Source organism: Vigna unguiculata, chromosome 1 (assembly GCF_037176805.1).
Source record: "Vigna unguiculata cultivar grain cowpea cultivar isolate G323 ecotype 2 chromosome 1, ASM3717680v1, whole genome shotgun sequence".
In the NCBI taxonomy this organism is placed as follows: Eukaryota; Viridiplantae; Streptophyta; class Magnoliopsida; order Fabales; family Fabaceae; genus Vigna; species Vigna unguiculata.
The window spans coordinates 30,418,253-30,562,431 of NC_140792.1; the positions used below are offsets into that span (position 1 = coordinate 30,418,253).

At 30.1% G+C, this 144,179-nt stretch overlaps 10 protein-coding genes and 2 long non-coding RNA genes across 15 annotated transcripts; 5 read left to right on the forward strand and 7 right to left on the reverse strand.

The window, feature by feature from the left end:
• Window positions 1–12,824: 12,824 nt before the first annotated feature.
• Window positions 12,825–14,565, reverse strand: MYB60 (myb domain protein 60). Its single transcript, XM_028064519.2, has 3 exons — window positions 14,298–14,565; window positions 14,072–14,201; window positions 12,825–13,912 (listed from the first exon to the last, which is right to left on the reverse strand). Exons 1-3 carry the CDS (start codon window positions 14,428–14,430, stop codon window positions 13,162–13,164), a joined length of 1,014 nt encoding a protein of 337 aa, XP_027920320.2. The 5' UTR covers window positions 14,431–14,565; the 3' UTR covers window positions 12,825–13,161.
• Window positions 14,566–30,340: 15,775 nt separating this feature from the next.
• On the reverse strand, window positions 30,341–38,778 carry LOC114173405 (F-box family protein). 2 transcript variants are annotated; one of them, XM_028057799.2, is made up of 5 exons: window positions 38,508–38,778; window positions 38,202–38,375; window positions 37,444–37,606; window positions 37,238–37,376; window positions 30,341–30,755 (listed from the first exon to the last, which is right to left on the reverse strand). In XM_028057799.2, coding segments are annotated over exons 1-5 (702 nt in total). In that variant the 5' UTR covers window positions 38,732–38,778; the 3' UTR covers window positions 30,341–30,753. The 2 variants fall into 2 exon arrangements, with proteins under 2 accessions (XP_027913600.2, XP_027913592.2); XM_028057791.2 differs by lacking the exon at window positions 30,341–30,755 and adding an exon at window positions 36,859–36,950.
• Window positions 38,779–44,689: 5,911 nt separating this feature from the next.
• On the reverse strand, window positions 44,690–46,346 carry PS1 (Presenilin-1). Its single transcript, XM_028059899.2, has one exon. It carries the CDS (start codon window positions 46,106–46,108, stop codon window positions 44,867–44,869), a length of 1,242 nt encoding a protein of 413 aa, XP_027915700.1. The 5' UTR covers window positions 46,109–46,346; the 3' UTR covers window positions 44,690–44,866.
• A 171-nt stretch (window positions 46,347–46,517) lies between these two features.
• Window positions 46,518–50,754, reverse strand: LOC114175123 (GDSL esterase/lipase At3g26430-like). The gene is made up of 5 exons (XM_028059893.2): window positions 50,349–50,754; window positions 47,854–48,066; window positions 47,568–47,737; window positions 47,014–47,284; window positions 46,518–46,929 (listed from the first exon to the last, which is right to left on the reverse strand). The coding sequence occupies exons 1-5, from the start codon at window positions 50,728–50,730 to the stop codon at window positions 46,667–46,669; spliced, it is 1,299 nt and encodes a 432-aa protein (XP_027915694.2). The 5' UTR covers window positions 50,731–50,754; the 3' UTR covers window positions 46,518–46,666.
• An 870-nt stretch (window positions 50,755–51,624) lies between these two features.
• LOC114175136 (DEAD-box ATP-dependent RNA helicase 8-like) lies at window positions 51,625–54,678 on the reverse strand. Its single transcript, XM_028059908.2, has 5 exons — window positions 54,340–54,678; window positions 53,839–54,073; window positions 53,184–53,422; window positions 52,249–52,429; window positions 51,625–51,911 (listed from the first exon to the last, which is right to left on the reverse strand). The coding sequence occupies exons 1-5, from the start codon at window positions 54,463–54,465 to the stop codon at window positions 51,907–51,909; spliced, it is 786 nt and encodes a 261-aa protein (XP_027915709.2). The 5' UTR covers window positions 54,466–54,678; the 3' UTR covers window positions 51,625–51,906.
• Window positions 54,679–56,465: 1,787 nt separating this feature from the next.
• Window positions 56,466–60,977, forward strand: EMB1241 (Co-chaperone GrpE family protein). Of its 2 annotated transcripts, XM_028082664.2 has the most exons (4): window positions 56,466–56,784; window positions 59,098–59,616; window positions 59,991–60,130; window positions 60,416–60,977. In XM_028082664.2, the coding sequence occupies exons 1-3, from the start codon at window positions 56,536–56,538 to the stop codon at window positions 60,093–60,095; spliced, it is 873 nt and encodes a 290-aa protein (XP_027938465.1). In that variant the 5' UTR covers window positions 56,466–56,535; the 3' UTR covers window positions 60,096–60,130; window positions 60,416–60,977. The 2 variants fall into 2 exon arrangements, with proteins under 2 accessions (XP_027938465.1, XP_027938464.1); XM_028082663.2 differs by lacking the exon at window positions 59,991–60,130 and having other exon boundaries at window positions 56,475–56,784.
• Window positions 60,978–86,783: 25,806 nt separating this feature from the next.
• Window positions 86,784–91,185, forward strand: LOC114179074 (protein DETOXIFICATION 21-like). Its single transcript, XM_028065282.2, has 8 exons — window positions 86,784–87,208; window positions 87,278–87,816; window positions 88,229–88,315; window positions 88,417–88,473; window positions 90,103–90,341; window positions 90,580–90,698; window positions 90,784–90,870; window positions 90,951–91,185. The coding sequence occupies exons 1-8, from the start codon at window positions 86,951–86,953 to the stop codon at window positions 91,029–91,031; spliced, it is 1,467 nt and encodes a 488-aa protein (XP_027921083.2). The 5' UTR covers window positions 86,784–86,950; the 3' UTR covers window positions 91,032–91,185.
• Window positions 91,186–96,523: 5,338 nt separating this feature from the next.
• On the reverse strand, window positions 96,524–97,931 carry LOC146888857 (uncharacterized). Its single transcript, XR_014993832.1, has 2 exons — window positions 97,261–97,931; window positions 96,524–97,203 (listed from the first exon to the last, which is right to left on the reverse strand). It is a non-coding gene; the product is annotated as an uncharacterized LOC146888857 (long non-coding RNA).
• A 5,109-nt stretch (window positions 97,932–103,040) lies between these two features.
• Window positions 103,041–105,006, reverse strand: LOC114162699 (uncharacterized). Its single transcript, XM_085671193.1, has 3 exons — window positions 104,777–105,006; window positions 103,503–103,607; window positions 103,041–103,409 (listed from the first exon to the last, which is right to left on the reverse strand). The coding sequence occupies exons 2-3, from the start codon at window positions 103,576–103,578 to the stop codon at window positions 103,303–103,305; spliced, it is 183 nt and encodes a 60-aa protein (XP_085527319.1). The 5' UTR covers window positions 103,579–103,607; window positions 104,777–105,006; the 3' UTR covers window positions 103,041–103,302.
• Window positions 105,007–118,594: 13,588 nt separating this feature from the next.
• Window positions 118,595–122,086, forward strand: LOC114194297 (protein DETOXIFICATION 21-like). The gene is made up of 8 exons (XM_028084460.2): window positions 118,595–118,990; window positions 119,605–120,146; window positions 120,503–120,589; window positions 120,726–120,782; window positions 120,928–121,166; window positions 121,311–121,429; window positions 121,522–121,608; window positions 121,799–122,086. Exons 1-8 carry the CDS (start codon window positions 118,730–118,732, stop codon window positions 121,886–121,888), a joined length of 1,482 nt encoding a protein of 493 aa, XP_027940261.2. The 5' UTR covers window positions 118,595–118,729; the 3' UTR covers window positions 121,889–122,086.
• A 3,690-nt stretch (window positions 122,087–125,776) lies between these two features.
• On the forward strand, window positions 125,777–128,317 carry LOC146888858 (uncharacterized). Its single transcript, XM_085666570.1, has 9 exons — window positions 125,777–125,899; window positions 125,983–126,049; window positions 126,995–127,029; window positions 127,112–127,269; window positions 127,349–127,472; window positions 127,553–127,624; window positions 127,824–127,883; window positions 127,999–128,058; window positions 128,147–128,317. Exons 1-9 carry the CDS (start codon window positions 125,777–125,779, stop codon window positions 128,315–128,317), a joined length of 870 nt encoding a protein of 289 aa, XP_085522696.1.
• Window positions 128,318–133,354: 5,037 nt separating this feature from the next.
• On the forward strand, window positions 133,355–135,874 carry LOC146888859 (uncharacterized). 2 transcript variants are annotated; one of them, XR_014984511.1, is made up of 5 exons: window positions 133,355–133,654; window positions 133,806–133,953; window positions 134,046–134,078; window positions 134,225–134,368; window positions 135,546–135,874. It is a non-coding gene; the product is annotated as an uncharacterized LOC146888859 (long non-coding RNA). The 2 variants fall into 2 exon arrangements; XR_014984513.1 differs by lacking the exons at window positions 133,355–133,654; window positions 133,806–133,953; window positions 134,046–134,078; window positions 134,225–134,368 and adding an exon at window positions 134,724–134,928.
• Window positions 135,875–144,179: the final 8,305 nt, after the last annotated feature.

Consider the following 144,179-nt stretch of genomic DNA (forward strand, 5'->3'; position numbering starts at 1 on the left):
ATATACTATTGTTAGTTATCATGAGAAAGTGATATTGCTGAATAATTAATTATGAACCAAAATTTTAGTGACAAGGTTTGAGAATCATGATGCAATTTTAAAAAGATTTGGTCATGATTGACAAATTTACCTGTTTTAAAATGAGGACATGCAGAATAATTACTTTTAGTTATTAGTGATAAAATAAGTATTAATATTTTAACATGTATAATTCAAACATTTCTTCTACCTGTGTACTAAAGAAGGTTACCACTAACAAAATCTTTATTAGTGGTCCATAATGACCCCTGTTATAATTTTGAAGAAAATGGCACTCCTTTTCCTAATTTGAAGGCCAATTAAATGCTGTGGACTTGTAGTAAGCAAACCACTTCATTTTCCACTTTATTGCATAGATGTTGATTTTCATAGAGAGAACACAAAGATAGAACCCAATGGGTTTAATTATACTTTTTAGGAACAGGACAAACTTAAATTGCATTTAAGGTAGTGGGATCACAGTTGTAATTTGGCAATAACAATGATTTAGTAGGTTGCCCTGTTTTGTCTTAATTTCCTCTGTAGCTGTCTTTTTTTCGATCCACACTCAACCAAAGAGAAAATTTTCAGTCCTATGTTTTTCATACCCTAATGAACAACAAAAAGTCTCATGCTTTCATTCATCATCGAACATTTAACCAAAAGGGTTCATCTTGCAACCCATCATTTATTTTTATTTCTTCAAAATGACATGTGAAGTGTTTCTTATGTGATAATGGGTGATCCATTAGTGCACCGATAGACTCTGATACCATGTTAAGAAGTGGGGTTTTAAATCTAACTTAATTCCACAAAATCAATTTGTAAGGTGATGTTTGCATCTTATTTATATATTATGAAATGACCTTATTTCTAGTCGACGTGGTACCTCCAACAATATGAAAATGAGAGTGATTAAAAAATGAATTTGAATATTTGGAAAGATTAATGGAGTATGAAGGTTTGGTTGGTATGTTGATGTGGTCCCAGGTGTGGACTTGTGTTGTGTTGTGCAGAAAAGGGAAGGCCTATTGATGAGGATCTAACAAATGCAACTCTTATCTTAATTCACATGACAGCCATGCAATGTTAGGTAAAAAATATAATAGCAGTGAGGCAAACAGATTTATTACTGCTGCAAAATTTTACACCATTACCATTGTTTTTCACTTAATTATTGTCATAATTTAAAGATACATTATTGAGTTATGTTTCTGATACTGGATTTTGCTGTTAAATACTTCTGCAAGTGTCTATGCATAGCAAAAACTAACCTAACTTCTTGAACTCTCATTATAACATTGCAACTCTATCATAAATCTATTCTCTCCTACTACCAATTCAACTTTTAAAACTTTAATATTGATTAGAAAAGAGACAGAAAATTAAATTTTAATCAATTCTAGTTTCTTTGTAAATTATTACAAGGATTTTTTTTTTTTGCAGCAGTTTTATTTTTAAGATGCAGAGATGTTGAAACATGCATGACCTATTTTTTTGTCAAACAAGTTTCTTATATTTAAAAATATATTTGTGACACGTGTACATTTATTGTGCTTAAGCCAGTTGTGTTAAATGGCACAGTCCTCCTGCAATATATACCACACCACTCTTAATTAAAAAAAATAATATTTTTACGATAAAAAAAAAGAGCTAAGACATAGTTTTAGATTTTTTGTTTGAATATTGAGGTTAGATCTTTACTCGGATAAAAGAAAAAAATTGGTTATACTAAAATTCATATACTTACATTTCGGATTAAAAGAAAAATATTCGGATATTCAAAAGAGCCTCTTAAACCGGTGCTTAATCATTTTCAAGTACAAGGGTAGAGAATCTGTATTAGAAAATAAACTCTAAAGTTAATTTTCTTTTCCAAAATCAACTTTGAAAATAAATTTTCTATTTAATAATTTAATTATATATCTAATAGATATAAAATTTTCAACACTTGAACATTTCAAGCATGAAAACAAAAGTCAAATAATAAATAATATAATATATTTAATAAATCTCATAGGATATACTCTAATATACTAACTTACAGAAATATTTGATGAGATTAGATTTTTAAACTATTTTATATAGTATAGTTCAATTATATATGAGATCTTCAACCCAATTTCTTATATAGAAGAAGACTTAGACATGTGAAGTGTTAAAATAAATATTTTTGAGTGATTCAAACAATAACTAATAAAATACAAGTTCTACAAATTTATTAAGAAATATTTTAATATCATATATTAAAATGTAGACTTTAAATTTAAGTTAACTTTATATAATTTGTGTGTAAGACGAAGTTTTCCTTCAACTAATATGTTATAATTTGATTATGTTTTAATAGATGTGAATCTCCCATACGTTTAACTAGTTGAAAAGCTTCATAATTTTATTCTACATTTTACAAGTTACTAAAGGGTGAAAAAGGAGACTAACACGTGGATCATATAATTGTGGGTTCATCCTTTTGAAAACTACATTTGGATCACGTTTCAACATTACTCTTGGAGAGGCAATTACCCATACCTAGCTATGCCCGATTCATTGTCAAAAGATAAACAAAATTTTGAAAATTCTTATTCGACAACCACTTTTTCTTTTTCGGAATGAATGAGAGATGAGGAACCGCCTCTATGACCATGAAAATAAAATAAATAATTATAAGAGAGTGCCTTTGAGATAGAGCAAATCATGTGTGCATGCACTAATAAAGAAAAAAAAACTTTGGATTCTTTTTAAATAAACAAATTCTTATACCTTTGAATATAGGTAGGACTGATATTTATTCCTTGACATACTCGTTTCTTTTTAAAAACGTTTTCTTGAGAAGTTGAAACTTTATGATCGATCCATTTGTTAGTTACCTCTTTGGTTTAAGGTGTTGATACACTCGGATGATGTAATTTAAGAAAGTAATTCATTTATTTAGAGAATTTGAATTTCTTTAAAGAATAATGACTTGTTTGGACGAGAAAATTAAAAAGAAATTGAAATTGAATTTTTTTTGAAAAGTATTTCAAATAATTAAAATAATAGAATTTGAAATTCATTAAAAAAAGAAATTAAAATTTCATAAATTGTGGAATTCCTCGTTATAGTCAGAATAAAAAAAAAAGGTGGGGGCTAACTCAACCCACAATCAACTAGGATTGACTCGACTGAATTCGGTCGAATTTGGTCAAATTTCGGTCTTATTGACTTCGCCAAAATTTTGGGTCAGACTAACTTGGTTGAATTCGGCCAAATTTCGGTTGGAGTCGATTTGGCTGAGTTTGACCAAATATTTGGCTAGAGTCAACTCGACCAAATTTGGTCGAAACCAACTTGATCAAAATTAGGTTGGAGTAGTACGACCAAATTTTGGTTGGGGCCTACTTGACCTAATTAGGTTAAGATCGACTCGGCCGCAATTCGACCAGGGTTGACTTGATCAGATTTGGCCGAGTTGATTTTGGCTGAAATTTAGCGAGCGCCATCGTTCGAAATTGGGTTGCATTCGGCCGAGGTTACCCCAGATGAAATTAGTCGAATTCGACTAAGTCGTCCCCCCAAAAAATTTGGCAGAATGCAACAAAAGTTGAACTTGGCCGAAATTTGGCTGATTATGCCGAGTCGAACATGTTCGATATTTGGCCGAATTGACCCTAGCCGAATTATGGTTGAATTCGGTAGAGTCAACCTTGGTCGAATTCGATCGAATCGATTTCAATAAAAAATTTTGCCAAATTTAACCTTGTAGGCCGAGAGAGAAATTCAGAAAAATTTGGCCGAGACGACCCCATTTGAAATTCAACTAAATTTGGTCGAGTTGACTCGAACTAAAATTTTGAAAAATTTAGTCGAGTTAGCATTAGCTGAAATTTAGCCAAGTTAACCTCAACCAAAATTCAATCAAGATGGCGCGCCCAAAATTCAGCCGAATTGTCCCTAGTCGAAACTTGGAAATATTTTGATGAGTCAAGCCCCATCAAAATTTGGTCGAGTCGACCGCAATCAAAATTCGGTTAAGTCGATCCCGATTGCAATTAGGCCAAATTCGATTAAGTCATCCCCAACCAAAACTAGTTGAATGCGGTAGAGTTGTCCCTAGTCAAAATTTGGCGAAATTCAACCGAGTCGGATCTGTGGAAATTTTGGCCAAATTTGGCCGAGTCACCTTGGACAAATTCGATTGAGTCATCCCTGACCTAAATTTTGCCAAATTGATGAGTTTATGCTAATAGAAATTTGGCCGAGTTCGGTCAAGTCAACCTGATTGAAATTTGATTGAAATTAAATATTTTAAGTTCTATTTTTTCTAAAATTTAATTTCAAATTTTTATATATTAAAAGAAATATTGTTAAAATGAAAGTTTATCTCATCGGAAAAATTAAATTATTTTATCCAAACAAGAAATTGAAATGTAAGATATTTCAACTACTCTATCAAAACACATTATTTAGAAAATGGAGAGAATTTAATTATAAGGATTTCAAATGCAATACATTTCAATTTCTTAAAATTGTTGAAGTGCATTCACAATGTATAGTAAAACAAAAAAGATGTATTTATTGTGTGAAAGGCTTTTTTAGATTATGAATTTTCACTCATAGTTGACATTATTATGTTTTATTTTTTGTTTATTTTAATTTCTTATTATTATTTGATTTATCTTTTTAGATGTTTTGGGTTTTATTTAATAAAATTAAAAATATAAGTATTTGATTTACATATTTAATATTTTACAGATAAGTGAAAATATCAAAAAAATTAAGAAGAATATCAACAAAATTTAATTATCAAAGTTATCAGCAAGAGGAAATATCGACAAAGTTAGTTACTTTCTTAATTTCTTTGATATTTTCACTTATCTACAAAATATTAAATATGTAAATCCTAAATACTTATCTTTTCTAATTTTATTAAAAAAAACCTAAAATATCTAAAAAGATAATAATAAAATAAAAATAAATAAAAAATAAATAAAACATGATAATGTGAATTATCAAAATACCTCAAACTTTAAACTTTTTCATGTCTTCATGAAAACTTAAGTCATAAAGTAAGAAAAATTGAGGTCAACTCAATTTAGTCATATAAATTACCACATTCTATTTAGGTTAAAATATTCTTTTAGTCTTCTAATTCTTATAAAAAAATAAAATTAGATCTCTAAATTTTCGTTAAAATTAATATATCAAATCACTTCACCTAAAAAGTCTAAATATTTAAATTAATTTTATTTTGTAAGTGGAGTGATTTTATGTATAGATTATAAAGAAAATTTAACGTTAATCTAAAAAAAAGAGCCTAATCAAATTATTTTAAAGAATTAAAAAACTAAATTAAATCAAATATAAAAATGAAAGATAAATGTTTCATGAAAATTAGAGGACCAAAATAGGATTTGAACCTTCTAAGGTTATTGATCTTTGATACCAAAAATAAAATATAATAATATAATTTAATGAAATAATTTATTAGATTATTTGTATTTCCGTATTCAATCATGAATAATATAATTGATTGCTATTAAAATTAATTGATTAGATGAGAAAAAAACCTTTTATATAAAAAGTTTTATGAAAATTTTGAAGTTAAGAAGTTTTAATTATTACAAATCAAGTTCTCTAGCCAACAAGCATTCTTCAAGAATACTAAACTTTTTCATCTTCATACATCTTTGAAGAAGTTTCTCATTTTTAGACAATCGGTGAAATCATCACATATACTGTTGGTCTTAATTTCTTTTGGAACATTCATTAGAATAGGTTTATCTTTTTTTTAACTTTTATTATCAAAATTTAATTTTCACTACACCTAGGATTGATGTCTTTAGTACGTTTTTACATGACATTGTAGTATTTTTAATGGGTTTTCAAGAATCTTTGTACATCTTGAGTATTGCAAGTTTCACAAGGGGAATTTGGTTATTATTATTTTTTCAATGAGAAACAATCCCAATAAATTATATGGTGAGTAAAACTAAATGTAGATAAATAAAAAAATTATTTTATCTTCTTTATCTCTATTTTAAATTCTTTACAATTTAGTAGTTTGTTTGAAATATTATGTTTTATGTTTAATACCCTTTTAGTCTCTGTTTTTGTTCAAAAATATCAAGTTAATCATTTTGTTTTTTTGTCTTAATTTAGTTCCGATTTTTGAAAAATTTAAAAAATTTAGTCATTTTTGTTAAATTTCTTTAAATGGATCAAAGATTTTTCATCAAAATTGACACAAGAATTATGTTAATTACACTAAAAAAATAAACCATTTTTATTAATAACTTCAACTTTTGATGAAAAATCCTTGATATGTTTCAAAAAATTTAACAAAAAGAACAAAATTACATCAATTATTCAAAAATATGGATCAAATTGAGAATAAAAAATCAGGAGAACCAACATAAACATTTTTAGACGAAAAAATATATCAAAAAAGTAGTTAAACATATCATTTATATTCCAATCTTATCAATCAAGAGTTATTAGAAGATCTTTGAAAACATCAATCTACCCATTAGTAGTGTATAAGTTATAACACATTATTATTTACATTAAACTACTTTATCTTTTACCAAATAAAAATAGTTTCATAGTACAAAATGCTAAACACAACTCATCTACTTACAAGTATCTATATTACCTCGTCACTTATAAGTAAATGTTAAATGATTAAAAAATATCAGTTAAATGTTAAATCCTTTCAAAACCATTTTTTCTAAAATTAACTAATAATTTTTAAGACCATATATATATATATATATATATATATTATTGGATTTATGAAAATAACATGTCTTGAAAAGTCTCAGTCTTAGGACAATCAAGGAATTGAGTGTTAGTGACTATATGATGGACTCTAAGTTATGATGTTCCTTGTTCCGAGTCAAAGACACTTTCTGACTATATAATGGATTTTAAGTCATGATTTCCTTGTCCCGAGCTTCAAACTTGTGTATTTAATTTTTTTTATTTCTTATACTATTGTGGAGAGTGTGATGTACTCGGGATCAAAGCATGAGTATGTTGTTTATGTGTTTATTTTATTTCTCTTTTAATAAAGTGATTTTTAAAAATTTATATATATATATATATATATATATATATATAATTCGAACCTACTTTATGAATAACATGAGTTTTGTTAATATATATATTATTTATATCATTTTTAGTATGCATAAAGTTCGACCCTACGTAATGAATAACATGACTTGTGTTATTATATAAATTATATCTTTATTGTCATTTTAATACGAATTTTCATTTTATTGGAGGATGGAAATCCCTTACAGTGTATTTTAAAAAACTCACAACTATTATTGATTTATGCATATGCACCATTTGTGAGGGCACTTCAAATATTTATATATACTAACATGTGCAACTAAATGCTGTCTTTATCTTCATTAATTAAGTTGGCTATCGTGTGTCTTGTTTTTTTTCTTTTGTATGGAAAGGAATTTCCACAAATATGTGAAAAAGAAAAAGAAAATAGTTGTAGTATTTAATTTATAGTCATGAAGGGTTTGGAACTAAGAAAAAAATTGGGGTAATTTTAGAAAGAAAAAGTTATTGTGACAGTGTATGGGTACAAAGATTCAGATCTGAAATCAGTGGATACTCCTGAAATCATACTCACTTTTTATGACCCTACACTGTTACTCTCCTTTATCTCATGATACAGACTCACGTATTCATCCTATGATACAATAATATAATTTTATTAAATTTATTCATATGAAAATATAAAATTTTTTACTAAAATTCATAGAAAACTCTTCGATATATATTTTTCCAAGTCTAAATTTATTTTGACCTACTCCAGGAAAAAAACAACTTCTCAAGGCTTTTAATCTTTAAAGCAATTTTTTTTTTAATAAATGTTATCATTTTTTAATTTTTATAAAATAAGAATTGCACCCACTTATATATTATGAATTGATTTTATTTTTAATCAATGTGGGACTTCTAACGTATATGAAATAAATGAAAAACACATTACACTCCATGCATAAATAACGGATTAAATTTTAATGACATTTTGCAATTTTCTTATTATACATTTGTAATACCCGCCATTTATTTGTCTTGTTTAAGTTTTTGTAAGACACAGTGAAAAAAAGAGTAATTAATATTACTTTAAACATATTGAATATGACAGCTAAATACGTAAAATATTTCAAATACACAACTCTTAGAAAGTGAGGGAAGGGAGAACTATTTATATTGCAATTTTAATCTTTACAAACTACTTAGTTATTGTCAAAGTATATGTTGTAATATATTGTAAAGAATTAAAAGGTGTTAGTTTAATGTTATATTGTTAAATCATCAATTAAAGAGTTTCTGCATAATTTTTTTTTACAATTTCATTTTTAAAAGAGGACAAATAAAAAAAAAAGGTTAATTATTATAAATATATGATGATTAGATATTGAGAAAATGTAGTATAAAATATTGTGCAGGGAATTGTGGTATAAAGGGTTAAGAAGGAAAGTGAGAGAGTGAATGTGTTGAATGGTCACCACCTGTTTTCTGAATTGGCAACATTATATAATATTAATGAATGAGTCAGAAATAGTAAATATTCTACAACTGAAGATAGCATCAATGGACAATAAATTTTTGACACCCAAATAAGATTTACTATTTTATCATTACCATCATAAAAGTTAAATTTTTTGAATGAAGAAAAAATTATGATATTTTTGGATGAAAAAAGGGAGATTTTTATTAGGATTACCCAGAAAAGTAGGCAATGAAGAAAAGGTGTGGCCTACAAAGGCATATTCATCACAACAACATAAATGATCCAACACTCCTCCACCACAACCCTACATACTCATTTATTTCCTCTTACTAACTTCACTTTTTTTACTTTTCACCACTTTTCACCACTTTTCACCAAGTTCACATCACTCACATGCTTTCTTTCTCCCTCACACTTTCACAATATTATCTACATTGCAATTTTTCTTTCCTATTCTACAACCTTTTCTTAATATTTCTACCCACCCCTAACCCTAAATATTGCTACACATTCAACACTCTCAAAATAAATCACTCAAACATAACTAATTCTGTCAATAATGCAACTTTATTACTTTGTCTTCCACTGTTTCTCTCTTGTGTTAGATACTACATTTTTCACTCACATTTTCAACTTGCATTATTCAGATTACATTTTGAGTTTTGTCTAATATCTTTTACATTTTAAAAGCCTTTGAATAATTATCTATTATTGAAGTATCTTATTTAATCAATAATACAATTTTGTATTAGTTTTAAAGTATACATTATATGTTAAATTAAGAGTGGATGAGTTGATCGATGAATTGAATATCAAAATAGATAAATATGTCATCTAATAAACTGTTTGATCATATAATGAATATTTTTTTTAATAAAACTTAATTAAAAATGCATCAATTCATGAAATAATTAAATCTAAATTAAATTGATATGATGAATCACATTTTAATTTAATTAAATAATTCTATGCATATTTTAAATTGAATAACCAGAAATACCCTGATTCTTGGCAAATTGTGATTTCATTAGAACCATTGTATTTTTACTATTTTTTATTATAATGGGTTAAGTATGGAGCTTTTTAAGAAAATTATAATATAAGGTTAAATATTAACATGAAATTTTAGATAATACCTTTTCATTTTAATGTGGATAACAAGTTTATATATATATATATATATATATATATATATATATATATATATATATATATATATATATATATATGAGATAAAGAGAGAGAAAGAAAAAAAAGAGGATAATAGAAATAAGATAAAATAATAAAAAATACACAAATTTGTAATTACTGAAATATTTATTTTATTTAATAAGACTTTATCTTATCTTACAATAAATATTTTTTTATCCAAAAACAATTTTATTTTATTTTAAATACGGGATGTGACTAGTAAACTTTATATTTTATTTTCTCTTACATTCTATTTCTAGAGTTAATTAAATTAAAATAAATTATTTTTTCTTAACAAAGTTAATGATAACACGAGAGAATTACTCGTTCTTAATTTTTTTAACTCTAAATCAGTCTTCTTTTTATTTTTAGTTATAATTTGTGATGCGGTTATATTTCAACTTCACGTATCCGTATTTGATAACTATTTTTTAACGTATTTTAAAATACTTTATCGATAGTTTTTAATAAAATATCTAATTTATAAAGTTTAATACATTACAAAAAAATTTTTGAATAATAATCAATTTTTGAGAAAAAAAATAATTAGTCACTGATTAATTTAGGTATCAATTTAAAAACTAAAAATTATTGACAACTAAAATAGTTCCAAAAATTATACTTGGTCTCTAAATTGACAATTAAAACAATTTCTATTGTGAATTTGTTTTTAAATGATCACTTACATTAGCTATCAAGATTTTGACTACCAAACTAATTAGTTTTTAAATTGGTCACTAACATTAGCTATCAAGGTTTTAGTTACCAAAATAATTTGTCACTAAATTGGTTTCTAATTAGGAAATTGGTCTCTAACATATTTTTTGTTACGTTATTATTTAAGAGTTTTTTTGTAGTGGTACTTTTATGATGATAATAATTTATATTTTTTTATGTTGACAACTTTAGTATATATAGTTCTAATTTGGATTCACAAAATAATAATCATATATTTATTATGTTTTTAAGAATTATTGTACACTTCTCAATATTTATATATCACGTATCGTGTAAAATAAACATATTAACGTATCAGATACATGTCTTATTCGTGCAGATTATAAATATTTGTATGATTGTATTTCGTTTTGAATATTCATACCATATATGAGAAAAACAACTAAACCTTTTAAAATAAATTTAAGATAATAATCAGTTGAATATAAAAAAGTAATATATATTATTTTTAGTTTAAGAAAAAAAATTAATATAAAATTATAGGTTTAATATTTTTATTTGAATTTCATTGATAAATGAAATAATTAAACACATATTTAATTTTGAATAATTGGCACGTGTATTTATTAAAAGAAAAATTAATATTATACATAATTAGTCATAATTTTCTTGTTTTTATTTTATAAATTTAGAATTTATAAGAGTTATTTCAAAATTAATTGTGTATTAATATTAATTTTTTTATTAAACACACATGATAATCCTTAACTATCAAACATGAAATTACTTTAAACAGAGTTCAAATAAAATTATAACTATTATATTAATACTATACTTTTTTATGCTAAAACAAAACATGTCAATAATAATTTATTTTAAATTTAATTAATAAATTTTTTTGTGATGTACTAAATCAATTATTTATTTTAAAAGTAATTAATGATAAGTTATATGACATAAAAATATGTATTTTGTATTTAAAGAAATACGTATTTTGTAGTTTGAGAAAGAGGTGAGTGAGTAATATTGTAGAGACATGAATCCTGATTTGGTGAGTATTTACAAGGTATGCAAGTACTACTACAACTATGCATGAAACAGAAAATTATTGTTTTCACGTTAAAACTCAGTAGGCATATAGTTATAATAAATTTGTGTTATAATTATTATTTATTTAGTTTGGAAAATAGGAAATTATTAGAAATATTAAATGATGCACCTCATCTCTAGTTGTGCACTGCCAATCACAACATGCCGCATTTAGTCTTAAAGCTGCTGCATTAAATACACTCTTAAAGTCAAGCTGGCCTATCCACAAATTTAACATCAAATTATTGACTTTATTATTTATTACCCAATCAAATTAAACTATTTATCACACTTCATATCAACTTTTATTTTATTTTTTTACTTAATAAAATAAATAAAAAATAATCATGAATGTATATAGACTACTCTATTAACATTTTTTTCAAACAATTAGGAGCACTTTTTAGCCGTAGATGGTAAATTAATTGGTGAAAATTAGAAATTTGAAGCAATAAAAAAAAAGTGAATTGTGATTGGTGGAAGTAGGGTAGAAAGATGCAGCGTAGGAGCAGAGGATTGGAACCCGAATTGTTGCATCTTGTGAAAGTTATAAGCATATATGGGAAGCATGATATTAGCAATGGTAGACAGCTTCTCACACCGAAAGGTAAAAAGAAATCACATGCTTCCCATACCATTTTTTTTTTTCCAAAAGAAAAGGAGTTTCAAGCACCCATTTCCCTTATTTGCTAGCAAGACTTTCGTGACACCATCATGTTTCACTCAGATATGGCTATTCTTCCTCTTTTCTAGACCTCATTTCATGCTTAATCACATGCTCCCATCCCACATAACATTACTTAATTCTCATTAATCATCAATTAATCAAAACAATAATTATGTTCCAGTCACTAAAAAAATATCCCTTCTATGCTATGAAATTTTTTAATTACTGTGAATCATTCGTTAATTAATGAAAGAGAAATAATGGTTTGTTTCTATGTATCTGATTAGTGATAATTAACAATTCAACTGTGATTTAGCATAACAATTCATAGAGTAGGGCGATAAAGGTTTCTGGCCACAACATCCAAGATTTTTATGTGTCCATTAACTTGTACACTTGGACACTCTAGTCACATCAATTTTTTTCCCTACGTCAATTATTGACACTTGAGCTGATATATGCTAATTAACACCAAGATGCTTAATCTCTCTCTCTCTCTCTCTCTCTCTCTCTCTCTCTCTCTCTCTCTCCACACTAAATTAACTGTTCTTCATTTTTTCAACTATGTGTAATTTGCTAAAGAATAAAAAAGAAACCACATAGAGTTATATATTCAAAATGCATCTTCATGCAGATATTTTACCACCAAAACTGATAAGATTTTGTGAAGCCTTTGAATATATATATATATATATATATAACTGTTATTGAATTATTCTTCATGGACTGAAGTTAACATTAATTTGAAGTTTCTACAAGAGAAAGAGCAACATGCACTAAGCATAGTATTACTTGAAATAATTAAACCATTGATAAAGTTTCCAAGTTACAAGTTGGAGGAGATCCCAGCTGCTTCTGAGAACCTCGACCCATGTAATGGATTAAACCCTAGTCAGATCTCAGAAGAGTTTCCTTTCTCTTCTTTCTTCTGACTAGTCATATATGATTTTGAATGTCACATATCCCAAACTTATAGGGACTGTGATTTCCATGTCAATTAGAACATTGGAGATAACTCCATCATCTCCTCCACTTGACCAACGCTTTCATCTAAGAGCCACTTCTCCAGAAATGACAATGGAGGAGCACTGTTGTTGTTCTCAGATTTTTGCCTAATCCTCTCTTCATGACAGACTTCATGAGAAGATTCCGCAGCCGCTTCAGGACTCTTATCAGGCATGGAATCGCATGTGGACTTGTCCCAAGCAGCATTGTTTAGGTTCTCAAAGGACAAAATAGAATCAAACTCTTCATGAGCAGAAGCCATATCTACGCCACCCTCTTGCTCATCTTTGTTCCTTTTGTGCTGATGATGAAGGTTCAAAGCAGGCAGTGATGCACACTTCACCAGTTTGTTAGTGCTCTCAAAGTTGTTGTTGTTGTTGTTATTATCATCATCAATGCTTTGGAGCTCTTCATCATGGGATCTCTTGAGTGGCTTTGGGGAAGATCTCATCCAACCTTCCAAGAGTCTTGAGATGTTCTCGGTGCTTGACGCATATGTGGAGGACTGACACTGACTAAGCCTAACGGAGGAGACATGGTTATTGTTGTTGCTGCTCATGTCTAAACTTCTTCTGTCGTTAAAGCTCTTTGGTAGATACTGGCCACTGGTGGCTGAGTCTGATGCTGAGTGGGGATCCATGGCAGCTTGAAATTTCTTAAGCTTCTTCTTTAGATGGGTGTTCCAATAATTCTTTATATCATTATCTGTTCTTTGCGGAAGGTACGAGGCTATGGCTGCCCATCTGCTCAACAATCAACAACTTCACAGATTCAGGCATATCATATGCATATACATAAACATATATGCTAAAATCATAAACAAATAAGTAAAAAAATCTGAATATATTGATTCTCCTTTTGTGGTTGAGAAGAGAAAATCATGATATTTGACCGAGAATTACTTGTTACCCAGTAGAGCTTGCAAATGAATTATCATTCCTTCCTCATGGGGAGTGAAGTTCCCTCTCTTGATTCCTGGCCTGAGGTAATTTGTCCATCTAAGCCTGCAACTTTTGCTGCACCTTGACAACCCTTTTCAAGGATTATATATGATCAGTTTGATTCAAGAACATATAGTAAACAAAAGAGGAAAAGGATTTGAAGATATGATATTAGGTAATTAATTACCAGTATTAGTAGGCACTGATCTCCAATTTCCTGGACCATGTTCTTGGATGTATGAGACAAGGATGATATCCTCCTCAGGTGTCCAAGGACCTTTCTTGATGCCAACTTTGTCACAGCAAGGAGGCCTCCCCATGAGATCTTTTGCTTGAATCCACCTTCTTTCTTTCTCCGCAAAAACTCACCACTCTCTGATCTCCTTTTCTAGCTAGGCCAAACTTCCCAAGAGAGCTTGCAAATAGTACCAATGCATGTGAGTGCTTTATATACTCCATGACTTTGATGAAACCAAAACTAAAGGGTTTTTACCATCCTTCATCTACCCATCTAAGTCACCTAACTCTTTTACTACCTTTATAATTATGCAGTCAATGTGGAAACCAAAGTCAGCGACCGAGGAGTTTCACCATTTTCTCTCTTTTTTCCTTTTCTTTTTCTTCTCTTCCTCACGTGCCACCCTCTCACCAAAACTTAATCTAATTTAATATTTCTTACCCTTCATGTCGTTACCACACTAATCAATCACCATGTTGCCTTTTTCACATATACAACTTTTGTCCACATCTAATAAATTGTGTACATTTTTCTTCTAATCTATTCTTCTGATTTATTAAAATTGAAGTCCCTAACCAAACGTAAAATTCAAAGCAAACTTAATTGTGGCATTCATTATTTTCCAACGAATACCCGGTTGTTTTTCATTTTTCGTTTTATTTCTGATTTTCATTTCCCTCTGCACAATTCAATGGCTGGTACTGCCAAAATTTAGCGGACAGCTAACAATAAATGAAATTTTCACAGAGAGGAGCAGAAAATGGCGTAAGGATCCCCAGAGAGGGTAAGAGATTTTGGTAAGGTTGTTGCTGGCTTTTGGGGAATGTTTACAGAATCTGGAACAAGTGAATAATGATTTGTGGTTACTTGTCTGTTATTGTGCAGGATAACTATTTAATTTGTACTTGTTAGCTTGTAAATATGTTGAATTCAACCCTGAATATCCATTATCATATATATATATATATATATATATATGAAATTGTTATATACATATGAAGGAGACATGGAACTATGTTGTATATGGTTCCATAAGGAGTAATGCTTTCACTTTTCTGTGGTGTCAAATTTCAGCCTCTTATGTCTTCTTTTTGGACTGATGGGACTACTTAGAGCAACAGAATGCAAAATAATGAAAGATGATGGATAAAAAAAAAGGTTGAATTTTCATGAGAATTGAGTTTGTTTTTCATCTTCTGGTACGAGAGAGAGAGAGAGAGAGAGAGAGAGAGAGAGAGTGTTTTTGCTTCTTTATGAGGAGCAGCGAGAAGCTCCTCTGAAGCATGTGTCCGAGCTGTGGCATGTACTGAAGTGGTGTGTTAGTACTTAGGTTGTGTCACTATCCATTGATCTTAATTACTCCTTCTTCTGTGTAACAGGATAACGATCTGCTATGCCACTGCTCCAAGGGTGAGTTTCATGAACATTCTGCTAAAACAACACTTCAAGATAAATTGTATTATACTCTATGTTGTGTGAGTAAGAGCACTGTTGGATAAAACAAATGAGACAAATTTACAAAAACAAATGGTGCAATTTTATTTAGAATAATAAATATAGATAAGTGGTGGTGCTTGAAGATATGAATTCTAAAAAAAAGGTTATATTTTTGAGTCTTTTTTGTCTTTTTTGTTTTACATAAAACTGTGGTTACATTTTAGTCCCTTTTCGTTTTTTTAAAGGTAGAGACGTTTTCATTATTATTATTTTTTTTATTTCTTAAAGATGTGATTGATAGTACGTTTTCGCATTTTTTTTTTTATAAGTTGTGAGTCGGTGAAGAATTTTATGATGTAGGGAATATTTTTTAATAAGTCCTGATTTATTTTAGCACTGATGTTTAATTTTGAAGTTTTGAAAATCATATTTTATGTTTAGTTGTATTTTCATGTTGTAGTTAAAGTCTAATTTTGTGAATTTTGTTCACTTGGATTTAAAAAATAATAATTGACCATTATGTTGTAATTTTTATTTTTAAAATTTTAGTTAATTTAATTAATTAATCAAATTAAAACAGTAATACTAATTAAGTATATGTCCACATTGTAATAAAATAAATTGAAATGAAAATAAATTTTGAATGACATTTATACGTCAAAAGTAATGCCATAAGGTGGCACTTTAGTAGTCGTCTTTTATGCATTTTATGCCGGTGGACGGGTGAGGTTGTAATCTAAATTGAGTGCGAATTTGTGATCGAATAATCATCATGTAATGGTTAAGTTTAGAGACGTGAAAACAGGTTATCCGGTCCTGTCTGGTTTGATTTATCATGTTGATAGTTTAGTGAGCTAATTAAATCTAATTCATTTATTAGTGAACCAAAAAATTTTGAATCTGACTCGGTTCATTATGAGTTAGTCGGTTAAACGGGTTAGCTCACGGGCTCATTTAATTAAAAAATATAATTTTTTTTAATATTTTTTCAGTCAAAACTAAATTGTAATTATAATTAAAATTTAAATAAACTTCAATATAATCCAAATACAAACTAAAATAAAAAATTATCAAATTATCTATGTGTTGGTTAAAAAAACAACCTAACATGATCCAAATGCAAAGCTTAACTTAACAAAAAACACTTGTGTGACCCTTTATTTGCGGATTGATGAGCGAACTTGGCTCACCATGGGTTCAACCCGGGTGAGCCGGGTAAAAAATCAATCCGTATTAAAATTTATAAAAAAATTTCAACTCAACCCAGCCTGAACCCATGGTGAATTGGGTTGGCTCACGGGTTTCATTCCATTTTGACAGCTCTAGTTAAGTTAGATAATTGATAGTGTGACGGTGAAAAGTTTCAAGTTCTTCAATTAATCTTATCAATTATGTTATTAATCTTATCAATTAATAACATTTGTTTATCCAATGTGCACTTTAGATAATATTTATAAGACTTGCAAAGTTCAATTTCATTTAGTCCAAAATAAGATCATGTGTTTACTTATACGGGTCCAAACTTTATTATAATTCTCAATTGTGTTGTAAACCGTTAAATTTTTTACCGAGTCAACACTGACCGAATTAGGTCAAGTTGGCCCCGACCAAAATTTGATTGTACTCACCTTCGACCAAATTTTGATCGAGTTGGATCTGGGCCAAATTCGGTTGAGTTAGTCCTAACCAAATATTTGGTCAAACTCGGCCGAGTTGGCTCTAACCAAAATTTGGTCGAATTTGGCCAAGCCAGTCTGAACCAAATTTCGGCCAAGTTGACATTGACCGAAATTTGATCAAATTCAGTCGAATCAGTCATGGTTGATTATTGGTTATGTCGGCCTCAACTTTGTTTTTATCTTGACCAATGAGGAATTCCATAATTTATGGAATTTCAATTTCCTTCTTTTTTGAGTAAATTTCAAATTCCATTGTTTAGTTATTAAAAATACCTTCTTAAAATTCCTCAATTTCAATTTTCTTTTAATTTTCTCATTCAAACACATTATTTTACTTCAAAAATTTTAAATTCTCTAAATAAATAAATTATTTTCTTAAGTTATCCCATCCAAACACACCATAAAGTTTTTCCATTGAATAAGATTTTCAATTTCATTCAATCAAACTTAATTTTTCTAACTGCAATCCAAACACACCCATATTATAGTCATATTCTTAATAAAATAATTAAATTATGTCAAAACAATCTAAAAAAATTCTTATTATCGAAAGTAAGGTTATTATCCAAAAAATTGTTCATATCTCCAATAATAAATAACTTTTATAATTTTTATTTTCTCAATTTATTAAAAAATTACATTCAACTAATATAAATAATTGAATTCAATTATTTATTATAATGAGAACATATACCTTAGTATTATTTTAAAATTTTTCCAAATTACACGCAATTAACATAAATAATTTGATTAATTAATCAACTTAACTAAAATTATAAAACTAAAAATTACATTATGTTAAAATATGTTTAAGAAGTATCAAATTAATAAAATTCGAATTGTATTGTATATGACTAAATTACTCTTGGTCACAACTATGGATTTCAAAAAAAAATGTACCAACGGGTATCCACAGATAAAATCCGTAATGGGTAGAAAATGGATATTGTAAATGGATACTTGCGGATAACATGTACGGGTATTTTTTATACCCGCATGTTAACGGGGCGGGTATGAGTAGGGATGTCAAAAAAATCTGTACCCGCAGATAAAACCCGCAACGGGTAGGAAATGGATATTAAAAATGGATACCCGCTACCCGCGGGTATGGGTATTTTTGATACCCGCATGTTAACGGGGCGGGTACGGGTACGGATACCCGTACCCGCTAAACTTTACCTTATATATATATATATATTAGTAAACAACATTATGAGTCTCCATCCAATAATGGTGGTCAGATTCTTACCCTACAAATGAGTAAATTACTTCCATATACTGTGGAGGTATTGATGTGTCTCTAAGACTGGCTATGGACCAACATGGAAGGTAATGAAATTAACACTTTTACTTAGATATTTTAATTAAGTGATTGTAAGAAATTTTTACTGAACTTCTTATGTTTTAAGACTCTTCTAGATTAAAATTGGACAACATGAAACTTTATACAATGTTGCAAGAGGTGGACATTGATGAAGTTAGTAATTTCTTTAATATTTTATTCAAAAATAAACTACAATATAAATTGGTAGTGATTTTTTATTTGTTTGTTTTTCAAGAATCAACCGGAGAAAGGGGACTTGTTGATCTAAGCACTAATTATGATTAAATATTTATTTTTTAAAATATTTTTGTAAATACCCGCGGATACCCGTGGATACCCGCGAATATGAAAAAAATAGGCAGGTACCCGCATAACGGATACCCGACGGATATGGGTACGGGTACGGGGCAAATATTTATCCAACGGGTAGGGTACGAGGGAGCTACTACCCGTACCCTACCCGCCCCGTTGACATCCCTAGGTATAAGTATCATAATATCCGTACCTGTGGATACTCATACCCGATATACTTTAATTTAAATAAAAAAAACATGATTAAAACATTAACACATTAATTTTGAATGGGTTATTTTTTATTAATTGGTTTTAAAAAATCTCAATTTATTTGTAAATTGTCATTGAACACTATCTAGATGGGTTATTTGCACTTTGTTTGAAATTTATGAATGTTATGCATTGTATTTTTATTTGAATTTATGGTTAAAATATGTGGTTAAATATTACAATTTTCTTTTGTAAATACCTGCAGATACCCGTGGATATTAAAAAAATATGCGGGTACCCGCATAACGGTTACCCACATGGATATGAGTATGGATACGGGGCAAATATTTATCCAGCGGGTACGAGGAAACTACTACACATACCCTACCTGCCCCGTTGACATCCCTAGTCACGACAAAACTTGCTCCTAGATAAGTGCATGTTCAACTAAGATGACATTGCTATGACTGTATTAGTCACATTATCCACAATAAGTCACAATAATTCAATATTAGCAAGTAAATGGGCCACGTGGTCCATACCAATTTAGGTAAGGATCCATCAACAATAGTATAAATAACACATTTTACGAAGTAGGTTAATGATGTTTATTAATTATCGCATACTATTTGCTGACACACTTGATTGATTTGATTTGAGCGTTATAGTGTCTTCTCCAAGCACAATCCCTATCCTTAGAGATGTCAAAATGGGTTTTAACCCATGAGTCAACCCGGCTCACCCTAAGTTTGAACCGAATTGGGTTGAGAAAAATTCAGTTTTTTTTTTTAAAATTGGGTTGAACTCAACCAGGCTCACTTAACCCACGGGTGAAATGGGTTTGAGCTGGATTGAAGGTGGGTTGACCCACTTAACCCACCAACATTGTTTTACAATTTTTTTATTTTTTTAATAATTATTTACTACTCCTAATTATATAGGTTCACAATTTCATATTTTTAAATGCTAGAATGTTGCTCAATGATATTTGAATAGTTTAAATGTTTAATTAATTTGATTGCCAAGTTATATACTTTAATATTTAACTATAATATTTATAGTAAATTACTCAAGCAACCGTCTTATAAACAAATTTTTCTAAATTAGCATGACAAAAATGTGTAATTTTTTTATTTATATTTTTTGATTAGCATAACAGAAAATATGTAATATTAGTCATGTTTTCTTGGATTATATGAATACTTTCTTTGGAAACAATTCATCATATATTGGTAGTGAGCATGATGAAGACATTGGTTCTTGATTTTACTGTGATTGTCATCTCATGGATTACTTAAAAAACTATTTAAATATTTAAAAATAAATAAATATATATTTTTTATGTGAGTTGGTGAGTCAATCCACTTAACCCACCAAACCCATGATGGGTTAAGTCGGTTTGCAAAATTTTGGGTTCACTATAAAGTAAGTCGAGTTAGATTCACTCATTTTCAATCTGACTTATGGTGAGCCAACCCGTATGAGCCGGATTGGTTCATTTTGACATATCTATCTTCCCTAAAGAAAGACAAATCCTGAAGGAGGATGAATACCTTTGGAGATAAAGACTTAGAGTGTTGGAAGTGCTTTTGGAAATCTTGACAAGATATATGTTCGGCTATGTAAGAACACAAACAATTGCACCAAACTATAACAAAAATTACAACCAAATATAAAATATTATTTTAAAAAATTTAAAATTAAAAACATTTGACAAAAAACTGTGAAGTAAGTACACTTTAGGTGAAATGAAAAAAAAAATTGAAACCAACTCATTTTATTGTGAAATACTTTTTGAACCAAAACATATACAAGTTTGAATCACTTGTAGTTAAAAAATATGAATGCAATAATATTATAATATACCTCAATTCAGTATCCTAAGCATTAACTTGTCCACTAAATTTTTCAACTTCCTTATATAGGCAATGCAACACATCCATGTATCATTATGGGTGAAATAAACTTCTTCATTACATGCTTTGGTTTTTACTTATGATCTGTTTCAACTTTCAATCATTTCACTTCTTTCATTCACAATAATTAATTGCCTATTATGCCTCTAGATAGCATTTCTGCTTATTTAATTCGCAATAATTAACTCTTTCCATTATTATCATCTTCAATTAGTTACCGCTTGAATTTGTTTACTAGAGTAGGAAGGTAGGCTTTGTGTCATTGAGACTTTACATAGAAAAGTTTTTATAGTGTTGAAAATAAATAAAATTATCAAATAGAATAGACAGTTATTTACACGTGAAATAAAAAATGTTATGTTTTTAAGTATGAGTTTAATTTTCATATTGATATTATAATTTAATACATCCCGATAATTGATTTAAAATGAGTACTTTACTAATTAATTATTTTTACTTGTATCGCCATTTATCATATAACGGGACATGCTTACTTGAATTTTTGTTGAGGAAGATTTTTTATACATAAATTGTATTGTACTCATCTGAGTCGGACATCAAGGCAAATCCTTAGATATAATATTAATGATGAGTCTTTCAAAAAGATCCACTTGAAAGATACAAAATCAAAGAGATACGTCTTATATAAAATATTGACATCATCTTCAATTTAAAATCTTAAGATAATAAATTTATGAGTTTTATTTTTTATGTATAAGCATTATCTCACTGCTCAAAAACTCAGATTTGTTATTGATAACACATAATTGAAAGTCTACTTGAAAGTATATATATATATATATATATATATATATATATATATATATATATATATATATATATATATATATATATTTTACGTTGAAAATGGCAAAGAAAGAGAAGAAAGAAGGAATGATTTGAAAGAGAAAAAAAGACACGTGAAAGAATGGTACTAAAGAAAAAATAGGTTAAGATAATTTTGAAATTAAGTTGAGAGTTAGATAGAAAGTGTAGTGGTAGCATTGGATAAGGAAAAAGTCATAGGGATCATTAATTTGTAAATCAAAAGACTAAGCAAGTATTTTAGAATGGTTGAAAGTCTTAAATATTTGAAGAAATGATGCATAAAATTAAAAGGAGTGGTCGGTCCTTTGAGTAAAAAGCATTAAAGAGGAGGCTTGAAGGGTTCCATCCTCTTCCATGGTTGAGTTTGAATGTGTTCATCAAAGTCATCAAATACATACCCCACAAACAATTGACCTTCGTGTAACTATCTACAACACATACTTCTACGTAATCTTCCCATCCTCCTACTCCTATTTCATGTACTTTCAAACCCTTTTAATCTTTACAATTTTTTCTATCTCTCATTGAAAAATAATATGCTTTTCTAATCACCTTCTAAAAAAATCTCCTCATATTTGTTTTTATCACCAAAAACAAATATAATACATAGAAACAATATTAACCAATAATATATACTATATATCAACTTAATGTATTACTCAAATATGCTTAGATTAGATTAATTAAGTGTCATAATAGTCTTGTCATGTGATTAATACTCTAAGTAAGATATGATGGACCACTAGTTGCAATCACATTAAGAGGTGAAGATGTTAATGTTTATTAGGCCAAGACGAGTTCCATCTATAACATGGATGATATTTTTTATTTTGGGTTAAATATGTTTTTGATCCCTCAAGTTTCAGTGAAATTTGGAATTAGTCTTTCTTCTAAACTTTATGCTAATTTAGTCCTTCATTTTTAAAAATACGTGAATTTAGTCCTTTTAACCAAATTTTGTTAAGTTTATCTGACGTTTTAAGTGCATTTCATGACAGTACTTGAATTGTTTACACCGTTTGACACATTTTCGCTTCATTGTTAACTTAAATATTATCATAAAATGCGTTTAAAAAAGTCAAATAAACTTATTAAAATTTAGTAAAAATGAATAAATCTATGCATTTTTAAAGATGAATGACTAAATTGGTATAAAATTTCGAAAAAAGACTAATTCCAAAATTCACTGAAACTTGATGGACCAAAAACATATTTATCCTTTTATTTTTTTTTGTTTGTCTATCATCATTTGTTTGTGAGTAGAAATTACAAAACTAATTTATGAAATTGTGATGGGTTTATACTTATCATAGTTTATTGTGATAAATTATTCAGCGTATCGGTTAAAAATTATTTTTAACAACATTTCTTATCGTAAAAGCCAAGTTATAAAATAATAAGTCAAGATGGTTGTTGCATTTTTTTTCTCCCTCTCTCTCACTACTTTCCTTTTCATGGTCATTATAAAAACATAGTATTAAAAATATCTAAACATAATTTTAATGCATGTCCCCTTTTCATTTACGTCCACAATGAATTTTGGGTCCATTTGTGCTTCGGTAATACTAAATTTCGTATAGTTGTATTTTTTTTTATTATATATAGAATTTCTTTAACTAGTAAAGAATCAAAGTTGTAATAACTAAGTGGTTAATTAAAATTGATTTCTAATTAATCAGTATAAATGAAGAAATGCAGTGTCATAGTTTTAGTTTTAGCCTAAGTTTTGCTTCCCAATACATTTTGTACGTGTCCATCAGGCTTTCCAGAAGAAACCACACCAACATTGACATCACTTGCATATTGTCAACAAACAAAGAAAAGTTAGTACTATGTGATATTCAATCAATTAATAAATAACAAAACATATAATTAATTATATGTGCAGATATTTTTAGTTAAATTGATATATTAATCATTTTTAGTTAATTGAAATTCTTTTTCTGATAATAAAAAAAGTAATTTAAGTAAAAGTTTAAGTTTCGATTGCGAGAAAGTTTATTGTTTTGAATTGTTAGTCTGTCTATTGGTAAATTTTCTTCTCTTTGATTTTTTAATTATTATCATAATTATCATTGTCATCACTTTATCATCATTTTTCCGTTGTGATAAATTACCACTAACTAACTTCACTACATTTATAATTATCACACATTTATTAACTATTTTTATATCATGCTAATCATCTCTCATTCTCATAACCATTACATAAAAAGATTTAGATTATATATATATATATATATATATATATATATATATATATATATATATATATATATATATATATATATATATATAATCAATATGACATAAGTTTTACTCTATACTGAAAAACAATTGTGCAGAGATAGAAATATTTTGGTTTTTTAGGTGAGAAATATTGTGAAGGAAGTAAAATAAATAAGTGAAATTATATGAAAAAGAGAAAATTAAAAAAAATTTGGTAGAAAAAAAGGAAGATAAAGAAGAAAAAAAAACATATAAAAAGAAGGGATATAATGAATTCTACTAATTTTTAAATTATTTATACTTTATTTACTCTTCTTTAAAAAAATGGAACTTATTTTCATTTGTCCTTCTTAATGCACCATTAGTATTTTAATTAAAGAGAAACAATTCTGCCTTTTATCTAAATTTAGTGATAAAAAAATAGTAAAGTCCATCTAATCTTTATTTAATTGCTCCCTTTCTGAATCATACCAAATGGTTAAACGTTATCATCTTGAATTATTATTATTATTAGGGTTAAATATATTTTTGTTTCTTAACTTTAAGTGAAAATTGAATTTAGTCCCTCTTCAAAATTTTGGTCTAATTTAGTCCTCCAACTTTAGAAATGTTTGAATTCAGTCATTTTAACCAATTTTTTGAAAGTTTATTTAACGTTTGAAACACGTTTCATGAGAGCATTTGAGTTGTTTACCCCGTTTGACACATTTCTACTTCAATGTTAACTAATAAACTATCTTGAAATACGTTTGAAACGTCAAATAAACTTAATAAAATTTTGTTAAAAGGACTAAATTCAAACATTTATAAAGTTGAAAGACTAAATTGTGTCAAAGTTTTTAAAAAGAACTAATTTTAATTTTTACTGAAAGTTAAGGGAAAAAATATATTTAACCCTTATTATTATTATTATTGTTGTGGTCATAAATGTTTGGCCTACATGTCTCCTTCCATGGTTGTAGAGAAAGTGGTAGATTAAGAGGACTTAAATATTTCTTTACTTAGTTAAAAGTAGTAATAAATGTTTGTTGTTTTTTACCTCCTTTTTCTCCTTTACTTTCTTTATCTATCTCTGATTCTTGCACATGGTACAACCTATTGGTTTATCTTTATCATCTCATAATAATGTTAAAGAATAATAGTGGATATTAATTAATTGTGAAAGCAAAATTTGCTTATGATGGTAAGTGATAACGTTTATCTAAACTGGTCATACACGCAAACCCTTCTTCTGGACCGATTAGGTAAATACTAGCATGGTACCACACCCTACTCAACAATAATATTACAAATCACATTTACAAAATCATCTCAATATATGTACTTTATGTACACCACTTTTGTTAAGGTTTCCAAGTCAAACAATCAAATTATTCATTATTCTTTCTAGTAGTTATATTTTTTTTTTCTAATTATAAAATTGGATTTCAAAATATCATTTAAGAATATTCACGCTAATATGCTCCTCTTAACAATTAACGAAAATTATATATATAAATTGAGTCTTTGAGATATGTATATCTCATGCATGAACTAATTATTTATTCATTATAACAAGTGATATAATAAGTTTAATAAACTTTATTAAAATAGATTATGATCACTACTAAAATAATTCATATTTTCTCCCAATTTTGTTTTGAAAATTTTTTCGTCAAAAATACTTACAAATTTTGTTGTAAAAAAAAATTATAAGAAATTGTTACAAATTTTCTTGCAAAATATTTTGTATAAAACACTTTTTACAATAAATTGTGTAGGAAATACTTACAAATTTTATAATTTTGTAGGAAATGATTATCCATAAAGGAATTACTTGCCAATTAAAATTCTTTAAAAAATGACACAAAAAAGTCTTTTTTTATAAATTTTTTTTAACAAAATTGTAAGAAAAATTTCATGTAATATAAGAATTTCTAACAGTAAATATTATATTAAATGAGTAAGTTTAGATCTAACTTATTCATAAAATTAATTTGTAAGATAATAATCATCTTTATTATATATTTTTAAATTTATTATTATTTATAATTGACGTAAAACTTCCAATAAATATATCAAAATCTTCTGGGTTTGAAAAACAGAGAGCTTCAACTCTTTTTATTTTCACTTGAAGAAGATTTTCAAATATGAATATTTTAGTATGAGAAAATAATGACCAAGATAACGTGTAATTTAATGAAAAGTTATATAAATAAAACGTGTGTATAAAATGAAAACGAAAAATAAAAAAGAAAATAGAGAAGCACAGTACTGAGTAGAGTGATACTGATCACATATTCTCACGTTTTGGATCTGTGTATAGAAAACATTAATTAATTAGAAAGCAACTTATCTCACTTTCAAAGTTTCAACTTAAAACTTTTCTAAAAAAATTTAATGTCCAAATAGGTCGCACCGTTCACTGTTGATGTGAAAGTATTACGTAATTTAAAGTCCAAATCGCCATTAAATGTATTGTATATACCAAACTTTATTACGTGATTATCCTATTTCACCTACACTATGTAAAATAAGCCTTATTAGCGAATTAAATGAAAAATGGAAAGATAATTATATTCTATATTTCACATGGTCATGATTGTAACACCTAATTTAGTAATATCAATTTATAGTATTACATAATTGATAAAGAAAAGTATAAATCAACATATAATCATATAAAATATATTTACAAATTTTTTATAAGAAAACAAAACTAAACATTTTAAAGAAAATTAATATTTCATCAATTAAGAGAATTTATACAATATAAAAATACATATCTAAACAACAACTACTCTCTCTAAGAAGACCATCAAGAGTCTCATTATTTCACACATTCACTCACATATATTATCTTATATTTATGTAAAACATATGATCGTTGCATGTTGACAAACCACAACATAACATATAAGATAAGCTAGTACAACTATAAAAAACCATATGTATTATAAATTTTCTAATCATCTAACTAGCCAATCACATATAACAAAAAAAAAATCAAATATCTACACAAAATATGCCCTCTCTAACATAAATCACAATTTACGGGCTCTCAAGACTTAGACATTTGAATCATTTATGAAAAACACATGTATTGAGCTAACTCGGAGATTTTACATCTGTCATGTGAACACTCAGTAAATTTTGGAAATTACCACATGGGCTCTATTACACCCTTAATATATCAGGACCTATTTCCTCATCACCATGACAAGGTTAATTTCTATAGTTTGCTAGAATGGTTCCTTTTTCACACAAAAATTCCAGTATAGAAACCTTCATCGATTCTCACAATTAGATATCTTGTTCTGTGTGAGTTGGATGCTAATTAAGTCAAGATAATCTTATTAGCTCTTCAATACACTCTCATCACATCGACATTCAAAACATCATATTTCTCATCACAAATTATCTTCATCATTCATACAATCCAGACATCACATTTCTCATATCATCTTAAATCATTACACCATGTCATGTATATGTATTTAACCTCAACCCAAACTCATCACATATCATTTATTTCAATTGAAATGTTAACGAAGTGAGAAATGTAATTTTATCATGACAACCCAGAAATCAAACTAAGGTAGTACCATCACCTTATACTTGTCGCTAAAATACGAGAATTCCTTGTAGCTTATTGTCAAGTAAGCTCCCAATGGTACTAGGTTTCCATACCTAAATATGGTATGGTGTTATCCAGTTTTAGATTTTCGTTAAACCATCTAATATTGTATAATAATGATGAATAACTGAACTCATCACTATCAACCATGATTACTATAACCATTCATACTTGACAAAATGATATGAAAATTACATGTAATGTGGTATTAATCATTCTAACTAGTCCAACTTCATTCTACGTAGATATGAATCCATACAAAATAAATGTTGCACAAAAATAAACTTAGAATAAAATTATAAACATCAACTTTGTTTCTAGAAAAACATACAAATAATCGAAATAAAAAAAAAAGGACAGAAAACACGGACTTCCACTAAACTAAGGTGTTAAAAGAAATTACACTCGAATGAGTAGTGTCCTTATGAAAATCTTTACCTATTAAACCTTCAGTAACTAGCATGAAATTAGTCCTTATATATTCTATGAAATATTTTATATAATGGAAATTTTCCTTAACAACTAAATACTTAATGCCATTGATTTTGACTTGGTTGTACTCCTATTATTGTTGGAGAAAAGAACTCATAATTGATTATCGGAAATTCACAATAGAGTTTCAATGATTTTTCAATACCATTGACCACATGCAAACTTATGGAAAAGTTCACAATCATATCTCAATGTTGGATGCTTCAAAACAAGTAATAAACTTTATGGCCAGGTTGAAGAAAATACCATAGTTTGTTTAGTAGACTTTTAAGAGATAATTCCTCCAACCAACAAATACATGTATCTAGATATCAAGTGTTTATTGTCTTCACATCCAGCAAAATCAAAGTGAGAAAGTGACTAGAAATTTCTTTTGCACTTCTCATAATTTTTCTAAGTGGAGAAGTTTGATTTAGGAGAATTTCATTCTTCTTACCTAGACTCTTGTTTGTTGAAAACTTTACATAATAAAATTCCCTCATATAAGGAGATTCAATTTATAGGAATTAATATGTGCTACATGTGTTCTTTAAGCAAGCAATAATACAATGCTGCCAAATTATGGAAGGTTTCAACAAAGTCTAAATTTGGATTTGGCCATATACACAATTTAATGGTACATCTAGATGTCATGTAATTGTTTTTAGAAAAATGTGAATATTGATATTACTAACTTTACTATTTTAAAGTTCTTTGATATTTGAAAAATATCAAAAAAGAAAGTAGCGCACTCCAAGTCATTTGGAAGATGCCTAATATTGGTTGGATTGACTTTAACACTGATAGAATTGTTAAAAAGGCCTTCTTAGTCATATTGCTTTTGGAAGCATTTTCAAGGAGTTGTCAATAAATTTTATTATTACTATATTGACACTAAATATTTCAAGGAGTTGTCAATAAATCCTTTTATGTGGAGTTTATTATTACTATATTGACAATAAATATTTTTATGAATTGTAGTTATAGACGCTTGTGGTTAGAATGTGACTCTATATTGATTGATCAAACTTTTTAAAAGTTGTGATGATATAAACACTAAGGTTTCTCATATTTATTGTGAAGACAATCATTGTGCTGTCAAATTTCCTAACTTTGAGTTAGAAGTAAGTTGTTTATAAACATGAATTTGGTTTGATATTCTATGTTTTTATCTTTGTTTTTTCCTTTATATGAAGTATTTTTGTGAGATGACATGATTATTAAACATTAAGATCAACACAGTCGAGACAATTTTCATATTAATAAATAACAAGGGAACCTTTTTAACAAGATATTTATACAAATAAATAATGTGTAAACTTAAATAGTTATCAAAATGGTTTGAATGAACAAATTGATCAGATTACTCTGAGCCAAAAAAAAATCATAAAGTTAGATTAATTTTGATTATATATATATATATATATATATATATATATATATATATATATATATATATAGGTAATGTGGAGTTAAGGTTAGGCGAGAAAGAGAAGGGAAAAAGTAGAGAAGAGAGAGATAGAAATGATAGAGATGGGTGTGGAAGATGAAAATGAGAGCATCGACACCCCTCATCTAACATTCATGATGGACCAAACAAAAACCCTTTTTCTATCATATGTGACCTTCGTAAATAAAAATTTGCAATAAAGGTTCACCACAATTTTACTTGCTTGTACACAAGATACAGTAATTTAGTTCCAACAAGCCATGTGAAATAGGAATCTAGTGTACAATTGTTCTATTCAACCTGTTCAAGATTATGCTAACATATTTAATATCAGTCTCCTACTTGTTTCTACCATTCAAACTTTCTTGATTAGAATTGATTCTACTTAAACTCTGGATTTTTTTTTTTGTAATTTAAATTTTGAAGACACATTAAAATAACAACACAGAAAAATATGTATAGCATTGGTTTTTAAGCCTACCCATAACAATAACGGTTTTTTTCAATGAATTTTGGCTTCAAGGGAGCATGCAGCAACTGAACAAAAATGCTATAACTCAAACCAGTAGAAAATAACTAAAACATTAACAAATGGCTGTAATGGGGTAATGCAACTAACTAGAGAATAATGGTACAACATGTGAAGCCCTTAAAATTGTTTTTTTTTTTAATTTAAATACTTCACTAATAGTACTTCTTAATCTGCATATGATACACATACACTCCATCCTTTGATCTAGCTTTCCTCAAACTTAAAGGTTTCCAAAAGCCCAGAGGCTACAATCTGCATTTGATCAAGTTCCTCAGGCTTTCACTACGTATTGCTAATACATTCTACGTACAGTAATAGGAGGATTTGCGCAGTCAGTCTTCATGGACAGAACAATTTCCCAGTTTCAATGGAAGAAGGGTCAGCAAATTTCATCAACACATCAACAAATGCAATTGTTTTCCTGCCCAAAAATAGAATTATTAGTACAAAATGAAAGATAGAAAATGCAACTTCTTCCGTGTTCCAATGTAGAAAGCACAAAAATAAGAAACCAAAGTTTGGCTAACATCGAGTTATATAAGAATCTATAATTATCATTAAATAAAGATAAACCAAAGCTTTCTCTCACCATTTGTGATCAGTTAGATGGATCAAACAATGCCTGTGTTTTTACCAAAAGCAAATTCTGTAGATATGCGTCAATATGGAAAATGTAGAAAGTGTAAATTGTGTTACACCAGCATCAGATTTATATTATAGATATAAAACATTCCACTTTGCTGATCTGTATCTGAAAATAATAATGCCACAGAAAGCATAGAGTTATTGTGACACCTAAGCCTCAGAATCACAATCAGTGGAGGACCTATGTTAAATTGATGGGGTGCATTCACTCTGTGTATAACTGAAATTTTATACTTTAGCCCCTCATTTTTTATATATTTAAACCTACATCCCCAATTTCTACTCTGACGTCAAATTTTCTTTTACTATCTAGTTTCGTTCATTCATTCGGTTCCATTTTTAACTGAGTACTTTTCACTTTATTTAGCTAGACAATCTATTCCGTGTCAATTTATCCATTCCATGATGATGATGATGATGATAATTATAATAGTTAATACTATTAGATTTATTTTTTAAAATATATTGTCCCCAACGATCCGAGATCCTGGATTTTCTACTATCACATTGAGCAACCACATCTTCTACTAGTACAAGATACAATTCATAACATGTAAAGATCCTATGCAAGGCAAGAATATTACTAACACACATTTGCAAATCTTCTTTATAAGTGTAGAAGTAATTAATATATCTAGGCAATCATGATGTGTAAGCTAGGAGGTTGAGTGTTGGATAACCTCTAACCTAGCACCTAGTTGCAGCCTTTAATGTTTCAACTTCTTTGTATCTCCTTCATCATATATATAAATATCAAGAACAGTAGAGGGGATTTCATCAAGCCCTCAAACATATTTTGTCTGTTTTAATCTCAACTTGGTATCAGAGCGGGTCGATCCCGCTCTGGTTTTCGTCTGGTCTGTCCATCGGCACTTGTTGCCATCGTCCGCGGCTGTCCGCCACCATCCGTCACCGTTAATCACTGTCTGCAGCTGTTCACTGCCATAAAACACTATCCAAAGCTACCCATTGTCACTGTTCACAAAACCGTCACTGTCTGCCTCATTCTGCCGCCGTCCGCCATTGTTCGCCGCCGGCCGCCGTCTCCGGCCACCTCAGTTTTCGCCGGCGACCACTGGATCTGGAGCGCCTCTCCGAGCAACAGCCACCCCCATCGGTGCCAGAACCAGCCTCCCATCCACGCGCCCCATCTTCTCGCTGCGAACAGGCGCGTCGTCTCCGGCCACCTCAGTTTTTGCCGGCGACCACTGGATCTGGAGCGCCTCTCCGAGCGACAGCAACCCCCACCAGTGCCGGAACCAGCCTCCCGTCCACGCGCCGCGTCTTTCTCCGCTGCGAACAGGCGCATGCAGCCCACGCGCCGCCTTCTGCTGATCGGAACGTCACGGCGCCACCTCCGTAGCTCTCGCCGGAGTCTTCTGCTGCTGTTCTAACCCTCAAAACTCCGATTCAGTGAGGTCCAGACATCACCCTTGCGGACATCTCCCTCGGTCGTTTAAAAATCTCCACTGTTTTTTGCGTTTCTGCGTTTCTGCTCTCTGTTTTGTTCCCTTGATCAGAAATGGCCTCTGGAAGTGTTATTTCATTCTCTGGAAGTCCTTCCATTACTTCCGAGAAGCTAGATGGACAAAATTACCTCTCCTAGTCCACTGTCGTCGAGATGTGGTTCCTTGGTCAAGGACATCATGACCACCTTGAGAAAGACGGAAGCCATGTGCCTCAAGAAAAAGCCGAACAGTGGAAGCAAGCAGATTTTCAATTGTGTGCCTTGTTGTGGCAATCCGTGGAGCCGAGACTGTTAATGTCTCTTAGGGCATTCAAAACATGTCACTCGTTTTGGAAGAGGACTCAGAATATCTATGCCAACGATATCCAACGCCTATATGATTCGGCGGACAAGTTGGCATCTCTGAAAATGACCAATCATGACATGATCTCCTTCATGAATGAAGCACAATCAGCCGTGGAAGACCTGCGGATGTTTCTCGAAGTCGACGCTTCAGATGAAATGAAGAAGCTGGACAAATACTATATGGTGATGATTCTTCGCGCCATTCATCCAGACTTCAATCACATTAGAGATCAACTGTTGACCTCTCATGAGGTCCCTTCCATGGACACCCTGATCCAGCGTATGATTCATGTCCCGAAAGTCCCAACACTTGAAATTCAAGAATCTCATGCTCGAGTAGAATCATCTGTTATGGCCGTAACTCGAGGAAGAGGAGGACGTGGACCTAGAGGAGGTGGACGTGGAGGCCGTGGACGTCCTCAATGCACGTATTGCAAGAGGATGGGTCACACTCAGGAAAACTGTTACTCCTTACATGGTTTTCCTTCTAAGACTGCCAATGTCTCTCAGGCTGACACTACTGAGTCCAAGTTCACTGAGGACGAGTATCAAGAGTACCTACGTCTCAAGTCCAGCAGCCTGACACAATCATCTCAAGCCCCGAGTACTTCAACAGCTTGCATTTCTCAATCCATTGACAGTCACAATTCATGGGTAATTGATTTCGGTGCTTCTGACCACATCTCTGGTAATACCTCTTTGTTCTCAACCATTTCATTTCAAGACAAACCTCATTTTATAACCCTTGCCAATGGCTCTAAAACTTCCTCAAAGGGAGTCGGTCGAGTCATCCTGTCCCTCCCTAACTCTAAAATCTGTCCTTTTTGTCCCTAATTGTCCCTTTAATTTAATTTCCTTAAGCCAGTTAACCAAATTGTTCAACTGTTCAGTAACCTTTGATCACAAATCGTTTGTTATACAGGAGCGTGGTTCGGGGAGACAGATTGGAGAAGGATATGAAGTCGGCGGTTTATATCATTTTGGATCTCGTCCACGAGTGTCATGTGTTGCAGCTCCTAGTCCTAAAGTGTTACATGATCAACTTGGTCACCCTCATCTGTCCAAGTTAAAAAAAAATGTGTCCTGAACTTAGTGGTCTCCAAACCTTAGAATGTGAATCATGTCAACTAGGAAAACATGTTAGATCTGCTTTTCCTAAAAAGTCTCTCTCACAATGTAATTCTAATTTCTCCATCATTCATTCCGATATTTGGGGACCTAGTCGTATTTCGTCTTTTGGTTTTAGGTATTTTGTTACTTTCATTGATGAATTTTCACAATGTACTTGGGTTTATCTTATGAAAGATCGTTCTGAATTGTTATCCATCTTCACATCTTTTTTACACGAAATCAAGAATCAATTCGGTCGAGTAATCAAAATCTTAAGAAGTGACAATGCCAAAGAGTACTTCTCATCTGCTTTGTCTGCAGTTTTAAGTTCACATGGTATCTTGCATCAGTCCACTTGTCCCCACACACCACAGCAAAACGGTATCGTAGAAAGAAAAAATCGACACTTGGTTGAAACTGCTCGTACACTTTTGCTTGGTGCTCATATCCCTATCCATCATTGGGGAGATGCCCTCTTAACTGCATGTTTTCTTATTAACCGGATGCCCTCCTCCTCTCTCAATCATAAAGTCCCTGTCTCCATCTTGTTTCCAGATAACCCTCTTTTTCACATTCCTCCTCGGGTTTTTGGTTGTGTATGTTTTGTTCACGACCTGTCTCCAGGTCTAGATAAACTTTCTGCTCGTGCTCTCAAATGTGTCTTCTTGGGCTATTCTCGTCTTAAAAAGGGTATCGATGTTACTCTCTTGAAACCAAGAAATACTACATGTCTGCCAATGTCACATTCTTTGACCAAACCCCTTATTTCTCTTCCTCTGTTCAAGACACTCATGTCATACAACAAGTCCTCCCTCTTCCTGTGGTTGAGTCCCCTATCTCAGATGTCTCTGTCAACCCGAGTCCTACTCCACCTCCTCCCGAGCCCCCATCCCCACCTACTGATACCTTCCCGAGTCCCGACCTCCAACACAGGATTCTGACGGATAGTCCTATTATCCAAGAATATGGTGAATTCTCAGATCCTTCTCCTTCGTCTCTTGCTCCCATGCCTCCTGATGAAGGTAATTCTGGTTGGCCCATTGCTCTCAGAAAAGGTATTCGTTCCACTCGGAACCCCTATCCCATTTATAATTTTCTTAGTTATCACAGATTGTCGCCTTTCTATTGTTCTCTTTTATCTTCAGTGTCTTCTGTTCCTATTCCCAAAAATGTGAAGGAAGCACTTGATCATCCTGGATGGCGACAAATCATGATTGCAGAAATGCAAGCTCTTGAACACAACCATACTTGGGAGCTCATGCCCCTCCCACCGGGCAAGAAGGCGGTTGGTTGTCGATGGGTATATGCAGTTAAGGTTGGCTCTGACGGTCAGGTTGATAGGCTCAAAGCTCGATTAGTTGCCAAAGGGTACACTCAGATTTATGGCCTTGACTATTGTGACACTTTCTCTTCTGTGGCGAAAATGACTGCTATTCGACTCTTCTTTGCAATGGCCGCCATTCGTCATTGGCCACTTCATCAATTGGAAATCAAGAATGCTTTCCTTCATGGTGATCTTGAGGAGGAAGTCTACATGGAGCAACCTCCTGGATTTGTTGCTCAGGGGGAGTCTGGTATGGTGTGCAAATTGCATCGCTCTTTATACGGCCTTAAACAATCACCACGTGCCTGGTTTGGAAAATTCAGCTCCATTGTTCAAAGTTTTGGGTTAAGACGCAGTGAGGCAGATCACTCGGTCTTTTACTCGCATACTTCTCTTGGGAAATGTATTTACCTAATAGTATATGTTGATGATATAGTCATTACAGGAAATGATATTGTTAGCATATCTCAATTAAAGGAGCACTTGTGTAGGCATTTTCAAACCAAGGATTTGGGAAGCCTCAAATACTTCTTGGGCATTGAAGTGGCACAATCTAAACATGGCATTGTAATCTCTCAAAGGAAGTATGCTCTTGATATCCTACAAGAAACTGGTATGATTGATTGTAAACCAGTAGAGAGTCCTATGGACCCAAATCAAAAGTTAACAACTGAAGAAGGTGAATTATTCTCTGACCCTGAAAGATACAGGACGCTGGTTGGAAAACTAATTTACCTCACCATTACAAGGCCAGATCTATCCTTTGCAGTTGGAGTGGTTAGTCAGTTTATGCAGTCTCCATGTGTTGGCCATTGGAATTCTATCATCCGCATTCTAAGGTACCTAAAAAAGGCTCCCAGGCAAGGATTGTTATATGAAGATCGAGGAAGCTTTCATGTCTCTGGATATTGTGATGCGGATTGGGCAGGATCTCCTATGGACAGACGATCTACTATTGGATACTGTGTATTCCTTGGAGGTAATATTATTTCATGGAAAAGTAAGAAGCAAAGTGTAGTAGCTAGATCGACAGCTGAAGCTGAATATAGAGCCATGGCATCACTAACATGTGGACTTATATGGGTGAAGCAATTTCTTCAAGAACTTAAGTTTTGTGACATCAAGACTATGAAGATGTATTGCGATAATCAAGCTGCTCTCCACATTGCTTCAAATCCAGTGTTTCACGAGAGAACAAAACATATAGAAATAGACTGTCATTTTGTTCGTGAAAAGTTATTGGCAAAGGAAATATGTACTGAATTTGTGGGATCGAATGACCAACTCGCAGACATGTTGACCAAGTCATTAAGGAGACCTCGAATTGAGTTTATTTGTTCCAAGCGGGGTACATACAATTTGTATGCTCCAGCTTGAGGGGGAGTGTAGAAGTAATTAATATATCTAGGCAATCATGATGTGTAAGCTAGGAGGTTGAGTGTTGGATAACCTCTAACCTAGCACCTAGTTGCAGCCTTTAATGTTTCAACTTCTTTGTATCTCCTTCATCATATATATAAATATCAAGAACAGTAGAGGGGATTTCATCAAGCCCTCAAACATATTTTGTCTGTTTTAATCTCAACTATAAGGAGCAGATAATTTTGCAATGAACAGTTGGTCAGAAACACACCAACAAATATAAACCATAACGTTTGGTCCCTCCTCTGGAGAAAATTGCAAAAGGATTATTCATCTATCCTGTTTTGTTTCATTTTTTTGTACTGCATAATCAAGAAAACACGCCTTAATCTTAATACTAGTTTTGCAAGAAAACTGAACAAAAGATAAAAACCAGAAGGGCAAACAATTCCAATATTATTATTGATAATGATCATAATTGCTGTGACAATGATTTAATCTATAAGGAATGAATTTGAAAAGGAAACAGAGTAGAAAAGGTGAATCAATCAAGCAAAAAAGCAGGAAAAAAAAACACTATCCTTAGGGCAAGCAATAGATTTGATTTTGTATACAGATATTTTTGGAGGAATTAGCATTAGAGACTCACAGCTATTGCATATTTTCAGCTGCTTCCGCTTGACATGCTTATTATCCCCTTGGCTTATGGTCTTATGCTCCTCCATAGGGTGATACTTCATAGACGCCAACTCTTCTTTTGCAGTATCAAGCCTGCGCTTTTCATCTTTCTGGTACAATTTTGTGTAAGTAACAACCCAACGAAGCTTTACGTGTCATACGGAAATCAACACTTACATAGAACAACTCCAACCCAGCAATCTGTTGCTTACAAAGCTTTAGTTCCATCTCAAGAGCGTGTATCCGACATTCAGCAGGGACAGCACTCTGCTCAACCATTTGTTTTTGCCTACTCCGGACAACCTCCGGTTGCCACACATTCAAAGCTACAAAGGCTTGTCTACAAAAACAAAAAACAAAAAAAAAACATCATAAATGCAGTAAAGCCTACAGCAAACCCATCATGGAGCAAAAAATACAGCTCATACTCTTAGAATATTGGGTTTAGGTGCCTAACTCAATCTTGTAAAATCAGTTGGTGAGGTAAGAACTATCCGAACTTCATTTAAGCCATATTTGTAGTCTATGTGAGACAAAACACCATCCAGGCTCCAATTGAGTATCCAATGATGTAGCAACTATGGCCTCCAATGAGGCCAAGACTATGGCAGCTAAGGGTAACTATAATTTATTTAGGTGACTTCCCAATGGATAAACATTACAATAGTCAATAGATACAAACCTAAGAAGAGTAATATTAAGTTCTTAATCAGTAGTTACCGGGAAATGAAAAATCAATTCACCCCATTACAGTTCTGTTATATAAACAAGAACATTAAAATTCACACATAACACCAAAAAGATAGCATAACCAATATGTTGAAAAAGATAGCATATAGAATCGGCATTAGCATTCAACTACAACAGAGATGAATAAAAAAAGCCTTTGGTGTGTGTGTGTGTGTGTGAAATGAATGATTAAGTGGGTAGAGTACCTGGCCCTACGCAAATTGGACAAGTCTTGAGCGGTTTGTGTGGCTGTGGCGGTTTCTTGAGCAACACGTGTCTGAATTTCTCTGAGTCTTCTAGAATGTTCCGCAATCTGGCTCTCCTTTCTCAACACAGCCCTCCTATGAGCAGCTATTCTCCTCTCCTTGTCCCTCTCAAACCTAATTACCCAAAAACTCACTTCATAAATAAGTAATAAAATTTGAACTTTGAAAATACCCAGATAAGAAAATCACACAAAAAAGCAAAAGGGCGAACTAAGAAAAGTTGAAAACGCGGGACAGGTCTCGCACCTTAATTTATATAGGGATTTAGAAGAACCGGAAGAAGAAGAAGAAAGATGGGGTTGGGGATAGTCGGCGGAGAGAAGGCGGTTCCAAAGAAGATCCTCGGAGGAGAGGCGGCGCAGGCGGCGGCATGAGATGGAGACGCAGCAGAGATCCTTGTAGCTGAAACCGCTGTTCTGGATTCCGATTTCTAGGATTCGGCGCCACAGTTCTTCCGGGAGAAAGGACATTCTCCGAATTCCAACATAATGTTAGAATGTGATTATTGTAGCCTATAATATATGCAATAACATTTAGTTATATTTCCGATAAATATATGATCTATTAAATTAAATTTACTCTGTAAAATGTTAATAAACTTTTTTTAAAAAATTTAGATTTAACTTATTCAGTCAAAAAATTCAATTAAAATATTGATTTGTCGTAAATATATTTTTATTAAGAATTATATTACAACAATTTGAATTGCATCCCGTATAAATCAAGTTGGTAGAGGAAAAACAAGGAATTATCTATATTATTTTTAGACATGTTCAAGTATGTATCTAAGATGTTTCATTTGAATAGTCCTATATCCAGGTTAAACTAATTTGCTATTTAAATTATACAAGAAAATCACTTTTAGTCGACTTATTTATTTTAAGAATCAAATATATATTTAAGTCGTGTAAAATGATAATAATAATGTATTTTTTTAAATTAAAAATAATTTTATTAAAGTATATATAGCGCTATCATAATTTATATATGAAATCATTATATTTAAAAAAAATTAAAATTATTTTTATTTATGTAACTTAAATTTTAAAAATATAATTTTGTATGTTTTTTTATTTCAGAATTATCTTTTAAATTTTTGTAAAATATGATCAAAGTATTGTATGTTAGTTTACCACAATGTTACATTAAATTTAAACATTATAATTCGTTGGTAAATGTCATTTAATTTGACATCTTTAATTATTTTTATCAAATAATTTGTAATGAGTCTAGATAAATAAATTTATCAAATATTTCACTTTCTTTTTACAAGATTTTGTATTACAATGTTTATTACTAAACTTAATAACCTATAAGATTTATATTAACGTGACTTTAATTTGTTTTTAAGTGAATAAATTATAGTTTTTTGAGCCACTTGTAACATATTTAAAAAGGAAACATTTCTTTATACATAGAATCTTTGAGTGATACTTATACAATTGTAAACACTAATGTTAATAGTGTTAGTTGTTAATGGTTGGTGATTGTTTTCTACATTTACAGCCATTAAAATTTTTATTATATATTTAGTTGAAGTTATTGTTAGCTTTATGAGAATGATGCACTCAAGCTCAAAACACAGCGGTAAAACCAAGACAACTAAAAATAGGGCAATGATTAATTGATATGCATGAACTCAGCATATGCCTAACTTGTTTATGTAGAAAAACTTATGCATAAATGCTTCGAGCACGATTAGCACAATTTTAGAATGCTGGGATGAAATGAGGATTATAGCCAATGTGATTATGCTTCGCACAACAACATAATCATGATGGAGCTAACTCAGAATAAAGCATAAAAGGGTAAGATAAATCCACTTTATATTCTAAACGTGCCACTGGTATTCATAATTCAGGTATGTACACAAAATCAATTGCAAGCACGCCAGTATACAATGCACTAAACTAGATTAAGGTGATGCTAAACTGTGAATGTCAAATGATAATGTTGGAGGTTTAAGCATACACAACCAAGGTGTACTATATGCAGATTTTCTGGACATATTTGAGGTTCAAATCATAAACATGACATTGAAATAACACTTGGAAAGCAATAATAGAAATTCCATCTACATAAGGGTAAATTTTGTACTTTGTAAGGTGATATGGATTGTGTCTCTATGCAAGCCATTTAGATCACTTTCGACGTATGGTTAAAATTCTATTGCTAAAGTTTATAGAGTGAAATTTGTGGATCATAGTGTATAAACCTTACAATTACCTAATTTACTTGTGTACATGGAGCTTGAGTAAGCTTTTCTACTACATTCACATGCTTCGTTTTTTCTACTCTTACTTCATTGTCACCTCTTCAATTCCACAATTATTCTATTCCTTTAATGGAAGGATCCACTCTAGTTAAGGTGACACCATATTATTATCCTCGTAGTCAACAAGAAAAAAAATGAGAAGTTAATGACAAATATGCTTTAAGAGAGAATTGTTCAATCAAGCAGGAGCATTTTTTTCATCTCATGTAATCCTTACGAAGAAGAAAGATGATTTTTGATAAGTTTATGCAAATTATCAAAATCTTTACGCCATACCAATCAAAGATAGTTTTTCAATTCCAATGATGGATGAATTAATCAATGAATTATTCGATACTTCTCTTTTTATATGTATATTTGAGATAAAATTATCATCAAGTTGTGTTGACACTAAAAGACATATAAAAAAAAAACACATTTCACACACTTAGACACTTTGAGTGGTCTGTCATGGCTTTTGCCTTGACCAATGCTCTGACTATGTTTTAAAATTTAATGGATGATATCTTTAAAGATATATCGTGGAAGTTTGTTCTCATTTTCTTAATGAATTTTTAATATATGATTTTTCATGGAATAGGCATCTATTTAAAAGTTCTTTTCCATATCCTTCAACAACAATAATTATATGTTTGATTTTCTAATGTTCATCTAAAATGTAGAAAATTGAGAGTTTAGCCCATATTCTTTTAGGCCTAGGTGTGGCTATGGATACTTCAAAGTTGAAAGTTGTCAAAGAGTGACTTTAATTTATTTAGTACAAATACCAACACGGATACGAAACACAACATAGACACTTCGACACGTGTAGTCTCCAAAATGTTGGACACAAAAACACATATCTATATAATAGACTATAATGAATTATTTAATCTACCAACTAATATTTATATACTCAAAATAACAAGGTTAATCAAATATAATAATCTGAATATATTATAACCTAATACAAAAAATAAATCTAATCCATCTATCTAATATTCAAAAAGTGAAAAATAGTGATCATATAAAATTTGTTTATTATTTCTATAATCATAATAAAAATTTATACAATAAATTTATAAATTTATAAGTTTTTACAAAATAATTATATTTATCCTTGTGTTTTAGCTATGATAAGATTATGTAAAAGACAAATATTTCAAATGGGACATTTCTCCAATAGATGTCGTGCGAGTATTGGCTTTCGATACACGAACACGTCATTTGTGAGGCGAGTCTAAACTTCTTAGACTTTAACAATAAATTTTAAGCAATTGCAAGGATTTCTCAATTTAACTAGATATTATACATGATTTGTGAAAGGATATGCTTGGCTAGTAGCACCTTGATTGACTTATTGCAAAATGTGCAGTATGGCCTACCGCCGGACCATCGGTCAGGTGGATCCTCATTTATGAAGACAACCGACAGGACGCACGACCCATCGGTCGGATGGCCACACCAAAACCGGAATCAATAATCAGGTTTAAAACGCAATTGGGCCATGATTAAGAAACCCTAATCACAGGCCCAAACCAAAAACTATAAATAGAAGCCCAAGGTAGGTTGGTAAGCACCTTCAACTCGCATTTTATTACAGCATTTACTGCTACCTACCGTCAGTCTTAAACTGACTTAAGCATAAGAGCCTTTTCGACAGGTACCCCGATCGCCCGACCAGCCGAACGGGAGGAGAGCCGAGCTACGGAGGGAAATGCAAGACCTGGATGTTAACTGTGGACGGATCCGAGAAGAGCTTGACTGGACGACCGAGCAGCAAGAAAAAGAACTGTATAAGCTCGTTAAGGAAGACATCAGACAAGAGGAGAAAAAAGGTAATTGAAGTGTTGATTGTAGGTGTTTGGTCCCTACACCCGAAACACAAAAATATGCATTTTACTGGAATGAAGTACAAAAATTCAATAGAAGGATGCACTTATGACAACAGCGATGCTACCGCTTTCCAATTTTTCAAAATTGTGTTGTTTTGGAAACGGTTGCATCAAGCTCATAAAAGCGATGTTGAGTCAAGGAAACCATCCCATAGTATATTTCTCAAAGAAGTTATCTATACAATGTAAACATAATCAACATATACATAAGAAATGTATGCTAATATGAAGGCGTTGATTGAGTTTAAGCATTCCTTGGTCACAAGTTTGTAATTAAAACTACTAAAAAAGCTTCAAAGAACTCTTTAGACCAATGGTTGCAAACGCCAAAGAAGCATGAGTTGATTTCAGAGTATTGTATAAACTGAGAAAAGAAAATATCCGGACAAATGAGTTGTCAAGGAGTTTTATGATGGCATGTTTTAGGCCTAATCAATGGCTTAAGAAGGTTGCAAAACTAATTCAAACTTAAGTCAAATTCCTCACAACTAGTCACCTCCCAAAAATTTTGCCATTAGGAAGAGAATTGTTGTTCAAGAAGCACGATCAGTACTGCTCTGACAGGAGAGGTACCTATGACGACCATCGTACATTTCTTGGAGGGAAAACAAGGTACATGGCAAAACAGGAAAACAATGTAGTATCATGTAGTCAGAAATAGAATGAAGATCACTGGCCCATGGAATATAAGAGATTATGAGAATTGAATACTAAAGACATCTACAATACAAGGGTCGTCATAATCGGGACCTAAAGCTTAAAACCTAGGTTTTATAAGAAACTCCATTGGAACATGCTGATATGGTATGAGAAGATCTTCAAGACTCTGTCATTAGAATTAAAAATTATTTCTCATGTTGCAAACGCTGTACTTACAATGAATGAACTATAAATAAAAAATTATAAAAATGTATGTTTTATAAAACTCTTAAGTTAGAACAAAACTTACAAGATTTTAAAAATAACGTGACATACTAAGATTTACATGAAGTAAAATAAGACTTTATACCATGACTCTTGCATTAGAGATGACCTAAGAACTTTATAAGTTGCAAACTCTAAACCTGTGAAAATCTACAATTAGCAATCGCGGTAATTCGCAGTCCTGTTTTTTAATGATAGAATCAAGCCTGTGAAAGCAGATAAACACTTCATTAAAATGAAAAAAAAAAAAAAGAAAAATAGGCAGATCTGCATGCCCTATGTCCTTACGAAAGTGCAAATTCCAAACATTATCAGATTATTTAGATGAGCTGTCTATGGAAGAAATTCTTCAAACCCAATTGAGAATAGGGGGATAAAGTATGTTTCAATTCCAAGACCTAGATAAAAGGACTTATGTTAAGAGTGTAGAATACCAGTAGATAGTATTGATATTAATTTGGATTTATAAGGTATATAACTTGGAGCGTCTATAAGGGGGAGGTCAAGACCCTAAAAGTTAATTTGGTTGATATTCATACAGTATCACTTCATTCTTATAACAACAGTGAGGAGAAAGAGACTCAAATCTGCCCTTCCCCCTCCAAAAAAAAAGAAATGGACCATGTGTAGCACTTGAATTTCAGTTTATAGATAAGGACAACCATAAATAGATCTAGAAAACAAAGAAGACAAGGGGCAGGACACAATACACTAAAAGCTATTCTCAACAAAGTAAACAACTTAGAACTGTATAAGAGGCAAAACATATTACTCAATGGCATAAGAAGGGAACCTTTAACTGCTGCCAGACTTAAATCAATCAGATATTTGTAAGCAAAGTTTGTCTATAATCTGCAAGGAACTAATGGTAAGCCATGCATAAATACATCCTCAGTTACACACCATATACTCAAAGTTCTTGCATGAACCATGAAATTTACTTGTTTACATTATAGTATTAGCATATATGCAGATCACTCTTTTCATGCACATTATCTGGAAAAAGAAAACTCTTTTCATGCACATCAATATGTAATCACCCGTCAATGCTACCCTCTTGCTTCAAGTCAAAATTTCAACAAACATGAAAAACAGCCTTCTGAATTGTTTTCGGTTTGTAAGAAATATACTAATCTCAAAAAATGATGGACAATATCCCTTATGATGTCCATAAATAAGAACGTGAAAAGAAAACAGCTTGGAGGCTATAAACTGTACGAAAAATCCAAGCATACACTCAAGTAGATGTGATAAACTCAACAAATGCCAGTAAATACTAACTTCCTCTCCAAATCTCATGTACATCAAAAGGACAAGGAAGACATTGCTTAAAATTTACAATCTCTAGAAAAAAGGGCATGGAAGGGATGGTTGAATTGCATTTCATTTCAAACGTCAGTTACAACACTATCAGTGAGTGAGACAATGAGCACAAGTATATGATTTGCTGTAATAGATATAATCCTACTTAATCACTCAAACCACTAGAACATTCCTAAAGCCTAGCCTGCCAAACCTGTATCTCATAAACCTCAAAACATCATCAAATTGGTGGCAGTCCCAACAATGAAGGGCTCCATCAGCAGCCGCGTCAAAAAATAGAACAGAACCCCCAGGGCGATCGAAATTGGAAGTGCCGGCAGAGCCTGCCGGCACACCGACAACAATATCAGTGTGCACCCCAGTCCCGAAATAATGGCAAGATAACACGCATACACTGTCATCAAATCATACATAGCAGCTCTCCCCACAAGAACACTGTAGAAAACAAAGTCCCCAAGACCAAGCTTAATCCCCCTTTCCCCACCAATCTCCCTCATCACCCTCTCGGCCTCCTCACCATCCCCAATCCCACTCATTTCAACAAGGGGAGACATCTCCTCATTAATAACATCCTCACCAAATCTCATTCCACCAACCAATGGGGAACTTTCCCCTTCATCGCTCCTACCATGATTCACATCAATGTCGTCCTCGTCATCATTGTTACTTACATTATCTCTAGAAACTACCTGAAGCTCAATTCTAGAAGCCTCAGAATCCGAAACCCCGGCGACTATAAATCCTAGGGCGGCGGGGGTTCGGGTAGCGACAGTCGGACGCGCCTCGTAGACCAACGCCGGCAGCTCCTCGTTCCGGGTGGACGCCAAATCGACAAGGAGCTTCAGCGGGCCGCCGGGGGCAAGAACAGCGACCAAATCGTAGAGAGCGAGCGCAACGAGAAGCGTCCACGTTGTCCACTCGGGCAATTTGGTGAACCAAGCGGCGACGATGATCCCGAGGCAGACCATGTACGCTTGGCGGAGAATAATTGGGATCCCGCCGGCGAAGACGGAGAGTACTCCGACGACGGTGAAATTGAAGAGCAGAAGCAAGGAGGTTACCGCGTCGAGGGGGATGGAGAAGCGCTGGAGGAGGGAGAGGAGGATGGATCCGCCCATGGAGGCGAGGACGAAGAAGGCGGAGAAGCGCGTGTAGTGGCGGAGGAAGGCGGTGCAGTTGTAGTAGTAGAGGAGGACGAGGAGGAAGGTGACAATCGCGATGAGACCGACGAAGACGACGGCGTTGAGGAGCGCGCCCTCAAACTTCTCCGCAGGGCTATCGGTGGGGTTCTCGGCATAGACAAGGTTGGCGGCGGTTGTGATGGTGGCGGCGGAGGATGACGGCGAGGAGAGGGCGTAGACCAGGAGAACCACCAGGAACATGCAGATCGACACCGGACTCATCACGCCGATGATTTCAACGCCCAGACATTCCAGAACGCTCGGTTCCATTCTCGCGATTTTTTAGGTTTTTTTTTTTTCTTTTTTCTTTTGGTTTCTCTCAGCGCTCCAACTCCGTAACGTTAACAAACTCCATTCTCTTCTGAACCTTGCGTAAGAGTTTCTCTTCTTTCTACGCACGCTCATGCAGAGTTGGGCACTACTTAATTTCCTGTTTTTATCATCCAACAAAGAAATTTATCCCCTTTTTAGGTGTAAGATTATTCTTTGACTCACTGCCCAATCCATTAGTTCCTCCTCTCAAAAACATTATAAAATAAATTTACGATTATTTATGTTAATATATGTGTTTGGTAAAAACAACTTACGATTTTGTGAAACAACGTGGTAATTGTCCAGAGAAACATCATTTTTATCTTATTTTTACATTTCACTTAATACTGGTTTCAAAGGTCAACTCTGACTCAAACAGTTTCAACTTAATTAAATTCATTTTCGACATCTGTGCCTCACATATCGTAATAATCAAATACATACTTTACCATTTTTTATTGAATCTTTTTTAAAAGATACAAAGAAAACAGTACAAGGATGTTAGCAATCTTTCTGTCAAAGATTCCTATGACAAGCCATGTTCAGAGGAATAGGTGGATCAGAAAATGCACCATCAACAATCTGTTCAAGCACCCTTTTGTTTGCAGCCTCAGTGTAATGAACACCATCCCAATTTACCCAAACAGATGGATCCCTGCATGGCTTCCCCACCAGAATCTCTTTCCCACCATGCTTAATCTTAGCACCACATCCAATGTGCAAATTGTAGTTGTACTTTCCACCATGTCCACAACATGCCCTCAATGGTTCCTCAAAACCTGCATTCAACAAACACAACTCATTCTCCCACACATTTTCACAAACTAAACAAGTCCAAACCAGAGACAAGACAAAGGGTTTACCATGCTTCTTCGGATGACTAATGAGAGAGTACTTCGCTGCGTAAACATCAACATAAGTGATGGCAGCCAGGGGAAGCTCTTTTCTGAGTTGAACCACAACCTTTTTCAATTCACGATTGAAGAACTTGGCCACATCATTGTAAGGGGTTGCACATCCTGCTTCGTCCACTAACGACCGTTTTACTGGGTGAAGATCCATTATGTATGGCAAACAACCAACAGGACCCGTATTGTGAACCCAAAATGACCTTCCTCCATGATTATATACATACTAAAAACACCAAACAAATACACAAACATCTGTCATGCACATGCTGTTCGTTTGTTTTCTGATTAAACCTTATACAGTTCCTATATAGTCTTCAATTTAAGTTTTAGTTCATATACTTGTAAGAATACAGTGGTTTTAGTACATGAATCAAACACATATACATAACTAATTCTCGATATTAAAGTTACTCAAAACAGTTTCTATTTTCCACAGCAGAAAATGAAACTCCAAATGTTAAACCCAGAATGTCTGAATCAGCAACCAGAAACATCACATACACTACCTTGATTACGTTCTTGAATTGAGCCAAAACATCTGGAACATATGCTTTAACTTGATCCGTGGACATGTTGTGGAAGTAACCAGATGCCAAGTCATTTTGACCAATATCAAACGTGTACAATGCCTGAGAAAAGTACTCTGCTTTTGGTAACAATGTTTTGTATACTCCACCTAAGAGGAGTGAAAAGTGATGATGCTCAGTTATTTAAGGTAAATAAAGTGAATCCATAAACATGTCCACATGAAGAATAGAAGAAGGGAAAATATGGTTCATGTGTTGGCATTACCTTTGTTGCGAAAAAATTGGGTTCTGCGTTGGAAATCGCTGAATTGATTGAATTGAACGTCGAGAGAGAAAGGGCTGAAGCCTCCAGTTTGATGAAGGGTTGTGTTCTGAGGTCTAATGGTGGATCCAGCAGTTGCAAAGTTGGCTCCATGGCTATAATTTGACCCAACAGAATCAAGAAATGCATTCAAGTAAGGCAGACCCAGCTTCTTGGCTTTTGATGCAAATATCAAAAATCAAGCTCAAATTAATTAGCATTTCTCAAGATCAAGAACACTTTTTTAAATTGAAATGGCATGGAAGCTATAATCTATGGCTGTGTGTAGAAAATTCAGGGTTGCCAACATTTTTGTAGAAATCTAATATAATATAAATTGTTTTTTTTATATATTAATTTGCTAGTTTCTTTAGTTGCAAAATCAGATATCCGAATTTGTTTATCAAATTTGCATTTCACTCTAAATAAAAAAAAAAAAAATAGCCAAAAACCATTCAATCTATCTTGTATCATTGTTGATCTTAGATGGAATTTAACTGGTTTTAATTTTAAAAGATTTCTTTCTACATTTGCAAGAATCACTTGTATGGTTAATAATACTTTATAAATGCATATATTACAAAAAAAAATATTTTAATATATTTTAATATTTTATTGGAGTGCTATTTCTCTTCTCTTAATTATAAAAATAAATCAAGACCATCAATGCTCTCAATTACTTAAACTTTTCAAGAGTAACGCAATATTTTTGTAGTTAATCATCGTCATTTAAAGTTTTAAATTTTTTAGATTAATTTGCTATAAATAATATACATTAATTACAATGATAATAGTAATTATTCAATCAATCAACCTAACAAATATGATAAGCTAAATAAAACTAATCAATCATAGTTGTTGTTAAAAGAAAAAGAAAACCAATCTTAAGTATAGCTTCTTATTACAACATATATTAGGATAAGAAATGCCTTTTGCACTCCATATAATTTTAAATGCACAAAAGTATGTCCCAAAAAAATATTATTTTCATCATGTTTTTAAAATTTACACATAATGTTTAGATATTTATTAATTATGATAGATAAAAAGTCATATGAATAATTATTTTAACACTTGAATTATATAGTTAAAATTTCTTTTAATTACATATGTAATTTATAGTATTGGTTTCTCATATATTGTTATGATCATTTTCAAAAGCCAAAAAAAAGGGGACAAAAGAGGTTAGAAGTGCGTGTGTGGTCCATGTATCACATGCTACAATGCATAAATCACTTAAAGGTATTTGAAAGTTCTATCTATCACTTATTATAATTTTGTCTACACTATATATATATATATATATATATATATATATATATATATATATATATATATATATATATATAAATGCGAGAGAGACATATATACTAAATATTGCATTTCATAAAAATAAAAAGGTTTTCATTTTCTGTAAATACTCCTATAATTTCAACAACAAACATTAATTTGACAAAGTGAATAAAAAAATACATTAAAAATTGTCAAATTTATTTATTTTAACTTTAAAAGAAAAGCAAGAAGTATGTGTTGAAACAGTGCATTTAATATTCATAGATAGTGTTATTCTTAAAGTTTGCATCAAGTTTTCTTTACATTAGCGATAGTGAAAATAAATTATCAGTGTCATCATTATAAACAAAAGAAAATCGAACTTAAAACTTCACACATTACCCAAATTCACACCACTTATACCAACCTTATCAGGTACTACACACATTTATTATAATTTGAGAATTTTATGCAAAGAATATCTCATGCATTCTATAAAAAAACTATAAGTGATTGAAAAATTACATTGGAAATTTCCAAGTATAGAACAATAATATTTCAAAATGGCTCTATTTTTTAAAATGGTCAAATAATGTATCTCCCAAAAATTAAACAATAAAATTTGATTGCTGAGTTATCTGAAGAGTCATATTATATACTTTTTAAGACACAAAACCTTAAGCAAAGAAATCTTAAACGACTGCAATGTTTGGTGTGATAGATATCACCTTAGAAAAAAATGTATTTTATGGATAGTGACAAAACCCAATGAATCTGTCGGTGGATTTTTCAAGATACTCTTTTTAAAATACAAACGAACGCAACTCAACAAAATTAAAGAACTTGGTCTTATCCAAAGTCAAGAAAATGTTCAATCATTCAAAAAAACCAAGCTCTTTCAAAAGAGCAGATTTTATGCAAGAAAAAGAAGAACAACAGTATCCAAGTTCTGCAAACTATACACACTCACTCAAGACTCAAAGTACTGATTTTGAAATCTGGAAGAGAGAATCAAAGTGAACTCAGATAGATACAGCATCAATATTACATCACTCTCAATCACCTAAAATTTTGAGGCAACATAACATTTTAAGACAATAGACTCTCATTTTTACTCGATATAAAACTTAGACTCGGTACTTGAATTTCCAAAAGAAAATAAAGATAGAAAGAGTAGAAGTAAGAACCTATGAAATCAACAATGAGACGGCCATCACAGTAACGGCCAGCAGGGTGGTGGAAGAAGGACTCTCCGTGGGGAGGACCAGCTTGTCCAAAGGCAGCAGAGAGGCCTCCAGTGTCAGAATTTGAGTCACCAAAGTTGAAGATTGCAGGGAAATGACACTGTTTTGAAGCTGAAACTGAGTTTCTGGTATTGAAACAAAGTTCAACAGATATCACAAACAAAAGAGTCATTAACCTACTCCAACTCTTCATTTTCATGTTCTTGTAGCAACAGTTTTGATCTAATTTCAAAAGGGTGAGAGAGGAAGAAAAAGGGTATGGAGTAGGGAACAGAAAGTAGGACCTAAGTTGAGAGATGTACTGAATGATGTTACTTAACAGCATAAAAAGGGGTTAACTGTTCACACATGTGTTTGTTTGGAGTTTATCCATTATTTCGTGGAATTTTGAAAAAAAGGGTTGTTTTCCTTTAAAGCATGCATCTTATTAAGATTTTTCCTTTTCTTTTCTGTATCTCTTTGTATGATTCGTTGAATCAATTCTATATTTCTCTTTTCTGTTGTGTTTCTTTCCATTTCTAAGAATTATACTCTTCTGTTATCTATGCACTGAAATCTTGTTTAATGGTAATAAAAACATGTTGCCATAAATATATTTGGACATATCCACATGCTCTTCAACATCCAGTAAAAAGGATGAAAGGGAAAAATATGTGCAAATATTATAAGATAGGAAAAAAGTGATAACAATTGAAAGATATTAATATGGTGTTTAAATGTTGAAATATTAATAAATCATTTCTCCAACAAAAATATGTTATGATTGTAAAAAAAAAAAACGAAGTAGATACTGTTTGAGTGTAAAATATATGATGGAACCCACCCACCACTATCTGTCTCATTTAGGATTATATTTTGAGTTGTTAGGTTGTAGTTTTGAATTATGTTTGGTGAATTCATCTCTTTGATATGCAGAAGTTATGAAGATCAACTGTGTCCAAATATTAATACATTGTTTCTCTTTCTTGGCCTTTTTATCAGTTAAGGCAAATATTTTTTGAAATTTTTTGCTTAAAATGATAGAAAAATTTATTAAGCTTGAGATATTTGTGTCCCTTGACAATGCAGTATATTATTGTTTTATTCTGTTAAGTAGTCCCAAATGTTATTGAAATATGATTGCAAAAACAATTAAAACTCTTTGGAATTTTATCAAATACTTGGAATGAGAAATAGATTAGAAATTTCATATAGAATAAACTAAATCACGCAAGTTAAATTAAAAGGCAAAAGCTAACTATGAATCAAATACTACAAGTTTATCATTCTTTAAATTCATCAAACTAAATGAAGGTTATGTTTCATTTACCAAATCTGATCTATCAATTTATACATTGTATAAAAAAACAATTACTTGACATCTAATTATAGACTTTCTGAAGTAACATATAATAGCTTGGAGACTTTATTTTTTCCTTAGAGGAATTAGCTTGTAAGCATGTTATAACATCATAAACGACACTAACAATACAGAGTATTCACTGCTTGAGCAACAGCCAAATCAACCTGAAAGAGATATACATGCACACAAATCAGTAACAGCATCTGCATAATTGAATTGTATAACAGTGGAATAGAATTAGACAAGGCAACCTCTTGCTTCAATAAAGGGCAATAGTGATAAACATTAGGTGCAAAAGTACAATTAATAGTTAAATAAAAATTATAAAGCATAAACCATATCAAATGAACCATAAACCCCAACACCCCCTCCCGAACACACCCGAGAGACAATAGATAGAAGTAGATGTGTTACAAACAAAATTTTGATATCAATCAACTTTCATCAGTGGGAAAGATCAATTGCTCACAAAATCTATTTACAGATATTTACATATAATACCTTTCAGAGTTAGCTCATCCGTAATGTTAATAACGTATGGCTTGCGTAGATATCTATCTTTGAAGTCCTTAACATTAACAGGAAATGTAGCAGAAAACATCAGAATTTGACGGCTTTCAGGAAGAAATTGAATAAGCTGTTCTATTGAAGGTTGGAACACTGGGGAGAGAAGCTTATCAGCCTGAGAGAAAATTATATAAAACCTTGTTATTGTCATTTTTTTTCTAGTTTGATAAACAAACAATTCATTATTGGTGCAGAAGTTACATGTACAAAGAGGAAACAAAGAAACCTAAGAACAAGAAACACGATATATACCATGTCAATCTCTTCATACATCACCGTCCAGTAAACAGTCTAGCATTTTATTCCAACTAAATTCATCAAGCAAATGAACATAAGAGGAATTAATGTTAAAAGTTCTAGAGAATGAATGATGCACCAATACTTGAATCTGTGTCACGTATCCGTGTCTAATGTATCTAATACTTTAAGATATATTTTGTGATGACAATAATTTATAATTTTTTAGTTTGATAATATTTAATGCATTTGATTTTAATTTGAATTCACACAATAACAATCACATATTTACCTTATTTTTTAAATTTTTTGTACATTTTTCAATATGCATATATCACATATTGTATTCTATTATTTATTTTATCCTAATATTTTTACAATAAGTATATATGTGTATTAAATACGTGTCATATGTGATACACGTATAGTATCTAATACACATATTGTATCCGTTAGGAAATAAAGAAAAACGTCATTGGCTCAATATTTATAACATGAATCAGAGTCACAATAAACAAAGCCATTGTTTCTGCATTCTTACCCTCATCTTCAATCCCTTTTGTAATGCTATAAACAGTATAAATTAGTCAATGTATCTCTATCATTCAGTAAATTTCAAGAGAAATGTCTACCTCATCCATAACAAGCATAGAGCAATATTTCAGAATGCAAACACCCTTCTTTACAAGATCTAATACTCTTCCTGGAGTTCCAACTAGCAGATGAACTGGTTGATATAAACGAATAATATCATGTGTCAGGCTGGTAACACCTGTTGTAACCATAACTTGAATTTTCAAATGTTTTCCAAGTTCTCTACACACTTGGGATGTTTGCAAAGCCAGCTCTGTAGTTGGGACCAATATTACAACTGCATTACAGTATATAACAAAGGCAATGATCAAGACCTGAGTGATTATTTTTTTTTTTTAAACGTGGCTTCATAAAAATACACTTAAAAAGGTCAAAGAAACGGGCAATTAGTATCTTTCTGGAGTATGGACAAAATGCTGAAAGAAGATAAGAAAGAACAATATTAAATCAAGTTGTTTAAGTGAATACTCGAGAAATAATGTTACTAAACTAGTTGGACCTTCCCTATCAACAATCATAAATACCAGTTAATTCTCTCTCTGCGTATCTCAGTTTTAATAAGAAAACACTGCTTTAGTGAGCCAACAAGCAGCCAGCTACAAGAAAGGCCAACAAATTGGGAACAATAAACATAATCACTTCAATTATATTTATGAGAATTCTTAAAATACTTAATGTAAGTAGAGGTCGAACCTTGAATAACATTATTATCCTGATCAATTTTTTCCAATCCAGGAATGCAAAATGCAGCTATTTTGTCTGTTCCTTTATTAGCCCTAGCAAGAATGTCACTACCAGTAAGAGCAATGGGAATGCTTTCTTTTTGGATAGGAGATGGCCTCTCAAAACCCTTCTCGTATATTCCCATAAGCAGCTCACGCTTCAAATAGTAATCCTCAAATTCATTTCCTTTAGTAACTGTCACATCCTTAGAAAAACAATGAATAAAGCTCAAGACTTGCAGAAATAATATAATATAAAGGGTAAGAGATTACAACAGTTAACAAGAATTGCAACAAAGTGTGATTACGATAGAGATTTTGAAATTTAATTGTCCAAATTACTGAAAAATGTCAGTCTCAGATGCCTAGGAAACAGAGTATATTGTACTAAATAAGGCATTATTTAGTACGCCGGCGAAGACGGAGAGTACTCCGACGTCGGTGAAATTGAAGAGCAGAAGCAAGAGGTTACCGCATCGAGGGGGGTGGAGAAGCGCTGGAGTAGGGAGACGAGGATGGATCCGGCCACGGAGGCGAGGACAAAGAAGGCGGAGAAGCGCGTGTAGCGGCGGAGGAAGAAAGTACAGTGAAAGAACATGTGTCCAAAACTACGTAAATTTTGCGTCTTTGAAACTAACTTGCAAGATATGATGAAGTTTGAAGGGGTAGATGTGAGACTTAGGGGAGAATTTTACAATAATTCAACCTTCCACCACCAAGCTAATGATGGGTTCCGAAGTTGGCATATAAGCCAAGTCATTAGAGGATCCCTCAGCAACAATAGTAACCTTAATAGTTGGACTAATTGTGTGTCTTTTACAACACATATTCTTTATCAAGAACAACAAACTGGGTTATTTATACCTTGTGTCTCCTACAATTGTTTATAATTAATGCGACTAATTATCTTACAAGATGAAGAAAAAGAAGGTAATTTTTCATATTTGATATTAGCGACAAAAGCATAGTTAATTTGGTAGATTGGAACACTTATTGTGATATCAACTATCTTGGAAGCCAAACTTTGTTAGCGTGAATCATTTAATGGCAAGTACACTAGTCGTATAATAGCAAGTAATACATATTTATCATTCTCTCAAAAGACTTATGTTATTAGTGATAATTGCAATAGATAACTGATTTGACAAAATAATATTTTCATAAAGTGTGTTGATATTTAAGGCTTAAAACTATGCAAAATCAATTAACTTTTCTTTTGAAATTTTATCAAACATTTAAAATGCAAAATAGATTAAATACCATATGGTATATTATTGGTATATTATTGTTAGGATTAGATTTCACCCGGCCTCACTTTCATACATATAATCACTCAACTTCTCTCCAATTTAGTACTAAAGCTAACTCACAAATTTATTTAAACTCTAATTTCTTAGTAGAATAAGCCTATATTTTATTATTGAGAGTCAATTTTTTAAACACTTAACAAACAAATCAACTTTTACAACAAAAATTTAAAAGTACTAATGAGTCAAACTTCATTCCTAAATATAAGCTTAATTAGATATTTTTTTCAATTATAAATTACAAAAGATATTTTTTAATATCCAATGAATCAAATATCAATTTATAGATGATCAAACCACAACGAGCATTATGCACATAAATAAAATACTAATATTGAATAAAAATACATATATAAATATAAGCAATATCAATTACAAGAAAGTTTAGTTGATAACATCTATCTCAAACTAAATAAATTTGACTTTTCATTATCATAAAGAGTAAAAAAAAAGTGAATCACAAATGAAGATTAAGAATATGACAATGTTGATAAAAAAAAAATATGGTTTGAAAAGAATAGAACACTCAATAGAAGAGGAAAAATCTATAGATGACAAATTTCTCACATGGTAATCGACGCATACCCAATAAATGAAAATACAAAACATTGGACAATGATACTTTAACCCATTTTTTTGACTCACTTTTAATCCACCACTTCAATCACCATTAGATCATCACATCACATCATTAAAAAGAATAAAAAAGATTATCTAATAGTAATTGAAGTGGTGAGTTAAAAGTGGATCAAAAAAAGTGAATTAAAATATCATTTTTCCAAAACACTATTATAACTCAAAACCAACCTCAAACCATGATAAACATATGAGAAAAGAGAACATCGATGAAAATACAGGGAGATAAGAATAAGATATTTCAAGTGAATGTTTTTGTAATAAACAAATTAAAATAAACTACTTAAATCGAATAGAAAAGTTAAACAAAAGACCACATATGATAGTTGTGAAGTAATAGCATGGAGAATTTGTTTTCAATAATCATATCTATACCAACACCTTCTATATATATAAAATTATTTTACTAATTAAGGTATAAATATAAATATACCAAAACTTTACAATTTTTTTTATTAAACTAAAATAAAATGGACTGACGACTGCGCAACCTAAGATTGTTCTAGATATTTGATATTGGATTTCGTATCCAAGGGTTTCCTCTAAAACGAACACTACTCAATCACCACCATCTGATTAAGCCACACCCCACCTAATCCAACGGTCGTTTCCTTCCCACCATATTTTTCATTTCTTAAGCGTCGTGCACTCGCCACTCACTTGCCCCTTATCTCTCTATTCCTCTCTCTCTCTCTCTCTCTCTCTCTCTCTCTCTCTCTCTCCTAATGGCCACTGTTCTCAGAACCCCCACTTTCCGGCCAACGCCTCCGCCGCGCGCTGCTAAGTCGCCGAAACTCTCGCGAGTCGCCGTTGTCTCGTTCAGACAGAGCACTAACTGCAGGAGAAAACCCTCGCTCCTCTCCTCCCTGGGGTTCCCTGCTGTTCCCTCTCTGCGGTTCGTCAGGTTCGTGCCCTTCGCTTTCGACGGCGACACCGAGGCTCCACAGGTTCAGGAACCGGAGGTTCAGGTTTTGGTGAGGATCTCTCTAGCTAACGCTTTTGTCTTTTGTTACTTATTTATCGGCGGAGGAGTCGGAACCAATTTTGAATTTCGGGTTTCCTATTTGTTTGGAATTTTAGCATTTTCTGATTTGGTACAAGGAGACATATGTTAAAATGATTATAGACAGTGTGCCGTAAAATCGACTGGGTGCGACATGAGAGTGTGAGGGGTGTGTTAAGATTCTACGTAAATTAGACACAATGGCCGATGCATTCCTTGTAATTAATTGTGTTGTGCTGTTGTTCCCTCTTAGAAATGTCTTCAGGAGTTGAGTTATACCTAGTTTGTGTTCAATTGTAATATCAATCACCCGTTTCCTTCAAATGTATACTTCAGTATGGTCTTGCGACTAACATTTTAAGTTATGTCCACATGAGGTTTGCGTTAAGGATGAAACTTAGATAAAGTTCCGTAAGTGCTGTTTTGTCACTTCCTAATCAGAATTGGTGTTTTATCTTGAAAATTTGCGTATTTAAGCTTTGCATTCGAAAATTATACAAATTACCGAGGTCACACTCCAATTCTAATTGTCCAAAGATTGAATATAGGGTTTTAAGTATTAATGCTGCTATTTAATGTTTGAGGGTATGATGTTGTAGTTTTTGGGTAAGCAATGCTGCACAGCTGGAATGTATATAGGGCTTAGTGGTTTATGTATGCCGAGGAGTATGGAAGGTTTAGTGAAATAAAAGTTAAGCAGATAATGGCCGGTTCTTCTGGTGCAGTACACAATGAAAGAAGACGACTCTTCTTGATGATACTGATCTAGTATTTAGGGAAAAGGATCTTCCATAAAAAGGGTGAGGTTTGACACATGTAGTTCAAGATGGGACTTTTCAGACTTCATTACATTCCTACATGATCTTTTAGAAATTATAAATTATGATTATCAACCCTTTGTTGTCTAACTCTATACCCTTGTGACTTTATGATTGTAGATAGAGATAATGGATTAACTTGCTATCAAACTCTAGTTGGGACAAACTTAGATAATCTCGTTAAAATTGTGTAAATTGGCATAAACACGAATTAGCTACTTTGGAATGAGTGTTTTTTTTCCCTGTTCACCCTTTGGCAATAGTGTTTTACTAGGGCCAAATGATTTGGAGAAATTAGCTCTTTTGAAATGTTTTCACTTGAGGAACTTGTGTTTATATGCATGCACATTACAGAGCTGCTGTTGATATGTTTTAATAAGTTTTATAGGTTTAATTGCTCAGTTGGTCCCCAAATTATTTTAAAAATTTTAAGTAGGTCCCTTAACTAAGAAAGTTTGGAATTGAGTCTTGGTAATGCACATCTTTTTTAATCCTTGGAAGGGCTAGAACTAGAAAGTGACAATCTATGGCATTGTTTGACAGCCAGAAATTGACCATCTTAAATTGGCATTTTTAGGTGGTTTCATCCCGCCAATAAGGAGGGAATAAGGAATATTCCGTGGTAGATAATGGTTAAAGGATCACTAACCCTAGGGACTTGATTAAAAGAAATCATATGATTAAGGACCTATTTGAAAATTCCCATATAATTAGGGATCGACTCAGTAATTAAAGGCTTTTTATAATATGGAATCTCCATTAGTTCATGTAAACTCATTAGTTTGACAGCATCTTGTATTAAACTACTACGTCCTAGGCAGGCATAATTTACAAGAAAACAACTCTCTTATTGTAATATTGGATTTTTATTGCTACCTCAAGCACATTAGGTGAGTCAGTAGAACATGTAATCAACAAAATATAACAAAATCGAATCAATAAATAACACATAAAGAAAATTAAATAAAATATCTTGAAATTATAGAAGATAGCTCCATTATAATTATTTTCGTTTCTACTTGCTTCTTTGTCAACTAGTTTAAGATTCCTCCTTGAGTTTAATTGAACTATCTAGTTTGACAAGCTTGTAGGCATGTGTTATGATATTTAGCATGTTTTGAATTTTCCTTCCTCGTTACATTTTTTCCCCGTGTTATATTATATTATTTTGTTCTTTAGCATTTGCACTGTCGTAGTCATCTTTCATACTATGCATACCTCTTCCTAATTTAAGAGACATCAAGCCATATTTGATTTTTTTATCACTGCACTACATATTACTCTTCATAATGGAGTATGAATTTATCAATACAAGGTTTTGACTCCACACCACCTTTTTTTGGCTCATACAATTTTAGAGTTTTCTAGTATGATTTCACGCTTGAGGAATACACATCACTGACATTTTGTAATTTGACTAGCTCAACGAAGAAAATAATGGGCGTTCTTATGTACTAATATGACAGGACCCTTTAGATGGTGCTGTTGACGTAAAGGACAGTGCAAGTGACAATGAGGGTAGTGATGCTGATGAAGCATCTGCTTCACCTTTTGTATTGTTACTTCAATCATACAAAGAAGCACTGGCTAGTAACGATGAAGTCAAAATCGCAGAGCTGGAATTGTCATTAAAATCCATTGAAGATGAGCAAATAGAACTTGAACGGAAAATAACTACTTTATCTGAAGAGTTGTCAGTAGAAAAGGATCGGATTCTAAGGATTAGTGCGGACTTTGACAATTTTCGGAAGAGGACAGAGAGAGATCGCCTTTCACTGGTCACAAATGCTCAGGGTGAAGTTGTGGAAAGTTTATTGCCTGTATTGGATAATTTTGAGAGAGCAAAAACCCAGATTAAGGTGGAGACAGAGGGAGAGGAGAAAATAAACAACAGCTATCAGAGTATATATAAACAGTTCAATGAAATTCTAGCTTCCCTAGGAGTTGAACCAGTGGAGACAGTTGGAACACCCTTTGATCCACTGGTAAGTTAATCAGCATTCAGTAATTTCAATGAGTAGACATGTAGATAAATTCAAGTTTATCTAACTTTCAAGTAAAATAATCTAATCATTGTAGAGGGGATACTGTTTTATGTAAAAATGAAATTGAGAAATTTAACTTTTCTAAAGGCTGGAATGCACCAAACTTTTATAATTGTCAATTTTTTTTCGTGCACTAATGCCCTTAAATTTTGTTCAACTTCTGTAATATAATTTATATTGTCTTTGGATTATTTCAATGGACTTTAGCTTTCATGAAAAATATCTTATTTTTGTTTTAAGAAAACATGTTTTGTTTGGTTCCAGTCTTCCATTACATTTTTTATGGCATAATGCTGTCATCTATGATGATGCAGGCACGCAAACCTGTTGGCTCGAAATTCAATCATGTCCTTGATGAACTTTTTCAAACACTTTATCAAGCTTGTTCAGGTTTCATGAAGACCTTGACACGCTTTTAACCCAAAGCAATTCGTGATTGTTTCGAGCCAACTTGGTGAGTGTAAAACTGCATCACAAAAAATGAGAAGGGTTTTAGTAAAATCTGTTTTTAATCTCATCTCAACACATAATGTTAGTTAGTTAGAGAATTACTTCCAGATGGTTGACTTTATAATACTTTATTTCAAACCTTTTGTGTCAGCTACAGCCATAAATGAAACATTAGACACATGGTTCTGTTGTCTAGAAATTTTATTTTGTTTGTTTCTGAAGTATCGGACATTAGAGTCATGAGAACTAGTTTTTCTGATAAATCATATTTTCATTTTACTTGTTAAAGCTACATGAAGCAATTATGCGTGAGGATTCTGCTGAATTTGAGGATGGGATCATAATTCAAGAATTCAGAAAGGGTTTTAAACTTGGTGACCGTCTATTACGTCCATCAATGGTGAAGGTATCAGCTGGTCCTGGACCTGCAAAGCCTGAACAGGAAGCACCGCAAGAACAAGTTAACACTGAAATCTCGGAGGACAGTAAAGAGAACGAGGGTGGAACAGAAGCAGAGTCTGCTTGAGAGGTCAAAACTTTTGCATGATTTCAGTTTTGAAATAGTAGATCAATTTTAATCTCCAGGGACATAATGTTGGCTGTAAGAGTTGCTCCAGAAAGTATTCCACTCAAGTTTCCCCTAAAAGAAAGTAGTCTCGTGAGATTTTGAATTATATTTTGAATTTTTATGTCTTTCCATGGCTTTCGTAGAGATGACTAAATTTTCAGAGGTACCATTTTCCTGAAAGGAAGATTAAGTTGCAAATGATCAAGTACTTTGCACCTGAAATCAGAATATAAATTCTTTGGTTTGACAATGCAATGCAGCAATGCATGACTTATTTTGGTTCTTTGAAAGCCTCAATTATTCTGTACACAATTTTACACAACTGAAAACAGTCACACATCTATCCTGTTTGTTGATTAACGAAAAAAAACAATCCACATCTCATCTTGACTGTCATTAGGTACAGAGGGAAAAGGAATTGCTAACAAAATGAAAACAGTGTACGATTGTAATGCGTGAACTTGAAAAAGGAAACATTATTATGTGCTTAGAATTTTTTTAGAAGTAAGCTTGAACAAATCCAAGCTTCAAGCCTACAGTATCATTCTTAGTTTTTAGTCCACTCAGAATAGATATTGTGCCAGTCTTTGAAAGTGTGCTAGAGAGTATAAATAGAGCTTATGTATGGAAAATGTAACCTTTTTACTCAAATAGCATCATCTGTGTGGTCCATGAACTGCGGTGTCTTCGTTACTCTGCATAATACACCAATGCTATTGCTTTATGCACTCCCACAATTACACAATTACTAACTGCACCCTCAAAACAAGAGAAAAAAACTCAAATACTGTTTACCGCTATCACTATCATTGTTACCATTGCTGCCGCTGCAGCATATGAAGAGAGAAAAAGACTTAAATACTGTTCACTATCACTATTGGAAAGTTTTTTCAAAATGTATTTTTGTGTTCCGGAAATTCTTTTTCGAAAACTTTATTTCGAAAGATATTATATGCGTTTCGAAAAATATATTTTGAAAATTTTATTTCGAAATATATTTCATTCGAAAATTTTGTTTTGAAAATTGCATTTCAGAAACACTGTTCTAGACATTTTGTTCTGTAAATTTCATTTCAAAACTTTTGATCCAGAAATTTTGGGAAGTTTTTTTTTTTTTTCAGAAAGTTTTCAAATTATATATTTTGAAGGTCTCTTTTATGGAGAGTAAAATGATATTTTAAAAATTTGAGAGATGTGTGAAGAAATTGTGAGGCTGCAGAAAGTAAAAGCCACACACCAAACCCAAAATGAGAATCAAGATATTCACAGAAAAGAAATCATCAGAAACAATCTGATACACCCAAAAAGATTATCCAATTCAGAGTTTTTTTTTTTTTCATTTTGCTATTAACACTCCCATCTCAATGTTCAATACAGCATTCCATAAGAAATCAACATTAAAATTGCAACAAACAATGTTTGTCAAAAAATTCCCATCAATCCCTGTAAAGGCTCTTATAGTATTTGTGTAACATAGGAAATGTAACTTGTAGAATAGTAAACTTATATATTTGAAGCGGAAATTTGCGAAACAGTTCAGAATGGAATAGAAGGGGAAGGCACAAAATACTCAATTAAATCATTATGATGCAGTAGCATAAAACAAATATAGTTATATATTATAATTTTTCTTATTAAGTATAATTTCTTAGAGAAATAACGTTATTAAATTTTTAGAAACTCTTTTTACCATGAAGATTAGTTTCAGTGCAGTTTGTTATAAGACACCACCACAGTTGGTGCGTCAGGCCTTTCGCAACCTACACATTGTTCCTTGATTTGTTAGAGGTCAATTAATTAAATTAAATGTTTGGAGTTATGTTAAAATCTAATTTTTAATATTTTTTATAATTTTAGAGAAGAAAATAGATACGTGGATCGTATGATTAATATAGGTTTTGTGTTGATACTAGTTGTATCATTCTATTAGGATTGATTTTTTGTAGGAATACATATGATCTTCCTAAATTTATATTTGCGTAGTTGTTCTCTTTTGCTTTGCATTGATTTGGTTTAAACCCATGTTTTTGTATTTTTTCTTTCTTTCTTTTTTATGGTATTTTCTTTCATATGGGCATGTGATTGTTAGATTTGGAACGCTAATCTTGTTGCAAGTGGAAACATTAACCATGGTGAGTTTCATTTTTACAATTAAAGAAAATAACATACAAAACGATAATAGTTTGTAAAAAGAAATAAAATTTGGATTAAGGAAAGAGTATAGAGAACATGTCTTTTGTAAGAGATTTTCAACGGATAAATTTGTCACTTGAAAAATTTTCAAGAATAAGAACCAAAGTAATACTCTATTCTCCCAAACATGTTTCACACTATAGAATTTCATTCAACCTTTAAAAATGTGTCTTCAAGTGAGTTTGACTTTATTTATAGTCAATAATTTCATTCAAGAAGAAAGGAAGATGGTTATAAGCAATATAGATCGAAGAAAAAAAATTTTAAGTATGAACACAAAATTAATGATAACATCTAGTGTGAATACAAGCCTAATTAAGTTAAAGATCTCACTAATTCTATGTTTAACACTTAGTTAAATTTTAAATCGTGCTTAACATATGGGTTGTTCCTTGATTTAAAGAGAAACACACGAGTGAATGAGTGATTTCTTGATTTAAGAAGAAACACATAAGTGGTTCCTTAATTTTAAAAAAAAAACACATGAGAAGTTCTTTTATTTAAGGAGAAACATATGAGAAGTTCCTTTATTTAAGAAAAAACGATTCATTAATTTGAGGATGAATTTAAAAAATTACATACGGTTATAATTTTTGTCATATTGGGCTATCGGCCCAAAATTAACTTATTCTTATTAATAATTAATAAAATAAACCAACCAAACTCCAACTATTATTCAATTATTAATCATTTTGATATATTAAATAATATCTTCTATATTGTTAAAATTTCTATAACTAATTTTATTTTTGAATCAAGCAAACAAATAAAAATATGTGAAACTATAACTTTAAATTAAACAAAGTTACGAATTCGAGTAAAGTTATTCGTGAATTGAAATCGAATTAAGTTTAAGCTGTAATATTTTTTAGGTTTAATAAAAGTAATATATTTTTATTAATTTTAGCTTGAAATTAATTAAATTCAACATTATCAATCTCTCCCAAAACCCGACATACGGTAAAATCAATTTTAAATAAACCCAGCAATTTAATATATTTTAACTTTTTTTTCTGTCTGTTTATCTTAATTACTTGTGATTAATAAATTTAGATCGTACTAATTTCAGTGTCCCAAACAATTTTCATATTTTAGTCAATATGCACCACAAAAACAAATTTTCTTTTTATATTCATTATCTTTAATGGGCCTGTCACTTTTGTGGCTTCATATCAATAACTTTCTGCTATATCCTCATAAACATTAATGTGAAAAACTACAAATAGATGAACAAAGTCTTCTGCCACGACGTCAACATAAACTAAAACTTTCATATTCAATCCAAACTCATCAAATTTCCATAAATATTTGTTGGTTTTTTTTTTTTTTTTTTTTTATTTTAGTGGTATGTTAAAATTTCTACAAGGATACGTCAAATCACCTAATAAATTCATATTGTTTCATATGTCATGTTCACATCTCTACATGTAGATGTCAATCACCAAATAAATTTATATTGTTTGATAGTATTTATATTTTAAAATTTTTACAAACTTTCAATTTATTTCATCTAAAGGAGTTCTAATTTCTTTGTTATCTAGCAAAGACACATGAAGGGTAGTTGTAGAGTAATTGAAAGTATGAAAACTAAGTTAAATAATTTAATATGTCTTTTTAATTATTACCCAATTTGATCACTCCAAGGGAGGAAGTCCACTTACAAAACTCTAAGTCAGTAAAAAAAATAAATAGGTGAGTATTTGTGAGTGAAAAAGTAACTAGTACTCGTTATAATAGCATATATTTATAAAATTGTTCAATGGTTTATGTGAAAATTTTTGATTTGGTTTATGTATTTATTATTTTGTTTTAATTTAGTGTTAATTTCTTTTTAGATTGGATTAATTTCATTTTTATCAAATTGAGACTAAATTTAATTTTTATATAAATATTTACAAATTTCATAAAGTTTATAAATATTTGCATTCAACTTCATTTAAAAAATTTGTTTAAATAATATCTAAAATAACTTATTCAACTTTATTTAAAAAATTTGTTTTAATAATATCTAAAATAACTTTATAAATTCAAATGTAAAATTTTAAAATAGTTTTATAAAAGTTACAAAATTTAAATCTTTGTAATTGTTATAAAATTGTTGAAAAATTTTACATTTGAATTTATAAAATCTTCTAGAAATTATTAAAACAATTTTAAATAAAGTTCAACGCAAAATTTAAATTTAAATAAACTTAATTTAGTTAAGAATATCTATTATAATAAAAAAATTAATTATAATATTTATATAAAAGTTAACTTTGTCTCAATTTGGAAGGGGTGAAATTATTCCAGATTAAAAAGAAATTATGACTAAATTGAGACAAAATAACAAATACAGGGACCAAATCGAGATTTTTCACATAAACAATTGACACGTGGCAAATTATAACTTGAAACGTGGCAACCTTTTTTTTAATTAAAAAAAATTAAAAAAAATTAAAAACTACAAACTGACACGTGGTAAAATCCTATTTTGACATGTGTCAACTGTTTTTTAAATAAAAAAAGTAAAAAAAAAAAGATTTGAAAAATTAAAAAAAAAAATTACGAACTGACATTTGACACACAAGTAACATCGCCAATGATACCCTAACGGAAATGACCAAATTGGAACAAATTTTTAAAAAATATGACCCAATTGAGATAATTTAGAAGTTGAGTACCCAATTGAGATTTTGTAACGAAAACGAAGAGCTTATGTGTAATTAAACCTTTATAAAATTTATAAACATGTTGATATAATATATATTTGTTAGTATTTGTAACTGAAAGAATAATTATAAGATGGTTGTATTCCTTGTAATAATATATATATATATATATATATATATATATATATATATATATATATATATATATATATATATATTTATAGGTTTTATAGACATGTTAATATATAGTATAATAACATATATGATACATAATTAGGGTAAAATATGAATGACAAAATAAATATAAAAGATAATCAAAATATTTCATAGATCTCGTTAAACTTTTGTTGTTTAGATATATGTTGGGTCTTGATACGTTATATCATTATATTAAATTGATGGTCAGCAATAGTGGATCTTAACCATAAGTTTTGAAAAGACCAAAATAATATAATTTCACTAAAATTTGAGGGACCAAAAATATATTTAACCCTTTAAAAATTGGTTCCTTTAACGGAATAATTTGATCTTTGGTATAATGTTGTGAAAAATATAATCTATCTTGTTTCTATTTTTACGAATAGCTTCACTTTTACCACTTTTGAATAATAAATCTATTATTTTATTCTTAATCAATATACCTAATTTTTAAAATAATATTAAAAATAATTTATCATACATTAATAAAAAAATTTGAGAAGCGTAAATATTAAAGGAAAAATATAGTATAGTTAAGTCACAATTAAAAATTGGTTATGAAAAAACATATAATACATTGTTTTTTCTTCTATATTCATAAAAAATGAATATACTAAAGGCTCATGAGATAAAAGAAACAATGTTAACTATTAAATTAATATTTCATTATCAAGTAAGATAAAAGATAATTACTTTTCTTTTCTTCAAAAAAGAAATAAGATAAATGAGAAATGAGAGAAAAAATAATTACCTTTTCTCTTAAAAAAGATATGACCGTGAGAGATGAGTACAATTTTTGTAAAACTAACAAGACAACAAGAAAGGACATAAAAAATATCTTAATAAATATTTGACTTAATTATTCTTTTTGTTCTTGTTTTAGTTCAAAAATATTAAGTTGGTCCTCCAATTTTGTTTAGTTTCAATTTGGTTTTGAATTTTGAAAAATTGTTGCAATTTGGTTATTTTTATTAAATTTCTTGAAATGAATCAATGTTTTTTCATTAAAATTAAAGTTGTAAATAAAGATTGTTTTGTTTTGTTGGTGTAATTAACATAATCTCACTATCAATCTTGATGAAAATCGTTCATCCGCTTCAATAAATTTAACAATAATGACCAAATTGCATTAATTTTTCAAAAGTCGAGATTAAATTGGGACTAACAAAAACTTGATGATCAACTGATATTTTTAGATGAAAATAGTGACCAAAAGATTAATTAAACCTAAATATTTCTATTCTTTATATATTTAATTTTATGTTTTATTATCTATTAACATTAATTGGTTATATTTTATAAAAGAAATAAAAAGAGAAACAATTTAATTTTCATCCATTTATAAAATATACTACCTATAATTTAAATTTTTTAAAAAAAAATTCAAAACTTTCAAAATGTATATAATTTAAAAAAAAAATCAAAAATCTTTGGGATGCCATGACCCCTCCCAACCCCTACGGTGCTCCGACGTTGATGATTAGATAAGTACACTTATAATGTACAATAATTTTAAATAATAATAAAATTAATTTGAAATGAAAAAGTTAAAAATATGACTTATTTTTCAAATTTAAATCACATTGCTTAAAAGAAAACTCAGTTTAATGTACTCTATTCATGAGATTTTCATTTTGCCAAATCCTTTTTTACCACTTTAACTGAGATTAAAAGTAAAAAAAAACAAAAACAAAAACAAAAAATAAAGGACAAAATGTGGTTTATCTCAGAAAAAAAAAGCCTAACTAAGTTTTCTATTATATTCAATAGAGTTGTCAAAACGGGTAATCTGATCCGGTCTGGCTCGATCCATCACGGGTTGGTCACTTAGTGAGTCAACCTAATCCGACTCATTTAATAACAGCAAAAAAATTGTGAACCCGACTTGACCCACACGAATTGGTGGATTAGAGGGGTTGACTCATTGGCTCACTTAATTAAAAAGAATACAATTGTTTTCTTCAATCTAAAAAAAAAAACTAAATTATAATAACTTGAATAGGATCCAAATGCAATCCAAAAGGATGTTAAATTCCAACTACAAACCAAAATCACTAAAATATCAATGTGTTGGCTAAAAGACCAACCTAAGCATATCCAAATACAAAGTCGAACATAATAATAATATTTATATGACTTTTTATTTACAAGTTGATAAACTAACCTAGCTCATCACATATTCAACTCAAGTGAGTCAGATTTTAGATAAACCAAATTAAAAATTAATTCATATTAAAATTTATAAAATTTTTTAACCAAATTAGATCCAAATTCATGATAAGTAAAATTAACTCGTATTTTTTAGTCCTTCTTTATAACTCTAATATTCAGATATTCAGTGAGGCAACAATTTGGTACCCGAATCACCTTTATTACCTCATTACAAGGACAAAAGACACTGAACATGTTTCACATGTTGAGAATTGTTTAAATCTGAGACTGAGGTAACTTTATGCATGTGATGATGTGTCACAGAACAGAAATAATCTACGTGTAAAGCTACCTCAACTATATAATAAAACCAATCGTGATATTATGCAGAATATTTTTTTTAAAAGGAATATTGAATAGAAATGGTGATAGAGACATAAATATAATTTAAGTATTTATGAGAGTCGCATATATGGAACTCAAAATCACATGTAAAGTGAAATAACTTTGTGCTAACTTGTTTAATGAGGTAAAGTTTAAGTTGATGAATATTAAATTAGATTGTTTGGAAATTTTATTTTACTCTTTTATTTCCTCTGATTATATTCATTATATGTGACAGTGTGAGTTTCCCTGCACTGCACTGCACTTTCATTTTCTCCTCATTTGTGGGCAAAAACAGATATTCCTTCCCACTTGTGTTAAAAGAAGGAATAAGAATAAAGATTTTTAATCAAATTCCAATTATAGAATCTGATATGATGTGAGTGTAAGCTTTTTCCTTCCATTTGTGGTTAAAATCCTGAAACATTTCAATCTATATTCTTAAAGAAGATAGAAGTGGAAACGAATATGCTTTAAATTAGGACGGTAAAATATTCGAGTATGGATACCATCTATTCATTATGGGGAATGTTATTTTGACAAAAATATTTTTAACAAAGTTAGACAACTTTTTGTCTTTTTTTTTTCTGACTCGAGTGAAAAACTTTTAAAAGAAAGTTAAAAATAAAAAGTAAAATAACAGTATCTTAATGTAAAAACCAAACTTTATTATTAAAGTTTGTCATGATTTTTTTTGTCAAACTAGCATTTTTATTCATTGTTTATTTTATATCAAATTTTTGTGTCTTGTCTGTTTTATTAGCAGATATATTTAATTTTAAATAAAATTATTTTAAAATAAATCTTTAAAATATAAATTTAGATAAAAAGTTGAGTTTTTAATTATAATTTAAATTAAATTATCTATAAATTAAATAAGTTTTACCAAAATATAAATTTGTGGTTAAATTAAATAAGTTTTACCAAAATATAAATTTAAAAATAATTATTTAAAAAATAATTTTCATATTTAAATTTAAATAGAAAAAGGTAAAAATATCTGAAGTTTAGGATGTAAATCAAATTTTAAACTATTATTTTATGATTAATTTATTTTTTATGAATAGTTTTATTTTGATCACTTAAATTAAAAAAAAAAACATAAATAAAATTTACTGATAATTAGTAGAATCATGTGTATGGGGCATGTGTGATCATTATTTTTATTCTAACAAATATTTGTTAAACTATAAAATAATTTTACTAAAAATAGTTATGAAAATAAATAATTTGTATATTTTTTTATTATTAAATAGTTTTTTTATTATAAATAATTATTTGAATTTAGAAAAATAATTATTAAAAAGGATAAAATAGTAAAATAATTATTTTAATTTATATAATAGTTAAATTTAGATTAACTTATTTAAAGGGTAAAAATGAAAATACAGTTATTTTAATTTAAAATAACAATTATTTAAAAGGTAAAATTAGAAGAAGGAAAAAGGTTTCCAAAAAAAATAATCTTCTTTATATATAAATATAAATTATTATGGAGATATCCATAAGTAAGATACCATGATAAATATACTTCTTATTATATAAACAAATAAGTTATTAAATATTGTATTCATTATTGACATATATCCATTAAAGATATTTTTTTAGTATCTGTTATAAATTTTATCCAAAAATATTTTTGGGTACAAATTTTGTTGTTATCCGGCCCTATTTGTAACATTCATGGATAATGTTTTTTTCTTGTTCTAGTTGAAGTACTTGCACTTTTCTTTTCTTTTTTTTTTATTAAAAAAGGATCTGAAGGAGAGAAAAAAAAAAGAAGGAAAAGAGACTAAAGAGTAGAGTTATTTAGATCAAAAGAAAGTTGAAAATGAATGGGAAGTTAGTAGTAAATTTAATTTTACATTAATATATTTGAACACTATTTTATAAAATAAAATTTTAAAAATAATTTAATGTAAATATAAATTTTGAAAATGTAAATTAAAGATAAAATAAACTTAAAATTAAATAAGAGTTATTATACAATCTTAATAAATAAAGAACTTATATTTCAGAATAAATTTATATTAAATTAAATATATAATTATTATTTATGTTTTTTGAATGATTTATTATGTTATAATAAAATTTAAATATTTTATTATATTTTTAATTAATAGATTACATTTTTCTTTAATAGTTTTAAACTTATTTCCTTACTTTTCTTTACAATTCAGTGTGGACAGTTGCACGTTTAGATTTTTATTAATTTAAGTGTGATTTTTAAACTTTATCTCGATTTTTATAAATTCACGTGTCAAATTTTTAACTTATCTGCATTTATTTCTCTTACTCTTTCTGTCTTCGTAAACACGCATAGATAAAACATGTATGCATTATATACGACCTCATAATGATGGAAACTTTAGGTTAAATATTTGTTTTTAGATAACCAATTTCTAAGTAATTTCATTATATGTATGTAATTTTTGCATGTTGTGTAAAATATAAGAAAGTGCAAATAATAAACTTGAATTTGCTAACCGTCATCATTATACACAACAAAGGCACATTTGTTGCAAATGATGACTTTTACCAAAATTTTGTTGATAGTTTTTCAATAATAAAGGAAGTGCCAATACCTTTGAAAGAAGATATAGACTTAGTTTAAAAGGTACTTAGTTAAATTACATAAATATAGTGTTTATAGAGGATTTTGGTTTGATATTTGTTTAATTTGTTTTTTTTTTAGTAAATTAACTTCACGTGGATTCTTGGTTAGTTGAATTAACAAAGTATTTTTCAATTTGAATTAGGATGCGTTGATTTAAGATTTTACAATTAAAATAAAATTGATATCTAAATCATTTATATGAATCAATTTCATAAACGTGTTGAACTTATTGAATTATCTTTTAATGTGAATTTCAATTAGGAATTTATACATTTCTTCACAATAGTCATTTTTTTTTGTGTGTTTTTATACAAAGATGAAATGTTGGAGAATGAATGTACAAGATAAGAATGAAGAAGATGAAGATATGTTGGTGTGAAATTGCTTGACAAACCGAAAATGTAAAGTTCAAGAATATAAATCACAAGGAAACTAAATTACTAATGAGAAAACACAAATTGGTAAAGAAAATCTACAAAAGTGGTGACCAAAATTTCAACAACATGGATTTGTAATTTTTCTTGTTCGCGACATTCTTAGAGTGTTTTAATTGTAATCGCAATTTATCACACCCATTTTTTGTACATTAATAGACTATTTATATTTTCTATCATTTTATGATAGTTAAGCCAAAATAAAATAATTTTTTACATAAATTGTAAAAACCACTTCAAAAATGGCTCATGTTGTGTCCGTCATGCTTATCAAGTCCATGTTTTAGAATAGTTATCTTATATAAATTTCCCTTTTCATCCGGTGTTGTCCATCTTCTCGATTTTTTCTAGCAAACATCTTTCTCTATGCATTTCTTGAATTCTCAATCATTCCTCACTTTCCGCTTGTTAGCTTTACCTCAATTCCATTTTCATTATGATTCTCCTTTTTTGATTTCCCGCGTAATCATCTCTTTCTTATTTTTGTTCTTGATATCTTTCTCTTTCAATGTACTTGATCGATACTATTTTAGTATGGAACCAGACGATCACAAGAATCCTCTGTGTCAAACCTCCTTCTGTTCTTCTCCGTACTCCTCCTGGATATGCCTGTCGTATGAACTCCGAGGGTGCGGGTACCTGCAGGCACTCCAACGCTCAAGTCAAATAGTGATTCAATATGTGGTGTATGTAGTAAAGTGAGAAAATCATACCTTTACGTGTTCACTAGGCCTTGATTTATACTAATTTCTTAACAGACCTGCTATTGTTATTTGCGGGCCATTTGTATTCGAGGATCAATTCTTTCTCTTTCTGAATAAGGTTGTACGCATCAGTTATTTCCTTATTGACTGAAATTGTGTGTCTGCATTTTGTCAAAGATAAACTATCTCCTTTTTTGAACGAGATTGTTTGTTTGTGCCTTTGTTAAAGATCAAATCTTTCCATTCTGAGATTTGTTCGGTTGTACTTTTGTCAAAGATCAGCTCTTTTCATTCTGAGATTTGTTCGTCTGTACTTTTGTTAAAGATCAGTTCTTTCTATTATGAGATTTGTTCGTCTGTACTTCGCCAAACACCGACTCTTCCCTTATTTAATAAGACTACGCGTTGCTTCTCTGCACCTCTACAAAACAGTTTCATTTTCCATCCATAGTTTTATTGGGCTGGGATATACACGGCCAACTGCCAACTGCCAACTGGACCGGGATGTTCCCGGCCTTCTTGTCTTGCCAATGTCCCAATCATGCTTTGTTGGGCTGTTGTGCAAAGAGGTCATCCTTCAGCGTCTACCAATTGAGTCGGGATGGTGCCAACCGTTCATATGTCTTGGTTGGACCGAGATGACACCGGTCAATCCCACCTCTTTGGATCAAGATGGTATCGACCAACCCCTACATTCAATATATTTATCTTGACACTCTCTTTCAATCTCTCGATTTCAATATCCTCACTATCCTCGTCATGTAAATACAATCTAAAGGTAAATTATATAAGCATAAAGCTTAAACACAATAAAAAAATGCTAAATACAAATATGTTAAAACTTGGTAAAATCTAATGAAATTTTAAGAGTAAGCGGATGAAAATCAAATAAAATATAAAAGAAATTAGATAATACAAATATGTGAAGACCCGTCAAACAAAAAAATCAACGTATATGCATAAAAGTTATTTTAAAAAGGTAACCTAATTTCAAATAATTAAAAATATTATTTTAAATGTCCAAATAAAATACACCATTATAATAATTCCATATAAATAATAAAGTATCTAAACCACTATATAATGCGTTAGCTTTCCCTATACATAATTAGTTTGTAAATAAATAACTGTACTTTATTAATATTATATTACTTTTCTCCTATTTTATAGATCAAACATATTGTCTATATTAATAATATAGCAATTTAAAAATATTATATATCTATAAAAGTTGGATCCATGATTAACGAGAGTGTCTGGAGCAACCAAAGATGAAAGTATTAGAGTTACGGTTTTAGTGGAACTGACAAAGGAATAGTTGCCGCTCAATTGCCTCAAAGTTAAGTTCACATCCAAAATAAAGTAACATGTTTTTCTTTCCTTTTATATTCTCTTTCTCTCCTTTCTCAACAATACTTTAATCATTGACTTGCTTTAATTCAATTATTACTTTAATTTATAAAATTAATTTTATTTGTTGACTCATCTTGGTTTTAAGGTTAAATATTTCTTTTAGATCTTTCAACTTAAATTATGTGAAGTTTCAGTCATTTGAGTTTCTTTTTTTTTCTTTTTATCAAATTAAGTTTCATTACTTTTAGAAGTAAATAGATATGGTCTGTCAATTAACTTTTTCTCTTTCTCTCTCTAAGTGTTCTCTTTTATATTTTACATGTTTACAAATTAAGTCTTTAGTTTTTTGGTTTTACACATTCTTCTCAACTCATCAACCTAAATATCAAATTCACATAAGTTATGAACATAGTTCGTATTTTCTTCTTCAAACAACTCCAATAGATTTATGATTTTAAATATGTTACAAACTTCCAAATGCTTAATAAAAACGTGGATGTGAATATTTTAAATAGAAGGAGTCCGTAAAAAGACCAAATTTGCAAATTTCTTTATAATAAAGGGACATAACTAGCATGAAAATAAAGAAATATTGAAATTACTTGCAGATAATTTAAAATAAAGGATAAAGGATAAATAAGAAAATATTTGTTGGTACGTAATTTTAACATTTTTGTTGTACTCAACGAACTTAGGATTAATTTCTTCTACTTATATTCCTTAACACTAGGGATGTCAAAAAAATCCGTACCCGTGGGTATCCGCAGATAAAACCCGCAACGGGTAGAAAATGGATATTAAAAATGGATATCCGTTACCCGCGGATATGGGTATTTTTGATACCCGCATATTAACGGAGCGGGTACGAGTATCATAGTATCCGTACCCATGGATACCCGTACCCGCTCAACTTTACCTTATATATATATATATATATATATATATATGTATATGTATATATATATATATATATGTATATATATATATACATATATGTATATGTATATATATATATGTATATATATATATGTATATATATATGTATATATATATATATATACATGTATATATACATATATGTATATATACATGTATATATACATATATATATATATGTATATATATGTATATATATATATATATATACATGTATATATATATGTATATATATGTATATACATATATATATAATATATATATATATGTATATATATATATATATATATACATATATATATATATATATATATATATATATATATATATTAGTAAACAATATTATGAGTCTTCATCCAATAATGGTGATCAGATTCTTACCCCACAAATGAGTAAATTACTTCTATATATTGTGGAGGTATTGATGTGTCTCTAAGACTTGTTATGGACCAACATGAAAGGTAATGAAATTAACACATTTATTTATATATTTAATTAAGTGATTGTTAGAAATTTTTACTGAACTTCTTATGTTTTAAGGCTCTTCTAGATTAAAATTGGACAACATGAAACTTTATACAATGTTGCAAGAGATGGACATTGATGAAGTTAGTAATTTCTTTAATATTTTATTCAAAAATAAACTACAATATAAATTGGTAGTGATTTTTTATTTGTTTGTTTGTCAAGAATCAATCGGAGAAATGAGACTTGTTGATCTAAACACTAATTATGGTTAAATATTTATTTTTTAAAATATTTTTGTAAATATTCACGGATACCCGTGGATACCCGCGGATATGAAAAAAATAGACAGGTACCCGACGGATATGGGTACGGGTATGGGACAAATATTTATCCAGCGGATAGGGTACGGGGGAGCTACTACCCGTACTCTACCTGCCCCGTTGACATCCCTACTTAACACGATGATATCTTCCACTCGTGTAAAATGGATTTTCACCGTTATCATTTCAACCAACGTAAAAAATGACTGGTGATATTTTTTTCAATTATAAAATGTCAAAGGTAACGTCAGTCTCTTTCGAGACAGATGTCTAATTCACGCTTGACATTGGCACCTTCAGCCTCTGCCATCGAAGGACGTCAGAGCCACCTGGATCTAACGTCAAAGGATGTCGGCTTCTCACTTATGCGATGTCAAATTGCTTTAAAACAGAACCAGAACATAGCGCAAAGGACATTTCTTTGCACTGTTTTTTTTTTGTGCTTTCTCTTCCAAGTCTTTCCACTGCTACAACGACTTTCCTAACCACCGCCTAAGGTAAGTTGTGGTTCATTTAATGCAAATGCATGTTGCTTGACTGTTTTGGATGAGATTCTTTTTCGTTTTCACTAATTTTCTTCGTGTAAAGAGTGTGTTTTGAACCCCTTCAAGCGGCATGCAAGTCCTCCGTACTCCATAGTTGGTGATAACTCCTCCATAATGACATCAACGTGACTTGAGGTGCTTAGTTCCCTCCAACTTCGTTCAAGGTTTGAATATTTACCAAATATAGAATAACTTTTGGTTTATGTTCGTTGAAGTTTGGTATGATTTGATTTGTAAGTGATTTTGGTTAAATTTCTCCTTCTGTTATTTATCTTGACCAATTTTTTTTATGGATTTTAAGAATTTTGTTTGAAAAAAAAAATCTTACCACTTTTTTTCTTGGTTTTGTTGACATGTTTGTTTCCTTTAAATTTGTAGAATGTTTTTAGTATCAAATTTAGTTTTTTTTAGTCTTAAAATGAATATTTTAGAAAGAAATATTGATTAATTATTAGATCAATTGTTAGTTTATTTTAAGATTTATTAGGTGATTAAATTGTATTTTTAATTTATATTAGATATTTGATTAATTTTAGATTTATTAGCTGTTGTATATTTAAATAATTTTAGTTTTATTAAGATTTATTATTATTTTAGTTAAACAATTAGCAAACCTTAAGTCCCGTTTGAGATTTAGTATAAATGATTAAACTTATAATCTTTTGTATTAAATATTGAATTGTTTGATCGAACATGTTGAAAAAATTATTTTTTATAATTGACTATAACGTGTACATTGATATTTATTCACAAATTTGATAAAATGTCAATTGAGACAATTTTGTATTATTCACTTGATTCATACTTGATTGTGATCATAAGTGATCACTTTCATTTCACATTTTCGTGTACTTCAATAACTCATGCAAAATGTTGTCGAAATTTTGTAAAAATTATATGATGTTTGACTTCTTTCGTATACGTGTTAGTTAATTATAAAAAATACTTTTTTTTCGAATGGGTTTGGGTCTCATTTGGTGAGAGTTAAGAGTTTGAGATTAATGAAGTTTTTTAAGAACATAGTATGGATTGAAGCTAGATGAATAAACGTCTGAAAAGGAAATTTATGAGTTTTTGCAATACGTTCAAAAACACGCAATAAGTGAATCAATTATTAAAAATGTATTCAACATATAAGTTTATTTATTAATCATGCTAGTATATGTTAATTGAAATAAAATTTTCACTTTGTAAGGGATTATTACATAATGTCTAATTGTATTAATTTTAATTTTCAATAGTGATAGAAGTTATAATTTTAGAGGTGAAGTTTGCTGTTATATAACTCAATCCATACTATCGATAATAATAATGATTTTAGACTGAAATATTTACAATTAAATCTGGAAGACTCGATGGAATATATATATATATATATATATATATATATATATATATATATATATATATATATATATATATATATATATATATATATATATATATATATATATATTAAATGAGGACTTTATAGAATATAAATTATGTTTTCTCCTTTTTTTTCTTCTATATGATTAGCATGTATAGTTTCTCTCCTTGCATGTGGAATGTGAGACAAATAGAATAATCTTTCTTATGATACTATCTTGTTATGTTTCGAGATCTCTTGAAGCAAGTTAGAATTTCCTAACTTTGTTTGACATTTTTTTCTTTGGCAGCAAAAGATCAAAGATAAGTGAGTTAATAACTTTGATTTAATTTAGTTGATTGATTCGGATATTGAGTTTGGTTAAGATTTTTGAAAGTTAAAATGTTAAAGATGATTTGAAAAATTAGAGGAGGGAAAGTTATTGGAAATTAGATGATTGTAATATATTCTTTTGATTTTTTAAATCAAATGATATATTGAAGTATGTACGATAAAGAACTATTCCTAGATTTCATACAAGAAGAACTTGAAGATGAACCTTTACAATTTAAATGACTTATGACAAGGGCAAAGAACAAGAAATTGAAAAGTCAAATTTATTCAAAGTTCTTGATGCTACAAACAATTAGAAATTCAAAGGATATGAAGATCATGATATGACTTGGAGCACATTTGAAGGAAAATTTGTTTATGTTTTTGGACTTTGGATTTTCTTTTAGAAATTAGTTATGCTTATATGTTGTTGAGTTCTGGGTTTTCTTTTAGACATTAGTTTATGTTTTTATATTTTTGGGCACAAGCCTTCTTGGAGGGTTCTTATGTTTTCTTAAACTTATGTGTCTATATATAGAGGTACCAAAAACTAATGTAGACATATTTTAGTCATATATTGAATTTTATTTCATTAAAGAGAGAATTCTCTTTGTTCTTGGCTTAGGCCTATGCTTTTTACAAAAACCAAATTTTGTGGCGTCCCTCATCTTGTTAGATTGTGGTGTTCTTCATCTCTATTTTATTCCACGTTTTTCTCTGATTTATTTTTATTGTATTGTTGGAATATTCAAATTCATAGACGATCTCTTTCCTAGACAGGATCGTATCAAGTTATATATATTTGGATTGTATATCTATTATAATAGATACTTGAGTTAAAATGGTAAAGAGGATGAATGATTTCATGCATGCTTGAGTTATAATTTGGTTATATGAGTTTTGAGCTTGAAATGATAATTTTGAACTAGATTAATATTATCTAAATTTTGAAGCATTATTACGGTGTTGGTTTAAATTTGTTAAGAACATTAGAATAGCTAAAATCATATCTTGGTAAGTTTGTCGAAGATTTTAGTTGTTGCATATTTGTGCTTCTTGTATATTTTCACTTAAATGAGGTATTTTTAGTTTAGCAAATACAGTTAACTAATAAGATAAATAGATCATATATTTATCTATTATTTTCTTTAAGTCATAACTATAGTCTCTCAAACGAAGTATTCTTCCAAGTGAGAACATAGATGTATTCTCACTAACTATAAATTTGTGCAAAAACTCACGGGTTATTAAATTTCGCTAAAAAAAGAATTGTATTATATCTCTCAAATCACTTTTATACGATGAAATTGATTTGTTTTAAAGTTAAAAAATATTATGCACATGAGTAAATACATAGGTAAAAGATTTAAAGATGTTATTTGATTAATAATGTGATGTATTATGTGTAAGAAAATATATGAAGAATACAAAATGTTGTATGTGTTCTCCTTTATATGTTGTTATCCTTGTGTAGGTGTGCAATATGAAAGAGAATATTGAATGGTCTTGCTAACCATCCTAAGACATTCATTAAGATTAATTAATGTCTTGAATTTTACAAATGCATAATTAACTGTAATATTAAATGAATCTTAACCTAATCATCATAAATGCAATTTTACTTTATTTAAAGGACAAAAATGTCCATAAATGATTATTTTACTCTAATTAATAATTATTTGATGTACACCTATAAAAAGTAAGAAATAATTAAATAATAAATGGTTATATTTTAATATTGCTAAAATTAAAATATAATTAAACGTAAAAAAAATAATTTGAAGGAGTGACAAAAAATATTATAAAGAAATGAGAAATTTTTTCACATGAAAGTGCAATGTTTTCATCATAAAAGAATTTGAAAAAGACTATAAATTTTAAAGAGATTTAAAAAAATAAAAATAAAGATTATACATTTCAAACATTTCAAACTTCTACTAAGAGACTCTTTAAGTGACAAAAAAATATTTTTTCTTCTACTTTACTACCTGCCTTAGAAATTTTAAAGTGTTTATTTTGTGTAATAGATATTGTTTATAAATTCTAAAGGACACTTTTGTCTTTATAAATCTATTGTATAAATTTATACTATTTTAATTAATGAAATTAATAATTTAAGTTAAAAATGGTAAAATCAAACATCATTAATTATACCTCAATGAGTGTCATAAGGGTACTGGTTAACATTCTCCTGTTTTAGTTTCACTACCAACTTCATTATATAAAACAAGATACTGCTAAGGAGACATTTATTAAGAATAATTAATAAGCATTGAATTATATAAAAGTGCATAGTTAATTCTAATATTAAATGAATCTTGATTTAATCATAATTAATGTAATTTTACTTTATTTAAAAAACAAAAATGGTCATAAATGATTGTACAACTTTAATCAATAATTTATTTGATAAACACTTACAAAAAGGTAAAAGATAATTAAATAATATTAAATGGATCTTGACCTAACCATCATAAATGCAATTTTACTTTGTTTAAAGGACAAAAATAACCATAAATGATGTACAACTTTAATTAATAATTTATTTGATGCACACCTATGAAACGTAAGAAAATAATAAAATAACTATATTTTAATATTACTAAATATTAAAATATAATTAAACGTAAAAAAAAATTAATATGAAGGAGTGGCAAACGACACTATAAAGAAAGAGAAAAGTTTTTCATATAAAAGTACAATATTTTTATCAAAGAAGAATTTGAAAAAGACTATATAAATTTTAAAGATTTTTTTTTTGTAAAAAATAAATATTGTAACTTTCAAATGTTTCAAACTTTTATTAAGAGGCTCTTCAAATATTTTCTCTTACATTTTAGTAGACACCTTAGAAATTTCAAAGAACTTATTTTGTGGAAGAGATATTGTTTAGAAATTCCAAAGAAATTTTTGTGTTTGTAAAATCCATTATATAAATTTATATAATTTTAATTAATGTAGTTAATTATTCCAATTTTCAATATAAAAATAATAAAATTAAATATAATTAAGTATACTTTAACTAATATCCTCGTAACACTCGTTAGTATTTAACTATAAGATAACAATATCAGAAGGTGGAAAACAAAAAAATATGTTAAATTTTATTATGAAATAGTAGGTGCAGTGTACTAAGATAGACTCAAAGCCCAAACAGATAACATCCTTGCTTAAAAGACTCCAAAAGAAAAGGTCTAATTTTTTTTAATACTAATTATTTTAATCCTTCGGAAAAAAACCTCAATTTTTTTCTAATTACTTTAAGTCTTTAAAAGGAAAATATTATTTTTAAATTTGCTTTAAGTCTTTCAAATCCTTAGTTCTTTTTAATATTAATCTATATGAAAGGTAAAAAGAGAAAGTAAAAGAAAAGTATTAAATAATCGAATATATATATATATATATATATATATATATATATATATATATATATATATATATATATATATATATATATATATACGCTATGTCTGACCGTTATGATTATATTCCCACGAGCACTAATTATTATTTTTAAGCTTATTATTCTTTTTTAATTTTTGTTCGTATATTTTTTTAAATAGACAAATATTTAGAAGAGATAAAAGAGTATCAATTAAAAGTATATAGTTTTTCAAAAATTACAAGTTCAAAATATGTCTTTTACTATTAAAAGTTATAATACATTTTAATCGTTGTGAAAGCTAACTGAAAAAATAATAGTCAATATAATTTAAAATGAAGAATAAAATAAAAAAGTATCGTGGAATACACAAACTATTGAATTAGAAAAGAAAATTTCATGGACATAATGGTCATTTTATCCCTTAAAAGTTCGAAAAACAATTAAAAATGACAAATCTGATTTAATTATTAAACACATAGAAAAATAGAAAACCGATTCGTGAATTTTACAACTTAATCTCATAAGTAGCTCTTTTTATTCTTTTAATAAATTAAAATGATATCCATTTAAACCAGCAAAAATGAAGATTTAACCGAAATTTTTTGTAAGCAATAGATAAGAGTTACTATGCAATGACATGAGTTGAAGTGAAGGTTGAACAATAAAGAGACATATGATATGACAGTGTTTAACAACCCGAAGACTGAAAATTGCAGCACTCTTGAGAGTGTTGAATCCACGACGAAAATAATAGTGTTTGAATATGCATTAGTATTGTTTACGTAGATAGAAAATGAATTGCAGACATGTTTAGTTTCATTTATTTATGCCGATTTAAAAAGATAGATAATACATGAGTTCCAGATTTTAATATTTTTTAAAATAAAAAAAAATAATAAGGTAAGACAACTCATTACTTTATTATTTTTGTGTTTAATAATTTAATTTATTTATATTTATCACTTTCTATTATTCATATAATAATTATATATATATATATATATATATATATATATATATATATATATAATGATAGAATATATTATAATATTACACATATATTAATTTTTTTTAAATATTAATAATAATTATAATTGTAATTATTATAATAATTAGTATTATATAATAATAACAATATTATTATTATTATTATTTAAATAAATATATTTTATAAATGAATTAATTATATCAAATAAAATAAATTTAAATAAATGTGGAGATATAAATTAAATAGTATGTATTGTAAATTATTTCAAGTTATCATTAAGAATAATAATAATTAATTTTAAATTATTAATGATAATATCAATAAATTATATTTTTTTAATTTTATTTTAGTATCATTTCTTCTATTTATATCGAAAGATAAAAAAATAATCATATAATTTACTTTATTAAAAATTATAATTTATTAAATTTTACTAATCATATACAAATTTTCATAAACCTTTTACTTATATTAATCAAATCATATTATATTTTTCTTATTCCAAACAACTTTTGTCTTTACCTATAAATAAACTCAAATAAACTCAAATAATTGTAAATTTATTTTCCAAATGCACGTCCCAATCCACACAGAACATAAGTTTCTCGTTATAATGATGATGAAAACGATACCACGAGACCTATATAAAGCATTACTAATTACTGCAACACAAGTGGAGTGTGTTGTGTTGTGCTGTGTTCTTGGAATGTGGGAGTGATGTCTCATCCCTGTCTTCTATACATAAAAACTTCCGAATAAAACAAATATGTCTTTTCCTCTCCTTATTACCCATAAATTTTTACATTTAGTAAATATAGTTTTAAAAATAATAATCATTAAAGTTATTTATTTTTATTTTATGAATTTTATTATTTTTTATATATTTAAATTTCTGAGTTTACTTTTCTTTCTTTAATTTAAACTATTTTATAAAAGTTAATACAAATAGTCAATCTAATTTGATCATATTTTTATTTACATTAATTTTTTTCTTTTATCTTGAATTATTCTTTTTCTTTTGAACTTGTACGTAGGGATTTATAACATGCATGTGATAGATATATGAATCGGTTAGATGAATATATGGTAGTGTAGGTTGGTGTAGTGATGTTTTCTGTTTTTGTGAATTAGGATCTTTAAGAAGAAGTTAATACTTCTTTAACTTAATTGATTCTTTACTATTATGAAAGAAGTGCAAGATTAGATATAAGAATAGTTAATATGTTCATGTTTTAGTAAAATTGAGAAATTGGTTCAGGTTATAATACTTAAAATTTAGAAGTTATTGATATATGCACCTGAAAACAAATGAATATGATGATGTTAAACTAATTTGACCTATATGTATTTGATTAGAATGTGAAAATTGAAAATTGAAAATATTGAATTGTTTATATAAATGAGCTTTTTATCTCATACTATAAGAAATGCATGAACAATAAATAATTTTAATGACTAAAAATTGTTAATCACTATAATAATCAATTTAAATATTAATTATTACAAAGTAAAAAGTTATTAATTATTAAAATAGTTGTATCTTATACTTTTGAAGTAACACTAATAATAAATTACATTTATAAATTATTGAATTTAATTAGTAACACTTCTAAAGGACTATGTGTAAAACTCTAGAAAATGACATTTTAGAAGTAACAATAATTTAAAACTCTAAAGAATGATAAGAGGTCCTAGTCACTGGATCATTTTGGTCCTAGTCGCGAATGAGACTTATCTTGTAAGTAGTAAATACTATTATAAGTGGATGTCTCCAATAATCTCTTATGTCAAATATATCTATATGGATATTTGAGTTTGGTGATATATAGGATTTTTGTGTGATGATTGCAAGTATAGCTATTGTGATAATGAAATGGTGTAGTATATGATGAATATAAATACATGTGCACTTCTTTTTAGCTAGCTTATCCTCGCACTTGTTGATTGTTGTGTTTTCTTTTCTTCTTTTGTGATGATCACCTTATCTGTTTAAATAGATAAAGTTGCAGGTCTAGAGATACCTCTGAAAGATGAGGAGTTATAAGTTAAAGTAGTGGAATGTCTCGGTTTTAGTTTTGTATAAAATTTGGTTGTTTAGTTTGAATATATAAATGATATATTTTATATTTCTGTCTTTTGTAATATATTAATATATTTTATACATTATCTGTTTTGAATATTTCGATTAAGCATCCATATTTTATTATATTTACAAATGAGATATTATACACAAGATAATTTAAAAAATAATCGTCAAAGTCAATTTCTAACATTATTCACATAAAATTAAACGAATTGATCCTTTAAATTTATAACAATAACAATGTCATTTTGAACAGAAATAAATAAAAAAGAACACCACCGTAACCATTCTTAAAATAAAAATATTAAATTAAACATTTTAAGAATAAAGAATTAAAATAGACAATATAATAGGTCGTTTCTGTCTATACGAAGACAGTTTAATATCTGTCAATTTAAACTTAGGAACATCACATGGATGTTCAACAAAGAATTTGTGCACGTTCCAATCTATTTATGCCCACATCTCGTTTGTTTTGATCCCTTATTTCTAAATTTTTGTCATATTTACTACATTTTAGAAAATAATAAATTTATATACGGTGTTCGCGATATGTTTATTTCGATTTTTTTACTAGAAATAAATATTCAAATCAAACATAAAATAATATAGGCTTCGGTTTGATTTAGTTTGAAAGAAAAAAAAATGATTTGAATCGAATCAAACCACTATGTGCATATTGGTTTTTATTGTTTTTTTAGTTTTCATTTTTTATTAAAAATTTTATTCTTTCTTTTCATCTTTTAAATTAAATTATAATAATAAAAAATATGTTGCTCAAAATATATTAAATAATAAATTAATTGAATTATAAGATTAAATATTTAATATTATTAACAACTAAAATTATATATCTTTAACAACACTAAATACGAATAAATAAAAAAAATCTAAAGATCAATTCATATAACATAAAAATGCAATAAGTGAGATAACGTAGTTAACAGTGTCACATTTAAGAAACATTTAAGAAAAGATAGAAAAGTTCATGAGTGAAATTCAAGAAACTTCCGTAGAAAAGTTTTAATCTTCGTCTCTTTTTGGCAGAGCTCCCCTGAATTGTTACTTGTTACTTAGTAATGTTCTTAGAGGGTGAGTACCTACACTCTGCTGAAGTTATTACCTTTGTACCTATTTTTATTTTTTTTTAAATACCAATAAAACTATTCCATAAATATCTTATCGTAATTGTAATTGTTGTTACATTCACTTATGTTGTCCACTATTACAGTCCTTATATCCCATTTACAATGTATGTTTGTATGTCTGAGTCCATATGTATGGGGATTATGAATGACAATACGGACTGACCCGCATAAAGCACACACATTGCTGGCTGGTCCAGCCCACACTGCACAATTTATGTAGGCTGCAATCACCGGTCCGCTCCGCACATCACTTGGCCTACACAATTGGGACATTATTTTTATTTTTTAACTTAAAAGCATTTTTTGGGAATTTTAAAGCACCCGTACAACATAAAAACAGTGTAGTAAAACGATTCCTGGAGCATTATAATAGGGCAATAAACCAAAGCCTGGACAAGTGCAATAAACAACATAAAAAACACTCCATAAAATGAAGTCTTGGAGCATCAAAACAAGTGTAACAGACAAGTCCTGAACATCATATCAAGTGCAATAAACAACATAAAAGAGTCCATAAAAGTGGTCCTAGAACATGAAAACACCAAACCAACTAACTTAAGTTTATGTAGGCCGCAGGCCATTATGGGTCGGATTGTGACGGACTTGCGGGTTGAATTTCTAGGCATGTCTCGTGTATTTTATGCGAGCCTACGGACCGGCCCACCAAACCAAACCCTAATTACCACTCCTAACAGAAAAGTACGTATGTACTGATTCCATATGTACTAAGATTTATATTCGTACCCTTAAGCCCAAATGAATTGGGATATACGTCTTTACCCATAATTCTAAATATACTAAGATGTACATCGATACCACTAAGTTCATGGTGGATTGGATCAACATGTACTTGTCCCTTGTTCAGAGATATCAAAGACATGTGATTTAATTTGTTTGGCTGGATTTTAAAAATTCAAACAGAAATAATTTGATTGTTAGAAGAAAAAAAAGCAAAACAATCCAAAAACTTTTAGTTTTTTTTTTCAATTATTTGAATCAATTTATTTTTTGTTTTTTCTATCGGTTTTACTCTGTACATCTCTAAATTTATTTACGTGTCTTTTAAAGTTTAAAAAGTTCAACTTATCAGTATAAAATTACAGAGACTTTGGCTATATTGAATAAAAAACAGGGGATTAAAAAGGCATTGCTTCCAAATATAATTATTTTGATTACTTTCTCACTATTGGAAGAGTGGTCGTGATCCTGTATGCTAAAACTATTTTGCATTAACAACATACAAAAATTAATATTTCAACAAAAGAATTTGATAAATTTTTGACAATGTGGCAGAATATTTTTAAAATTTTTATTATTAAAACGTAAGTTAATACGTGCTGCGAAAATAAAGGAAATACTTTTCCCTTTCTCTCTTCTTCATTTTCTCTCTCTAAATTACTCTTTATTTTCAATTTCCTTCTTTATTTTCGCAGCACATGTTACCTTACATTTTGGTAATAAAAATTTTAAAAATGTCCTGCCACGTTAATATCGTATAAAGTTTGTCAAATTCTTTTGTTGAAATATCATTTTCGGACAGAACATATAATAATAATTTCACACAGAGTACTTTTCTTCCCTCCAAAGTAAGGCTCTATATTACAGCTTTTACACAATAAAAGGGTGAACTCTAGTAAACAGACAAAACATATACAAAGACGTGAAGGTAAATTTATTGACAAAACACTGTGGCAGCATGTAATTTAATGTTTCGTTGTCCACACAGAATAATTCCACCGTGTCTTGGCAAAAGGTCCTAATTAATTAGGTCCCTACAATTTAAGAATAGGATGTTGATTCTTTGTTTATCTCTTATTCATAACTTTTTCTCTCAATAGACAATATATACAGAAGAACTTCCTTTATATTAGTAATGATGGTATGGCCACGTCTAATGTAAAAATTTAGTGAATTCAGTTTTTTTAATGGTTGAATTCAGAAAGAAACATGCATTTTTAACCACAAAGTGATGCACTGATTTTGTACTGGATAACGAGTGAACGAGTTTGAAATCACCATGGGAGAAGAGCTAAAGCAGAAGCTTTTGCATGAGCTAAAGAAGGATTCTTTGGGAGAGGAAGAGTCAGTAGGGAAAAGGGTATGGGAAGAAAGCAAGAAGATGTGGGTGGTAGCAGGCCCTGCCATATTCACAAGGTTCTCAACTTTTGGGATTGTCGTGGTTACTCAATCCTTCATTGGCCACATTGGCTCAACTGAACTAGCTGCATATGCTCTTGTTATGACTGTTCTGGTCAGATTTGCAAATGGGGTATTGGTAAGTCTTTCTTTTCTCTTCACCTTGTGAGTGAAAAAAATTCCAACATTTTCTAATGGAAAATTGCAGATTGGCATGGCTAGTGCTTTGGAAACTCTTTGTGGTCAAGCATATGGAGCCAGAAAGTACGACATGCTTGGAGTGTATCTTCAAAGATCATGGATAGTGTTGTTCACAGCCTCTATATTCCTTCTTCCAATTTACATCTTCACCACCCCTTTGTTGGAGGCTCTAGGCCAAGACAAAACCATTGCTCGAGTTGCTGGAAGCATTTCTCTGTGGTCGATTGGTATCATATTTTCCTTCACTGTCTCCTTCACCTGCCAAATGTTCCTGCAATCACAGAGCAAGAACAAGATCATCGCCTATCTTGCAGCAGTTTCAATTTCTCTGCACGTTTTCCTGTCATGGCTTTTAACTGTTCAGTTCAAGTTTGGCCTCAACGGTGCACTCACATCGACACTTCTGGCATATTGGATTCCGAACTTGGGCCAGCTTGTGTTTATCATGACCAAGTGCCCTGACACATGGAAAGGTTTCTCATTCTTGGCCTTCAAAGATCTTTGGTCTGTCATCAAACTTTCCCTCTCTTCTGGTCTTATGTTGTGGTAAGATTTTAACCCGTTTCCATGACATTTTTCATAACAGTTTTTATATCGAAAAAATGTTAATAGTTAATATTTTGTTAGCCAAGAGAATTGAAAGCATAATCTCTCTGTACTTTATGTTTCAAAATCTTTCAGACTAATTTTATAATATAGAGGAGTTGAATCTATACTCTCTCCCACTTGTCGGACAAACAATATTTCGGTTAACAAACTGTCGGACAAACAATATATCGGTTAACAAACTGTCGGACAAACAATATATTGGTTAACAAACTGTTACTTTACTGATTTCGAAAGTTAAGGTGTTTGTAAAAGAAGTTTTGGTTACTGTTTTTCTTGAGTGATGAACATTTGCGTTGCAGAAGAAAATAAAAGAGAAGAGATATAGCACTAACTATGGTTCCTTTTACAGTCTTGAGATCTGGTACAACACAGTTTTGATTCTTCTTACAGGCAACATGAAAAATGCAGAAGTTTCCATTGATGCTCTGGCCATATGGTAACTGAATTTCGTACTTATAGTACATAATCCTCTGTTTCTTCATATTGTTCTGTTTATTTAATGATAGTATCATTGTATATTTGCATCACTTTGTGCAGTCTCAACATCAGTGGATGGGAAATGATGATAGCCCTTGGTTTCTTTGCTGCTGCAGGGTATTTTTTTTTTTTTAAGTTTTCTTTTCTCTATTTGTTGGCTTTTTATGTTTAGTTTTACAATTAATTTTTGAAACAAAATGTGTTCAACAAAATGAGAATTAAAATTAGTTTCTACTTAATTACAAACATTTTATATTCATTTTTAAAATAAGATTTTTATTGTAAATTTAAAATAAAAAAATATAGTATTGTTATTTTTGATAAAGATATTTTCTTAATATCAAAAAATTATTAACTACCATTATTATTACTCTCTTTATTACGACTAACCAGTATTATGGCACCACAAATTTGAATACAGTGTCCATATCACTGTATAAGCATATTTTTAACGTAGTAAAAAATTTAAATTAATTTAAACTATAATTAAAAAACTAAGTATTAAAACTAAAAATCACTTGAAACTAAAAAAAACTATTAAGAACTAAAATTTGGTTAATATATATATATATATATATATATATATATATAACTTTAATATATTAAAAAAATAATATTTAAATTTTCATATTTACATAAATAAGTTTATCTTCTAGGTTTGTCATAGTTTTTTTTAATGAATTAAAGGTTTTTTAATTAAAGAGACTTTTACAACAAAACATTAACCTAATTTATTTCCTTATAATATTTATGTCTAACTATACCACAAGTTCCGTAAAGCAATTTAGGTCTATTTTAGTCTGAAATAGATATAACAAAAAATATTTTAAATTATCAATGAATCACTACAACATTTTGTAGTTTAGACCACACTAAATTAGATAATGACTAAATAAATGTGGCCTAAACATATAATAAACAACATTTTTATAAATGTTGTATAAATATCATGAAAGCCCATGATTATACAATTGTTGCTTTAAACTATGTGGACAAAACCAGTAAAAATGTGGTCTAAAAATATAAGTGAGGTCTAAAATCAACCTGAAAAACTGTTGTCTATTGTAAGGATTTTAAGCAACGGTTTCAAAAACATTGTCGTACTAAAAACCGTTGTCTATTACTTATAACCACACTCACCTATACCACATCTAAAAAAATGTGGTCTAATCTTTAGACCATGGTTTTTATAATTTAGATCATAATTTTATGTTGTTTTTTGTTGTAGTGAATTTTGTACGACATTTATTATAATTAATTATGAAAATTAAAGAACTTATAGTTTATAATGATTTATTAGAACGACAATGTATATGAAAATGTTACATGCTACTTGTTTATGTTATTAATTTTTTTTTTATCTATGTAGAACCTTTTATATATTTTTTAATACGTTTAAGTTAATGTAAAATGAGTATTTTTTTTTGTCTTTATAAATTTTTTCTTTGTATAATTTAATATTATTGATTTTATTTCTCAATACACGAAATTAGTTTTTAGTCCACTATCCTTTTTTTTTCATCCTTTTAAAATTTGCAGTTACCGATCTTTAGCATTTTAAAATAAATAAACGATATACACTTTACAGATTTGAAATATTTTTATAAAGACATTATAGGTCAACATTGCATCACAACAAATAGAACATTATAACACGGTACAGCAATGTATATCAAGGGCAAAACTCAAAAAATGTACAAGAAATTTATACTTATAATTAAGATTCATATTGATTATTGTGTGCAGTGTGAGGGTTGCAAACGAGCTTGGAAGAGGGAGTTCAAAGGCTGCAAAATTTTCCATTCTGATAACAGTTCTGACATCATTTGTGATTGGATTCGTGCTATTTTTGATGTTCCTGTTTCTGAGGGAAAGACTTGCTTATATTTTCACTACAGACCCAGAGGTGGCTAATGCTGTTGGTGATTTATCACCATTGCTCTCATTTTCCATCTTGATGAACAGTGTTCAACCTGTGCTCTCTGGTATTCTTTTCTTCCTATTTATTTTTATGTGCATTCCTTGTACACCCCTCTGATACAACTCTGAAAGGTTTTTTATTACCCGAAGTTTTGGTATCAAGGGAACACGTTTGTGTAAGAGATTATCACACCACTTTCGATCTTATTTGTATTTAACGTGTATTGCTTGTAAAAAACAAAGAAATATATAAAACTGTATATTCTGAAGCAATTATGCACTGTGACATTTTTTTATGAATAGGAGTTTCTGTTGGAGCTGGGTGGCAAAGCATTGTTGCATATGTAAACATTGGCTGTTATTATCTCATTGGTATTCCTGTTGGAGTGCTTCTTGATCATTTCCTCCATTTGAATGTCAAGGTAATTCATTCATCTTCTGCAAATTCTCTTAAACTTACACAATCATTCAAACTTTTATATCACATTCTATAAAACACAATTGTAGGGTATTTGGATTGGAATGTTGTTTGGAACATTTGTTCAGACCGTGATGCTTATTACAATCACATTGAAAACAGACTGGGACAAGCAGGTAATCGATTTTTGTGTTGCTTATCACTGTTGATTTTCCATTTGCAGTGGAATTAAGCTTTTCGTATATCAATGTCACAGGTAGTGATAGCTCGAAATCGTGTTAACAAATGGACAATGGTGGAGAACGAAGAATCAAACACTAGACCAACCATGTCCTAGCTAAACTGTGTATTTAACTTTGATGTTTTGAGATATCTCCGTCATTTTGTTTAATGAAAGTTAAAACCATACTTTAATTGATTTCCCAAATAAATTCAAGGCTCTGTTGTTGTCTTTTTACATCAAGAAAACTTGGAGTGCTTTGGTTCCTTCATTCTACACCATTTTTTATACAAATAATCGAGAATCAAACTCTAATTAGAAAGATTTTATGCTGAACAACTACATTTAGTTTACGGTTTCAAACGCATAATAAAAAGTTATATATATATATATATATATATATATATATATATATATATATATATATATATATATATATATATACCCATTAATCATTCACAATAATGATAAAAAAATATGTCCTCATCAACAAGTCAAATTTGTGTAAAATACTAAATAGATATTTGCAAGTAATGATTATTTGTTTGTACGATGTATTCACCAATATATTTTATATGAAATGAGTATCTTTTTAAATTTAAGTTATCAAAACAAATTATCGGTGAAAGAAATATTAATAATTTAAAATTTAATTTTATATATATTAGACATGAAATTGAAATAATTTTACAAAAGATTACTTTTCTAAAATTCATATTTTAAAATTTAAATAGTTTAATTTAAAATTGATAAAATATAAAAATATTCGCAATCACAAATATACAAGTTTTGACTATGTCTCACAAGAACATATAACTAAAATATTTATTTATTATTCTGGTTAATTATTGATTAATAATATTAAAATATTAAATTCAAACATTTTTAATTTTTAAAATTAAAAAATTAAATTGGATAAAAATTTTGGAAAGAACTAATTTCGATTTTTGAAAATTAAAAAATTAAAAAAAAATATTTAATCTAAATTTTAAATATAATTTTTCTATGACTCAGAAACATATTTTTAATTACAACACATATGCTAAATGAGATGGTGATTGGGTGTGACAAGACGGCATGCCCCACTAATATAAAACAAGGATTTTACATTAAACTTAATAGATAAATTAGGGACAATCCACATTGAGTTGTGTGAAATAAAAAGGACAATTTTCATACTTTTTGTACATAACGCAAAAGACAATTTTTTACGTGCATTATAACTTGAATAATAATATTTTAATTTATTTTTTTATTTATTTTTAACTCATTATTCTTATCACTATTAAATTATTTATTTTAATTTTTTTGTAATGTGATGTGATGATCTAAGGATGATGAGAATAATGAATTAAAAGTTGATCAAAAAAATGGATTAAAATATCATTATCCTTATAACTTTATGTTTATCCGATAAGATAGAAGTACTTACCAGTATTATGTAAAAATAATATTTACAAGAGTCATTTTTCACATGTATAACATGTAAAAGGTAAAAAATTGAAAAAAGAAGTTTCAATTTTAAGATTATGATTTATTATCGTAAATGAGATAATGTACTTTAAAGTTTAAAACGTTATCATAGTTGTTTTAGAAATTATTTGGGATGGAGGATGAACCGATATAGATATAAATTGTCATCGTACTTAATTTGAAATAATATGAAACTATCCTCGTATCAGAATAATGATCTATGAGAAGATATAATAAAAAAGACTTAAATACATGGTTGGTCTCAATTTTCATAAATCTTTTTCACTTTGATTTTCATTTTTCTAAATGTTAAAAATGACTATAACTTTTGTACAATTTGATTTTTTTTTAAAAGTTATTTAGATTGTTAATGGAATGTGAACAATAACCATCACGTGTCACTTTTTAATTTTTTTAAATTTTAAAAGGGTTGTCCACATGTAGCAAACATCAAACATAAATCTAATAATTTCTTGCAAATAATATAATTATGATTGATTTAAAAATAATGAAAGAAATATTTAATGTAAATTTAAATTTGAATAAAAATTTTATTATAACATTTATATAAAAATTAAATTTAGTCAATTTGAAGAAGGATAAAATTGAAACTGAATTGAATAAAGTTTACAAAAATTGAAACGAAATTGAACAAAATTAACCAAAATGTGGATTGGATTGAATATAAGTCACGAGACACCGACACGTTGACTTGACACGTGGTAGTGACATTGGCTTGACACGTGACACTAACACTACCATGTGTCACAATACCAACTTGACACGTGAACAACTTTTTAAAAAATAAAAAATAAAAAAAAACACAGAGTGATACGTGACATTAAAAAAAAATTAAACGACATATAGAAAAAGGATTAAATTGACCATAATTTATAAAAATTAAGATCTTTTTTAACATTTCAAAAAAATGACTGAAGTGAACAAAGTTTACGAAAATTGAGACCAATGATGTATTTAAACCTAAGAAAAATAATGATTGATACAAAGCTTTAAGTTTTTGCAAAGTTTTTTAATGTAAGGACTTTTGGCAACTAAAGTAACATAACATAAATCAATGTCCTTTTAGAGAAAATAAAATCTTTGAGTATAAAATCCCTAAAACCAATTTTTTTGCAAATAAAGTGTGAAAATCACAGTTTTGAAAATTCCCTCCTCTTTGGATGATGAACTTCTAAAAATATTCATAAAGCAAAATGGAGGAACACAAACGTTTCTTTGCACCTAACATGTGTGCAATAATATCCTCATTCTCCATAAAAAGACAAGACACGTTTTCTTTTGATCTCAAAATACAAGATTTCTTTCTTTTGTAGGTCTTTCTGAATTCGTGGTCGAATTCTCTCAAGTTCAGGGAAATTATGAGATCTTAAATAGCTCAACACCTAGTATCCCAACTCTGGAGTCCAGAAGATTAACCTGAGGGGGCTTCTCACTGCACCCCGAAGCCTTCTCCTGTACCCCCAATAATTACCTTTTTGACCTTAATTATTTTTTATCTCTCAGAGTGGGTGAAAGTAATGTAAATAAAATTTACTACGCCACCGGTGCTTTCTTTTTATCTATGCAGAACTGCACCCCCAACCCCCAAATATTTCCACATGTTTCGTTTCTTCTTTTCGTTCCTCCACAATTTTTTGTGTTTTCTGAACTCTAGTCCCTCTGGTCTATGGTCCCTGCCTGTCTGTGCTTCAAGCTCGGAGTGGTCGCTATCTCTGATTCAAGCTCCCAGCAGTTGTCCTTTTTTTGTTATTTTTTTTCTTTTTTTTTTAAACGGATGTCGAAATCCGCTTCAGGAATTTGTGAAACGGATGTCGACATCCGTTTCGTTATTTTTTTGGGTCTTTTGTGAAACGGATATCAAAATCCGTTTCAGGAATTTGTGAAACGGATGTCAACATCCGTTTCGTTATTTTTTTTGGTTTTTCTATGAAACGGATGTCAAAATCCACTTCAGGAATTTGTGAAACGGATTTCGACATCCGTTTCGATATTTTTTTTTTGTTTTTTTCTGAAATGGATATCGAAATCCGTTTCAGGAATTTGTGAAACGGATTTCGAAATCCGTTTGGGTTTTCCTCCGTCGCAGAAGAATCATAGATCCCAAGAGACTTCGTTACTGCTATGTCTCTCACCTCACCACCAGTCACGTCATCCAGTTGGAAATTAATATCATACATGTGTTGACATCCGATTCTTTTGTCGACATCTTGGTAATTTCTTGTTTCATCAAACTGTTGCTGCTACAAGAGAAAAAATTAGCTTAAAAACATGGCAATTTTGATGGACATAGATTGAACAAAACCCATTTTTTTACCACATATTTTCTGGAAAGTGCAAGTTGAGAAAAAAAAATTGTAAGCAAAAAGAGAAATTGCAACCTCCATAACTATAATATACACCTTCATCAAATATGCTTCGAAATCCGTTTCACAAAATTCTTGAAACGGATTTTGATATCCATTTCAGAAAAAACAAAAAAAAAAAATATCAAAACGGATGTCGAAATCCGTTTCGCAAATTCCTGAAGCGGATTTTGACATCCGTTTCATGGAAAAACCAAAAAAAATAACGAAACGGATGTTGACATCCGTTTCACAAATTCCTGAAACGGATTTTGATATCCGCTTCACAAAAAACCCAAAAAAATAACGAAACGGATGTCGACATTCGTTTCACAAATTCCTGAAGCAGATTTCGACATCCGTTTCAAAAAAAATAAAAAAAAAATAAAAGAACAAGGACAACTGCTGGGAGCTTGAATTAGAGACAGCAACCACTCCGAGCTTGAAGCACAGACAGGCAGGGACCATAGACCAGAGGGACCAGAGTTCAGAAAACGCAAAAAATTGTGGTGGAACGAAAAGAAGAAACGAAACGTGTGAAAATATTTGGGGGTTGGGGGTGCAGTTCTGCATAGATAAAAAGAAAGCACAGGTGGCGTAGTAAATTTTTTTTACATTACTTTCACCCACTCTGAGAGATAAAAATTAATTAGGGTCAAAAGGGTAATTATTGGGGGTACAAGAGAAAGTTTGGGGGTGTAGTGAGAAGCCCCATTAACCTGAAGCATTACTCGATAGGAGTTCGAGCCCGTTCCTTTATTTTACATTTAGGTCCAATAAGGGGGTGCAAATAGCAATTGAGGTGCGCATGTTTTAGCCTATTTGAAAAGAGAAGCACACCTTGGAAAAAAAAAAGGAGAAGTAGAATTTGGATTCCCCGTTGACTTTTTGTGTATTATTTCTCTACTATGTTGTCATAATACAATGATTACCACTAATTTCAATATTTTAAAATATATTAAAATGATATTTAAAATACCAGTACAATGTATTTTTAATGCCTAGTAGAGAATAACACAAAAAAATCAATAGAGAATTTGAACTCAGAAGAAGTACCACACATCTTGAGTTTTTAGAGAGTGACATGTAACATATTTAGCACATTTTAAGTATGTAAATTAGATCTATAATTAGTGGCACCAAATTACAGAGTTAACTAGGATTAATTTGAATTCAAATTTCTCCCCTCTCCCTGATTATCTAGTATCTAAAACTATAAATAGAGTGTCTTTCCTATTGTAAATTTAGATTTGATTTCTAAAATAATACGTGTCAACACCCAATTTCGTCCGGGTAAGAAATAAAGAATTTTCTCTAAAATAATTAGAAGAAAGGAAAAATAGGAAAAAGTGAGCATTGATTTGTATATAGATATATTCCTACTTTTACTTTCATCCTTTTTTTAATTTTTATTTAATCTTGTTTTATTTTATTTTATCTTATTTTATCCTTTTTATTTTATTTAATTTTATCTTTAAACTTTTAATTTAAATTTTAATATTTTCGTTTACTTTTATTATTTTATTTTGTTTTATTCTTTTGAAAAAAATATAAAAAAAGGGGGGTAAAAATAATAAAAATGAGAAAAACTAAAATAAAAGTCAATGGTGCGCTTTCTCTGCACTTTTGAGACTTGGCATGAGAAAGGAAATGGTGGGGAGGTGTATCACTGCATGCCAACGCCGGTGGAATGGCAGAAGCCAACCCGCATTTCACTTTTGGCCCTTTTCTAAAACCAACACAAAATATGAGCGAAAGAGGAAACTGGCATGGTAAGAAGAACGGTCAAACCATTCTGAAAAGAAGAGAGGATACAATATCACAAAGAGCAAGAGAGCAACGGGGGGAGGATACACAGTTTCGCATTTCATAACAGATAACAAAAAAGAAGAGAGCACCCTTGGATCATCTGATCATCTGAAAGGAAGAACGAGAACAGGGGAGCCTCCATTGATCACACCCTACAAACAGAGGGAGACTACAAGAGGTAAGCACCAATTGAACCTTGGAATGAATATAATCTTGTGTTATGTTGGTTGCTTGAATGAATATGATCTTGTATTCTGCTGGATTTGTTATGTTTTATTGGTTTGAGATGTTGTCGTCCTCGTTTCGTTACTATTTGCTCATCACTATTCATCCAACCTGCACGAAATAACTGAAAAGATAGAACTATCTCACCACTCATCAGCACATAGCCAGCCATAGCCAACGAACAAGCTCCTCAACCCATCATCTAACCCCCAATTCATCCTTCTCTTCTCGCAACCAATCGAACCAAAACGGCAACCCAAACTCTATCCCCCTCACCCATCATCAACACACCAAAAAGCTCGTGCTTCATTCATCCACCAGCAGGAGGTCCAAACCAGAACCCCAAACACACTTCACAAACGGTTTTGTAGAGCGCGTCTTCACCCGCTTACTCACTTGCCATCATCTTTGTCTCCCACCTGCACAAAAATCAGAACCACACTCATTCTTCACCATCAATATACACCACCCATTACCTTTGTTACAACCCCATCTCTGCGACTCAACATCACACCAGACCGAAATCCGTAATAGCACCAAAGACCCCCGTTTTAATCTTCCCCGATCACAGACTTCCAATCGAAACAGAGAAGAGAGAAGATCGCCGGCGGCGCTGCCGCCGGCGAGTCGGAGCTTTAACGACAGCGGCTCTAGTTTCGCTCACCAACATTATCGCCGTGGGCCTCTGTTCGACCTCGCAGATTAGAGGAGAGGACGCACCCCCTGTTCGCATCAGCGGCGCCGACGTTTCCCTCGACGGTGGCGGCGAGGCGGTGCGACGCGAAGCGATCGCGACGGGCTGGCAGCGGATGAACGCGCGGAGCTTCGACCGGGAAGAAATCCTCGCGCAGAAGGGGAAATGGGCGCCGTAGGCGACGCGCGTCGGTCGCGGCGGTGGCGGCGTTCACGGTGGGTTGCAGGCGCTGCGTCGGCGTTGATCTCTTGGAGTTGCGTTCCGGTGCATGAGTGAAAGCAAGGTGGTTGAGCCGCCGAGAGGGAGGACGACCCTCCGGCGTCGATTAGCGTCGCCGGCAACCAGTCGCGGGGCGGCGTGGCGGAGCAGAGGTGAGGGCGGTATGTTGGTAGGCAGCGGCACTCGCTGGCGTGGTCTTGGTGCCGTCTAGAGAGAGGGTTTGGCGTTTGGTTCGTGAGCTGCTAGGGTTTAGATTAATCACATTCAAGTCTCAGCCCACTTCACTCCTTGCACCCCCATTTTTGACATTTTCACCCTCCTGTGTATTAAAATTGGGTCTGCGTGGCTTTTCTCGCGCACCCCCCAATATTAAGTTCTTCACACCCACGACTTTGCTATGGCTTGGGACAGTTTCTTCGTACACCTCCATTTCTGATAAGCCCGCACCCCCGCCTCGTTTTTGCTTGCTGGACTTTTGCTGCATTTTTACTTCCCCGCGCACCTCCACAATTACTAATCTCGCACCCCTGCACACACTTTCTACTCTTATTCTGAATTTGTTTTATATTTTACTAGCCCCACCACCATCTTTAATAAATACACTTCATTTACTTCATGTACATCCCATTAATCACTCATACACCCTCATATTTTGTTTCCCACTTTCACCCTTCTTAAATAAATTATTTCCTTTTATTTATTTATTTGTTTATTTACTTTTATTATTACTATTTATTTATTTTCGTTATTTATTTATCATTAATATTTTTTTCTAGAAAATCAAATATTTGAAAATTATTAAAAATTACAAAAAAAATAAAAAATCCAAAAAATGAAAAAATGTTCTTTTTGCTTTATTGTGTCTCTCCGGTCGCTCGCACCGTGTGACATTCATTTTCAAAAATACCAAAAATAATTTTCTTTCCCTTTTAGTGTCTGTCCGATCGCTCGCATCGTATGACGCTTGTTTTCAAATAATTCAAAAACACCAAAAAATATATAAAATTTTAAAAATACAAAATATCGACATTTTCCAACATTTTTTTAAGAACTACGTGATCCTTGATTCTCCCATGTGAGATACGTAGGAGCAAGGCCAGTCCTTGTCAGGTTCACCTTCAAAAAATCTAATCGTTTTCTCAATCATTTTCCAAATAGCCCTTTTTTAAAAATTATCTTTTAAAGAATTACGTAACCCTGATTTCTCATTTGAATGAGAATACGTAGGACCAAGGTCAATCCTTGTCGGGCCCAAAAACGTAAAAATATTTTTGTTTCTTTTTAATATTATTGCTTCATTATTTTTGGGGGAAATTAACATTTTGAAAACCACATCAACTTTGCATTTTTAATTAAAGGTACCGCCCTTGGATGGGCGCTGTAGGGTGCTAACACCTTCCCTACGCGTAATCAACTCCCGAATCCAAAATCTGGTTTTTCGCAGACTTGTCTTATTTTTATGGTTTTCCATAGTTTTCCAGAATAACTATGGTGGCGACTCCAAATCTCTTTTAAACCCCGTTTTCTTTTTTCGATTCGCCTTCCCGTCGTGATTCCGGTTGTGACAATACGTTAGTAGTTTGAGAGCCGAATGTTTTCTCTTAAATGTGAGTCTTATCTTAAATATGAACTTCAAGTGACGACTCAATATCACTAATCTTGAAGCCACTCCAAGTAGAGTGGATTTCACCATTTCCAAAGCTTCAACCGAAGTTCGTTCAAGTCATAGCATCCATCTTCCATTTAGTGGCTTCATTCACATAAGTCACTCTATCTAGGGATGGCAACGGGGCGGGGCGGGTACGGGTATCATGATCCCATCCCCATCCCCATAATAAAAATTCATCCCCATCCCCATCCCCAAACCCAACGGGTATACAACTTTTGACCCATCCCCATCCCCACCGGGTAACGGGTATTTTCTTATACCCATACCCATACCCATTTTTTTATTGTTCCATATATCAATTAAATATTTTTTATAAAAAAAATTTAAAAATCACACCAACGGAATCATGATACTATCAAAATATTCAATATTAAAATAACATACTCTTTTTGATTTTCATGATGTCAAATATTAAGAAAAATATTATAATAGTATAAATCTCAAATTAAAGTATCAAATAACAACTAAATAAAATTCAAATAATTATATAAAAGCTAAAAAATTACACATTACTAAAATTTTATAATAACCAAAATATTTATTAATTTTACAAATGATCAGTGGTTTCATTTGCATTCGATCCACCTACACATAGAAAAAAAATGAAAAATTAGATATGATATAATAATTGAAATTGAAAATTTTAATTACTAGAATATAATGTACCTTCTTCATCAGATTCATTTTCACTCATGAGAACATCTTTTCCTTTTAATTTTTTAACACCTACAAACACCAAATGTAGAATATTAGATGAGAATTCACAAAAAATACTAACAAAAAATATTAATAAATTTGAGTAACTTACCTAGATGGTTTGAGTTCCATATCCAACTTCTTGTACACATCAAAGCCTCTATAGTAATATGATGAAGTCGACTACGGTGAGAAGTTAATATCTGACCACCAGTACTAAAAGCAGATTCAGAAGTTACAGTTGTTATTGGAATAGCTAAAACATCCCTTGCAATTGCTTGAAGGGTTGGAAACTTTAACCCATTTGTTTTCCACCATGATAGGATATCAAATTCTTGTGTAACCGGCAAATTATCTTCTTCCAAGTAATAATCCAACTCTGTTTTCATAAATGTAGTTCTAGATTTTTTCTTTTTTGCCATAAACTCTAAAAATTCATTCGCATCATTATCAACATCCTTTCCCAACTCCAATGATGTAGCTCTATAAGAAGAAGTTTCATTCTTTTTTGATTGATATTCCAAAACCAAATCATAGCACATTTGACGAATCCTACTAAGTTTCAGATCAAAATCATTACCATACAATTTATAAAAATAATATTCTAACATGTCCATCTTGTACCTTGGATCTAAAACTGAAGCAATTGCCAATATGTTATATAACAAAAAACAAAGAGAATGAAAAATATGTTATATATATATATATTATATTATATTATATTATATTATATTATATATTATATTACTATGTATATATATATTATATGTGTGGATATCTTATGTTTATATATATATATAATTATTTATATATATTATATTATATTATATATTATATTATTATTACTATTATATATATTATATGTGTGGATATCTTATGTTTATATATATATATATATATATATATATATATATATATATATATATATATATATATATATATTTATAGATATATATTTATTTTAAGTATATATTATATTATATTATATAATAATATAAATATAATAATATATATTATATTATTATGTATATATATTATATGTATATGCGTAGATATTTTATGCTTTTATTTATATATATATATATATATATATATTTTTTTTTTTTTTTAATTTTTATAAATTTGTTTATAAAAGATCTCACTAGTTAAATGATTAATTTGTTTTATACGTATATATTATATATATTATATTATATTATTATGTATATATATTATATGTATATTATATTATATTATATTATATTACATGTATATGTGTATATATATATATATATATATATATATATATATATATATATATATATATATATATATATATATATATATATATAAAAGTATATTTTATTTATATGTATATATACTATATTATATTATATTATATTATATTATATTATATTATATTATATTATATTATATTATATTTTATGTGTAAATATATTATTTATTTATATATATTTTTTAGATTATTTAATAAATTATAAATAGTTTAGTAATTTAAGCGGGGACGGATATTTGGGCGGGTATATATATATCCCCATCCCCATCCCCATCCCCAGTTGAAAATTTCGGGTATTACCCATACCCATACCCATACCCAGTCAAAGCGGGGATTCCCCGTCAAAACGGGGACGGGTTCGGGTGATACCCACGGGCACGGGTTTATTTGCCATCTCTAACTCTATCTCTTTAAATTCCAATCTTGTTCTTGTATTTGTCAAGCGTGTTTGTTATGAAGTTCTCAGATCAGCTTGTATCAAAAGCATAAACCTAACAACTAGTAGAGCTAATGTTTGTGTTTTTTGGAAAAACTATTTGAGTTGAACAATTGTAAGTGCGTACTTCAAAGAAATATGTAAACACTTTAACGCAAGATCTTCTTGTAAGAAATGAAATGACAAGCATTATCTGAAAACACATAATAAACATTTTTAAATATTCGACATGTACCATAAAATATTTCAAATTATGTATACGGAAAAAACTTATCAAAGTTCAAATGCTTACATTTATCCAACTTACAATGTAAATGCTTGTTTCTGTCCAAATAAAAAGTTATTAAACAAAATATATAAGCAAAGTGTTTGGAGCTATTTATGATGCATAAATATGAAACATATATAAATACAACAGATACGTCGATATGTTAAGTTTGAAAATAATAAGACATGATATGTGATATATGCATATTGAAAAATATACAATTTTAAAAAAATATGAAAAATATATGATTATTCTTGTGTGAATCCAAATTAAAATCAAGTGTATTAAATATTTTTAAAATAAAAATTTATAAGTTATTATCATTATAAAAGTATTATTGATTTATATATTAAATATTTTATTGATAAATATTAGTAAAATATCATAAAATATCAAATATAGATACGTGACGCTAAATTGTAATATTGGTGCACCTTATCAAAGGCAATAGCTTACCGAAAGCTAACAAGAGTATATAAGCAAAGTGCATGCATCTATTCAAGCAAATAAAGTATTTGCATTTGTCTAACAAAACAAAGTGCTTAAATCTACCGAAATCTGATTGATATATATATATATATATATATATATATATATATATATATATATATATATATATATATATATAAAATCATGTTTTATACTTTCTTATTAAACAATATTTACCATATAACAATGGACAACTTTCAGTGTTCATGGTCCCTCAATAACAAAGTTATAAAACAAATGTGATATTAGAAATAAACATACCAACAACGAAATATACAGACCCGAAAAACCCTTTGAAGACGTAAGTGAAACCCCTTATGTTAACGTTTTCAACTTGGATGACAAAAGGTCAGCCAGTAGTAAGAAAAAATGTCACCTAGAACTTAAACTGCAGAAGTATGTATGACTTGACAAAATTAACAATATAGGGGCACACGCTTTTCAACATGATGGTTACAAGATGGGAAACTATTTTCAGTAAGCTAAATCAATCATTAAAGTACACATAATTTAAAAGTAACTTGACTAGTTAATTTGCTAAAATGTTAAAAATGTGGTTACAAAGCTTATTTCAATTCTTTCCATAACGCATTTGAAATGAAAATCCCCATGAATAGTTCCCCAAAGGTAAAATTCTCGATACTATTAGGAAATGGAGAATGGATGCTTAAACCTTTAAAATCATAAGGAGAAACACCTTTCAGAAAATCTGAAACTCGGCATATGCTCTATGATACTACATAATTATCACAAAATATAGCGTAACATAGTTCAGCTGTCTTCGCCATTGCTCCCCCCTGATTCCGTTGCCCTTAGTTCTTCAGCCAGCATCCTCGCCCTGTTCTGTGTTTGCCTTTCTACAGCAACCATATACAGGCCTAGACAATTGTAGTTACGAAAACAAGATTGTAATTGAACAAAGTTTCAATGAGAAAAGAAATAGCACAAGCCCAAGGGTTCAAAATACTTACCGACAGCACTTCCAATAGCACAAGCCCAAAGAATTCTCATGGACCACTTGTCCCCAATCACTCCTCTGGTTCCCATGGTATGTAGAATAGGCCAGAAACTTTGCTCTGCAAAAAGGATACAAGCTTAGTAAAACAAAAGAAGCTGACACAATTTGTTCAACTATCAATTAAGTATCTGTTCCATCTCCCCAAAAGTCCAACATTTAATACAAACGAAGTTTAAATAGTTTATCCCTTAACCCACTGAACCGCTTCTAAAAGCACAATTTATGAAGGCCTGAAGAGTCGACATGAACAATATCTCAGGTATAGCATGTTTAACAATACAGCCAACTTAAGTGGAACATTATTGTCCCATTCAACACAAGCATACAATTTAATGATTAAGAGTGTTTTAATCATCTTTTATTTCTATTTTAGAATTAGAAAATTAATAAAACAGAATAGAATATTTTGTTACCACGTAAGCTACTACCTCCATCTCAAAAAGCATTTCAATTAGGTTGGTTGCTGAGGCTCCTGCAAATCCATCACTGGACATTGCAGCTTCCTTATCCCATCTGTAATTTCTCAACATCCAAAGAAACAAAAACAGTGTCTAGGTCTACAAAGCATGTATGCTAACATAGGCATTTAATCCATGAGAGATATGTACTCAGTGTTAAGAACATTATGACCATTTGGAATACTCTCAAGTCAAACATTGCTTCTTTTTTTTTTTACTCTTACTATTTTTATAAGAATAAAAATGGACATACAACAAATACAAAAATGATAAACTTCAGATTCCAATTCTTCCTCCCCTTAGTTTTTAACTGCAAAAGAAATGGTTTCGAAACGCTTTAAGCACCGAGAAAACATAAATACACGAACGCAGTAGGCATCTATCAGATAGACAAAACCAGAATACCAAAATAACAATGAAAATTATGCTACATTAATCCAACCACGAATATATGAACTTAGGCAATTAAATCAGACTAAATAGCCTTTTAAAACTCCAGGATTCAAAGTTTCCTCCAATCATCAACCAGAAACCCCAACACTTTGTCAGACTCCACCAAAATCGTCTCTACCAATGAAAACAGAAACTCCAGACTCCATCAGCAAATCGAAGGCGTCAACGATTCAAACCAACATCAAAGGGAAATAAGTGAAAAAACAAGAACGAAAAACATGCTCAGTTCTCTCTTGAGCCAGTGAATATTATCAGGACCCGAATCAGAAAACGAAATCGAGAAATTGAAACAAAGAGGGAGAGGGAGAAACTGAACCTGGTCGGCGCCGGCAGCGGAGACCTAGCCGGAAATGATAGCGAGGGAGAGTTCGGTTTCTGCAACCGCCACGACGAGGGGGACACGAGCTCTGACACCGGGGAATTCTGGAGGTGGAAGCCCTCGAGCTCAGTGTTTGGGAGAAGAAACAGAGGAGAAAATTCCACCTTCAAATAGTTCTCCTATATTCCTAAAATATTTTTAAATTTTCATTTTGTTTTTGACTAAAATAAATTTACTTTTTTTCTTCTCTTATTTAATTAGAGTAATTGAACCTCACCCCGAAAATTATGGATGTTGACATCCAACTTTTTCTTTGAAATTTTTTCTACTTCTTCTTACAAAGGTAAACATCCGATGTTTATTTATTTATATTTTCTCAGACTCTGTGTAGACATTTGATTCTCGATTTGTTTTTGTTTTTTTTACAGATATCAACATTTGGTATTTTTTTCGTTTATGTATCTCGTTGATATTTAGCTATATCAATAAAAATATGCACTGATTCAAGAGTATGAACATCTTAGAATACAACCTGGAGAAAACATAACAGAGATGTACAAAAAAGATGTACTCATACCGTAAATAATTTTATTGGTCTAGGAAAAGAATTTGTCAAGAAGGAGTTGAAGATTAAAGTGTTGAAGTGTCTTGATAGGAGCTGAAAACCAAAAGTGAGAACCATTTCAGAATCCAAGGATCTCTCTACAATAACCACAACTATGTTGTTTGGCAAACTCATCGAGTTTGAGATTGAAATGAACAGGTTAAACAAGCAAGAAAATCAAAAGAAGAAAATGAAGAGTATAACCTTGAAAAGTAGTGCTCACAAAGGTGTGAAGTTTGACGAGGAGATAATTAAAATTAGTGACAATGAGAATATGAATATTATAGTCAGAAAGTTTGGGAAATTCTTAGGAAAGAAAGGTAAATAGAGTTACTCTCTAACAATCAATTGAAACTTTTAATCTTACTACTAACATTCGATGCAACCATTAATACTAAGGATAATGATATTCCAACAAAATTTTTTGACAAGTATTTAATAACTGAAAATGTTTGTTCGCACGTGCAGCGAAAAGAGAAACAACGCTGAAGTTAAATGTCCGTTAGAGAAAGAAAGTGAAGACAGAGAAGGGGAAAAGTGAGGCCTGGACGTTGCGCAGTGAGAAACTGAAGAGAGAGAAGGGGGAAATTGAGGCCGACGAAGTGAGAAAGTGAAGAGAGAAAAGGGGGAAAGTGAGGTCGGGGTGGTTTCGAAGTGAGAAAGTCAAGACAAAGAAGGGGGAAAGTGAGATTTCGGCAACCATTTCGGTTGGTGGGGGTGGTGGGTCGTTATCAGGCAATGCGAGAGTGAGAAGAGTTAAGCACTGCAGATTAGTGGTGGATAATTGCATTCATTGACGCCGTTTGGGTGGGCTATCGGAGAGAGGTCGTAGAAGAAGTCGTCGACGACAAGGAATTCGTCAGCCCAAGCGTACAATCACGACGTTCTGGCGGAGGCCATTTAATTTATTTAAGCCAAAGGTAACGTTTTTCGGTCGTATTACGCAGAGGATGTGTATAGTTGGCTGTGGATGTGGTTGTTGGTGATTTTTGTTCTTTTCAGAGATATGGTTGGTTAATGAGCATTTTATGTCTATGTTTGGTTGTCCGATCTGTGTATAGGGTGTTGACGTGGGGAGTTCAAGCAAAGTTTTCTCAACAAGAGTGCAGGACATAGAAAAAAACGAAAATAAAATGTGGTCAAGCATTATTCCTATTTAATTCGTTAACAAATAAATTCCTTGGCGTGACTCAAGCGTTAGCCATTTTCAAATAATTTAATTTAACATGACTCGACCCTCACAGAACCCCAAAGATAAACCTGATACAAAAGCGGGGAGTTAGCCGTACCTAAGTGGGGAGTACACTTTAACTTTTGCAACACTGCTTCAACATTGAAGAAAAACTATTCTTAAGTCGCCTTTTAAAACCGTTGACCATGTAGTTGCTAAATCACGACGTCTAATTGACCAATTTAAATTCAATGAATGGAAGTAGGTGGATTTAATATGGCCACACAACTGTATAAACAGCTGACGCCGATGTGGGGAGTAAGGAAGGTGTACGTGCGAAGTTCAAGCAAAGTTTTCTCAACAAAAGTGCATAACATAGAAAAAAACCTAAGTAAAATGTGGTCAAGCATTATTCCTATTTAATTCATTAACAAATAAATTCCTTGGCGTGACTCAAGCATTAACCATTTTCAAATAATTTAATTTAACATGACTCGACCCTCACAGAACCCCAAAGATAAACCTGATACAAAAGCGGGGAGTTAGCCGTACTTAAGTGGGGAGTACACTTTAACTTTTGCAACACTGCTTCAACATTGAAGAAAAACTATTCTTAAGTCGCCTTTTAAAACTGTTGACCATGTAGTTGCTAAATCACGACGTCTAATTGACCAATTTAAATTCAATGAACGGAAGTAGGTGGATTTAATATGGCCACACAACTGTATAAACAGCTGACGCCGATGTGGGGAATAAGGAAGGTGTACGTGCGAAGTTCAAGCAAAGTTTTCTCAACAAAAGTGCATAACATAGAAAAAAACCTAAGTAAAATGTGGTCAAGCATTATTCCTATTTAATTCGTTAACAAATAAATTCCTTGGCGTGACTCAAGCATTAACCATTTTCAAATAATTTAATTTAACATGACTCGACCCTCACAGAACCCCAAAGATAAACCTGATACAAAAGTGGGAGTTAGCCGTACCTAAGTGGGGAGTACACTTTAACTTTTGCAACACTGCTTCAACATTGAAGAAAAACTATTCTTAAGTCGCCTTTTAAAACTGTTGACCATGTAGTTGCTAAATCACGACGTCTAATTGACCAATTTAAATTCAATGAACGGAAGTAGGTGGATTTAATATGGCCACACAACTGTATAAACAGCTGACGCCGATGTGGGGAGTAAGGAAGGTGTATGTGCGGAGTTCAAGCAAAGTTTTCTCAACAAAAGTGCATAACATAGAAAAAAACCTAAGTAAAATGTGGTCAAGCATTATTCCTATTTAATTCGTTAACAAATAAATTCCTTGGCGTGACTCAAGCATTAACCATTTTCAAATAATTTAATTTAACATGACTCGACCCTCACAGAACCCCAAAGATAAACCTAATACAAAAGCGGGGAGTTAGCCGTACCTAAGTGGGGAGTACACTTTAACTTTTGCAACACTGCTTCAACATTGAAGAAAAACTATTCTTAAGTCGCCTTTTAAAACCGTTGACCATGTAGTTGCTAAATCATGACGTCTAATTGACCAATTTAAATTCAATGAACGGAAGTAGGTAGATTTAATATGGCCACAAAACTGTATAAACAACTGACGCCGATGTGGGGAGTAAGGAAGGTGTACGTGCGGAGTTCAAGCAAAGTTTTTCAACAAAAGTGCAGGACATAGAAAAAAACGAAAATAAAATGTGGTCAAGCATTATTCCTATTTCATTCGTTAACAAATAAATTCCTTTGCATGACTGAAGCGTTATCCATTTTAAAATAATTTAATTTAGTATGACTCGACCCTCACAGAACTCCAAAGATAAACCTCATAGAAAAGCGGGGAGTTAGGCGTACCTAAGTGGGGAGTACACCTGACCTTTTCCAATACTGATTGAACATTCACTAAACACTATTCTTAAGTCGCATTTTTGGGACCGTTGACCATGAAGTTGCTCAATCACGACGTCTAATGGACCAATTTAAATTGAACGAACGGAAGTAAGTGGATTTAAAATGTACATAAATGTACAAACAGATCAAGCGGATGTGGGGAGTAAGCACGCTGTAAGTGGGGATTTGGAGCAAAGTTTTTGGACTAAACCTGCAGGACAGGACAAACAAAAAAAATTTATTTCAATTTGGTAAATACCTTATTCATATTTCATGCTTTAACAAAATAATTATTTGTCATCATCCAACTAAAAAGGGGAGTTACTCACCCCTATGTGGGGAGTATAGTTGGACTATTTCAATAGTGCTTCCACGTTGAATAAAAACTATTCTTTAATCGCCTTAGTCGACCAATGGCCATCATGTAAGTCAATAACGAAGTCAATCACCAAGTCCAGTAAAGTAATTAACATTGCATTCGATTAATTTTGTGCATTGTCAACTACATAAACCGGTAAAAAACATTTGACGCATATATGGGCACTTATGCATACATATGTGGGGAGTAATGACAAACTTTTTTAACAAAACTGCAGAAAACGTGAACACAATTACTAAAATGTGTAAACACATCATTTGTGTTTGATTTTTCCCAACAAATATTCCCCTCTATTATCCATTCCAAATGAAGTAATTTGTTTGGATGTAGACTTAGTAGAGGCAACATTCAAACCTGTGATGGTAAGTGGGGAGTTAAGTGTAACTACTTGTGGAGTGGAGTTGAAATTAATCAGTAATGTACAATGAATTAAAAGTTGTTAAATACGTCTACAATATTGAATTCCGTCACACATATATTGCATACATTAACTGGGGACTAAACCATTAGTATGTGGGGGACTAGTGCTAGCTTTTCCTATTTGCACTACAATAACTAATAAACATTTCAACCTGCTGTTATAACCTGACATAAAATTGTCATCCACACATTCCACAGTATAAAATTATTGGTAGCTGAACCATATAAATGAACTCACGTGGGTGGTTGTGGTCATCCCACAATATAAACTACATATTACAAAATTTAAATACTCACTTACACTATGCATTCAACTATAGAATATTCATTAAGTCAAACAGACTGTGTACACTGGACCTGAATGTTTTAAAAAAACTCTACAAATATCAATCAACAAAGTAAGAATGTATTGTGATTAACTGTTCCAGTTAATATGTACAACAATTGAATGGCCTTCCCAAAAAATGTTAAAAAAGTTCATAGCCTAGATCATACCACCCATCCTTTTTAATGCACACCTATCTTCTATAAAAGCGCGTCGTAGTACTGCAGGACTTGTTGCCTGTAGATATTGTCAACATCTAGAATCCAACGCCAAATGTATTGCTGTCTAATCAATTGAAGTTGTTCCTACCCAACAACTCACAAATATGTTAATGCAAATACATCAATCTTTAACAAAAATTATAATAAAAAATCGTGGACTAACCACAACTTACATTAGTGTAAATAGGCATGCTATTGCCATCAAATTTCTTCTGACCATCCCACAAGTCCATCATTTGAAGAACAATAATGCCACAATCGTATCTAAAGAACACCACAAATATATGTAAATAAACACACTTCATCACCAAACTGCAGTGCAATTAAACAAGAAATGATAAACTCACAAGTTGGGTTGAATGGGAGTTATCTCGCAGTGAACTTCAAATTTTGGGAAGTCATCTTCCGAACACTTCATCAACATCCCAAAAAGTAATCCCATATTATGAGCCTACAGTGTCAAAATAATAACGACCCATTAACTTAACAAACTAGTAATATGTGACAACCTAAACAAAAAGTACGCAATCGAGCCTAACATTCAAAATATTTTAAAAAATTAATACTTCATTTAAATTTATACAACAAATTCCTGTCAACCCAGTCTACAAATTACAACATAAAAATACCTTCTCATTCAATCCACATTCACCAGCCATAACTTTGTGATGACCAACTACTCCGACCACTACATTTTCATGGACAAAGGATCTTTCACTAACCCTCAAACTACCTGAACAGAAGATGATATTCAAAGGTTACACATAATATTTTTCTCTTCTTTTTTTGGTAATGACCAACAATTATGCTTATTTACTGGAAAAGTTTTATGAGAATAATCAAACTGGCCCACGAATGAGAACTCTAAAGTAACCAAACCAACATTATGGGGATGTAGTCACAAAGCAGAATATATTTCTTACACAACACAAAATACATGACATGGTTGATCAGCCTCACATTTTTAACTCCCATTAACGAAACCCTAGAAATCAAATACAAATGACGAAACTGTCAAAAATTTAACATTACAGACAACAACAAACGAGGACACACATACAGACTTACAAAAGATGGGGTTTCTTCCAAATTTTCAAGCACCTAAACCGCTATAACAGACAACACCGAACGACAAAAATGGGTTCTCAAATATTCACTAACATTCACCCTAACACCACCAAATCACTTTTCCCCAACAACATCAAAAACAAACATGTAGAATACCAACTTGTTCGCAAAACAAAAAAAAAATTCACGAAAACGAGAAAAATTTCATCATCAACCAACACATTAAGCAAATGTGAAATGGGACCAAAAGAAACTTACAATGCAACGGACACGACCACCAAACGGTTGCCGCCGACCAAGCAGCGTCGATTTAGACTTCCAAATACACTACCCACTCCAAAACCTTCGTCTTCTGGATGGTAGGGACGGTCTTCGGTTACACTGACAACGAGCCTCCACCACCACCGGCGAAATGGTTGCCGGAATCTCTGTGTCACTGAAGCACTAACTCCGGCCGCCTCACTTTCCACCTTCTCTCTCTTCACTTTCTCACTGCGCAACGGACCGGCTTCACTTCCCCCCATTTTTTCTCTTCACTTTCTCTCTCTAAAGGACATTTAATGTCATTTTGCTTTCCCTCTCAGCTACACGTGCGAACAAACATTTTCAGTTATTAAAAATTAAAAAAATTGCTGCCACGTAAGCTGTGTCAAATACTTGTCAAAAAATTTTGTTGGAATATCATTATCCTAATACTAAAATTAAAATCGCAAACTGAATTTTCAACAAAATAATGACCGAGAAAGAAATTTTTGTATGTTACTTATGTGACCTCTACCATAAAACACAAATTGTAATAGAAAATAACCAACAATTTTGTAATGGTTTGAGGCGTAAGATAGAAATGGGGAAAATGGATGCATTATTTTATTATTGAGTGTGAGTTTATTTCAATAGAAAAAATGGTCAAGACTCGGTGAGAGTCATGATTCATACAGCTACACTAACAAAAAAATTCAAAGCAGAAGGGGTAGAGAGTGACAAAGCACTACAGAGAGAGAGAGAGTAAATCTGCCAAAATTGACCAGTAAATACCTTATCTCGATCAGAGGCAATAAATTTAGGTATACCATGAAGTTTGATAATGTTGTGCATAAAACACCTCTACCACATTGTGACTATTGTAGTCTGTTTTAAGAGCAACAAAATGACCATATTTTGATAAACAATCTACCACTACTATGATTGTTGTGAACCCAAAAGAATTAGGCAACCAGGTAATAAAATCCATGGCTACAAATTCCCAAATTTGTGCTGGCACGAGTAAGAGTTGTAACAACTCTACAAGAGTGATATTTTGGGAACTTGCTTGTTGACAAACCAAGCACTATTGCATAAATGTAGTGACAATATCCTTCATACCCTTCTAGTGGAACTCCTTTTGAATTCTAGCTAAAGTTTGTTTGATGCTAGCATGCGCCCAATTGGAGAAGCATGATATTATACTAAAATGTCTCTGATAATACTAGAATCAAAAGGCACAACAATTCTTTTCTTCCAATATAGCAATCTTTCCTTAACAGAAAAAAATAGGATATGTATGTTTATTAAATGAGCAATCCTCCATCTACTGCTTTAACTTCCTGTCAGTTTGCACTGCTGCTTTATCATCTTTTTCAAGTTTGTATCCAATGTGGAAATATAATCCTAAAAACTTGTACAACCATTTCTGTTGCTCTGTAGTTTGGATTGATGATCTGTGAGACGTTTTAGACTTCTTTGGTCTGTTCAAATTACAACATGATGGCCCAAGAAGTAATGTCTGAATTTAGCTAAAGCTTATGTAATAGCATACATTGCTCGTGCATAGGTAGTCTGCTTTTGCATTTGTGTGGACAACTTCTTGGAAAAAAAATGCAATCAGGTGTTCTTTCTAGCTTATAATTTCTCCAATCCCAGTATCTAAAGCACCAGTTTCCAAGATAAAAGATTGAGAGAAGTTTGGAAGAGCTAACACTAGGGCACTGGTTACTATTGCCTTTAACAAATACCAACAATCCATAAAAAGTTATCCTTCTTCAACAAATCAAACAATGTTGCTGCTAAATTTTTGGTAATACCATGTCAACCCTAAAAAGACCCTAAATTGTTTCAGATTTGCAGGTTCGGGCCATGATAAAATAGCTTGGACCTTGTTCTTATCCATTGTGACAGCACAATCATAAAGGGTATGCCCCAAATAATCAATCTCCCTCATTCCAAAGGAGCACTTAGATAATCTGACAAAAAGTTAATGACATTGTAAAAGTTGTAAGACTATCTCTAAATGTTGTAAATGAGAGTGCCAACATGGACTATATACTAAGATATCATCAAAGAAAACCAAAACAAATTTTCTTAAGTATTGCTGAAAAATCTTATTCATAAGGCTTTAGAAGTGACAAGGGCATTAGTAAACCCAAATGGTATAACTAACCATTCATAATGACCATGGTGGGTCCTGAAAGTGGTTTTCACTCTATCTTCTGGTCCCACCAAAATTTGGTAATAATTTGATCGCAAATCAAGCTTATAAAAATAATGAGTCCTAAACAGTTCATCTAACAACCCTAAATAGTTCATCTTACGACTCATCCACCGTTGGCATTGGAAAATCATTTTTATGGTTAAAGCATTTAAGGCTTTATAATTTGTACAAAATCTTCAAGTCCCATCTTTTTTTGTTTACCAATACGATTGGAGAAGAAAAAAAGGACTATTGTTGGGTTGTATGAGACTTTCTTCAACCATCTCATGTATCACCTTTTTAATCTGATTTTTTTTCTTGTTAGGGTATCTATATGACCTTACTTTCACTGGATTGGCTCCATGAATCAAATGAATGACATGATTGTCATCTCTTTCTAGTGGTAAACCCGTAGGAGTACCAAATACAATTTTGTATTTATGCAATAATGCCGCCAACTCTAGTGCAAGATCAGAGGAGAGATGCATTTGTCTTAAATGGTGAAATTCAGCTTATATTAATTGATCACATTTGTCGCCTTGCAATGTGACAAAAATTCCATTCACATAGAACTTCAGTGTGAGAGTACTGAAGTATGTTATATAGTGTCCTAAGGTAGTCAGCCACGAAGTTCCCAACACTAAATCAGCACCAACGATAGCTAGCAAAGAAGCTAATATACATAATAAAAGATTTTAGATTGTCACTTGGAAGTTACGAACACACCCCTTAACAGTCAGTGTACTACCATTCCCCACCAAAACCTGGAAATTCAGAGCAGGTTCAATTGTAATTTTCAAAAACTAAGCAACTCATGGTTGCATAAAATTATCGTTGTTGCTTGTCTACAAGAATTTGGATCATTACACCATGAATCTAACCTTGAAATTTCAAGGTTCCTAATCCATTGGCTCCTTTTAAAGCATTGAATGATAGATGGTGCTTTGTTTCCACTAGAGAATCTATGACTGGAGGAGATCCGGGTCTAGTGCTTTTGTCTCTGATTCGTGCACTTGCATCAAGAAATGTGTTTGTTAGAGCATCTATGGGATGGTGTAAATTTCTCGTCACAAGTATAATATAGATTCATTTCTCTTCTAAGTGGCATTTTTGATGGAGTCATTCTCTTAATTTTGAGGCAGAACCGATTGAGCCAAAGATTTGATATTTGGTGTGGGAAGAAGTGGCGAAAGCTTGAGGTTTCTGTTTTGAGATGATTGTGCGGTTGAATGAAACCAAAAACATAGGAGGAACTCTTGGTAGTATACTTGTCTTCATATAATCGTGCTATAGACACAACCTGAAGTACAGAGTCCAGGCCTTGAGCAATGACGTCTCTTAGAATATTTGGTTTTAAACCAATGAAAACGTAATCCAACTAGGCATCAACAAATAAACTTGTAACCCTATTAGCCAAAGCTGTGAAGGAATGATAGAAGTCGGTTACAAACCCCCATTAGGAGAGCTTAAACAACGTAGAACGAAAGCATTCATAAAGGGAGGGTCCAAACTCTATTTCCAAAGCTATAATAAAAACCTTCCAAGATGGAAAGGGATTGGTCTTGAGCATCATTTGGAACCATGGGACAACATCTTTTTCCATGTGAACAACAACAATGGTTAAGCATTGATCCTTTGAAGTATGATAATAATCGAAGAATTGGCCGGCTTTAAAGACCTAGTGTAACACGTCAGTGTCGTCAAAGCAAGGAAAATCGAGTTTCATGCTTTTGACTTGAAATGGTTGATTAGAAATGGTCGTGGTGCCTGAGCTCGATCCACTATGAGCTTGCTTCTTATATATGTTTGCCACTGCGAGCTCCAATCCAGCCAAATGTTTGGAGGCCTCCTTTGCTCTTCTTTCACCATCTAAACGAATATGCCCAATGTGATAAGCATTTTTTCATATCTTTTTGGAGCTTCTTGAGACATGTGTTTTCAGCCATGGTGTGAATGAAAGCACCAGTTGTAATGGTTTGGGGAATAAGATAGAAATGGGGAAAATAGCTACACTTTTTATTACTGAATGTGAAAAGTCATGATTCCTGCAACTACATTAACAGAAAAAATCAGAACAGAAGGGATAAAGAGTAACATAGCACTATAGAAAGAAAGAGAGAAAACACTGACAACAATAATCCACACCCCACCATGGTGACGCACCCCTTTTCTATATCCTTTTCTATATCCATGTCTCTCTGATGTTGTGCCAAGTGTCCTTTTTTTTCAACCAACTATGATGTTTGTATGATGTTTTTCTTTGGATTAAATATGTTTTTGTTCTTTAACTTTTAATGAATTTTGTAATTAGTCTATTTCAAAATTTTGGACCAATTTAGTCATTCATCTTTCGAAATACGTGAATTTAGTCATTTTAGTCAAATTTTATTGAGTTTATTTAACATCTCAAGCGCGTTTTATAATAGTATTTGATTTAACATTAAAATAAAAATGTGTCAAACAGTTTAAACAACTCAAATACAATCCTGAAATACGTACGAAACATCAAATAAACCCAACAAAATTTGATTAAAAGGACTAAATCTATGTATTTTGAAAGATGAATAACTAAATTGGTCTAAAGTTTTAAAATGGGAGACAAAAAATATATTTAACCATTTTTCCTTTGATGATCAGCCCTTTACTATGTCTATTGGTTTTGTAGTTAAGTCCCTTACAATAATATAATTGTAGGTATAATTAGTCGTATAGTACCCAGTTTGGGGTTAGGGTGTCAAAAAGGTACCCGGTTTAAAAAAAGTGTCAATTGCATCCCAACTTTTGAAAAAAGTGCTTCAATTAGGTCCCTTTCAGACAGAGTTGACTAACGTCGTTAGTCAACGTGCCACATGTCAGTCTGTAGTTTTTTTGATTTTTTTTTAAATTTTTTAAATTTTTTTAAATTTTTTGAAAAAAAAGGCCACATGTCAAGTCCCTGTGTGTGACATGTGGCATTGTCAGTGCCACGTGTCAGTATCACTATCAAATGCCATTGTGTTGATTTCGATTTAATCCCCATATATGTTTTTTTGTTTCAATTTAGTACCTAAGTATGTGTATCTGAGTCAATTTTATCCCAATTTTTTTTAATAATTAAAATCCATTTTATTATAAAATTAAAAGTAATTAAGTATACAAGTTTAACAAAAATTAAGTATTTGATATTTATATTAAAATTTAGTGGTAAAAGTCATTTTATTAAGTCATTTTTAATAATAAAAAAAATTAGTATAACATTCAAACCAATAGAAATTTTGGTTTTAAATTAGTAAGAGACAATATTGTTCAATTTAAAAAAAAAATTAACAAAACATGAGTACTTAATAAAAAAGTAATTAATAAAGTAATATGTTAAAAAGTCGTTTTTAATAAAAAATATTAGTATAACATTTATATAAATAATAAATTTGGTCTGAAATTGAGGGGAACAATATAAATATTAGTACTTAATTTTGTAAAAATATTTATACTTAATTATTTTTAATCTTATAAAAAATGGATTACAAAAATATTTTAATTATTAAAAAAATTGGGACAAAATTGAATCAGATCCACATACTTAGGTACTAAATTGAAACAAAAAAACATACATGAAGACTAAATTGAAATCAACATGACATCTGATAGTGACACTGACACGTGGCATTACAATGCCACATGACACAGACAATGTCACGTGTCACACATAGGGACTTGGTACGTGGCATTTTTTTTTCAAAAAAATGTAAAAAAAATTTAAAAAATTAATAAAAAAATTAAAAAAATTAAAAAAAAAAATCAAAAAAACCAGAGATTAACACGTGGCACGTTGACTAACGGTGTTAGTCAACTCTGTCTGAAAAGAACCTAATTGAAGCATTTTTTCAAAAATTAGGATACAATTAACATTTTTTTTTAAACCATACCTATTTGACACCCTAATCCCAAATTGAGATATTATCCGACTAATTATACATACAAAATGATAACGCCAACACGCCGAAAAGGAACTGTTCACCCAAAAAGATTACACTCTTTACCTCTTTACTTGTGGTTTAGATTCGAGCTGTTTCCGCACATCTTTTTTCTGCCATGTTTCCTCTTCAAATGTGGTTGCTTATGACTGAAAATATGTCCACCCAAGGTTTCCGCTGGAAATTTATCTATTCGGAAAGACAAAATATATTTACCAACACGGTAACCAAATTTTCCACGTTATGGGGTGATAAATATAAAAAGGTGTGCGTGTATCAATACTAAGCCATAAATTAGTATTATAATTAGAAGAAGTGGTGGCAAAGACGAATAGTTATATCCAACAAAGATACAAAACATTAAACATCGTAGATGCTACATTTTTCCTCAGCCGCCACTCATATCTATGACGTATGACGTCACTCCTGATTTCATATTAATCGCCTCGCATCGCACCAACCAACCAAGTCTTCCTCGCCGCACACGCCACCATTTTTCACCACATCTCACACTAATCAATACCATTTTTTCACTTATCTTAATAAAAATATCTTTATCTTCTGTTCATAATTATATATTTTTTAATTGAAAAAACTATTTAATGTTTACTCAAAAACTACAAAAATCAATATGCGTGTCTATATACATTAGAGCATTAATTGCTTTATATAACATAAAAACTGTATTAAATTTTATTTAATTATCATTTTCAAAATTCAATACAACATTAACTACTCTTTTATTATGTATATTTATTTCGTTTTAATTATTTTATTTACTTTTTTACCATTTACATTTCATACCTACGTTCATATTTAATATTATTGAAATTGGAAAACATGTGAATCTTCGCGCCGACATTGATTATATTATCTTATTTCTATTGAGTTAAATATTTCATATTTATATTATTTCTTTTATGAATCCATGAAATGAAACGACGTACTTAGGTGAGAGAGTAGTTTGTCTATGGGTAGTAGTTGAAAAATTAAATTTTTGTTTTGAAATAAGATTTAATTGAGACGATACGATCATACGAGCGAGTGATAAGAAGTGTGATTTGATTTGGGACAGTATTTTAGACAATAAAATTTTTGTACGAGAAAAAAAGAAAATAATCATATCTTAAACTTAATTTTGGGAAAAAAAAAATTATACATATAACGATAAATAATAGTAATTAATTAATGTAGATAGATAGAATAAAGTGGTAAGATAATTAATAATTAGAAAAAAGTTCACGTTTTTCTTCCACAGATTCGGTGTTTTTTACCAACGTACGCGGGACTCCGTAGTAGGTCACCATCAGACTGAACAGAGTTATTAATTGAACATCGATTCTTGTTTCTCATTGTAACGCTTTTCTCTTTCTCTTTCTCTATCTTTTTCTGTTCATCTTTCGTTCTTTCTTTCTTTCACCAGAACGAACAGAGTTCTGGGTTGGCGCAAGCGAGGAAAACCGAAAGGGTAAAGAATGGAGGGGGATCTAAGGCAGAAGCTGTTGAGCAAAGAGGGAAGAAAAGATGAAGAGGAAGAGGAGTTATCGTTGAGGAAGAGGGTGTGGAATGAGAGCAAGTTGATGTGGGTAGTGGCAGCACCAGCCATATGCACCAGGTTCTCCACCTTTGGTCTCAATGTTATAAGCCAATCCTTTGTTGGCCATATTGGCTCAAGGGAATTGGCTGCTTTTGCTCTCGTTTACACCGTTCTCATTAGGTTCGCCAATGGGGTTCTCGTACGTTTTTCCTTCTTCATCAAACCTTTCCATTTTTTTTTTCTTTTATTTTAATCATGGATATTGGAAAAAAGTTGAAAAAGTTAGGTGCTTTTGTCTTATCCTCATTCGAGTGTATGTTTCTTTGTTTTCTCTTTAGGTTTGTAAAGTATTAATATAATATATAGATATATATAGCGTTTGATAGTTTTTCATGCAAGAGTTGAGAAAGGAAGATACATGTTGGTGGTGAAATGTTCTTCTGTTTCGTACTATATTGTGACTCAGAAGCTGATATCAGTTCCTCTGTTTCATTATTTAAAAGTTCAATACTATCGTTGTTTATTGGTTATTAATCAGAGAACAGACTCTTTGGGTGTTATAGATTGGATTCTTGTGATTGGTTGAACCAGGTGACACGAGAAACAAGGATTGTTAAGTGGAATATACCATCGCTGTATTTAAAATTGTGTTACTTTCTGGGTGTTTGTATTTATTTCGATTATTTAACTATATTTAACCTGTATATGGTGTGCAGATATGAATATTATTTTATGACACTCTGTTGGGGTTGTGTTGCAATTACACTTACAATACAATGACTCGAATTTCTTGTTTGTATAATGACATTGCAGCTAGGAATGGCGAGTGCATTGTCAACACTTTGTGGGCAAGCATTTGGTGCAAAAGAATACAGCATGATGGGAGTGTATCTCCAAAGATCATGGATAGTTTTGTTCTTTACTGCAGTGTGTCTTCTTCCGGTGTTCTTCTTCACAAACCCACTTTTAACGCTCTTGGGCCAAGATGAAAGCATAGCACAAGTGGCAGGAACCATTTCTGTTTGGTCAATTCCTATCATGTTTGCCTTCATTATCTCATTCACTTGTCAGACTTTCCTGCAATCTCAGAGCAAGAATGTCATCATTGCATTCTTGGCAGCATTTTCGATAGTGATTCATGTGTTTCTCTCCTGGCTTTTGACAATGAACTTCAATTTTGGGCTTCCTGGTGCAATGATTTCAACAATTTTGGCATACTGGATTCCCAACGTTGGTCAACTCATATTTGTCACCTGTGGTTGGTGCTCTGATACATGGAAAGGTTTCTCCTTTCTCGCATTCAAAGACCTCTGGCCTGTTGTCAAGATGTCTCTTTCTGCTGGTGCCATGCTATGGTGAGCTTTCTTCTCAATTGGGCTCAGTTCTTTTCAATGTCTTAAGTCAGACTTAAAATATATATCAAAGAGTTGAACAATGCTATCTTCGTCGTTTCATGGTTTCAATTTACTTTCTGAATCCCAGGCTTACTTCCCATTTCCTTTTTGACTATCAATCTTTGATTCGTCATCAATTTCCTTTCAAGTGCAAATTTTGCCGCATCATTATTCTCTTCTCCCATTGAGGTTTCACACCGAGAGTGTAATAAAAGGGTGTGAAAGAAAGATGTTAACGAAGCACTTTTCTCAGAGAATCTAAATTGTTACTATGTTATTCATCGTGAACTAACGTTAAACTGTTGTATATTTTACAGTCTTGAGCTCTGGTACAACACCATACTAGTTCTTTTGACCGGTAACATGAAAAATGCAGAGGTTGCAATCGATGCTCTATCCATATGGTAATGCATTAGAACAATTTTCTTTTTTTGGTAATAAAATTCAAATATTGTGTTTCTACATTATATTGTTAGGGGTATTAGCTTAAGGGAAGAACTTTTCTCTTTACTGCTAACGATGAAACTTAACTGTTTACAGTCTCAACATCAATGGATGGGAAATGATGATAGCACTCGGTTTCATGGCTGCAGCAAGGTAATGGCGCTGTTCTCCTTCCTAACGTTGAAAATGCAATCAGTAATGACTGTTGTTGTTATCAACCTCGTCCTTCCATTTTATTTTATTTTTCTCCGGTTGTAAAATTACCCTGAAAACTTGGCTTGTAACTTTGTTTGTGCAGTGTTCGAGTAGCAAATGAACTGGGAAAAGGAAGTGCCAAAGCTGCAAAGTTCTCAATAGTTGTGTCTGTGCTCACATCATTGGCCATCGGATTCTTTCTGTTCTTATTCTTCTTATTTTTCAGAGAAAGACTTGCTTATATATTTACCACAGATAAAGACGTGGCCTTTGCTGTTGGGGATTTGTCACCTTTGTTATCAGTCTCTATTTTACTAAACAGTGTTCAACCTGTACTCTCAGGTAGTTTCTTACACCATTTCCTCACTCTTATTGCTTCAATTGATTTAAGCTTTGAATCCTTGTTGCTTCAAAATCACTAAAGCTAATTAATCTGTGAGTACCAATGTGCATACCCTTCTGAAGTGAGATATGTGATTTGAACAGGAGTGGCTATAGGAGCAGGGTGGCAAAGCATTGTAGCATATGTGAATCTGGGGTGTTATTACATCATAGGTATTCCTGTAGGTATTGTACTTGGTAACTTTCTCGATATGCAAGTCAAGGTACGTGCTCATTCACCTATTTTTGTTGCTGTTAACCTATTAAACATGTTTATGCTGTTTGATGGATTGAACAAACTTGTTCACTTTTGCAGGGAATCTGGATTGGAATGTTGTTTGGAACATTCATTCAAACGGTAGTGCTAACTGTAATCACATACAAAACTGATTGGGAGGAGCAGGTATGCATGTGGCTTATACACATCTCTAAAGTACTTGCAGAAGAAAGAAATCAAAACAAGCACTTTTCAACCTATTTAACTAGCTTTATGGTTAAATTTACAGCATAAGCTAAGAGATCTTATTGAATAAATGCTTGATTTTGTTTTACCCAAATGGTTTAGTTGAACATGATCATAACATTCTGTGCAGGTTACCATTGCTCAAAAGCGTATTAGCAGATGGGCGAAGGTGGACAGTGCTGACCAAGAAAATGAAACTGAGAGAAGATATGTTAGCTAATTATTTGAAGTGTCATCATTGGTGTACTATGTTGTTATACAACAAAGATGTTGATAGCAATTGTATTGTTGTTATTGCTTTTAATGTTTTGTAGCTATTGTTTAGGTAGATGTTTGGAAAATAGGTGATTGTGTAGTACAAACTAATTTCCTTCATTAATTGTAAGTCTTAAATCAAAACTAGTGGTCCTCTTTCTCAGTTTTGCTGCTATTTCTTTTACTGGGTTTCACAGTTTTGCTCATAATCCATGTACTCTCTCACTGGTACTAATTATTAATTTTAAATAAATTAATAAAACCTCAAAATAAGTTTTCAAAGATCTCTATTTGCAAATAAGAAAGCAAAAACCAAAATAATGCTTTCTAAAAGTTCTTTTGCTTTCTAGGCCACAATTTGATGAATAAACAATTTCATCCGGGGTAATTTTACAAAAAAAAAAATGTGTATGATTAAATGTTATTTTTAGTATTTCATTTTTTATTTTGGTACGTTTAGTTTTAAAATCCAATGCTAATATCTATATTTTTGACAATGATTCATTTTATTTTTTTAACTAAAATATTAGATAAACAATAGTATTGGCTGATTTGGCCATTAGAATAGTTTTAAAAATATAAATATAAAATATTTTATGGTTTTAAAAATGTTTATTTTAATCTTTGAGGCTTTCAAAAGAATAATTAAAATAAAAATAACATTTTAAATTTAATTCAATATTACAAAATAATAATAAATTTTAAATTTAACGTAATTTCATAAAACTAACTAATAAAGTGATTTTGTTATTTATTTATATATTATAATTTAAGGATTTTTAATGACTATTTCTTTTACTTTGATTTTCTAATCAAAAAAATATTATCTATTATTCTTCTATAGATTTCTTTTACCAAATGAAAAGGTAAGAAAATATATTTATTTAAAGTTATTAATAAAAGAAGTCAAAATTTGTTGGCTGAACAATGCCATTCATCCTTTTTATTATTCACTTGGAAGAGTACATCTCCTCCGATCACGGAAAAAGCAAATGTGGAAAATAAATGCCTTTTTATCTAAATACCTTTTCAAATTTGGATGTGACAACTAGATAGGGTGATAACATAATGCTAACGGGAATTTTTTTTAAAAATTATAAAAATACACCTTTTAATCTTTTTACAATTATTAAATACTTAATAAAATATTAATACTTTAATTATTCTACTTGATTTACCTTAATTTGTTTTATATTTTAAAATAAAAAATATTATTTTGAATAAATGTAGAATTAAAATATGGTGTTAAGTAAAAATATTGTTACCCTTGTCTATCATTCTAATAACTAAGCTTTTATTCAAAGTCATATATTTATAAAAAAAAAAAAACAGTCTAACTAATTTATTTGTAATCTTATAACATTTTGAACTAATTTTATTGATATGGTTCTAAAGTTTTAATAAAAGACCTTCACTACGAAACCATTTCATTATTTGAATAAAAAATTTAATTATTTCAAAAATTTTAATATTTTTAATTGAATTTTTATTAAAATAATTTGTTTTATCAAGTGTTTAAAACATTTTTTGTTTAAAGATTTTGTCATTTAATCTTGGAATAATATGATCATTACTTTTATTTTTGTCATCTTTCCAAAAATGATTTAATTAGTATGTTAGGGGCATAGATGAGAAAAACCGAGTCCATACAGCCAAAACCGTTGTATCAAATGGAAAAATAGGTGTGAGAATCGGTTTATACTGGTTATTTGGATAAAAATATTTGAGGTAAAGTGGATTTATATGGTTGGATAAAAAGTTTAAACTAAAAAATTCTAGATATTTGACCTGATCCATGATTCTACTATAAATATAAATATAAATATAAGAATCTAAACTGGTAGGAATATTACACTCATACCCATATTTAAATTCTCGATAGTTGTTCATTACACTGGTTTTTTTGACATTTTACAGATTCATCTTGAATTTGTTTTTTCACGTACCATTGCCCTGCCGCCAAATCCTGCAGCTGAAAGCTTTCTTTTTGAAGTCAGATAAGCTTTTCAGCAAGCTTCCATTACACATCACTAAATTGATACATTTTGGTTTGTGTTTGTGATATCTAGTTCCTATTTCACTGCATTCTCTCACATGGTTATCTCTCTCACGATTCAAAGTATACAATGGTCATCTTCCTCAAAGTCTAGCACTGAATTTTTTTGTTCTGATCTGGCTGTTTGGGTTTTGTCTGCTTCATCAGGTGATATCTTTATTTTTTTTCCTTGGTCGTTGTTTTGGTTTGGTTGATTGTAAGTCTAGGTTTAGTTTATTTCTTTTGGCTTTTCATGTTAAAGTTCTCTTCTTTCTTGACCATTGTTTGATGATCTTTGTTAAAGTCTACGTTGTCGTCTTCCTCAAAGTGTACCACTGAATTTTATCGTTGTGATCTACCTGTTTGGGTTTTCTCTGCTTCATGAGGTGATTTTTTAGTTTTATTTTTCCTTGGCTGTTGTTTTGCTTTGCTTTATTGTAAGTCCAGCTTTAGTTTATTTGTTTTGGGTTTCGATGTTAAAGGTTTCTTCTTTCTTGACCATTGTTTGATGATCTTTGTTAAAGTCTATGTTGTCGTCTTCCTCAAAGTCTACCACTGAATATTATCATTGTGATCCTGCTGTTTGGGTTTTGTCTTCTTCATGAGGTGATTTTTTTGTTTTATTTTTCGTTCGCCGTTGTTTTGGTTTGCTTTATTGTAAGTCCAGCTTAGTTTATTTGTTTTGGATTTTGATGTTAAAGTTCTCTTCTTTCTTGACCATGGTTTGATGATCTTTGTTAAAGTCTACGTTTTTAACAACACCGTCTAGGTTTTTGTTATATGTTTTTTTTTGTATATATAAAACACATAAATTTGTTTTCATTTCCCTTGTAGCTTTTTTCGTAATTTGGATCTCCTTTCGTTATGATTTTTCCATTAAGGTTTTATTTTGTATTTGTATTTTCCGTTGCTGGTATTTTTGTTTGTTGCTTTTGCTGTATAAGTTTTCTGTCGTTTATCATGTAATTTTTTGATGTATTAGGATGTTAAAATGTTTTTTGGTACTATATTCTGTTTATGGTTTGGTTTAATAATTTTTATGTTATTATATTGTATTAATGTATTGTGTTGTTTCTAATTTTGTCATTTTTCCAAGGTTGTGATGGCAAAGAAGTTCTGTTATGGTATCGTAGCATGCGGAAGCACATGATCGTGACAATTGGAAATTAAAGAGAAGTAAGTAAAAGAGCAAGAGAAATAACACACAAGGATTTACGTGGAAAACCTCTTTTGAATGTAAGAGGAAAAACCACGGGACGATAATGAACAAAGTTCCACTATGAAAAGAAGAGTACAAAGCTCTTGAATGGGAACAAAAATCCTCACCAAAATACACTCAGGTGTATATTACAAAGTGTGTCTCTGTAAAATGTTTTTCTATATTTTTTTTTCAAGTCATGGAGATGTTATTTATAGGCTTCAAAACTGAAACAGTTAATAGGCCATATGAAGAGTCTTCAAAAACTGCGCTAGTAAATAGGCCATATGAAAAGTCTTCAAAACTGAAGCAGTAAATAGGTCATATGAAGAGTCTTCAAAACTGAACCAGTAAATAGGCCATATGAAGAGTCTTCAAAATTGAACCAGTAAATAGGTCATATGAAGAGTCTTCAAAACTTAAGCAGTAAATAGGCCATATGAAGAGTCTTCAAAATTGAACCAGTAAATAGGCCATATGAAGAGTCTTCAAAATTGAACCAGTAAATAGGTCATATGAAGAGTCTTCAAAACTTAAGCAGTAAATAATTAATAATTAGTGCTTAAGTAACGTGTGGTATTAGGAATTGAATGAGAACCACATATTCTAACAAGTTCGATATGACTAAAGATATTGATGGCAGGAGGGAGACCTTAAAACTTGGTGTGAGAGTACTTGATTTGTGGTATATTCATAACCGCAATTCCAATGTGCACTTTGAAATGATTTTGATTGATCAAAAGGTAAAAAATATAAAATTTTAGTTTTATCCTTTATTGTTTATTGTGTATTTATGATTTGTTGGATATCCAATATCCTTTGTTAGGGGGGCAAGATACATTGCATAGTTAAAAAGGATGAATTTGATATCTGGGATGGGAAGTTGAAGGAAGGTGATACATATAATGCACAATTTCAAGATTGTGATGAATGATGGGCAGTACAAAGTGTGTGAACATCCATTTAAATTATTGTTTATTGGAGCCACTTCCGTCCATCCCCAACCTATTGCAAATGTACCCAAGAAAGTTTATCATTTCCGAAGTATAAAGGAAGTAGTAGCTGGTAATTTTTGTCCAGATTTGTTGATTGGTATGTACAATATAGAATAATTTTATTTCATTCATTAACTAACATGTATTAATTATTCATGCATTTAATTTTTAAATTTTATGATTTAAGATTTGATCGGTTGGGTAGATAACGTCAAAAGTAAGGCGCAATCTAAAAATGTTGTTTTTAGTTTAATGGACCTCAGGTAATATAAATTAATTTTATTTTTTTTACACCAGATATTATTGATTTAAAAAAAATTGTTGATATGTAGTGGTGGTATAGTTTCTTGTACATTGTGGGATGAATATTGCACAAAATTTTTAGAAAGGTATAATGAGAATCCGAATTCAAAGAAGTTCGTGATCATTCTTACTCAAGCCAAGGTTAAAGCAGCGATAAGTAGTTATATTTTTATTTAATTTTTTCTGAAAATTTCTTAATTATGTTCCTAATCATTTTTGTTTGAATAGGAGAATGGCCAGTGTCTATGTCAAATACGTGGAATGGTACCAAATTAATTATGGATGATGATATTCTTGAAATAATCTAATTCAAACAATGGTTAAATCAGTAATTTTCCAAACTTTGATTGATATTTTTTGTAAAATCATTACGTGATTATGTATGATTCATATAATAATAGAATTCTAAACAAATATTGTATGATTAATTATATTTCAGAATTTCTCTTGATGAATTAAAAATTATGAGTTAATCTGGTAGTCAACTGACTCAGTCCTCCCAATATAGTGATACTGAAAGGTTTGTTTATAAATGTTTAGTGAAGAACATTTATGAAATTCCATTGATAGACAAGGTATGTTTAATGATTTATGATATTTTTTTTATTTTGAATTTATATGAATCATTTGGTATTTGACTAATTTTGTTTGATATAGGAAATTATATGTGTACCTGTTGCCACAACTATTAAGTTTACTCTTGATAACGATGGGTGGTACTACTTGGTTTGTAATCATTGCAACAAAAGAACTTATGAAACTGGTCCTTTCAAATGCACCTATTGTGATCAGGAAAATAACATTCCCATTTTCAAGTTAGTATGTTATTTTATTTATATTCAATTATTCAAACTTTTTGTATTTGCTTTGTTATAATGTTTGAAATTGTTATAGGTATAGACTTCAATTACAAGTTTGTGATGATGCGTGTAATTATGCTAACTTTGTGGTGTGGGATCAAGAATGCAGAAGCACTATTGGTATCTACGCTGAAGATTTGCAAAAGAAAATGATTAAGGTTAATATTTTGAACATCAGTCCCATTATTTTCTTTGTTATTGCATATTAAATTATGTTTTGTTTTCATTTGTAAAATAGGTGGATGAAGATGATCCGAAGTGTTTTCCCGATGACTTGGATGCAATGTTAGGATGTACTATTTCCTTCAAAGTTTGAACCCAACCAAGGAATAGATGTGCTTCTGTCATTAAAGTGTTTGGCGTTCCTGAAATAATCAATTACGTTAAAAGGCTTATACAACCCGTAAAAGTAATAATTTGATTAATATTTCTTTAGTAGACTAAATATCTACTTTTAAATACACAATTTATTGAATGTCATTTTATTTTAATTTTTTTCTATTACATAGATTGCCGAGTCCAGTGATAAGAACATAATTGATTTAGGAGGTGATAGTTCCAGTGGCATGGTAAGTCCTGTTTAATGTACATTGTATTTGTTACATTACTTGATTGATTTTTTTTAATTTTCCAGCTACATAAACTATAATTTAATATAATTTTTTCGTCATGTTATTTGGTTAGATTGCTGAATTTTGTGCCAAAGGTGTTTGTAATTTAGCAGCAGACACTGATAATGACTTGGTAAGTGTTTTTGTAGTTATTGCATTATGTATTTAGAATTTGTTTTGAAGTTATAATTAATGTACAACTTATTTATATATTGATGCAGATGAGTTTGAGTGGAACAATTAACAATGATCTTGATAATCCTTCTTTTGGTACTCTAGCAAAGAGAATTCTATCAAATAGTGTTGCTTCTGTGGATTCCTCCCAGGATATAGACTTTGGCCAATTATCAACGACCAAACCGCTGAAAACTATCAAGAAGGAGATCGATTGACTGGACTATGTTGTTTTTATTTTTTGAAACTATGATGAATTACTAATTTCATCCCTTTTGTTAAATGTATGTTAATTATCTTAATGACTGATAGACTTCTTAACTGTTTTATCAAACATAGTACGTGTACAAACTTTTGTTGTATTTAGTTTCATTTTCAATATAATGATGTCATATTATTATTTCGGCATCGTAATTTAATTAATAAGAGTAATGATAACTTGTATTGTGATGTATACATTGTGCACATAATAGAATTTACATGAGAACTACTTATTTAATTAATTTACTGATAATAGTAGGATTTAATATAAACAATAAGCTTGAAATACAAACAAAATAACTTATAAGTTATCCATTCCTACTAAATTCCAAAAGCATCGAACAAAAAGTACTTCAAAAAGATATCCAAGACTCAAAATACAGTTACATAATATTTTCAATTTAAACTTTCCTTACATTTATAGTTGTGGATCGTAGTTTATCCACCTTGAAAGTTATGACATCTCCGGCTTTGAATCCATTTTCAGCATAGAATGACTTCCATCCACAACTTAAAAAACATTCTTACCTTCTTTTGGTCCATCTTATGGTGCATGACCACGAACAACCATTACTATTGCGAAGTTCATGATTTTTCCTATTCTTTAGCAAGGCTCTTGTGGCAAACTGGGCATCCAAATACTGAACAATTCATTTGCAATGTGTTAAAAAATGTGAATAAATCACGTAAAGCAGAATATAAGTTAATTAATAAACCATACCAGGGAAGAAGACTGAATATCATAGTTAGTTAAAGTCTTGACCATTGTGTAGTAAAACTGACTTTGTAAATCATCCTCCTCATTTATGGTAGATTCATTTTTTATCAATGGTTTACAATAATTTATTTCATTCCTTGTCAAAAAGAATATCCTAAAATGGAATTTGTGATCCCCGATAAAATATAGACGCATTACCTAATCCTCACGTGTATCATATTAACTTACCATTTCTGGTAATCCATGTCTAGCAAATATCCTTCCTGTGTAAGATCCCTCAATTGCCACTTGATGATTTTTTCCCATAGTGTAACATCTCGATCGGATATTACGGATTATAATAATAAAATAAAATAAGAAAATAAAATGTCATTAATTATAAATTCATTTCCCAAAAACGCGAGAAATTTTAAATAATTTATTTCATAATAAAGATAACTCTAAATTCAAATTTCTCAACATTCAATAAAACACCAAAACAGTCTTATAATAGTTTACAACTTTATTCCAAAACCATAAGTGATAAAAAGTCAATAAAATTGTTCCCATGAGTTTTTTCCCGCTACACTGATAAGCCTCACCAGATCCACCTGCAACATCATCTGCTCCCGTGTACCGCGTACACGATCATCGCGAAACACAAACATATAGGGTGAGCTAACAAAATAAACACACATACACATACACACACACACACACACATATATATATATATATATATATATATATATATATATATATATGTGTGTGTGTGTGTGTGTGTGTGTGTGTGTATGTATACATATATATCTATGGCACAATTATACAAATCACACAATCACACCAAAGGAATTCCATCCCTTGATATCTCATCACATGGCCACAACCATGTTAATCGTGTTCTACGTCTTCTAATGAGTACCTCAAGGTGTCTTGCTGCCATACCTATCGGCCACAAACGATAGAGCACGTGCGGGAAACCATTGCTACGGATCATACACTGTAATACCAGGTGGAGTTCCCAAATATGAACATAGTTCGCAACGTCCCAAGACTACCAAACTCGTTGGCTAACTACTGATGAGGGAAATCTATCAGGACCCATCCGTACTGGCCACAACCAACACACTCACACCAGCAACACTCGCCAACCCGAGCTCAACTCAAGGGTTCCTCGTGTTCATCCGCCATCCCGAGCTCAACTCGAGGGATGCCATTCCGAGTTCAACTCGAGGAATGCCACATGCTTAACCCCTATCCCGAGCTCAACTCAAGGGATACGTTCCGAGCTCAACTCAAGTAACATCAGTAACCCACCTTTGAAGCATCACTATAGCTTTGTAGATCACACACGTCCAGAGTGAAACATTAATACTGCTGTAGTAGAATCGCCTAGCGGGGGACACGTACCGCCATGCGCTGCCGTTTCCAGACCGCCTGGCGGGGGACATGTGCCGCCAGGCGCCAAGCGCATCTGATGCTACTGTTTCAGTAAGTATCGCCTAACGAGACAACCCTTACCACTAAATGCCATACCTTTAATACTCTACTGGTTTTGTAGCTATCACCTGACGGTCAAACACCACCGCCAGGCGCTACACTAGTACTTACGCGGTACTGGTTTTTAAGCACCCAGAACAAGGTAAAAATCAATCCTACTTTTATAAATAAGCATATCCACAATCAAGAATATAGGCTTCCAGAAATCAACATGAATCACATGCATAATCTCAACTTAGATGGTTTCATCATACGTGTACACAAGTATTACCATATATCATATGCATCAATGCAATTAATATTGACACACATGTCTTCACCAATAACCAATTCTCCACATGTGACTAACCCAAAGGAACATTAAAATTGATAGAGACTTACCACATAACCCAAACATGCTTCATTAGAAGTTACTAGGAATTGTCAAGAGGTTATTCATGCATTTTAAGGATTCCAAAATCAGCAATATTAAGTAACTTATATCTCTAGTTACTGACCTCCAAATCGAATCTCCACCGTTCAAAGTGAAGAACCACATGTTATCGACCACCTATCAAAATTTCACCTAAATTGGACGGTTAACGAACTGGAAAATGCAGTTTTACGAAAACTGCGCGAACCAGAAAAACGGTGGCGCCTAGCGCCCAAAATCAGGAGCCTAGCGCCTGGCGGTACAGACCCAGCGCCGGGCGGTTCCTGTTCCGCGAAAATATGAAAAATAGCGTTTTTCGTGAATTAGACACCACACATCTCTGGTGTGGCGCCTGGCGGCCAATTGGGTGCCGCCAGGCGGTTCTTGCACCTACGAACCTTACCCCCTTCACAACAACTCTAATTTCCATCATTTTAAGACTCTATAGGATACGATCCCAATTATTAGGATTACAGTTCATCCTTAACACTTCCCATTCACATTTTCTCCTTAGATTGCTGCCACTATAGAAATTCCTAATTCATCAACCCTAAGATAATATTCCTACTCTTTCATCCAATTTAGCCATCAATTAAATGAATTTCAATGAAATTTGACATCCTATCACCCCTTAACCATTAAAATTGGCTTTCCCTCCTATTAGAGTCATCCCACAACACTCAGAACACCAAAATTGAACCAAAATTTGGTTCGCGTCGTCTGACGAGTGTTCATCACCGCCAGGTAGTTCAAGCAAAACCCAAAAACTGGGTTGGTTTGTCATGCGTCGCTTGGCGGGCAAGCTCGTGCCGCTAGGCGGTTCCATCTCTAAAACCCCAAAAGCGCCCATAAAAAGACGAGTCACATGACAGTGGTTCATCACCCAACAGGCGATTTCTGGAAAACTCCAAAAACACAGCCACAAACACTCTCAACATGATCATGCATATTATTAAAAATAATATTAAATCAAATAACACACAATTGACATACACAGGACTTGAACCCAAGTCCTCTCACAACACTAAGTACTCTCAACCATTTAAGCTAGTACTTTTCCACGTCATACATGTCAGAATTAAATGTCAAAAAGGCTCCCACTACGCGCATTTATTAATTAATTATTTATTTAATTAATATTCTTTTGAAAGTAAGAAAATGACATACAAAAAATATTACAAAAATATGAATATAAAAGAAACATATTTATTAGACTAGGGATCTCAATGTGGCGGATAGGGTACGAAGAGTAACTCTCTCGTACCCTACCTACTGGATAAATATCCGCCGTATATTCGTACCTGTACTCATATTTGTACAGGTATCTGTTATGCGGATACCCGTATATCTTTTTAATATCATTAGATATTTATAAGTAACCGCGAGTATTTATAAAAGAAAATTTTAATATTTAACAACATATTTTAATCATAAATTCAAATAAAAATACAATGCAAAACATTCATAAATTTCAAACAAAGTGCAAATAACCTATTTAAATAGGATTGAATGATAGACTATAAAGAAATGAAGATTTTTTAAAACCAATTGATAAAAAATAACCTAGTCAAAATAAATGTGTCAATGATTTAATCATGATTTTTTATTTTTTAAATTTAAATTAGAGATATAATGGATACGGATGTCCACGGGCACAAATATTATAATACCCGTACCCACCCCATTAACATGCAAGTATAAAAAATACCCGTACCCGTTATCTGCATGTATCTATTTCCTACTCATTGCAGATTTTATCCACAAATATTTGAATACGAATTTTTTTGACATCCCTATATAAGATCTATTGAATAAGTTGATAGAGAATTTATGAAAAAATTTATAGTTTTAACCAAACGCTATATTTTTTTTTCTTGTTTATTCCCCTTAAGTATTATAGTTGTGTCTTTTTATTACTAAATAATGATAAAATAATTTTAAATAATACGTAATAAGAGTAAATTTGGTATTGACATTATTTTAAAATGTCAACAAAATTAAACTTTTAATTTTTGAGAATTATGAATCTTAATCCTAAATGCTTCAAATAAATTCAGTTTTTTTAATAGAAAATTTGTATTAACAAACTAACTTATGTTATACAACGAATTTGTAATCTATATCTATATCTATATACAAATGAAAACTAACAAATGACAAGTTTTTTAATAAAATACTATTTCTGAACTACTACAATTCAAATATTTCTGACTACAAAAAGTAAAAAGGCTGACGTGTCAAACTCTCATAATTTTGGAAGTTCAAAAAATAAATCAAAAAGAAAATAATATCTCTCTCTTTTCGTCTCACCTTTGTATCCCACTAACTCAATCCTTTTCTTTCATTCAAACATCTTCATCTTCTTCTCTCTCTTTTTCACTCACAGATATTCAAACCTCTTCATCTACTTCTCTCTCTTATGATTTCTTTCTCTCTTTCTCAGCCGCAGACAACACCATCCAGATAATCTTCTTCTTCAGACAACAACACCATGTTTTCTATTTTTTTTCAAACAACACCATGGCTCCAGATAATCTTCTTCCTTTCTTCATCTCATTCTCTCCAACTTTTCATTTTCTCTCTTACTCCATCACTCTTCGTCTTCTTTCTTCATCTCTATTGCATGGATCTTTTCCTCAATTTTTTACTCTCAGATTCATGACCATCGTGACCAATAAGAAAAAGGTAACAACTTCTCATTTCCATTTGTTTTCGTTCTTCTACCATCTCCCAGATCTACTTTTTTTTCTATCATTTTTGTGTTTGGTGGATATTTTTCTCTGAGAGCTACTTATTTTTGTTATATTTTTTTGTTTGATGAATGTTTTGCTTTCAGATCTACTTTTGTTATATGACGAGATTGGTTGGATTGAGGTTTTTTTCTCAAATCTGGTGTTCGATGTATATTTTGTTTTCATATGTTCTTTTCTTTTGGTTGATGCTTTGCTATGAGATTTTTCAACACCTTTACAAATACAACAAAGGTAACAACTTCTCATTTTCATTATTTTTGTTTTTTTACCATCTTCTCATATCTATTTTTGACGAGATGTTGGATCGCTATTTTTTGTCTCAGAGCTTCTTCATCACCTTCATGAATAAGAAACAGGTAACAAGTTCCCATTTGTTTTCATTCTTCTACCATCTTCTCAGATCTACTTTTTTTTCTATCATTTTTGAGTTTGATGGTTATTTTTCTCTTAGATATACTTATTTTTGTTCTAATATTTTTTTTGATAAATCTTTTGCTTTCAGATATACTTTTCTTTGTTGTTGACATTGGTTGGATCAAGCTTTTTTTCTTGGATATGTTGTTCGATGGATATTTTTTACTCAACTACTTTTCTTTTGGGTTATTTTTTGTTCAGACTTCTTCATGACCTTCACGAATAAAAGAAGGTAACAAATTCTTATTTTTTTTACGTTCTTCTACCATCTTCTCAAATCATCTTTTCTCATTTGTTTTTGTTCTTCTACCATCTTCTCAGATCTATTTTTTTTCTATCATTTTTGTGTTTGATGGTTATTTTTCTGTTAGATCTACCTATTTTTGTTCTATTATTTTCTTTGATGAATATTTAGCTTTCAGATCTACTTTTCTTTGTTGTCGATATAGGTTTGATCGAGTTTTTTTTTTCTCAGATTTATTGTTCGATGGATAGTTTATTCTCATATCTTATTTTCTTTTGGTTTATTTTTTGCTCTGAGATTCTTGATGACCTTCATGAAGATCATTTGTAAAAGGTTTGATTTTTACTGTGACTAAAATCATTCTCCTCTTTTTTTAAAAGTTTTAATTTTTTTTTCATTTATGTGTTGTTGTTTTTTATGTGGGTTTTTTCTCACATCTTAACTTTGTTTTTGTTTTCGAGATGAATGAAATCTTCAAGAAGGAGAAAACTGAAGATCTCTTCAAAGCCAAAGGCAAGGCTATGAAGCACAAATAACATTCTTAAAAGGTTTATTTTTCTTCATTTTTATTTTTTAGATCTCAGTTTCAAAAGTTAATGTTTTTTCTACCATCTTTTTTTTTTTTCACGGGTAAGATTTTATCAGGATGTGTCTTCAGTTTACCTTTTCTTCTTTTCACATCCATGTCTTCTCACATTCGTGTCTTCTGTTCTTTCCAGTTTGATTTTCGATTTTTAGTTTGTTTTTCTATTCATTTTTGTTTAATCCATTTAAGTTTCGGCTTGGATCATACTCAACTCACTGTTTTTGTGTTCTTCTTCATTGATTTGTCAAAGTTGAAGTTTTTCATTATTAAGATTTTTTCGTTGCATTAAAATCAACTTACTATTTTTTTATGATTTTCTCCAATCTTTTTATTTTTTTTTCAACTACGATTTGTTTAAGTTAAGTTTTTGTTTTTTTTTTCCATCTTCGAATATGTTTTTTTTTTTTTTACTTTTTGTTTAACCCATTAAAGTTTTGTTTTTTATTATTAGGGTTTTTCTTTGCTTCAATGCTTTTTATCGTGTTTTTTGCTTTTTTTATTTATTTGTTTTTGTTTTTGTTTTGGGTTATGCTTTATGTGTACATCTTCTATGATTTCTATTTTTTTGTCTCTTCACAGACCACACTCAATATTTTTTGGATGGATGAATATGGTGGGTGTTTGAGAAGAACGAGGGAGCCCAAAGGTGTTTGTTGAAGATGCAAACATTTATACAATTGCTAAGAACATAAGAGCACATAGACCTATGTGGGAAAATTTAATCTTGGTAGAACATTTATGTTTGGCAGATGTCATAAAAGCACACAAACCAATGCATAAAATTTAATCTTTGAGCAAAAAAATTATGGTGACAAAGGTTGGAAATGATGTGTTGGAGAAGACATGTATTGGAAGATACAACATTCATTTATTGTAGTAAGAGAGTGTCATGTCCCAAAAACACAAAATTGGTGGTCTTTATAATTAATGTTTTGGAGCAGTAAGTATCATAAGATGACATTTTAGGAGTCTTTACAAAGTTTTTTAGAGAAAGTAACTATTGTTTTTAAAATAAATTAAACTAAAAATGGTAATACAATAAATTAATTAAGATTTGGTATGGAATTTACAAAATATTACACGATATTTAGTGAAATGTTTCGCAGTCTTGAGAGTGAATACTTTCAAATATAATTTTCATGTTATTTGATACAATAATATTTACTGTTTAAGAATTATAATAGTGAAGTAAATGGAAATCATAAACTACAATTTATTTTTAAAATAAATGCAAATCGAGGTAAAATCTAAATTTTCTAAATTTTTCAGCAAACAAAATTGAAATAAAGCTCATGCTTCAATAAATATTAATGAAAGTTTAATAAGTTAAATCCATGAATGAAATATATTCTTTGCTTCCTCATTCCAAGACTTTGTCCCATGTCTTAAAAATTTCAGAGTACAAAAAAGATTTATAATTTAAAATTAAAAGAATACATAATGATAACTAACAAATATTTTTATATAAATATTAATAGTTTCTCCTTTTTTAATAGACAAAATTAGTTATTTTTTAATTTTTGTTTTAAAAATAATATTACATATTACACTTTTTTTTGAATCTGATCAATTAATAATTTCTTATTAATAAAAAATGCAAATAAAATTATTTACTTTAAATACATTTATTTACGAAATTAAAAATTAAGACTTTTGTTTTTTTTACTTGACTTGCTAGATATGCTTTTTATACTTTTCAAAAAATACTTTTCATCTTCCAAAAATTAAAAGATGTTGAGGAGAATAAAAACAACTTTTCAGTTTTTTTCAACACTACTTTCAAGATAAAAATTTGTCTCTTCCAACACATCTTTATAATTAATTAGCATTAATTATAAAGAAACCAACAACTTTTTTAGTGTCTCAATACAATGTTATATTTGAATTTATTGTATTATACTTTTAAATGGAAAATGTTTTAAAAAATCTACATACCTTCTTGAAAAAGTTTTATACAGACTCCAAAAATCTTCTCACATTCCCATAAAGTAAAAGTCATTTTAAATGACCTCACATTCCCATAAAGTAAAAGTCATTTTAAATGACCAAAATCTCTAATAGTATCTAATCTAATATATAATTATATACAATTGCAAAGCTAGCAATACTGTTTTGAGTTATAATGTGCATTGTCCCAAAATATACATAATTGGTGGTCTTCATAATTAATATTTTGAAGTAAATATGACAAAATAACAACTTTAGAAACTTTTACAAAGTTTCTTGGAGAAGGTAGCTAATTTTTATAAAATAAATCTAATTAAAAATTGTAATATAATAAATTAATTAGGATTTTGTGTGGAATTTACAGATATTACACGACTGAAATGTTTTGTAGCATCGAGAGTGAATACTTTAAAATATAATATTAAATCTTATTTGATAAGATAATATTTAATATTTCAGAATTTTTATAGTGAAGTAAATGCAAATCATAAACTACATTTTATTTTTACAATAAATACAAATTATAAAGGCATAATCCAAGTTTTTAAATTTTTGAACAAACAAAATTAAAATAAAGTTCTGATTCCATGAATTTGTCTCATTAATGATAACATAGGCTTTTAAAAAGTTCAAAGTAGAAGAAAGATTTATAACTAACAAATATTTTTTATATAAGTATTAATATTTTCTCCTCTTCTACAGAAAAATTGTGTATTTTATTAATTTATTTTAAAAATAGTCATTACATATTACAATTTTCTTTAAATCTGATCAGTTAATAGTTTCTTAATAATTAATAACAATATTAATAAATGCAAATAAAATTACTTACCTTAAATATATTTAATTACCAAATTAAAAATTAAGACTTTGTTTTTTTTACCTAGCTTCCTGAAAAATATATTTATATTTTTCAAAATCTACTTTTCATCTTCCAAAAATATAAAGATGTTAAGAAGAATTAAAACAATTTTCCAGTTTTTTCCAACACCACTTCCAAGGGATATTTTTTCAACCTCTCAAAGAACTTTTCAGTTTCTTTCAACCTACTTCCAAGATATACTTTTACGGTTTCTCAAAGATGAATGTCTTTGTCATTAAATAACATTAAATATTTGAAACCAACAACTTTTTGTGTTTCTCATTGCAATGTTATATATGAATTTATTGTATTAAAATTTTAAATGGAAAATATTTTAAAAATCTACCTACCTTTTTAAGAGAGCTTTATACAGTTTTCAAAAATCTTCTTAAATTTCAACATAGCTCATTGAATAAACTTTATAAATCAACACTTACGTCTTTCAATATAAATATCAAAAATATAAAGAATAAATGGAAAACTTTTCGTCTTCCAAGAATTTTGCATTTTGAATTATGACTATTTATTATGAACAACAACAATCATGATTTGTGGGACTCAATGAATCATGAAGTATCAATCAAACACATAATTAGAGTTTAAGACATTAACGAAAAATATTATTTATCAATTTTAAGTATATAAAAAATATAAAATTTTTATATCATCATGTTGTTTTTTGAGATGTTATATGCTTCTTTATTTATCGTTAATCATTAATACAAAATGCAAAATCTTCTTCTATTAATGTGCTTGAAAACCGATTGATCTAATATTACTTATTATGGTTGTATTCTTAACTTTATATCAATTATGGTTTTAAAATATTGCATTGGAAAACAAAATCTTCTTCTATTAATGTGTTTGAAAACTGATTGATCTAATAGTACTGATTATGGTTGTATTCTTAACTTTATATCAATTTATGATTAAATTTAAATATTAATTTAAGAATAAATTTATATTTATGTAGAATTAATGTAATATTATCATTTTATATTTTATATAAGATTACATCACATTGAATTTACATTGGAAACTATTTTTTTTTCATTTAATGTCCTTCGAAATTGAACTTTTCTTATAGTTGATTTTTTTAAACATCAAGCAGTAGATAATATTAGATAATATATTCCTTCCGTGTGTTTTTAGAATAAATTTCAAAATTAATTCATTGAAAATCAAATCATTTTTAAGTTGTGAAAAATTAATCATAATACATATAATAATATTAATAAATTTTGGATTCAAATTTGAAATCGTAATATACAGTAAAAGAAAAAGAATGTGATAACAAAAGTTAAATTTAACATTTAAAATGAAAAATATATACAAAAAGTTAATTTTTGTAATATATACTTTAATATTTCTGATAAAAATATATAAATTCAAATATTCAAAAAATTTGATGACCCATAATGATATAATAATATATTATACAATATAATAATATGTAATAATGTAAATATAAAATATAATAATATTAATATAATTAAAATATAAGGTAAAAAATAAAAATTATAAATTTTTTAAATTTTTAAAGATATGGAAATAATTAACTATTTCAATTTCAATATTATTGCAAGATTAAGATTCATATATTGTGAAAATTGGAATTCGAAATATATACAATAACATTTTCTCTAAAAACAATTACCAAACTGAAACTTTAGAATGAAAGTGGCACTATTTTACTAATTAAACCAAAAATATACCAATAAAATTTGAATTTTAACATTCAAAATAAATTGTAAAATAGTGTAGGTTTTTCAATAGATTCTTATAATGTCTCTAAATAACTTTCAAATATTTTTAACTTATAAAAAAGGTTCATATTTAATATATTATCAAAATCTGAAAAATGATAACTTAAAAATTTTAATGGAAATACATTAATATTCACAATTAAATACAATAAAAGTTAAAAATATGATATAAATAATAAACAAGTAATATAATATTTAGGAACAAAAGCTCTATGGTTCTTAATAATATAATAATATATTAACATATTAGTCCTAATATAATAATAATAATAGTAAAAATAATTAAAATATGGTGTAAAATAATAAATAAATAATTGCAAAATTTAAATATGAATTTTTAAATATTTTTAAATAATTTTCACATATTTTTGACATTTTACACAAACTTAAACAATAATTTAAAAACTAATTTTTATAACTTAGACATTGGTATATCATTAGAAGTTAAAATTATACATTCTTAAAATTTTTAAAGATATAAAAATCACTAATGATCTTGATTTCAATATATTTTTTTTTCTAAATTAGGATATATATTGTCAAATTTGAAATTCAAAATATATAGTAATAAAGTTTGAATTTAAATTCTAAATTTTAAAAGCTATAAAACATGGGAGCAAAGTTAAAATTTGAAATTCAAAATCCAAAAAAATTGTGAATTTGTATAGTGTATTTTTGCATTTGTATTTTTGCATTAGAAGAGTCTACCAAACTTCTAACCTTTGTATTTTTGCATAGTGTACTATTTATATTTATCTACATCGTCTACATTTTGTAAGTTTTGATTGTTTACTATTTATATTTTGTTTGCAGTCTAACATTTGTATCTTTAAAGAATCTACTATTTATATTTAGGTGTAATTAGTCGGATAATACTCACTTTTGTTTAGATATATCAGTTTCATACCCACTGTTTAAAATGTGTCAATTGGGTCCTAACTTTGAAAAATATGTCTCAATCAGGTCCATTTGAGAAAAAAAGTATTAACACCATTAATGGTATCAATATTTAAAATGATTTACAAGAGTGAAAGGAACCTAATTGAGACATTTTTTCAAAAGTTGGGACTCGATTGACACATTTTTAAAAGCGAATACCAAACTGACACATCTGAAGAGAGTGAGTACTATCTGACTAATTAAATATTACATTTATATGCACGATCTATCATTTGTAGCTTTATATCGTTTACTCTTCATATTTTTTGTATCGTCAAATGTTTGTATCTTTATTAAGTCTACTTAACAATTTTTATATCGTCCATTATTTTTATTATTAGAGAATCAACTATTATATTTTTCTACATTTTTTACTCAATATTTCATTCAAAATTAAATTTGATTTCTTAATTTTAATTAACTAAATCTTAATATATTATTTAAAATAATTAAATATAATATATTTTATTAAAAATATATATAAATATCTTAAATACATTTTTATTATAAAATCAATTAAAATATTATTATTAAATTTTATAAAGTAAAATTTATATTAAATTTAATTATATTTTATAATTTTAAATTAATTTAATAAATATACTATAACTTTTAATTTTAAAATTCGATATCCCGTGGTAAAAACAATAGTTTAAAATAAAAGGTTGATGTGTTGAATCCAGAAAGATCTTTACATGCGCTCCACATCAGAGGACTGGTCCATAATATTAAAAAAAAACACGCGGTACACCATGGAACTTTTTAATCTGTAATTGAAACTATAGTTCATTTTCTTAATATTCTTAAAATTTGACAAGTGATATTTGATTTCACGTTTACTATTATTGTTTTTTATATTATTACCAGTGAAAACACGTTTATTTTCCTAATGATAATAAAAAATAACAATTCTTTTAATATGAAAAGAAATATAAATATTTTTTATAATTTAATTTTTACTTATTTTATAGGTAATATTTTACTATAAATAATCATTTTAATTTAAAATGATTAAATTAGAAAAAAAGGTTAAAATTTAAAAGACAGTAACATTAACAAATAATAACTAATTGATAAGTGGTTATTTAATAAAGGGTAAACTTGAAAAAAATTATGTAAACTAAAATGATGAATTCATATTATATAATAAGTAATGAACAGGTTTTGTTAGACGAGGATGTGTTGTATTTCTTAATTTTTATAAAAATTTGAATTAAAATTAATAAAAAATATATAATTAATTTTTAAAATAATTATTAAATATTAGTTAAAAAAAATATGTATACAATTTTTTTTTCAAATAATGACTAAAGATAAAAGAGATTTTTAGAATAATAGTTAAAAAAATATTGTTAAAATAACATACACTATTTATAAAATAATTAATTTTTAATATAATAATTAAGGATAAAAATAGATATATAAAATATAGATAAAAAAATATCTCTTTATATATTTATATAAATAATAATAATAATATAAATTATTATTATAATAACTAAGCATTAAATATTTTCTTCCAACCCTGGAAGTTCCTTTCCTCTTGTTGATAAATCCTCTCATCCATTTATTATTAATAATTAAAATCTTACAGACAAACATTCTTCAGTTTTTCATATGTCTGGCCTAATGCGTCAATCTAACTTTATTAATGTTAAACATGAAAAAAACGTGAGGTAAAGGGAAACATGCTAGAAACATTCCACCATATCAATTACTATAAAATATTATATATCGTTACTATGCATCCTTCTAATCTATTGTTTCATCTGTCTTTTAAATGTGGGTATTTAGTTTTTCTTTTTTCTCCAACTAGTCGTTAGCAAAAGATAAAGAAATAAATAAATAAAATTTATTGAATCAAGCAATTATAATAATAATAATAATAATAATAATAATAATAATAATAATAATAATCTATATTTATATATTTATATATAAAGAGAATTTCTCTTAGCAAAAGATAAAAAATGAAATAAATAAAATAAATTGAATCAAGCAATTCGTATAATAAATAATATTTTATCAATTTTACCCTTTAATTAACTTTTTTTTTAATTTAACAGTTTTTTCAATTTTACTATTTTTTACAACATAATAAATTTTATATTAAAAAATTATCTGCAATAATAATTATAATAATAAAAATATAATTTTTAATTTTATAATTACAAAATAATAAAGTATTATTATTAATTTAATTATTTTGTTATTATCATAAAACAATAATACACATAGTGCATATATTTTCACTAATATAGAATAAAAATTATTAATAAAAATGAGATTTGGAATTGTATAAATTGAGGCAAGCAAATAAAATAATATATGTACTTTTTTTCTCGATATATAATAACAACTTGTTAGATCAATCAAATGGAATAAAAGATCTATAAACTAAATGAACATTAATATTTTCTAAAAATAACATAGAACATACTTTATAAAAGTTGTAGTGTTTATTGATTATATTATTAATTTAAATATGTCGTATTTACAAGTAAAACAAGAATAAATGAAAATTGTCTTGTTAAAATAGAATAGACACACTCATATTTACTCATTTATTCATGAAAGTAACGTTCAAAACATTCATTTATTTTACCAACGTCTGCTTTACTCGTAAAACTATCAATAACATTATGTTAATTAATTTTTATTAATACTGTCATATACTAATTTTATTTAAGTTATATATATATATATATATATATATATATATATATATATATATATATATATATATATATATTAACCTAAGGAAAAATTAAAATCAAACCCTTGTGGTAAGGACCTAGAAAATAGAGCATAAGTAAAATTTATAAGTAGGACACGATTATTTTATTTTAAAAATTCGAGATATAAATAGAAAATAGTTAATAAAGTTTTATTTTGTAAAAGTTGTTATCTTTTCTCTTAATATGTATTCTCTCTTAACTTTTGATCTTTCTATTCATGACTATTCTACCTAACAAAAGTTATTAAACATTTTTTATCAAAAAAAAAAACAAAGGAATATTACACAAACAAACAACCAAACTATAGGTATGACTTTGATCACCTATAGGTTTGTTAGTGATGAATGGATAAACAAGCTAATTCATGAGCATATATTTACAAGTTTGTGCTCTCATTTTTTATCACTTTCTTTTTCCCATTGTTGATCTCATTGTTGCTTGATGAACAAGTCTTCTCTAGGTATCCTTTCTTCTTTCCATTGCTCTTTGATGAATAATTCTTCCATAGGTAATAAAACAATAAGATGAAAGTTAATAATTCTTTTCATTGACAATTCAGAATGCTCTCTTCTTTCTTTCTCGTCCTCTCTCTTTTCTTCCTCCTCTCTTTTTCTAGTCCCGTCTTCTTTCTTTTCTTTTTCTCTATCTTATTTCTCTTTTCTCTCTCCTTCTTCTTTCTCTTATTTTTCTTTCTTTTCTTTCTCGTCCCTTTTTTCTCTTTTCTTTCTCTTCTTTTTCTCTGTTTACCTTTGTTTCATTTTCTATAAGTGTTTCCTTCTCATGTGCTCTTTTTAACTTTTTCTCTTGCCTTCTTTTCAATACATCTAATTTTTACAATGTCCTTTCTTCCTCCTCTTTCAAGTATAAAATGTAGTTGTTGAGGTTTTCATTATTCATGGGACTTGCATCCCCATTAGGACATTGATGAGTTTCATAGCCTTCACATTTAGAACATCTGAGT

Coding starts and splice junctions, on each gene's coding strand:
- MYB60 (XM_028064519.2), bottom strand. CDS start 14,430: ATGGGGAGGCCTCCTTGCTGTGACAAAGTTGGCATCAAGAAAGGTCCT. Junction 14,202..14,297: donor ATCAGTGCCTACTAATACTG/GTAATTAATTAC, acceptor ATCCTTGAAAAG/GGTTGTCAAGGTGCAGCAAA. Junction 13,913..14,071: donor CAAGCTCTACTGGGTAACAA/GTAATTCTCGGT, acceptor ATTGTTGAGCAG/ATGGGCAGCCATAGCCTCGT.
- LOC114173405 (XM_028057791.2), bottom strand. CDS start 38,731: ATGTCCTTTCTCCCGGAAGAACTGTGGCGCCGAATCCTAGAAATCGGA. Junction 37,607..38,201: donor TCCAATTTGCGTAGGGCCAG/GTACTCTACCCA, acceptor TTGTTTTTGTAG/ACAAGCCTTTGTAGCTTTGA. Junction 37,377..37,443: donor CTGGGTTGGAGTTGTTCTAT/GTAAGTGTTGAT, acceptor AAATTGTACCAG/AAAGATGAAAAGCGCAGGCT.
- PS1 (XM_028059899.2), bottom strand. CDS start 46,108: ATGGAACCGAGCGTTCTGGAATGTCTGGGCGTTGAAATCATCGGCGTG.
- LOC114175123 (XM_028059893.2), bottom strand. CDS start 50,730: ATGCTGTTAAGTAACATCATTCAGTACATCTCTCAACTTAGGTCCTAC. Junction 47,738..47,853: donor CCAATTTTTTCGCAACAAAG/GTAATGCCAACA, acceptor CACTCCTCTTAG/GTGGAGTATACAAAACATTG. Junction 46,930..47,013: donor TAGTCATCCGAAGAAGCATG/GTAAACCCTTTG, acceptor TGTTGAATGCAG/GTTTTGAGGAACCATTGAGG.
- LOC114175136 (XM_028059908.2), bottom strand. CDS start 54,465: ATGTTCTTTCACTGTACTTTCTTCCTCCGCCGCTACACGCGCTTCTCC. Junction 54,074..54,339: donor TCTCCACCCCCCTCGATGCG/GTAACCTCTTGC, acceptor TGTTTTTCTAAG/GATGTGACAGTTACTAAAGG. Junction 53,423..53,838: donor GGATAATAATGTTATTCAAG/GTTCGACCTCTA, acceptor ACTGTAATGCAG/TTGTAATATTGGTCCCAACT.
- EMB1241 (XM_028082663.2), top strand. CDS start 56,536: ATGGCCACTGTTCTCAGAACCCCCACTTTCCGGCCAACGCCTCCGCCG. Junction 56,785..59,097: donor AACCGGAGGTTCAGGTTTTG/GTGAGGATCTCT, acceptor CTAATATGACAG/GACCCTTTAGATGGTGCTGT. Junction 59,617..60,415: donor GAACACCCTTTGATCCACTG/GTAAGTTAATCA, acceptor TACTTGTTAAAG/CTACATGAAGCAATTATGCG.
- LOC114179074 (XM_028065282.2), top strand. CDS start 86,951: ATGGGAGAAGAGCTAAAGCAGAAGCTTTTGCATGAGCTAAAGAAGGAT. Junction 87,817..88,228: donor TCTTCTGGTCTTATGTTGTG/GTAAGATTTTAA, acceptor TTCCTTTTACAG/TCTTGAGATCTGGTACAACA. Junction 88,474..90,102: donor GGTTTCTTTGCTGCTGCAGG/GTATTTTTTTTT, acceptor TATTGTGTGCAG/TGTGAGGGTTGCAAACGAGC.
- LOC114162699 (XM_085671193.1), bottom strand. CDS start 103,578: ATGGGAACCAGAGGAGTGATTGGGGACAAGTGGTCCATGAGAATTCTT. Junction 103,410..103,502: donor TGCTATTGGAAGTGCTGTCG/GTAAGTATTTTG, acceptor ACAATTGTCTAG/GCCTGTATATGGTTGCTGTA.
- LOC114194297 (XM_028084460.2), top strand. CDS start 118,730: ATGGAGGGGGATCTAAGGCAGAAGCTGTTGAGCAAAGAGGGAAGAAAA. Junction 120,590..120,725: donor ATCGATGCTCTATCCATATG/GTAATGCATTAG, acceptor AACTGTTTACAG/TCTCAACATCAATGGATGGG. Junction 121,609..121,798: donor AAACTGATTGGGAGGAGCAG/GTATGCATGTGG, acceptor CATTCTGTGCAG/GTTACCATTGCTCAAAAGCG.
- LOC146888858 (XM_085666570.1), top strand. CDS start 125,777: ATGACTAAAGATATTGATGGCAGGAGGGAGACCTTAAAACTTGGTGTG. Junction 127,884..127,998: donor GTGATAGTTCCAGTGGCATG/GTAAGTCCTGTT, acceptor TTATTTGGTTAG/ATTGCTGAATTTTGTGCCAA. Junction 128,059..128,146: donor CAGACACTGATAATGACTTG/GTAAGTGTTTTT, acceptor ATATTGATGCAG/ATGAGTTTGAGTGGAACAAT.